Source organism: Rana temporaria, chromosome 13, assembly GCF_905171775.1.
Source record: "Rana temporaria chromosome 13, aRanTem1.1, whole genome shotgun sequence".
NCBI classification, from domain to species: domain Eukaryota; kingdom Metazoa; phylum Chordata; class Amphibia; order Anura; family Ranidae; genus Rana; species Rana temporaria.
The window spans coordinates 27,433,319-27,577,497 of record NC_053501.1 but is presented as its reverse complement, the minus strand read 5'-3'; the positions used below and the strand labels follow the sequence as shown (position 1 = coordinate 27,577,497).

The following is a 144,179-nucleotide window of genomic DNA, read 5'->3' as shown; positions in this document are numbered from 1 at the left end:
TGGCTAACTTACCTATTTTTGATTTATTTTCAGACTTTTCAAGATATGGAAAAGGTAAGAACACTTTCAATGAAAAAAATCTTACTTACATACTTAAATATTGAAAAACACATGGCCATTAAAAAGAAAAAAATAATTCTAAATCCACCATCGACCCAGAAAACTAAATGTAGCCCAGTTTGCACAGGGAAAAAAATATGTCCTAATTCCAGAAGACATTCTGATATGCCCTGCATCAAAATTGAATTATTTTTTTCTTAAAACAAAACTACTAGTTGCCATTTTTAGAAACACATCCAGACCATTAGTGAAGTAATTTGCCAAGTTGGATAGAACCATTTTACTATGGAAAACTATTCCATACATCAAAACTTTTACTGCAAAGAACCCCGTCCATGCATGAAAGTTAAACCTCTTTTCCTCCAGTTGCAAAGTACTGCATGTTTTTTTTTTTTTTTTTTTTGCAGTGACAGCTTGCCACTGAGTTTATTATATAGACCATTAAACACATTATATGTTCCCTAATAATTTCTTATCAAGGATAAAATATATTAATAAATACAATTTCTGTTAATCTTTCCTCATGCGTAAGGTCACCCATGCCCTTTAATAAGAACACTGTAAGATAAATACTTGTGAGCCATTTTACCTGTCACATGATTTGTAGTCGAGTCTAGTTATTGTGACTTAGTCATGCCTGTCAACAAGATGACGTTTCTTTGTCCAGCTTTATACTCTCTTGTGTCACCTTTGAACTTCAAACCTGCTCGTTGAATAGTGATTGGCAGTGCTGTTTGAATCATAAGGCTGGATGAACACAATTGCAGATCCTTTCAAATACATACATTCTAAAATTTCAGCCTTGCATTAAGTGCTTTGCCTGAAATTGCAATTTAAACTTCTCTTAAAAAAAAATCATTATCAGCTTTAAACCAGATATAACTCACATAATGGCCTCATTCTATTTTGCTAAATGTAATATATATAACATTTGTGTTTTCAAGTCCATATTTTTACTAAATTGCTTAGTTCCAATTATAATTTGAACAACAAAATCTGTTTAAGTAGTTGGTTTTCAATCTCTGTCCATTTAAAATGGATTGGAAAGCTGCGTCTCTGTATACCATAATTTTCACTTAATTATCTCATCTGCAAGTTTTTGTTTTGCAGCTAATAAGTTAATTAGGATGGTTGATTTATTTAAAAAAATGCAATGAAACAATGTATGTAAAGGGAAAAGCGTATTCTTGTTTGCAGTTAAAATTTTAAGTACGGTAATTAGTCAGTGACTGAAAAGAGTACATTTCAGATTTTGACTGGCTCTGCAACAGTTTAAATTACATTTTACTGGTTGGCAGTGATCTAAATAGAGAATGAGAAAGGACATATATATTCCCGCCAATATATGTATATTTGTGTAAGGGACATCGCCCCTCACACATTTGTAAACATAGTGACCCCATAGGAAGACTTCCCCTCTTCTATTCTAATAACAATTTTAGTTTTTTCTTGCATTGACTCCAGCCGACAATGGTCACAAGCACAGGCAGAAAGAGCAGATCTCCCAAATGGGGAAACAGAGAGCAAATAAAACCTGACACAAAGCCTCCAGCGTGGGATCCCAATAGACTCAAAACTAAGTTTTACAGAATCTCTACGGAGCCTCTAATTACCTTAATAGTGCCAGGCTTCACAGTACAAATCCACATAAAGGAAGATATTCAGTGCATGGATTATCTTTTTCTGAGGGAGTCTTGATGCCTTTATGGAATTCTTCATTTATTTTACATTATGCAAAAAGGCAGTTTAGGTCCAAGATCATAGATTGCATGTGATGCCTTAAGCTTGCCATCTGAGTTGCAAGCTACAATGTGGTGCATCCTAAGGGCTTTACCAGGAGAAGTCTCATTGTCTGTTGCTACCCTTACTTAAGCCTCGTACACACGCGGTATGATTGTTGGCCAACCGGGCGTCTAATTTTTGTCAAAAGGGCATGGGCCAGGATCTTGTTTTGCATACTACCATTACACAATTGTCGTGCCACAAACACGAACGTAGTGATCCACTTACAAGGAATTTCAGCTCTTGAGCGTCACCCTTTGGGCCGCTTCTGCTAATTTCATGTGTGGTGAGCATTGATTCCGAAAATGCGTGTTTGAACTTTCGACTTTTGTGTGATGAATTTGTGTACGGACCATACGAAAATCAGACGTGGAGCCGTTGTCCACCAAAAATTTACTAGCCTGTCATCCAACATTTGTTGGCTGAAAATTGAACAACAATTGTCAAAATGAGCGTACTAACGGTAAGAATTTCGGACAACAGTCTGTCAACAGACAATCCCCTTCCAACAATCATACTGTGTGTATGAGGCTTTAAGTCTATAATACTAGATTAGAGATTTTTTGATTTACCCTCAAGGGGTTAGCCCATATAATACTGATATTTTAGTAGTGCGTTAATGTTAAAGGGTCAAATTGCCAACTCTATGTCACATTGGTAACATATTCCCATTAGATTTCCTAGGTCACCTCCCCCAGATCATAAAACCCATAAGCAACCAACAGGCTGATAAAGACCCTCCTTTATTAGCTGATGTGGGTGGGTGGTGTGGGGAACTCCCCAGATAGAGACCCAGAATTGTGGATTGACGTTCAACCACCCCAGCAATTGCACAAAGTCGGATTTAGGTGTATTGATATTTATCACAAATATGTTGTTTTAAGCATTTCATATTTTTAAAGGTAGATTTTATGTTTAAATATACTGCTATATGAAATTACATTTTCTTTCTATTTATTTAAAGGGTCTAATGTACTTCAACACTAAACTGAAAGTTGCAGAAAGACGACAACAGAGAATTCGAGATTTAAAGGCAAAGCATGAGCTGTTAAAAGAAGAGTTGGAGGAGACCAAGACTCGATTGATGATGGATCCGAACAAGTGGACAGGACAGTGTATGTATTTTTGTTTATTGGGCCAACCATTAATAATTTACAACAGGTAGCCAGATTTCCATACAACTAAGGCACTCCTCTGGGAAGAGCTCTTTACCCAGGTTCCAATTTACATTTACATTCACCTACCATGACCATTATATGGCATTCTCCCTCTATCTGTGGGAGGATGAGTGGAAGGCCATTAATGATTTAGTTTGAGGGTACTTGCTCTGGGGACGGTCATATGTATCCTTATATTTGAACTATAGCAAGTCACTGACTTGGAACAAGCATGGGCATGCTACATGTCCCACAAAATAATAGAATCTGCCATTCAGCTTTCAGGAAAACATATTCTGGAGATTTTATTTGTTTTAGCATCTCTGAGCTTAAAGAGACACTCTAACTTTGCCTATTCAGGGCAAGGTTATAGTGTCTCCTTAAAGCCCACATCTGATCCACTTATACTCACCTTATTCACACTCCTTTACTGCTTCCCTGATGACCAGTAGTACACCCTGGGTAAGCTCCAGTGTTGGGTAATCCAAGTGGACAAAGTCACTGTTCCTTTTACTAGGAGTGTGTTTGGGCCTATGCACAGTCACATGGGAGGATTTGAGCAACAGACTGAGGTCTATGAAGGAACAGGGAGGTAGAGAGTGGGCATTAGTAATAAATGTATCTTTGTCAATAAATACTTTACATAAACTGACCCAGTGGATACTTGAAAAGTACTGCCATTTTAATAATGGATGCAAACTTTTATAAAACCTATTTATATTAAAATGTTTTGTCCTGTGGAGAAAGCAACTGGTCTACTCGAATGCCAGCCCCACCAGCAACTACTGACCTTCCTTAGGTTCCACTTGCTATGGTGTACTCTCTCTAAGTCATGTCTTTAATCATAGTGGGCTCTCTCTACCCCCAAGTGACAGTGCTGGGTGCTTGAACAGGAGATTACATAGTTACAACATTGACACAAAGGCAGAGGATTTTTCACCCATATTTTTTTTACTTCGAGTGGCAAACTAATTGGGCAAAACAAAGGTTAATTTCACGCTCACAATGTTGACAAACCTATCTGACATATGTATATATAAATATGCCCTTTAATTTTACTCATACAATACTTTTGGCTTGCTCTTAACAGTTGAGGTGGAACCAGGACTTGAGGAGGAATCTCAGGAGTATCTAGAGGCGCTGGAACAAGTCACAGAAGACCTGGAGCTCTGTGTTAATGTATGCAAATCTCACGTCATGATGGTGACCTGCTTTGATATTGGGATGATCACAGATCAGCAAGATGGAGGGAAAGAAGTGGAAGTCTGAAAGAGATGGACACAGAAGAATATGAACTAATGGACTTGAGAATGAAGATTTTTGGGAATGATCCTGCACAGTGCAATGAAAAAAAATTAACAAATGTACATCGGAATGTGAAAATGTAAAATTGTAAAGAATGTTATTGGATTGAAACCGATGATGGATTGTAATGTTTCACAATGAATACGGTGCCTCTAGACGTGGTTTAGCCTACTTGAGCAGTCTAGTTTTGCTTTGGAACCAACTCCAACTTGACTTCGAGTGGCCTCTGTAATGGAGCATTTAAAGGACCTGAAGCTTTGAAGCCAAATGGAAGGCAATGGGATGCCTGCCCTGGTCAAGGCTCCAGTTAAAGGGGTTTTCCACCTTCAAATTGCAACTATAGAGGGAATGGTTTATGGTTCTAGAGAATATTAATCTTGTAGAAAGTACCAAGGTTGTTCCAGAATAGTAGTCTGACATATTTACTTTAGATCCCATAGCAACATGAGGCCAGGTTTCAAACATTTGCTTGTTTCTAACCTGTTTGAAGCCCATTTACACTTCTGTCAATGCATGTTACATCAATTGGTACAATGTGGTGTCATTTGTTCTGAATGGAACCCTAAGACGCCTTGAAAACAAAATTGCTCTGCAGTGAGCGGCCTAAAATTAGCTGCAGTCAGCTTTTTTGATGCATTAGGCAGCCTATTCAAATGAATAGACTGCATTAACACAAAGTGAATTAATGCACCGCAATAGTGTGAATGGGCTTTTAGAAGGTTTTTTTCAAAGGCCCCGCTTATTCACAGTCGCATGGAAAAGTTCAGCCAGCTTCTGTCGGACATGCATGCTGGAAAACCAGCAGCCAGTCGACTCCCGACCAGTGCTCTTAGCCAGTGGCCTGTCCCCTTGTCAGAACACAATAGCTCAGTGGGGGAGATCACCGAACTAACTTGTCATGTTTAGTACAGAAGCTCTGACCAGAACCCACCTGCGGGGTTGCACGAAAATAAACTAATAGTGTGTACCCGACTTTAGGTCTTGTTTACAGCAGCAGTGTCATGATACATTTGATACAAGTCAAAATCCATTGTTTTCAAAAGGACTTGTTCACATCAACAAGTTGTATTAAAGCTGATCATAGATGGATCGAAATTCGGCCAGTTCAGCAGATATAACGACTGTTGTAAAATTTCAATTCAGCTGCAGGGCTGATTAGTGTATTCAGACAGTAGAGGAGACCCTGCTGTCAGAATACATTGGCAAAGCAAGAGGATCCCTTCATCCACCTTGCTTGTTTGGGGTTTTGCTGGCTGATTGGGAAAAAAAAATGACCCTATCCCTGGGCAGCCTGTATGCTGATTTTTTTTCAAATGCATATTGATACAGTTCTTTCAAATTCTCAACACAGCCAAGATGGACACCAATGCAAAGCATGTTAACACATGAGCTATAGTGTGAACGAGCCGTTAAGCTAGCCGCACACAGACTTTTCCAATTACCTTATTGCTTACATGCAAATCCACTCTTCAGTGATCTCCCATTTATGACCCCAGCAGTAACGGTTATCTCTAGCTAATCTTTCCTTATCGCCATAAAAAATAATAGGAGGACAATATATATATAAAAAAAAAATCTCTTTTGACTCTAGCATTAGTGTTCCATTGTTTACAGCCAGGAATGGGGGAAGGGAGTATTGCACAATAAATGCCAAACTTGCATATAATGTGCAATAAACTTGGACTTTAGTCACAATGTTAGATCCTTCTGTAATGAAGATTGTCCATTTTATATGAACTAGCAGTCTATAAAATTTTAGTAGAATTCAGCAACCTATCAGAAATTACCTTTAGGAAGCCTTTGGGCAATACGTTAAAGCAAAGGCTATATAAAGCAGTTTATGTATTACCATCTTTACCAAAAGCTTTAGGCCCCATGTACACTGCTGCTAAACGGATGTTCAGAGGCAGTTGGACACTTTTTTCAACTGCCCCTGACCTCGATGTTATCTTATGTGTACATGTACACAGGTTTGTTTACTGCTGTTTTTAGGCAGCTGAGTTTATAGGCCAAAAAATGAGTTCAGACGCCAAAGTTTCAGATGCCAAACATGGCTAAACGCAGTAACCCACGTTTAGCCGCCTTTCATTTATAGGCATTTTTCTTTTTTGCCCATTTAAAAAAAAAATAAACGATTCTACAACACAAACGCGGCAAAACAGGCGTTTTTAACGTGGGTTACTACCTGTCAAGTTAAATCGTTAAGGAGAGGTTGTAAAAACATCCTACGTACATGAAGCCTTAGAATAGATTGCTCATGCAGGATATCAGTGAACTTATATTTGGGCTCATTGACACCAGGGCAGTTCACACACTGGTACATTTAATGCAGGTGTTAAGGCAACCCATTCAAATGAATAGGCTGCCAACAAACTTCAGTTGGCCAAAAGTCAAACATGCACCATGGTTGGTGAGCACAGCACACTGCATGCACAGTAGTGTGTTACGGCCCTTAATTTCTCTTGGATCTATGAAATTAATGTTTCATATCTCTGCCTTTCTTTGAACTAGGTGGAGTTACAAACATATGGAACATTCAGTAAAGACCCTTTACTTCTTAAATTTTGAATTCTAATTTACGTTGGTAAAGAGAACATTGCCTAATAAAAAAAAAACTATTTAATACCTGAACTCTAAAGTCCATATAAGTGATTGCAAGCCCTTAAACTTTTGTCCACTGATTAAAATCAACCGCTTCTAAAAAATGGTGAGGTCCAAGGCATCTTGAGACATGCTAGGTTTTTAACTGAAGCACAATTTCAAAGAGCAAAGTCAATGCTTATTTTTGCGTTTTGCACATAATTATCAAATAAAACCTATAATAATATTGTTTCTCATGTATGGTAGTAGATGCTAGCACTGTTTATGGACTTGTTTGTTGATGGCACAGAGGCCTAATATTGCTTAGGACAATAGCGATGAAGGGGTCTCTAGGAGTAGCAGCCAAGCCATTCAACTGATTACTATTGTTTGGATGCTCCATAGATTTATGGTAGCAAACCTCTTTTTTCCATCGTTCATTGAGGGATACCACTTCATTCATGAGCTGTGTGGGTTGATCTAATCACTTGCAGAAGGATGTGACCTACAAACAAAAAGCAACCAACGCCCTCTCCAAGTTAAATCCTAGCATCCGAGTAGTTAAGATGTTCCTTGTCCATTTCATTGATTCAAGGGTTTTTCTTAATTTTATGGTATTTGTGCTTTCTTTCTGCCCATCATGGGGTAAGGCATGTGGATGTCCCACCCATCTAATGAATGAAGCTGTCTACAACACTGAATGATGGAGAAAATAGAATTGTACTATTCATAGTAAAGTTCATTGAGAGACATATGTCCTATCCCTCTGGTTGTTGGTGGAAAAACCCCTTTTTTAGAAATCTTTTACAGAGAGCCAGTCAACCCATTACAAAGCCAGTGGTACCCGTGGGTGTCAACAGGATCAGAAAAGGAACATGGTTTTAAAAAAAATGTGTGTTTTATGAAAAAAAAGTGCCTTGTTTTCATATGAATTTTTTTATTTTATTTGGTGCTAAAATGAAAAGCCAGCAAACCTAAGCAGACCATTAAATGTATCAACATTTATATTGTACAGTATATGTAAAATTCCTTTGTAAAAAGTACAAAACAGAAACACTGTAGCAGGAGCAATAATTGATTCTGTTTCCATACCTGAATTTGCCTTCTAATTTCACTGAAAAGCTGGTTTTATGCAGCAAAATAAAAAAAAAAACGTATTTTGTACCTGGTTAAACAAACTACAACAATGAAAAAACAAATTAAACACTTGTATTAAAAAAAAAATGCAAAACATTTTTGAAATTCTGTTTTCTACCACTCCATAACCAACTGAAAGAACCTTTCTTATGGGATTTGCAAGATGGAAATGTTAATTGCAGATGGATGTGTAATATTTTTACTCTGCGATGGTTCCAAAAAGCATGTTAACTTTATTGTTTGTTTGTTTTTTGTTTTTTATCTAACGATACTGCTTATGCATTTTGTAATCCATTTTTTTACAGTTTTTCTATGGAAGGCAAAAACTCAGGTCAGACCTATATAGATGCTGCATGTGATGTGTGCATTTTTCTGTTTTGTATGAAATGGCTAAGCACCGACTGCTGTATGATTGCCATTTGCCAAACACTTTGCAAAAGGTTTACGCGTGTATGTATTATTACATTTCATATGGAGTCATATTTTCTGATCATCTTGTTTTTTATATGGGGTTTACAAAACCTTTGTATAAATGTACAATACCTTACTTAAACTTTTATCTGTGAATAAAAGATACATTTATTAATATACGCTTGGCATTGTTACCTTTTTCCTGAAATATTTATCAGAGGATTTCTCCTGCAGTACTTTTCCTGTGACTTGATGTCCTCAGTCTGATGGCAAGCATCATCCAAGCCACTTGGGGCAGGTCCAGGATGACCCAGACCTGACCCAGCCTGTGACTGGGCAGTGAAAAGAGAAGCAGCACAGTGATGAGCTCCTCTCTCTGTCACTATGCTCGTTGTCAGCACATGAACTCATTGACCCCTTGTACTGCTACCACCTTCCATACTCCAGTTCTATTCTACAGGGACTGCAAGAGGTTGATCCCAAGTCAAAATTAAGGTTAATTCTACTGCTTGCATTTAAAAATAGGATTTTTTGTACTCAACGTAAAATCCCTTTCTCTGTCGTCCATGGATGGACACAGCTCCTTAAATCTTGACAAGTGGGTTATGTTCCTGTTCACAGGAGAGGACTAGGCAAAAACATGTTAGATAATTAGTGATACATTATGTCCTTCTCGCTACTGTGAGAAATAGATCAAATATAAAAAGTGAAAATGCAGCAAAAACTAGTAGTGTTTACAATACACCAAAAAAGAATAAATAAATAAAAAAAGGTTCTCGCGCAAAAACTGTACACGCATCAATAATAATGCAATGAAGTGAGTCTAACAGTGTGTGGTAATAAAAAACACAAAATAGTCCATATATGTAAAAGGCAGGTGTACTGCCAAAGGGCAGAACAGAAAAGGAAAAGTATATTGATAGATGACATTAATAAATGTCCATCAATCTTTGTGCACAGATAAATGAATGGATAAGTGGCCTGATCCCCAGCGTGTCTGGTCTCTCAGAATTCTCACCTCATATATGTATAAATACAGCGACAAGGAAATCCATAACGAGCTTCACCTCCATAAACAAAACGGTATTCCCACTTTTTATACACTTCCACTGGTATCTTTCAGACCTCCTGCAGACTTCATATGTAATGCCACAGCTTACTCCAAACAACTCCACGATCAATCCCTAATCGGGCTCCAATAGGGGACCAGGGGGGAGAGAAGACAGAAAAAAGGCCTCCAATGGTGTAGTATCAAAGATAAAGGGACGTTTATTTGGGTGTGTGTATGCTCTTACATCAACAATAAAAAACGGGGGCAACATTAAAATTTGACCAGCGGCGTCCTCTGCGCCTTCTTACGTCACTCCACAGCCAATCCCTACGCGTTACAACACGTCATGTGTCTTCATCTGGGGACCAGATGAAGACACGTGACCGTGTCGTAACGCGTAGGGATTGGCTGTGGAGTGACGCGTAGGGTTCGGCTGTGGGGACCAGATGAAGACACGTGACCATGACTATTTCTTTCTTATGTGGAGTCACTCTTGATTACAGTTAAATATTTGGTGCATCCCGTATTTTTTCTTGTGTCATACGGTACTGTTTATTCATTGTTGATACTGCTTACATGAAAAAAAAACAAAAAAAAAAAAACTTACTTATGTATGAAAACTGAAATACTAATAAAAATGTATTGAGAAACAAAAAAAAGAAGACAGGAAGTGTGTTAAAGAGTTTAGAATACCTCCCTTTCCTATTTTACTAACATAGGGGTAAGGGTTTTGCAGTCCTGAGAAAAAACATTTTTTTTTTTTGCATTAATTGAATGGTTCTGACGAGACTCTTTTTATGTCTTAAAGGAATTTTTGTTTTAGGATTCATACTTACCTAGGTGGATGCAGCATCGATCCGACCGATCAATCTGGGTGCCTGTGCACTGAAAACCAAGCAAGCAAACACTGTTGATCGATCGGTTTTCAGAGCTCCGTGAGCAGCACTCCTTCCTTGCTCATTGGAATGCTGAACTGAGCAGGGGCAAGCTCAGGCTCTAAGTGACTCACTAAGATGTGGAGACAAGTATCAGTCCAGGCACCTGGCAGATCCAGACTTCCATTGTCGGGACTGACATTGGTGACGTCAGCAGAGAGCGAACTTCAGTCCACATTCTGCTGAAAACGGGTCACAGGAGTGCAAAACTAATTGTAGTCCTGTGACCCATAGGAGAAGTGCAGCCAAACAAGCTTTGGCTGGTCTTCTCCTTTAAAGAGAAGATCATACAATAGGAGACCCAGTGATGGCATTGGTAACCATCGTGTCTGAGTGTTACTATCTGAAGTCAGGCCCAGAGGCCAGTAGCTATAGCAGTGGAGCAGCACCCACCGACAAGCAGGACAGGTATACAAGCAGGTTACTCTGGCAGATGAAAACAGTTCCCTGAGGTGCAGGGTCTAAGTACTAACCAGTATTCACCAGAGCTCATGATGGTGAAGATCAGTTTTGCTGCGTGTTAGTACCAGGTCGTGGTCCTCAGGATGTGTTGTTTCCCCCCCCCCCCTCACTTTCCTCTTGTGCTCTATCTGGCACCAAAGTCGTTTTTTCAATTTCTCTTTATTGATTTTTTCTTATACAAAATTTTACATTTACACAAGATTTTTTACAATATGCATTTGTTCGTCCTTATTATACAAAATGTATAACCTTGCTAAATATGTGTTGGCTTCTTTATCATTAAAATTAGGGTTGTCCCGATACCGATACTAGTATCGGTATCGGGACCGATACCGAGTATTTGCGGGAGTACTTGTACTCGCGCAAATGCTCCCGATGCCTGGCCGAATACTTTTTTTGTATTTATCAACATGTTCTATGAAAATTCTTTGAGTTTTTTACTACTGCGTGACAAGCAAATAAAACATTTTTATTAATTTTTACTAATTTTTATTCTTTTATAATGTCTTGAGTTAGAGTTTTTCATAATTCTAAAGAAAATATTCTTAGTCTGTATTGTGGTTTGAAAACTGTCACATGACATTTAAAAAAAAGTATCGGTATTCGGTATCGGCGAGTACATGAAAAAAAGTATCGGTACTTGTACTCGGTCCTAAAAAAGTGGTATCGGGACAACCCTAATTAAAATGTAAACATTCAGAATCAAACATTCTTACTTTCTTTCATACTCATTCATCCTGTCCCCCCCCCCCCCCCCAACAAAAAAAAAAAAACATGGTCACTGACACCAAATTAATGTCAGTGACCACATCATCATCATCATCATCATCATCATCCCCTCCATCCTCATCATCACTGGAGCCAACTTGGCACTACGCTGTGGCTGGGGGAACATGACTGCCAATGTGATGTTTATCAGTGTTCTCCCCTCTCCGTAAGCTCATGTTACCCCCTCCCTCAACCTCAGAACTAACATCATAATCAAGTAATGTCTGTGCATCCTCAAGAAGTGGCTGATGCCATGTTCAAATAATTCAGCTGACTCCTCCATGCATGATGCTAACGCTATGGTAGGAGTAGCTGTGGACAATGAGGCAGAATAAGCCGCTCTGGCAGATGCGGTGGACTGTGCACTAGTCTCTGCTTGAGTGATGGAGGATGATGGTGGTTTAGTAAGCCAGTCCACCACCTCCTCTACATGCTGTGGCCGGATAGCACAGGCAACATCACTAAACAGAGACCAAGGTGTCCTGCCTGAAGACGGACCATGTCCACCTTTTCCTGTGAACACATACACTGCTGGCCCCCCTCACAGTGGCATGGGAACGTCAGCCTCTCTTTGTTGGCCTCCCAGACATGATGGGGGGAGCTTATTACCCACATTTGATAGATACTGGGAAATGTGTAATTGGATGCACTTTATTCAATGAAAAGTGGTGTTTGGTGCACTTTAAATTGATAACTTCCACTAACAGAAATATAAAAAGGGAAAACACCAGCGTTGCAGTCAGAAAAACTGCGGCGGACAATTTAGAAAAAAAAAGCGGGTGGGAGCAACCAAAACAAATAAAAAAGCACTGTATACAACCCTAAATGTTATGTAATGCTGTGTTAAACACTGCACTACACTAACACACTCCCCTCCAACAACACACTGCAAAATATTTCAATGGAAAGTTACCTTTTATAGTGTGGGGTGGGACTATGAGCACTGAACTGTAACTGGAAAAAGTAATAGTCCAATCAGGGCTCTGACAAAGCTTACCGGCGAAAGCTCGCATCTGACCAACAGTCAGGTGCAAGGAATTCATCGAATTAGGGCCCTAGAATGCACTGTGAAGCATACAGTGCATTTTGGGGCACATCTCCCTGAGCTTCCCGCAAATTTGGGCGTTCGCTGAATGGGCAAACACACGATGTTCGGGTCAAACTTTTGCTCAGCTTGAACTGTTCGCCCAATTCTAATCAAAAGCTTTAAATATATAACATGGGACAAACAAATATAGTATGAGACTGGAGACTGACTAGGCCACTCCATTACCTTAATGTGCTTCTTCTTGAGCCACTCCTTTGTTGCCTTGGCAGTATGTTTTGAGTCATTGTCATGATCAGTGGCGGCCCGGGCACAGTGACTGCGTTTGATGGCATGGCACAATGGTGACAATTAATGGCACAGTGGCTGCATTTGATAGGCACAGTGAGGCTGCAATTTTTTTTTCCATTTGCTCCCCCCCCAAAAAAAATTGAGCACCAGCCACCACTGGTCATGATGGAAGACCCATCCACGAGCCATTGTCAGTGTGCTGGCTGAAGAAGAAGAAGGTTCTCATCCAAAATTTTACAATACATGGCCCCATCCATTGGTCCCTCAATGCGGCAAAATCGGCCTCTACTTATAGCAGAGAAACAGCCCCAAAGCATCATGTTTCCACCGCTGTGCTTGACTGTAGGGATGGTTGTTCTTAGGTTCATAGTCAGCATTTTTCTTCCACCAAACATCACAAGTCGAGTTAATGCCAAAGAGCTCAATTTGGTCTCATCTGACCACAGCACTTTCTCCCGATCCTTCTCTGAATCATTTAGATGTTTATTGGCATGGCTGTACATGTGCCTTCTTGAAAAAAATACTGACTATACAGGCCACTATGTGGTCATGGAATTTTCTTTCAGCATGACAATGACCCGAATCATACTACCAAGGCAACAAACTAGCGGCTCAAGAAGAAGCACATGGAGTGGCCTAGCCAGTCTGTAGACCTTAATCCTATAGAAAATGTATGGAGGGAGCTGAAACTTTGAGTTACCAAGCGACAGTGAAGCAATCTTAAAGATTTAGAGAATATCTGTAAAAGAGTGAACCAAAATCCCTTCTGAGATGTGTGCAAACCTGGTCACTAACTAGAAAAGTCTAACCTCTGTGCATGGCCAAAAGCTTCTCCACCAAGTACAAGTCATGTTTTGCTTGGGGATCAAGGGCCAGATTCACAGAAGAAGTACGCCGGCGTATCTACTGATACACCGGCGTACTTTCAAATTTGCCGCGTCATGTCTTTAGTTTGAATCCTCAAACCAAGATACGACGGCTTCTGGCTTCGATCCGACAGGCGTACGGCTTCGTACGCCTTCAGATCGTAGGTGCAATACTTTGACGCCCGCTGGGTGGAGTTCGCGTTGTTTTTCGCGTCGGGTATGCTAATTAGCATTTTCCGTCGATTCACAAAGGTACTCGTGGCCGTCGCATTCTCTTACGTCGTCGCTAGTCGGCTTTTCCCGGCGTATAGTTAAAGCTGCTATTTTGTGGCCTATAGTTAGACTTGTCATGTTAAAGTATGGCCGTCGTTCCCGCGTCAAATTTAATTTTTTTTTTTTTTTGCGCAAGTCGTCCGTGAATAGGAAAGGACGTAACTCACGTCGAAGTTCAAAAAATGACGTCGGTGCGACGTCATTTCGCGCAGAGCACAGCGGGAAATTTCAAAACGGAGCATGCGCAGTACGTTCGGCGCGGGAACGCGCCCAATTTAAATGATCCATGCCCCCTACCCGGATCATTTCAATTAGGCGGGCTTGCGCCGGAGGGATTTACGCTACGCCGCCGCAACTTTACAGACAAGTGCTTTGTGAATCAAGCACTTGCCCGTAAAACTTGCGGCGGCGTAACGTAAATTCGATACGTTACGCCGCCGCAGATGTACCTGAATCTGGCCCTATATGTTTATTTTACTCCTTGAACTGCAACGCAATTTATAACATTTGTATCATTTGTTTTTTTAGATTTCTGGTTGATATTCTGTCTCTATCATTTAAAATACACCTATAATAAAAATTATAGACCCTTATTTTTTTTGTAAGTGAGCAAACTTATAAAATCTGCAGGGGATCAAATTATTATTTTCCTGTATATATTTTCTTGTGGTTATTAAATTAATATATGTAATGTCTTTGTGCAGCAAGGGGCGTGAGGCACAAAAAGAAAAGAACTTCCCATATAAAGGAGAGCAAAAAAAAAAAAAAAGCCAGAACTTGACAAAAGTTCCTATACAGTGTATATGGGTTGTTTACTTACAAAAATGGATCACCAATGTCATTCCTCTCTGGCGTACATTAGATGTACACTCACTTTTAATGTGGCTTTACAAGAAAAATGTCCACAGCATGTTTTTTCCCTCAATGACTAATGCCTGGCGTTGGCTATGTTTTCTTGTCACTGGGAAGCTGGCACTACATTTCTACAATAATGCCATGATTTCTTACAGCTTGTAACAGTGTATCACACGAAGGGCAAAGAGGTGAAGACTCAGCAATAAAATTAGGTGTCATTTTACAGGTCACTGATTGGCGTACTTTAATTGTAGAGGCTATAAACCCACAACTGAAGACAGAAACAATATAGAATACATGGCCATCATTCCATGCTTTGTTCCAGGTCCTACATAAAGGGGACGAGAAAGAGGAGAGTAACGCTATGGAGTTTGCTTTTGAACAGAAAGAGCATAAATAACTGGCATGGTCTTATGTGTTGGTAAAGAAAAACTCTAGTCCAGCAGAAAACTGGGATATTGTCTGAAAATGAACAATTCCTGAAAAATACAAAAAGGACCAAGTCGTACTATAATATTAGACGAATACTTGCCTTTTTATGTTTTTACACACGCTTTGACATCATGTGACAGACTTATTTGTGCAGTGTCACACTTATATGTGTAATGTATGCCAAGTCCACATATAAATAAAAGTATTTGTAGAAATACAAAAACAGTCACTTCCAGTGCTAATGGGTCTTCCAAGGTGTGGTGTAACATATCAGATAAAATGGTGGTGTAAAAGTTATATATGGTATCCCAAAGCTAGGTGGATGCGGCCTTCCTCAGATGGGGTAATGCAAAAGGAACTACAAGAAAAACAGAAATGGAAAGGCGCGCACACCTAGTGCATTACCAGAGATAATTTAATATAAAAAAAAATTGTGTAAAAGTGGGTATTCACAAAATGCAACTGACAAAAGGCCATAAACACAGTGCAAGGACATGCACAGAACACAGGGGACAGCTAATGTATTTTGGGGGCGCACCTCCTTCCTCAGAGCTAGGCCTACGTTTCTAAAAGTATTTGTAGAACATCATTACAGTGTATGCACATGTCACCAGGTTTTATCCCTTTAATCGACTGGGTTATAGCCGAATGACGGCATCCCATGATCGCGCCCCCTTTCCTTATTCTGATTGGAGAAGAGAGCCGATAACCAGCATTTCTTTTTTTTTTTTATAATTCCTTTATTTACCAAAGAAAGTTGCATGCAACAGACAAAGAAACCAATGTACACAGTATTGCAATTGAAGAAACATTGAGGCACTTGGGAGCCAAGTCGGGAAACAACAGACCAGCGTTGCACGGAATATGCGATCTTAACAATGGGTACAGTTGCAGAGATATTGCTCAGTGCATCGCGCTGGAACAATTATCAAACATTTAAGCTTAAGTACGTGGCGAAGGCAAATATGTTTGAAAAGCAGAAAGCGGTAAAATAAACTGATCATAAAGCATATGGTAACCATAAAGCAACTTGGATTGGGATTTTTTGATAAACCTGACGGGAAGTTGAACCTCCCTTGGGCATATAATGCGCCCAGGGGTGGGGTAATATAGAAGCAAATTATACTCAAGAATATATATTTATCTGTATAATGTTTCCCATCCCTGTATCTCAAAAAAGGGAGGAAAAAGAAGGGGAAGAGGGGGAAAGGAAAAACTGAGTAGAAGGGAAAGGAGAAAGGAACAGAGAGCGGAGAGGGCCTCTCGCCCAGAGAGTGAATCTGGATCCGGAAAGGTTAGCTCGATTAAGCCACCTACTGCAAATAGGCGTCAGTGTATATCAAATATTTCCAGGGTCGCCAGGTCTCTCGGAAGGTCTCCTCCCGGTTATGCAAAGTAGCGGTGAGATCCTCCATGTCTCTCAGTTCGTTAACCTTAGAGAACCACAGGCCTTTGGATGGGGGGTTTTCCGATCTCCAGCAAAGGGGGATGCATGCCTTGGCCGAATTCAGAAACTGAATTGTAAGAGAGATCTTATATTTCTTGAGCGGTCTTCTAGAAAGGTGCAGCAGACAGGCCCCTGGGTCCCCTTCCAGGTCAACATCGGTCAGGTGCTTGACTGTGCATATCACTTCCTGCCAAAAGGGGGCAAGCTTGGGACAATCCCAGAAAATATGCAACATGTTCCCTTCAGCATTCCTGCACTGCCAACAAACACTGGGGCACTGGGGGCATGTGGAAGGAAACGGTGCAAGGTGGTAGGTACCCTGTACCACCTGGTTAGGATTTTGTAACATGTCTCCTGGATCCTCGTGGCTATGGAGGACTTGTGGGAAAAATAAAGGATCTTCTCTTTTTGAGAGTCCGTGAACTGGATGCCCAGATCAGACTCCCATTTTGTCAGGAAGGGTGGGGTATATCCCGCCGCCGGTCAAGGAGGCATACATTATTGAGAGACCATGGCGGACCGGTCCCCCCCGGAAACACAAGTGTTCCAATTCCGTAAGGCCCCGTACACACGAGAGGATCCATCCGCTGGAATTGATCCGCGGACCGGCTCCAGCGGATAGATCCCCTGGTGTGTACAATCCAGCGGATCTGTTTCCGCGGATTTTTATCCCCTGGGATGGATTTCCAGCGGATAAAAATTTTAAGACATGCTTTAAAACCTATCCGCTTGAATCCATCCCAACAGATTGATCCGCTGGTCTGTACAGACTCACCGGATCAATCCGTCCGAATGAATCCCCTGCATGCGTCGTAATGATTCGACGCATGCGTGGAATTCCTTATATGACAGCGTCGCGCACGTCGCCGCGTCATCATCGCTGCGACGGCGCGACACGTCATCGCGATGGGATTTCGGTCCGATGGCGAGTACACTCCATCGGATCAAAATCCTCGGAAATCCTCTAGAGGATTTATCCGCGGAAACGGTCCGGTGGACCGTATCCGCGGATAAATCCTCTCGTGTGTACTAGGCCTTAGTGGACGAGAGGCACCCAGTGTCCGACGACATCGGTGCAAAAAGTTGTGTAGCTGAAAACCGCTCCAGAAGTTCAATGGAGGATCCGAAGCAGACACCTCAGCGACGGTGGAGAGTCGGCCATCAGAACCCACAAAGTTACAGAGGTGGAGTCTTCAGAGAGGGCCTTTGGGAGTGGTGATGAGATCCACGGCCAGCTTTTGGCTGTGTCTTCAGAGTCCTTCATCTCCATGGCCACCCAATGTTTCGCCTCTGCATGACAGTGCCAGTCCACCAACCTAGTGAGGTGTGTAGCTCTGTAATAAGCTTTCACATCTGGGAGATCGACTCCTCCCTTATGCTTTGCAAGATGAAGAAGTAGCAACCTGATATGAGACTTGTGGTAGGACCAGATGAAATCTCTAAACATTGAGTTTATCCGCTTGAAGAAAACCAGGGGAAGGCGAATGACAAGTGCTTGCGGCAAGTACAATATCCTAGGTAGTAGTGTCATCTTCAGGGCATTACACCTACCGAACCACGTTAACGTGAGTGAGTGCCAGTGGAGAAGATCTGCTTTGAGACGGGTAAGTAAGGGCAGGAAATTAGCAGAGTACAAGGTGGAGGGTCGGGGGTGATAACGACTCCCAGATAGCGAATCGAGTCTGTTGCCCAGCGGAAGGAAAACGCCGGGCGTAGTGATTTTATCAAGTCTTTTCCCCTGGTAATATTCAGAGCGGATGATTTAGATACATTAATTTGAAAGAAGGAGAGGGCGCCGTATTCCTGTAGAGACTGGAGGAGTTTCGGAAGGGAGTCTAATGGGTCTGTTAGGAAGAAGATCAAGTCATCCGCGAATGCCGCCACTTTGTGCATCCCAGAAGCTTTCTGAACCGGCATTTCTAAAAGGGATATCTACACTGATAATTAGGGCACAGATTACCAGTGTCCTGATTATCAGTGCAGTCCCACCAGTGCCGCCAATTTATGCCCACCAGTACTGCAAATGTGTGCCCACCTGTGCTGCCAATAAGTGCCCCCTATCAGTGCCACCTACCAGCACCCATCAGTGACGTTTAATAGTTCCACCTATCAGTGCCACCTTATCAGTGCCCAGAGTAGCCAATCAGTGCCCATCAGTGCAGCCTCACCAGCGCACATCAGTGAAGGAGAAAAATTACCTGTTTGCAAAATTTTATAACAAACTATGAAAAAGTTTTGTTTTTCCCCCAAAATTTTTGGTGTTTTTTGTTTATTTAGCAAAAAATAAAACAGTGGTAGTTAAATACTATCAAAAGAGAGCTCTATTTGTGTGAAAAATTATAAACCTTTCATATGGGCATCGGGAGCAGTGATCAGTGTTGGGTCACTGGTAGCCCAGCCCCCACACAGTTAGAATCATTCCCTCCTGTTACAAAAAATAATTTTCGTGGCCAGATATCTTAAATTTCCTTACTGGGAATTTTCTTTTCTTGCGACCAACACAAAGTGGCACAGAATTGTGAAGCGGGAGGAAAATAAATGGTTTTCGTTTTTTTTTTACAAATAAATATGTGAAAAGTGTGGTGTACATTTGTGTTCAGCCCCTTTTACTCTGGATACCCCTAACAAATCTAGTGGAGCCAATTGCCTTCAGAAGTCACCTAATTAGTAAATAGAGATCACCTGTTTACTATTTTATCTCAGTATAAATACAGCTGTTCTGTGAAGCCCTCAAAGGTTTGTTAGAGAACCTTAGTGAATGAACAGCATCATGAAGGCCAAGGAACACACCAGACAGGTTTAGGGATACAGTTGTGGAAAAGTTTAAAGCAGGGTTAGGTTATAATAAAATATCCCAAGCTTTGAACATCTCACAGAGCACTGTTCAATCCATCATCAGAAAATGGAAGGAGTATGGCACAACTGCAAACCTACCAAGACATGGCCGTCCACCTAAACTGATGATGGGCAAGGAGAGCATTCAGCTACCTGCTTCTACCTCAACCGACTACGTCTCTGCTTGATCCCTCTGTCTGTCTGTTTGTTTGCCATTGCCAACTCCAGCCTCAACCTGAATACTCTGCTGCCTACTGCTCTGTTTCTGAAGTGCCTGCTAGTGACTGATCCGGCTTACCTGATCCTGCTCCGTGCCCAGCCCTTCTTATGCCTGCTACCTGCCAGCCTAAGTACCTGCTGCCTGTGACCTGCCAAGTACATGCTGCCTGCCACCTGCCAAGTACCTGCTGCCCTGCGCCACGATACAGCCTGCATCCCAGTACACACAAACCTCTCCCCTGCAACCTTCACCATTTACCTTTCTGTTTATTTTATCAGGGGTACCACCAGTCCGGAGCTGTAAGAGATCGCCTTCCTTTCCACGTCAGGCTGCATCTCCAGGTACGTGACAGTTGGCCAGGGGTCTCTCACTGACTCCTAGGGGCAACAGCTGTTCTAAGTCAATGGCTCAACAAAGTCAGCAACAATGGATGCGGCTTTCCCTGGGGGCACCTGTGCAAGCTCGCTCCTGTGTCACTGAATTTGATTGAAAGCAGTGGGAGCCAATGGCTCCTGCTGCGATCAATCTGTCCAATTTGGAGAGAGACAGCGGCCATGCCCATAGTGGATCGGATTGGGCTAAGGTAAGAAAATGGGGAATGCATGCAAGACTGCATCAAGGTAAAAAACCTTGAGGCTTTAAGACTTGTTTAAAAACTTTCTAAAACAGCTTCCATATATTTAATTCATCTGTGTATTTAGCAGTTTGCCTGGAAGTTTTAATTATGTATATAACAAGTCTACAAAAATTATGCAATTTGTACATAGAGGCCTTTTTGTGTGTTTAATTCATTGGTAGCTTGTTACATCCTTGATTTATATATTATATATTTCTAAAATAATGAATTTGTTTAATCATTCGCTTCAGTTGCTGGAGTTTTTTCCTCTTCCAGTGCCTAAAAAAAAAAAAAAAAAATACAAATGTTCCCATGTGCTCTATACACATTATAGGCAGCAGTTTGAAAACGTATGTCCATACTAAGCACGGATCCTCTGAGGTTCTTTAATGATTGACAGATTACTGCTGGAAAATGCATTTCCTTAGCAAAGCATTTTTTCCAAGCATCATAAAAGAAAAGGAACACTTTATAACTGTGGCTGCAAGCAATCTTTAAATGTCCCCGTACATACATGAATCCCTTTAATTGGTTTTTCTTACAGTCTGTTGGATGTTATATTTACTCTCTGAAGTTGAAAGTCTGCCTCCGAAAGCTGGTTTTAAATCTTGCAATTTCTGCTGAGCTGGCAGAATAAATGTATTTTCTTTTTTTTTTTTGCAGGCCCCTTCCTCCGCTTTGGGCCTTTCCATTATCAGTGGGTCTTTTTGACTAATGCTCATGACGGCTAGTGCAATACCATTTAGAAGTGAAGGCCAATTGCAATAAAAAAGCAAGCTGCCTTTATAATTTAAATGGAAATAATCTTTTTTTTTTTTTTTCATGTAACGTCCTTTAATCTTTTGTGGGCTAGCAAATGGAGACATCTGTTTCTAACTGGATGTACCTGAAACTAATCAGCACAATCAAGGCATTCTCCAGGATACTTAATTGCCTGTCTTTTTGTGCTCACATTACCTGGAGGTTCATTCATCATTGTTTGGCAAAAGAGGGTTTCTGGACTAGAACCCAAAACCAACATATGCATTCAATATGTATCACGTCTCTGTGAAATAACATTATTTTTTATTATAAATGCATTTTAAAGGATCAGTACACCCAAAGGTGAAACTTCAATTGTTGATGGAGTCTAATGAACTGAGACACCTGCTGGATTCTTTGGTTTCTTTGAGTTCATGACTGAGCACCCTTTGGTAGTTCCTGACTCTGTTTCTGCTTATTTTGGGGAAATTCCACTTTTCATGTTGTATTCTTCATAAATCTAAAATGAATTAAAGTTTAGCATGGAGAACAGGATTCTTCCCTTATGGGCTCAGCAGATGCACATGGTGATCTCCCAACTGGAGTCCCCGAGAACTTTATCACAAAGAAATTGTGGTTTAACTTGTATCCAAAGGCAAAACACTCAGGACTAGGGATGAGCTTCGAGTTCGACTCGAACATTGGCTGTTCACCCATTCGGCGAACAGCGAACAATTTGGGGGTTTCGCAGCAAATTTGAAAAGCCGCGGAACACCCTGTAAAAGTCTATGGGAGAATTCTAAAGTGCTAATTTTAAAGGTTAATTTTCAAAGTATTGTCCTAAAAAGTGTTTGGGGACCTGGGTACTGCCCCAGGGGACATGTATCAATGACATGACGTTGGATGCACAAATAGGATCAGTTGTCAGCGGTTCTCATCATCTGCTCCGAATGCTACGTAGACTCATCCCCTTCATCCCAGAAAAGGACATGGCAGTAGTTGTGGGAACGATCATCAACTCATGACTCGACTACGCAAATTCCCTCTATTTAGGACTACCAAAATACCAGATTTCACGTCTACAAGTCGTCCAGAACACGGCAGCCAGACTGGTAACAGGTAAAAAGCCGTGGGAATCAGTCTCCCCAGCCTTGAGATCCCTCCACTGGCTGCCCGTACAGGACCGGGTGACATTCAAGACACTCTGCCTCACCCACAAATGTATACAGGGGAACGCTCCCCAATGCTTAAGCGAGAAAATAAAACCCTACGTCACCAAGCGCGTTCTCCGGTCAACCGACCAAAACCTTCTCCAAATTCCTAAATCCCGCTACAAATCGAAGGGAGAACGTAGATTTTCGGTCCAACGACCACTACTCTGGAATGCTCTACAATCCGCTTGGAAGAAAACCATCAGGCCTTTAGGAAAAAACTAAAGACCCACCTCTTCTGAAGGACCGGAATGACTCTGGACGGGAAGCGCCTTGAGGCGATTTAGTTCGCATTTGTTGCGCTATACAAGTTACTCACTCACTCACTCACTCAAAACAAAGTTTTAAACCGGCCGTCATTTAGGGTCTGGTATGGATTTTTTGGGGGAACCCCCACATCAATTTTGTTTTTAATTATGCGGGGTTCCCCTTAAAATTCATACCAGACCCAAAGGGCCTGGTAATGGACTGGGGGGACCACTGTCATTGTTTTCAATTACTTTTCTCTGTATTGACGGGATCTTGTACACACGGGGCAATGGTGCAGGTAATATGCATTCCGCCCTCCATCCACAGGTAACAAGGACAGCTCTACAGAAAACTTCCAATAAACAGTCTCTGTATTTTTCTCTCAACTGTGTACAAATACACAAGTTAGGAAACTTACATACCATCCAATAACTGCCATTCGCCAAGGAAAGTCTTATTTTTGGGGCTTTGACAGTACTGGGGACATGTCATATCCGAAGATGGCCAAATTGTGGGTTGTAGTTTGGATAAGTTTGTGGGATCAAACCTGTTCCTTATTACTTCCAAAAGGTTAAAGACCTTGGGTCGTAACCCATTTTCTTCATATTCACTTTTCTTCTTCAATATACTGTAGGCTGAAAAGGGCTAGGGTTCTTTAACATGCCATATGAATGGATAAATAGAATTAAAGATAACTAGCAACCTATCTAGCTCATCATACTATTGCCGGGATATATTTTCCCACCAGGCTCAAAAAGTAAATATTTTTTTTTCCCCCATCTACTCAAATTCGAGAAATTGATTTTGCCCCGAGTTGTTTTCCAATCTATACTTCTTTTGGAGTATTGCCTCTGTATGCCTCAGCCCTTTCCTATACAAATGTCCAATACAGCCCCGGAGGATGGACAACAGTGGACAAAGGGATCTACACAAATACATGCTGATCTGTCAAAAATAGTATGTTTCTATGAACTAAGTTGAGTTTCAGTGTTAATTACCATTTTCAAATGGCAGACCAAATTATATAAATATAACAAAGGCACTTTAGATTATATATAATATATATACACATATATATATATATATATATATATATATATATATATATATATATATATATATATATATATATATATATATATATATATATATATATATATATATATATATATATATATATATATATATATTAAATTCTTTTTTTTTTGTCTTTTTTATTGTTTTGAAGCAAAGAAAAATTACGGGATAAGACACAATTCTGGCTTTAACCCCCTCCCTCTGGGTGATGCACAAATAAAACCCTGGTTAAATAGAAATAATCGTGTGTATTAAGCAGAAAGGGGGAAATTGACTTTTCAGATTTTTCTCAAAAGGTCATAATTGGGATCCAATTTTAACAAATTATTTAAAAAACCATACCGGATGGATGTTTTGGTTCATATGGGCACCCCAAAGGAACTTGAATATTATTCATGCAGAATAAGTAAAGCAATACATGCAGACACAATACACCTGTGCCCTGGATGATGTATTACAACCTTTTAGTTGAAAAACTAATTTAATATTGTTGGAAAGATGGGATTCTAATTTTATTATAGAAAAAGCCACAATGTATCTAATTGATCAAAATCTAATTTCCAAGTTTTTTTCCTATTGAGTTTTCCTAAATGTTGAGCTGCATTACAATCCTATGTAATGTAAATCTACAGTATATATTTAATGTTAGTTGTACTGAAAAAGATACTCCTACTTTCATATTGTATTCATATGAAAGCATACAAAAGTAATAATCCATTATGTTACCAAAACTGTTCAGTTTATCAGCAATGTACAGGGGAGGCTTTTCACAAATCACCAGTAAACAGGGGAGGCTTTTCATAGACCACCAATGTACAGGGAGTTTTTTTCACAGACCACCAATGTACAGGGGGGATTTTCACAGACCACCAGTGTATAGGGGCGCAACATCAGGTGTCGCAATGGGGGCCCCACCCATGCACCAAGGAACAGGAACTGATCCTCTTCAATTTCCTCCTGCAGCTGATAAAAGCCTGCTTCTCCTCCTCTCCCTCCTGCCGGCATGCAGTGGCTGCAGGAGAAAAATGGAGAGGATGGTTTCCTGTACATTCTGCTTCTGCCACCCCTCTTGTCCAGGTTACTCTTCTTTCCTCCTGCTCGAGCCCCCTGTGTGTTCCCCTGTCTCTCCCCCCCCCCCCCTCAGCAGTACATCCGGCTTCCCCCCTCTCCCGCAGGTTTCTGCAGGGGAAAGAGCCAGTAAATATGTATTTAACTGACTTCCTTCATTTTCCAATCACTCATTGTGTTCATTAGTAGCTGAAACCTGTTTCTGTTTATTCATGCTGTGTAGCCGAGGCTGCAGAAATGGAGATTGAGGGCTGTGTCCTCCAACTCCTTTCTCTCCCTCAAAAGGCATTAAGGCGTCTGTTTAGACCCCTGATATTTCACCAAAGCCCCCAAAAGGACTGCTAAAAAATCATAAAAGACAAAATAAAATTGTAAAAAATAAATGAAATGGTAAAAAAATGATAAAAAAATAAATAAATTAAAAAAACAAAAAACAAACTAGTAAGTCCACTGACATACTGACACTTTCCACCCCCCTTGACAGACATCGTACACTGCCCTACTGACACCAAATTCTGCTCTACTGACATGTCCATGCTTTATTGACCAAGTCCACTACCCTACTGACACTGTGCACACATCAACTGCCACTGTCCACCGCTCTACTGACATCGTCCTCCTTACTGACACTATCCACTGCTCTACTCACTTTTTTCATGTAATCAGCATACTGTATGTACCTAAATTTGACTTGGTATCAACATCTTGCCACCCTGTACAACAGATCTCAAACGAAGGGAAGAAGCAGCACAGTGAGCCAATCAGGTGTGCTGCACTGATAATGCACTAACAGGGGACATTCTAATAGTGGGGGAAGAGAGCACAGTGACAGAGAGATAAACGTATCAGTGTGCTGCTTCTCCTTTCATTGTCCAATCATAAAGTCAAGACTTGTAAGCATTTTTTTTAACTACAGCAATGGAAATTCAGGTCTACTGCCCTGCCAAACAGGCTGTTATATCTGGCAGAGTTATGTAAATCTCAGTATAAACAAATGGCAACTGCCCCAACCTATAACTGGCTTTAACAGGAAGGCGCACATGGAAGGGCAACACATGTCAAACGAAAACAAAGAACAATTTTCAGCTCAACTTACCAACCAGTCTGCAAAAAAAAATAATTATCATGTCTAACAGTTCATGTTAGGAACAGGGGTTTCATTTGCACAAATTTGCAAATATATTTGTAAACTGTAGAGGCCATGACAAGGCACCCCAGTATTATCTGCAGTCCTAACTCTATACATTTTGAGCCTCAATAGTAGGAGTGTATATATAGTAATGGATATAGATTGAGGGCAGGTTTGCCTATAGGGAACCCACCTCCTCAAAGGCACAGTAAAGAAAATTCTGATCTACTGCCTTGCCAAACAGCATTTTTTTTCCAGGAGAAGATCAGATTTAAACTTGTCTTGACCTTCACCAATCACACTCTAATTGGCCTTCTGCAGCTCGTGGTCATGATTAGGGAAATCATTACAGAAATAAGAACACGACGCCAGAGTCCACTGACATTGTGTAGTATGTGATTTTGGCCTATTTGAAAAAATTAAATAAAAATGTTATTCCTCAGCATTAGTATGGATATACACACACTGTGATCCTGCACAAACGCTACAACCACCATGATGTAATCATCACATACCTTAGAGGCAGAGCTGACGGGAAGGCTTTTCTTTTGCACAAATGTTGTAAAACATAAAACCTTTGTTTTTCACGAAAATTGTTAGACATTGTAAATTCGTTTTTTTGTTTTTTGGCAGTCTACCTGGTACGTGTGGGGCAAAGGTTTTGTTTGCTTGGGCTTTCCTTGCACCTCTGGTCCAGGCACACCTGCAGTGGAGCACCAGGAGTGAGAGGACACAGCTGTTAAGAGTCCAGTTCTGTCCTTTAAGGTAGCAGGCTTGTGCAGATTGTCTGGATACTGGAGCTTACAGTAAAATTAACATGAGGTTTGAACAGGTGATGGTCATTCGCTGAGGAGAAAGAATGCAGGGTAGACAGAGTCGTTGTCGGGAGACAAGCCAAAGTCTGTGGGTAAGAGGCTTGCTCCTAGTCCTCTCCAGGAGCCCCTATCTTGGTTAGGTCTGTCACACATCCGTATTGGCAAGAGCTCTCCCCAGCGTTCATAGCTCCCCCTAGCATTCAGCATCAGTATACCCTCCAGCACACTCTCGTACCCTTTGCCAGTACATACATTCTGTGCTGGAGGTGCTGGAACTGCGTTCCCGCTGAAAAAAAAGCCATGTTTGTAATATATTGCAATGAAATGCTGTCTTTCTGTTGGCTATTCTGAATTTTTAGACTAATAAAGCCATTGTAAACCCCAGATGGGTGTGTACTACCCAAGTTGGTCACCACCTATGAAAGCAGAAGAACCCAAGTGACCAGTGGCTCCTCTGGGGGTTAGCACTACACATCCAAAAGCTTTGGAGACCAGTATATTGGCAGGACCAAAAGATCTATGCAGGTGAGACTGGGTGAGCATATTAATAAAATCAAGATTGGCTTTGAATACCATTCTGTTTCAAAACATTACGATATACACCATAACCGTAACCCAGCCAATACACTGTTTTTAGGGATAGATAAATTTGATGCCCATTGGAGAGGTAGTTCCTTGGTTAGGGAAATCTCGAAAATGGAGATGTAGAGTGGGCAAAGGTGAGAACCTCGGTCAGGTTTATATTGTTTCTGTCTCAGTGCTGGATTTGGCAGCAGCCTGAACTTTTTTCCTTATTAATGTTGCATTTTTAGCACTGTAAATATTTAATGCAATGTGAATACATTTTAGACAATAGATCCGCTTTAATCATCTTGTTCGATTTTTCGATTTTCAAGAAAGGAAAAATACAGCGGTGCAAATATGAAAAGTCATTTCCATCTGCACAAGAGCAGAATTTGAGATTCATTTCTGGTTGTTCTCAGATACTGCCTGATTTTTAAGAGGTTGTAAAACTATACTAGCTGAGAATTCATAAAAGAGATTGGCTGCAGAATGAGATACGTTATAATGAACTAACAGGGGAGAGAGACAACACAGCAAGGCATAGTAAACTATGCAGACACAAGAGAGCGGAAGCAAGACTGACACAGGAATGAATTGTTTTAACCTGTGCGAGCACCTTGTCTAGTCTGGACTATTTTGCCATGGAATATTTGGCCCACCTTAACCCTTTCATAATTGGGGTTTTACATTTCATCTTTTTTTTTCTAGGGCAGATAAAATATGCTTGGGCACAGTGCAGTGGTACATTTCTCTCTGACCTTCACAGAAAACTGCAGGCATCTCTAACTAAACAGATCTCATGGGGCAAGCCAACTAGCCTAACTGAAAAACATTGTTCACTTATAAAAGGTTCACAATCCTACCTCCATAGGTAGAAATATGAATGCTTGGGTGATCTGAGCATTCATGTTTATGGTTGCACAGCTGTCCCAACTCACCCATTCACATATTCAGATGTTTGCTTTCGAATCTTGCTTAAAGCGGATCTCCACCCCAATTACATAATTTGCTTAATAACATTGGCGCTATCTGTTATGCTAAAAACGGTTATTTTTTTTAGCTAAATGTGTACAGTACCTGTACATTACTGTACCTTCCGGTCTGCATCTATGCGGGAGTTTTCCGGGCATTGCATCACTTTCTGTTAGATGCAGTGCGCTCTGCGCAGCCGTGTTCTCAAATCTTGCGCTATTTCAAAAAGCCGTTGCTCGTGCTCATGCGCGAGATCGAGCGGTGGATGCTGGGACATCAGCATCCACCTGAAGAAGGGAGTGCAGGCCTGTGGGCTTATGCCCACAGTTCAAATGGAACCAAAACGGAAGGAGGAATATAAGTTTATATTTAACACAGGATGGCAGTGGAGCGGGGGAGACAGAAAACGTGAGTTCAGCAAATTAGGGGCATTAACCGTTTAACTAGGCATTAACAAAAAAATGTTTTTGGCGTGGGAGATCCACTTTAAGAATCTTGCTTAAAAGAATGCTTTAGGATCTGGGAAAGACAGATCTCATGATATTTAGATTTTTTTTTGAGCTAATGGGGGACTTTTATCAATTCTTTTGCAAAACAGGAACAGCAAGGCAGATTTGAGACAGCTAGGGTCTGTGTCCATGAGCCAGCGCCGGGACAAGTGGTGGGCAGAAGGGACGACTATCCTGGACACAATGTTTTTTTGCAATGATGGGGGCGCCCTAACCCTAAGGGGAGGGGGGGGGCGCAGTTTGGCATCTTTGTCCTGGGTGCTGGATGACCTTGTCCTGGTACTGCCATGAGCTTTTGGTTTATGTCAACGATATTCATTTGGAATCAGTTTGAGATCATTTAGAACTTATCAGTGCAGCTGACCACCTTCTGATGTGCTTCAAATTGGTTTTGTAGTCTTACAGACTTGTGTCATGATACAAGAGCAAGTAGGAGTGGAAAATGCCCCTGTGTAAGTGGGAATAAACAGGCTCAGTCAGAGGCGGCTCTAGGCTTCGTGAGACCTTAGGCAAAACTTAGACATGAGGCCCCACTCACGGCCATAATGGGAAAAATAATTCAAGCAAGAAAAATGGCTGCAGAAAATGCACAGATCTAGCACACAGGTGATCCGCACCACTTCCAGGGCACCCTCCTCACCCATCAAAAATATTCTGCCAATGTAAGAGGGGGGAGAGATGGGGAAGTGAGAAATAGAGAGAAGTAATAGAGAGATCCGCCGATGCCGACATTAGTATTGATCACAGGCAAATTAGGCAGCCGTGAGGCCCCTTGTGAGTGCGAGACCTTAGGCGACCGCCTAAATTGCCTAATTAGAGAGGCTCAGTAGTGTGTGGAAGTAGTATATTGATCTAGCTCCTGCCAGGTGTGGGAGAAGGAATCCTGGCCGATTGTTAATGTCAGAGAAACAAGCAGTTTGCAATCCTTGGAATCAGTACCCAACTGTCCTGTGTCATTTTCAGGAATATTGCCACATCATTAGTATCAGTTGGGGGAACACTTCCCTGTCCCTGCTGAAGAAAAGCATCCCCCCAACATGATGCTGCTACCACCATATTTGACAATGGGGATGGGGTGTTTAGGGTGATGTGCAGTGTTAGTTTTCCGCCACACAAGTAAAATTTTGGTCTCATCTGATCAGATCACCTTCTTCCACATGTTTGCTGTGTCCCCCACATGGCTTCTCGCAAACTGCAAACGGGACTTATGTCTTTCTTTCAACAATGGCTTGTTTCTTACCACTTTTCCATAAAGTCCAGATTTATGGAGTGCATGACTAATTAGATTCTCCCACCTGAGCTGTGGATCTCTGCAGCTCCTCCAGAGTTACCATGGGCCTCTTGGCTGTTTCTGATGAATGCTCTCCTTGCCCGACCTGTCAGTTTAGGTGGACGGCCTGATCTTGGTAGGTTTGCAGTTATGCCGTACTGTTTCCATTTTCGGATTATGGATTGAACAGTGCTCAGTGAGCTGTTCAAAGCTTGGGGTATTATATTATAACCTAACCCTGCTTTAAACTTCTCCACAACGTTATCCCTGTCTGATGTGTTCCTTGGCCTTCATGATTCTGTTTGTTCACTAAAATTCTCCAACAAACCTTGGAGGGCTTCACAGAACAGCTGTATTCATACTGAGATTAAATTACACACAGGTGGACTCTCATGCACGTCACACTTTTCAGATATTTATTTGTTAAAAAAATTGAAAACCATTTATAATTTTCGTTCCACTTCACAATTATGTGCCACTTTGTTTGTCTATCAGGTAAAATCCCAATAAAATCCATTTACGTTTTTGATTGTAACATGACAAAATGTGGAACATTTAAAAGGGGTATGATTACTTTTTCGAGGCACTGTAAAATATTACATAAGGACTTCTGTGATGCAATAGATATACTTAGACTCCTAAACTATTGGTGTTACTTTTGGTCTCCTCTAACTTCTATAGCAACATAAACATTCTATAGCAACATAAACCTGGCAGTAGTAGGTCTTCCTCTTGTAGCACTACCCCGGAGGAGCTGCTGGTTGTTTTCGGGTGGCATGATTACCTCATGGCTCCCCCGAATTCCTAGGGGTGAATGATGCGTATTGCATTTGGTGGAAGTAAAGGAATGTCCAGAACAGGTGCTCTTTGCTGTGCTCTTTATTACCCAGTCGGGTAAAAACAATAAACTTGTGGTGAGGAAAGTAACGTTGAAGAAGAAAGGAGAACCGCAGATTCAGGCGTAATAATAGGGAAACAGTCCTGCTCCCAAGCGTAACAATTCTCTGCGCCACTCCTGCCTGAGTGGGTTTAGTGTACCTGGACAGGCCTCTCTCACTGACCTGGCAGCCGGAGTATCACTTAAACATTTGTAGGATAAAGTCTCTGCCACAGACCCTCCTTGGTGAACTTGAACTTGAGGAAAAGTCTCTGCCACAGACTCTCCTTGGTAAACTTCAGGGAGACACCTCTGCCACAGGCCCTCTCTGATTTTTAGTTGCGGAGGCAATCCTCCTTAGATAAATTACGCCTGGATCTCCTTCAACTTGTCGCTTAGGTACCGACTGACAGGTGATCAATCCTTCAGTGTCCGGCTACCTTGATCCCCGGTGGTTTGTCGAGGCCCTTTTTGATCGCCAGCCTCTCAATGACGCTCCTCAGACGGACTCCCCACCGAACAGCAGTACAGATTGGGATCTTCAAAGGTGGGAACCCAGACGCTCACTGGGTTCCCGTCACTGTTCAGATGCTCCGGGCCAACATGGTCCCCGGAACCAGGAACACCGCGTGGCACGCACGCCCCGGACAGGTAGGCCATAACGCCGGGGCGCTGTGATGTGGTCAACCTAAAAGGTGGGTGCCACAATCGAAGAAGAAGACCCAGAACCAATGGCGTCTGCCTCATAAATACCCCTCCCAGCATGCACAGCGAGGCCAAACCCTCCTGATTGACTTCTGGGAAAGAGCACTCAAACCTTGACTCCACTGCTGCCACCTGCAGCACCGGGGTTGGAAGAACACCCCAATGCAACAGAATAGCCTACAGCAGTGGTCCCCAACCTTTTTGGCACCGGGGACTGGCTGAGTGGAAGAAAATTGTGCCAAGACCCGGTTGGGGGGAGGTTGGGGTTGGCACGCGGGGGGCAAATGATTTTTTGCTGGAAATTTGTCAGCGCATTATTTCTATTATTACAATGTAGTAATAAATGAAATAGTTCAACCCACCATAATGCAGAATCAGTGGGAGCTTTGAGCGTGTCACTTGCCATGTCACCTGCCACCAGATACGGAATGTCACTTGCCACGCTGCCTGCCACCAGATGTGGTAAGGCCCCAACAGATGAGGTAGCCCTCCTCCACAGATGAAGGCAGCCCCCCTCCACAGATGAAGGTAGTGCCCCCCCCACAGATGAAGGTAGTGCCCCCCCACAGATGAAGGTAGTGCCCCCCCCCACAGATGAAGGTAGTACCCCCCACAGATGAAAGTATTACCCCCCACTAAGCCCTGAACACTCCATGCACACCGGTGTCCCAGTCAGTCCCCGCTCACACTCACCCTGTCACTGGTAGTGTTGTCGTACTCGGGGCTCCCTTGGCCTCTCCTCCGGAGCTCAGTCATATTGTGAGGGCCAAGGATTAGCAGCAGGTAAGTATATGGAAGGATCAAAGGGGGGGGGGGGGGCGGCTGCCTGCTTTCCCGGAATAAGTGTGGACTCATCTCCTCTCAGCTCTATCCAGCCCCGTTACCAAGGGACACCAGTGACTTCCCTGTTCCTGTGGGCTGTCCTGGATGTGACGGTGTGCTGCACCTTCCCCTATGACAGAAGGGCGGGGCGAGCTCAGTGAGGAGGCGGTACGTCCATTCACACTGCACAGGGAGTGTCCGCGTGAGAGACAGAGGGATTGGCCACGGTACATAACAACACTGTTTGCTTCACTCTCACCTTCCCTGACATTGTTCATCCACTCCGAGGAACATCATTTCCTACAGCCGGCCGCTAGGCTCTCTCATGCCGCCTGCACGCATCTGCGGTCCAGCTGCAGAAGGGCCACGGCCCGGTAGTGGGCTGCGGACCGGGGGTTGATGACCCCTGACATACAGCACAGCCAAGCTGAGACAGAGACCCTGTTTTACACTTAACAATTTGGATCAGAGTTTAACTACACTCTGATCTCCCTCTAAATTTAACTAGCACAGGTACCATAAGTACACGGGCGCTACACTCTTTTTATAGAAAATGCAAAAAATGTGGCTGGAGTTTTACTGTATTAAGAAAATGAAGAGAAGGAATTATGCAAATATATATTGGGAACATTTCCCTTTAAGGCCATTTAAGGACAAACACCTTTATGTTTTATAGCTGATGTCCATTTATGTTTATGTAGAACAGAGATTTTATTAAACAGATCTGAGCAATCTTACAGTCCTTTCATTACTGTTTGGCGGATCAATTATCTTGCAGTAATAGGTAAGATACTAAAGCATGTACCTACAAGGAGAGCAAGGCATTAAATTTATACGCTTGTGGTAATTAAATATATTGGTCTGACATTTGGTAGACCAGTTGTAGCGAAGTTTAATTACCTCTCTTCTGTGACATAAGGGAACAGTGTTTAAGAATTTAACTACCATTTTCAATTTGATTAAAGCCAACCTGCTGCATTAGGGTCAGGCTTCATTAGCTGAAAATGTCCCTGATACCTGATAAAGGGGAAGAAAGAAAAAGTAACAAAACAACAAAAGTTTGATGAACAACTTTTGGTTAAGTTGTCCCTTAAAATGTCCCCCCCCCCCCTGCAGGCCTACCTGACACTGTACAGCCTTTGGAGAAAAAAGTTCTGACCACATCCATAGGAATGAAAGGGGGTTTGAAAGGCCCACATGCATAGCAAGACCTGGATGTTGTAAATATATATTGAATAACTAATAACTTAATGTGATTATTAGTATTGTGGAAACAAGAGTGTGCAGACAGGTGTAGAATGCTTCCAATCCAAACAAATTTCCAGGCAGCAACTTTGGTTCTTTTCCAGAGAGAATATAACATTTATTGAATCCCAGAACAGTTGACAAAGTCCAAGAGAGTTCTTGCAAAATAATACAATCAGAAGCCGCTTTACCTTTCAAAATACTCCATCCACTTTTGTCATATCATAGCAAGCATATGGACACTTCACCCATCCAGCATATATGTTCAATCTATTTAAGCACTAGGTGGCTTCTATGTTATGAATAAGGCTGTGGCCGAAACGCATTAGCACATATGGACTCATTGCTGTTGTGCTTTAAAAAGGAAGAAGCATCGAGTGGCTAGCGTTTTGTTTGATTGTATACCTGCAATGGACATTTGCAGCCAGAGTACCGATACTCCGCTCATACGTGGAAGATATGGCAGTAGAGCTTGGTTGAGTATTTCTTAGGTTACTTCCATGCCTAAATAGTGTATAATATGTCTTAGACCCCTTTTCACACTGAGGAGTTTTTCAGGTGGTACAGCGCTAAAAATAGCGCTGCTATACCGCCTGAAAAACTCCTTCACTGCCTACTCAATGTGAAAGCCCGAGGGCTTTCACGCTGAGGCGATGCGCTGGCGGGAGAGAAAAAAATCTCCCGTCAGCAGCATCTTTGGAGCGGTGAGAGGAGCGGCATCTATACCGCTCCTTCCCATTTAAAACAATGGGAAACCGCGGCAATACCGCCCGCAATGCGCCTCTGCAGAGGCGCATTGCGGGCGGTATTAACCCTTTATCGGCCGCTAGCAGGGGTTAATACCGCACCGCTAGCGGCTGATTCCCACGGCAATACTGGTGGTATAGCGCCGCTATTTTTTGCGGCGCTATACCGCTACCGCGGCTCCCGCTCCAATGTGAAAGGGGCCTTAGATCATTCCTAGATCATAATCCTTTCAGTAATCAAAATCTTTTCTTGATATACAGTTTCTTTCCTGATGGGGTTTTCTTCCTCTATGTCTCCCTGCAAAGGTAAAGCATAATGGGCTACTATGCATCGCATAGTAGCCCATTATGTGACACTTACCTGCAGTAGAAGCCTGCAATGTCACTGTCTTCCTCCATGGCAGAGAGCGTCCATTCTTCACCCCTCTTCTTCCAGGGGCCGCGAATTCCAGCTCTGTGACTGGCCAGAGTCATGGGAGCTACCTTTAACGGCATGACCCCGGCTTGAAATGGCACAGCGCACCCTTTCAAGACGGCGCATGTGCAGAAAAAGGCGTCGCTCTGGGAAATTGCAAATATCTCCGAGACATTGTAGGTCTCTGAGATATTGCAAGCACCTACAGGTAAGCCTTAATCTAGGCTTACCTGTAGGTGCAACTTCTCCCCGAGTTTTTACAACCACTTTAAGACCTGCCATCCACAGCATGGAAGGACCATGTGTCAACAAGCTTGTGATAAGGTAAGACTGCACAGGGTGGGGCGTAACCTAGCTTTGCTAAGAAATGAAAAGATGCATGTGATGTGGTATAAATCATGAGAAAGGAACGCTGATGGGAATATTTAGGGCTCAGCTTACACAAGATTCCAGCAACTAAAACAAGTTGCTTTTATAAATGCGGTAAAGGTTTTATTACATAACTGCAATAATTGGCGTTTTCATATCTCCCTGCAGTTCACCTTTAAAAAATAAGCAGTGACTTATAAATCCATGCTCATTCTTTGAGAATCCCCATGTTTATGAATTTATTATGACCATTCAGCTAAACTAATAGGAAAATTGGCAATTCATGCATTGACTTCTTTTCTGTTTTGGAAAGGTTACAGGATTCTTGAATTTTAATGTAACGGTATAGAAGAGCGCAGCCTGCAAGTTCAGTCTCCCCGCGCTTCCCAGCAACTGCCTGCCCAGCTGGTGTTCATGCCATGGATCCTGCCTGGGGGCTTTACCAGATGGCACAGTGTGTGGCAGAGAGGATGCAGGGAAAGCGAGTCATTCAAGAGACGGTAGAAAGGTTAGAGCGACAGAGCAAGGGAAACTAAATGACAGTGTTCTTTCTTCACCAGTAAAATCAGTTGCCATCGCATTTTCAAACAGAACTCCAGTCAAAAACTCACAATTCATTAAGAAATAGGCGAGGAATAAGCTACTTACTTGTGTCCACCTTTTGTTTTTGCAGAAAAGGCTACTGATACACATTAGATTTTAGTCCCCCTAAAGCCAGCCAGTAGCACTAAGGTTTCTATAATGCTGGTTACTGGAAACTGTATAATCTTTTCTGACAGAAGACCCACCCAGATACATGAAATGCAAACCAATCTGCTACCCCTGAACTGGAGTTTTATTAGACTTCTATTTAAAGCAGAACTTCACTCTGCAGCAATCTTTTATAATCTCTTCCTCAGTGGCGTCTCCAGCTTTCATATTTAGGGGGGGCACATGGGGGGACAGGGACAAAAGTAGGGGGGCCAACTATAAAATGCAATTATATATATATATATATATATATATATATATATATATATATATAATCTCCTGGGGCCCTTTACTACGATCCCACTATGGGCCCTTTCACATGTTCTGCAGTGAGCTCCCTTCCTACTATACTGGGGCCCCCCAGGGTGGCAGAAAACAAGATATATGTCACCAGCACACCGAGAAAATATAAGGGTACAAAGCAGTGGGAGAACTATCATTGTTGCAAAGGTTGTCTTGCCACCGGGGCCCTGGTGTTCTGCCACAGTGGGGATCCCCAGCTGTCCTGTCCCTGCTATTTACAGCGCTGGTCTGGCATCTGTCTTCTTGGCAGCGGTGGCAGTCTATTAGGACCTAGTGCTGGTGACATTATGGGTGCATGCAGGGGAAGGCTGGCACTATTGGTTATAGAGAGCCGAGCCCCCAGCTGGTCACCTAGCAGCAGTAATGCTGTATAACCTTCTCTGTTGACATGCTGATCGGCATGTGATCCAGGTGATGCTCCCAGTCAGATCTAATAAACACAGTATTTATTAGCATCAAGAGTACAACCACATAAATATAATCAACCGTATGATCAGCAGCCATGTGGGCTCTATGCCTGTAAAGTGTGGGCTTTGATCAATAAAATCACTGATATTTATGACTAGGATTTGACTAAGAGCATCACCTGGATTGCATCCCGATCAGCATGTCAGAGAAGGGTCCACTGCTGCTAAGCAACCTGCAGGGAGCTCAACTGTCTACAACCAATAGAGATGGGCTCGGGTGTGTTTGAAATCCCACATGCCCGATCACGCCAGGAAGCCGACACTCCACAGTGCTAATCAATGTATGGGCTGCCTAAGAGCTAAGACCAGCCATAGACAGTTTAAATCTCAGCTGGTTCAGCAGAAACTGGCTGAGATTTGAACCATTAATGAGCAGATTCTCTTATAATTATCACTAGTGGTTACTGTATAGTCACTGGTGATAATCACTGTTTGTCGGGAGAATATAATTGCTGGGCAGGAGGGATATTCCCCTGTCACCACTGTCTGTTGATGGGGGAATCATACAAGTTTCTTTCCTGCAATCTGTGGATGCAGGAAAGAAATTTGCACCGTATATTATCTGCCTAACCGAAAGTGAAAGTAAATTGTGAATGTTTTGAAAGAACAGGAGAGGGGGAGGGAGACAGATCGGGGGGGACAGAAGGGATGGAGATAATGTAGTTCAGTGATTACAGTGTACTGCAGTCTGCAGTGCACACACTTAAACACGGTCCAGGCTAGAATATCTGGTTGTGTGAGCGCTTGCATTATGCAGTGTCGGCGAGCAGAGGGAGGGGAGGAATCCCCCGCAGAGCTGACTGAGCCCTCTCGGGGAGCAAAATACAAAAATTGCAAAAAAAAAAAAAAAAAAAAAAAAATTTTTTTTTTTTTTGGGGGGGCACATGGTGGGGCACAGCATGATGTTGGGGGGGTCAGGGCCCCCTCTGGCCCCCCCCCTAGGGACGCCTCTGCTCTTCCTGCATGCTGTTCAGCTTTCTTCCTTTATTTTAATACGTATCTGAATTTTCTAAGTTAAAGCTGAACTCCAGGCACAATGTCCAATTAAATTTACCGGTATATCAATAGCCACAGAGGATGTGCACCCTAAGCCCTTATAATTCCAGATATAACCATATACAATTAAAAGTCACATTATTACTGTACAGCTCTTAGGCCCCGTACACACGACCGGATCTGTCCGCTGGGATTTATCCGCGGATCAGTTCCAGCGGACAGATCCGGTCGTGTGTAGGCCCGAGCGGACATTTCCCAGCGGATAAAAATCCAGCCGACGGATTTCCAGCGGATAAAAATTTCTTAGCATTCTAAGAAATCTATCCGCTGGAATCCAATCCCTCGGACTTATCCGGTCATCTGTACTGACTCACCGGATAAGTTCGCCCGATCCCCATCCCTCGCATGCGTCGAAGTGATTCGGACGCATGCGTGGAAGTATTTACCTTCCAGGGTCCCGCACGTCGCCGCGTCATCATCGCGGCACGTCACCGCGTATGTTTTTTGCGGGGATTTTGATCTGATGGTGTGTACAGCCCATCAGATCAAAATCGGGAGCAGAAATGTCCGCTGGAAACGGTCCGGCGGACCGTTTCCAACGGATATCCTCTCGTCTGTACGAGGCCTTAAAGGTTTGAGATCGCATCTGGACTGTGAGTAGAAGATGGTGGGGGCAGGTTGGGAGAGTTCCCTCCCTCCTGATGAATCTGGCCCAACTAGCATTACAGAAGGGCGGCGGTGAGCCCGTTTGATGTACCTCTGGGCATGGCCTCAAGGTCATTTCCACATATACTTGTGTAAGGTTAGGTAAAAGGAGCGCCCGATATCCAATTAGAAGCAAAATGAAGGTGAATATGTCGTTGTTTTATTGAAAGTAGCAAAACATGATAAAGCCAACACGTTTCGGGGGAACAAAGACTCCCCCCTTCTTTGGGGCTGCTGTTGTATGCTAATGGTGAGTGGCACCTGCCAAACACAGCAACTTTTCTGATTTCGGTGTCACAGACACACCAGTTTGGGATATATCGCCACTCACCATTAGCATACAGAAGCAACCCTGAAGAAGGTGGAGTCTTTGTTACCCCGAAATGCATTGGCTTTATCATGTTTTGCTACTTTCAATTAAAACGACTACATATTCACCCTCTTTTTACTTCTAATTGGATATCGGGCGCTCCATTTATCTACCCCTACCATCATCTCAAGGCGGGGAACAGAGCTGTGGAAGGGATCCATCAGTGCCCCCCATTACAGGCTGCCTGCAAAGAACTACAGAAGGGAGGCAGATACAAGACTAGTCACTCTGCACAAGGATGTAGAGCAGCAGAGACCGGTCTTTTATACAGGTAGCTTCTGCACAGAGGTAAAGTTTCACATTGGATTTCTGCACAGATCTGGAAGAAATGCATAAAGCATCCAGATTCAAGTAAGGTCACACATGCCTGTTGTTCTTAGACTATGTTCCCGAGTTCAGCTTTACAAATAAAAGTATAGAAAAATAATTAAGATCCTTTTTTTTTTTTGATTATGCTCTACACTGGCATTGGGAAGTCCACGCAACGATGACAGCACCTAAACTAATGCACATAGCTTTGTCTAAATGTAAACAGTGGAAGGCAGTAACCTACAGTCCCTCGAAAAAATATTTATACCTAGAATCTTTCCACATTTAAACATTTTTAGAACTGTAGGGGCTGCTGAGTGTTGTAGTTCGTCTGTCACCCTACCCAGCCAGGCACACACACCTTTCACTCGCAGACTAGGGGGCTACACTCAAGGGCCACCAACAGCCCAACACTAAGGGGGTTATTTACGAAGGGTAAATCCACTTTGCACTGCAAGTGCACTGGGAAGTGCAGTCGATTTAGATCTGAGGGGGGACATGCAAGGAAAATAAAAAGCAGCATTTTAGCTTTCACATGATTGGATGGTAAAATCAGCAGAGCTTCCCCTCATTTCAGATTTTCCCCTTGGATTTACAGCGACTGCACTTTGAAGTGCACTTGTAGTGCAAAGTGGATTTGCCTTCGTAAATAATACCCTAAATCTCCAGCTTCCACACCACCACTGCCCCAGCTGGGCTGACCCTGAATATGTGAGGGGGTCTGCCCCTTGCCAATCCATATATTGGGGATTGGTCAGGGCCCTCAGAATACTCCAGGCAGCTTCTCCTTACCTCCACTTCTTCTAGAATCTTCTCCAAGTTTCTAGAAGTAGGGGGAGGTCACAGAAGTGCAGCCTATGAGTCATCCAGTCCTGCCTGAGTTACTCACCTGACCAAATTAACAAACAACAAAGGCATGGCTGCGAGTCAAGCCTAACACTTTTCCTACAATAACAAAACCTATTCTAGCACACTAGAGGGTGCTTTGCCCAAATCAGAAGAATATCCCATCACTTTCTGCAAGATCTGTCAGTTATAGTACAGGATCTGTACTATAACTTCCAATCCTTTGTCAGATCAGGCTAAAAAAAAATTGTTGGATCCAGTTTCCTGTTAGAGGGTTAGGTTAGTTTTTCATAATTAGAACAAAAAGCACAGTGCCCATGGCCACTCTATACCATAAATATCCACAGTCATATGTTAAAAATGTATGCTCATGAACCCCGATTGAATGTCAACTAAGGTACTTTTATTAAAATAAAGCTACTGAATCAGAACTGGAAAATTTGAGATTGTGGTTTATATGTTTGTTCTCCATGGTCCCCACTATATGTTGGAGCGTAGCCACCCTCTCTTGCTTGTGGCCAAGATGGAGTAGGGACTTTGGACTATGGGATTTGTAGTGTGCATAGAGCAAGAAAAACAAAGTAAAATATGATTCATGAAAAATTGAATACAAGGCCATTAGGATGGGGTTTTTTTGTTTTGTTTTTTTAGAAAAAGGACGTTGTTTAGCGTTACTTTAAGCTTTGTATACACTCATCTTGAACGTATCTGTAAAATGACAAATTGTCTTTCATTACTAGCTTGATGGCTACATGACACTTTTACATCTGCAGATTATTTTTCTGGTTAATTCTGCTATTCACGTGTCAGCGGAGGAGTACAGTTCACTCCCAATCCATGCTATTACCATGAGAATTTATGTTAATGTGGATTTCATGAGGTAATTGGTTACCACTGTTAATCCTTTCATCTCAGAAGCTCAATGCACAATAGCACTGCTGGAAACTGCGCTGGATGTTATTCCCTTTCATATATTTCATTATATTTGGAAAGAAAAAAAAAACTGGGAATTGTTTTTTTCTACAGGAAATCAATACAAAGTAAAAGGCTGCTTGGCTGTGTCGGCCATTGTTTTCTTAAGACAACAAGCAGAAGTGACATGCTAATATACAAGTGTTTTGTAACATTGGCCCATTAATTCTTTTCACTGAGCTTGTAATGAGCTCTAGTTGGGTTTTCTTTTTTTGGCTTCTTTGTGTATTACTTCAGCAGAACAATGCAGAAGGTAAGATCTTTATTCTAAGGTTTGTTTTTGTAATAAATTGTTTTGGCCATTACAATTTATTTTATAGGCAGTATGTCCTTAGGAATAAGAGCACAGAAGAAAAAAGAAATAGAAAAAAAAAAAGGAATTAACAAATAGAGCTTCTATTGGAAGGGGCAAGTGGGAGTTCAAGATGGACAACTCAAAGAGCGCCACTGGGCCTCTCCAGAGACAAATTAAGGCAAAATGAGACCCTAGCCAAGGGAGCAGCTTTAACACCCCCCTCCCCCATATATTCAAATGACATTGTTAATTGCAGCAATAATGGCTAGTACACACAGTGAGAAAAATCAGACAAAAATACAGTTTTTGAAGCGATCAGACGATAATCTGATGTTTAGTGCGCAGCTTTCGAGAGAAGATCACGACAGTTTATGCAAAATAATTTGAAGGAACATTTTTTCTCATATGATACCAGACCGAATGATTTTCATTTAATCAGTACAGTATTCATCTGAAAAAAATCATAAGACCAAGACAAGTCACGCTCAGAAATGAAAGAATACATTACAACACAATACATTACATCACATCACATCACATCCAAAGCTGTATTCTGTCCTACCAGAATTTAGTAGCTTTAGTAACCTATTGGTTTTTATTACAAGACTAGCATGCACAAAAAAAAAAAAAAAAGGACAATCATTTGTCGGATATTCTCATCGTGTGTAGGAGGCTTAAAGGGGTTGTAAAGGTACATTTTTTCCCTCTAAATAGCTTCCTTTACCTTAGTGCAGTCCTCTTTCACTTACCTCATCCTTCGATTTTGCTTTTAAATGTTCTTATTTCTTCTGAGAAATCCTCACTTCCTGTTCTTCTGTCTAACTCCACACAGTAATGCAAGGCTTTCTCCCTGGTGTGGAGTGTCATGCTCGCCCCCTCCCTTGGACAACAGGAGAGTCAGGACACTCTCTACATTGCAGATATAGAAAGGAGCTGTGCGTTAGTGGGCGTCCTGACTCTCCTGTAGATGGCCGGCCACCTGAATAATGGCAGCTGGTTGGCTGTGTGGAAGTGCCTATCAGGCTGTAATCGGCTTCCGGAAACTTATCTAAAGGATGTACGGGGGTGCGTTCCTTGGATAAGACTGACAGGCGTCTCAGCCAATTAGGTTCACCGGTTCTGGTTACCGGTAACCTGATTGGCTGATGCGTCATCGAGGGCGGGAGAAGACATCGAGGGACGTGGAAGGAGGATGGCTGACCCCCAGAAAGGTAAGTGCCGGGCCGGGCATTTGACAGGGCACAGCGGCGACAATGGGCACAGTGGCATCAATGGGCACAGTGGCGACAATGGGCACAGTGGCGACAATGGGCACAGTGGCGACAATTAAAGGGCACAGTGGCAACAATTGGCACAGTGGCGACAGTTGATGGGCACAGTGGCTGCGTTTGATGGTATAGCAGAGTGGCTGCGTTTGATGGCATGGCACAATGGTGACAATTGATGGCACAGTGGCTGCGTTTGATGGCATGGCATAGTGGTGAAAATTGATGGCACAGTGGCTGTGTTTGATGGCATGGCATAGTGGTGACAATTGATGGCACAGTGGCTGAGTTTGATGGCATGGCACAGTGGTGACAATTGATGGCACAGTGGCTGGGTTTGATGGCATGGCACAGTGGTGACAATTGATGGCACAGTGGCTGCGTTTTTTTTTTTCTTTTCGTTTGCGCCCCCCCAAAAATTTTGAGCACCAGCCGCCACTGAGGGGGAGCCTATCGGCAGGTACCACGGACTTGACGTCCGCTGGCACCCGCCAATCATCTACCAGAGAGGCAGAACATTCTGACAGGAGGGAAGGGATAAAAATGTGTGTCCCTGCAAAGAAGGGAACACATTTTACCTCTTCCCCTAATAAAAGCACCTCCCACTGTGTAGTAAAAACACTGGCTAGGCACACAGTTAACACTTTTGATCGCCCCTGATGTTAACCCCTTCCCATCCAGTCGCAGTACAGTGACACAGCATATATTTTTTTGCACTGATCACTGTTTTAGTGCCACTGATCCCCAAAAAAGTGTTAGTTATTGTCCATGGCAATATTGCAGTCCCACTACAAGTCGCTGATCGCCATCATTACTAGTAAATATATATCCTCTGGTTCTAGACGCTATAACGTTTGCACAAACCAATCAATATACGCTTATTGGGGTATGTAACAGAATAAATGTAACTGATTACATATTGGCCCAAATATATGAAAAAAAATATATTTTTTTTAAATTTTTTATTGGATATGTTTTATAGCAGAAAGTAAAAAAAAGTTATTCTTTTCAAAATTGTCAATCTTTTTCTGTTTATAGCGTAAAAATGATAAAACACTCAGAGGTGATTAAATACCACCAAAAGAAAGCTCTTTTTGTGGGGAAAAAAAAGGACATTTTATTTGGGTACAGCGTCGCACGACTGCGCAATTGTCAGTTAAAATAACGCAGTGCTGAATCGCAAAAAATGGCGTGGCCAGGAAGGGGGGGGGGGGGGGGTAAATCTTTTAGAGGTCAAGTGGTTAATATCGGTAGTCATTATATTTTTCTAATTTAAAAACACATCCAGCCCTGTTCTGAAGCAATTAAATAAGTTGGCTCAGTGCTCCGTACTACTGCTACTACGTCTTCTAGATCAATCGCCAGGGTACTGAATATTCAAATGAATTCCTGCTAATGTCTCGCAGAGATGCTGACACACATTAAAACCTGGGGTTTGTTAAAGGAAGTTCTTTATTGTCTCTGCAGATGAGTGGGGTGGGTGAAGCAATAGAGGGATGAGCTCTCATACACGCCGCCTGGCTCAGCTTCTTGAGCATTCCAACATGTAATTTGCTGATATGCAAGTTAAAAGGGCAGCTGTCTGTTCCTACTTAAATATCCAAGCTTCCTTATTATTTACAGTGTCACAAACAGCTCGTGCTGGCCAAAAAACACAGAGGCGGCCTGCACCCTGGTGTTCCAGTTAGCAACATGTAAATCAAATGACAGCCAGGCCAAACGAATAGAGCCTATGTTAAGGTCTACAATTTCTTAATAGAAGCTCATGGAAATATAGATGGAGACCGGAAAACAAATATTTAAATCTGGTACTTAATACAAAAAAATCCATATGCAAGGTGTGGATGGAAAATGTCGTCTGTAGGAGATTTGTGTTGGCTGCGATGATTTTTGTAAAGTGAAATGTGTTGAAGGTTTTCGTGCACACAGTTCAACCACAGTATTTTTATCAACACAGCAGCTGACTCTTAGGCCCCGTACACACGAGGAGACATGTCCAATGAAGAGGGTCCGCGGACCGTTTTCAACGGTCATGTCTCCTGGGAGCTTTTGGTCTGATGTGTGTACACACCATCAGACCAAAATCCCAGCGGACAGAGAACGCGTGACGTAGAAGACACCGACGTTCTCGAACACGGAAGTGCAATGCTTCCACGCATGCGTTGAATCAATTTGACGCATGCGCGTGATTTCGGGACGCTGGTTACACGTCATAACCAGCGGACATGTCCGATTAGGTGTACTAACCATCGGACATGTCCGACGGACAAGTTTCTTAGCTTGCTAAGAAACTTTTGTCTGCTGGAAACCTGTCCGCTAGGCTGTACACACAGTCGGACATGTCCGCGGAAACTGGTCCGCGGACCAGTTTCAGCGGACATGTTCGACCGTGTGTACGCGGCCTTAGAGGAAAACTTTAGGATTAAACCTTTCCACAGTCTATTTGCAACACCTTCCAAAATGGCTGTATACTTAGACTTAGATCATTTGCAGGGTTTCCTGCCTTTTTCTTATGTTGGGGTTGATTAACTAAAACTGGGTAGTGCAAAACATGTAGCAACTCTGCATAATAACCAATCAACTTACAGGTTTTTTTTTGTCAAAGCTTAAATTGAACAAACTGAAATTAGAAGCCGATTGGCTACCATGCACAACTGCACCAGATTGTGTAGTCTGCAGTTTTAGTAAATCAACCCCGTTGTGTATCGTAGCTCATGTTAACTCTGCCTTGTTAGAAATCTTACACCAATACCATCTAGTACCCTTTAACCTCATGGGGTAAGGATGATCATGAGAAAAGTGAGGGACCAGCCCAAATTATATGGGAGAGGCTTGTGAATGATCTCAAGGCAGTTGGGACCACAGTCACCAAACAAACCATTGGTAACACAGTAAGCCGCCATAGATTGAAATCCTGCAGCGCCCGCAAAGTCCTCCTCCTCAAGATGGCACATGTACAGACCCATCTGGAGTTTGCCAATGAACATGTAAATGATTCAGAAAAGGATTGGGAGAAAGTGCCGTGGTTAGATGAGAGCAAAATTGAGCTCTTTGGCATTAACTCGACTCTCCCTGTTTGAAGAAAGAAAAATGCTGACCGTCAAGCATGGAGGTGGAAACATTATGCTTTGGCAAGTGAATGAGATAAGGCTTTACTTTGCAAAGAAAACCCAATCACGTGTAAGTAAAAAACAAAAACAAAAAAAAAAACAGCATTTTTGCTTTCACATGATTGGATGATGGAAGTCAGCTGAGTTTCTGCTCATTTACCAAACTCTGGAACAACTGCACTTGCAGAGTGCAACTGGACTTTGCAAAGTGCACAATCTATTTCCTTTATAGTAAATCAACCCCTAAGTGTTAGGGTTTCAACATCATGTTTTAAGCTAACAAAGGGCTATTTTTTGGCACAAGAACAGTTCCAGAATAGTTTAGGGTGCTTCTGCACCCCTACGGGACCATTTCTAGCCCACTTCTCAATTCAAAAGGTAGAATGTCACTTTGCATTGTGCACAAACTTTTTCCCTTTAGTAAATCAACCCCATTATATACTGCCATTAGGATGCACCAGAAAAGGAAAATTATAGAAAGGTAACTATACAGTTTTCTTCTTTATAAGCCGATGCTTGGTAGATAAGATTGCCCAACGTGAGAATAACTTGTGGAATTCAGAGTAGACAACCCCCTTCTACTGCTTATAATTCCAGGACAGCCACCAGGGATGGACTGGCCATTGGGACTACAGGGAGTTTCCTGGTGGGCCGATGGCTCAGTGGGCCGGCTTCAGTGACAGCGGACTGCCGCCCCCCTCTGCTCCTCTGTCTCTCCCTTCCCACAGCGCTCACCACCTCTTCCTCCCCGCAGCGTTCACCTGGAGGCAACAGAGAAGCAGGGGGAGGACCAGAGGAGCAGGGGGGACGACAGAGGAGCATGAGGGAGGGGACAGACAGCTGACTCAACAGCTATGGCCTGGGAGTTTCTCACTTCTGCCTAATCTTGTCCCATAAGGGGGGCACGGAACGGATTCTTTGCCCCGGGTTAAATAATGTCTAGCTTCCCCACTGGTACTGCCTATAAGAGGACCAGTACCACCCCTCCTACTCTAATAAAAGTAGGACGGCTAGTGAAGGGGGAGAGGGGGCTTGGGTGGCTGGGGGGGGGGGGTATGTGGGAGTTGCCCGGCTGCCATGGGAGAGACCTGTCAAAGTGGGCCAGTCTGGATGAAGTCCAGGGCCAAATTTCTGTACCAGTCCAGCCCTGGCAGCCACTGTGAATAAAAGAAAAAAAATATATATGATGGATAGTCTGGCCCAGTAAAAAGTATTCTCTGCTGGCATTGCAGGCAAAACACTCATCAACTGTAGAACCAAATTCAAGTAATAATTTTAAGTACACAAAAAAAGGAAAAATAAAAAAAAACCTCTTTCAGAAAGTTAATGACAGGAAAAATCTCTTTCCCATTGCCGGCATTTACTTCTACAACAAACTCTGAAGACAAGCCATTTACTTTTGCACACTATATCTATAGTAACTGTCCAATCAATTTCTCTATAGTTGTTCTTAAATCATTTTGGCTCTGGCTGTCCTCTTGACAAGTGTAAATGTCACTGTCTTGACACCTTGACATGTTCATTCTCAGAGGAGGGTGCAGCGCTGTCCGCCCTGCTCTACCCTGGCTTTGGAAAACGTGGAAGTGTAAAAACATTCTGGATAAAACAAACAAGGCCAGATCTAGACAGGGATTAAGAACGAAATCCTTCCTGAACACATATTTACATTCGGTAATAGGAAGGGTAGCGTGCTGTGCACAGCTTCCTGCCCAGCCGTTCTTCGGTATTTCACCAAATTAACGGGCGGTCAAAAGGTGAAAATTGCACTCGGCGATGTGGAGGTGAATGCGTAATGGTTTTTGTATTTTTTTTTTTTTTCATGCGGTTTATCCTGAATGCTCCAGGTTGCTGCTGTTTGCATTATGCCTGGCAAGTGGCCATTTTAATTGACTGGGATTATTGTGTCTTGTTAGGATGTGGAATTAAGCCAAGGAGAATTGTATCCGCTGTATTCTAACTACATATTGTTATATTGTTTTCTCCAAAGGCAGCAACAAAAAAATACCACTATGGGAAGAGTCCCGCTGCCGTGCCGACTACTCTGATTTGGTTTGGAACGCGAGTTTGGTTTTAATGTTTTGTCATAAAAGATTATTGCACAAATTAAAAGTTATTTGTAACAAGTGAATACTACTCATTTGGGTTATAATAATAAAAGAGGTAAAAGAGCAAAAGTGTTTGGAAGCCCACAGCAATCAAAAGTCTCCCATCGTTGGGCATACCTCCCAACTTTTTGACAACTATTCGCAAAAATAAGTAGGCATAGGACGCACCCCTGTCACCAGGACCATTTGAAGGAATTTGGGGGTCCCCCCAAGCCCCCCCACACGCACACAAAGCCTACAATAACCACAGCATAGCCATACAATTTAAAGGGGTTGTGAAGGTTTGTTTTTTATTTTCTAAATAGGTTCCTTTAAGCTAGTGCATTGTTGGTTCACTTACCTTTTCCTTCTATTTCCTTTCCAAATGTTTTTTTTCTTTGTCTGAATTTCTCACTTCCTGTTCCTCCTCAGTAAGCTGTTATAAATGACTTTCCACCGCTCGGATGATGGTGGAAAGCTTACTGAGTAGAAACAGGAAGTGAGAAATTCAGACAAAGAAAAAAAACATTTAGAAGGGAAATCGAAGGAAAAGGTAAGTGAACCAACAATGCACTAGCTTAAAAGGAACCTATTTAGAAAATAAAAGACGAACCTTTACAACCCCTTTAAGTTCACCCACACTATAACCAGGGGTGGGGAACCTGCGGCCCGCGGGCCGCTTGCGGCCCGCGAAATCATTCCATGCGGCCCCCCATGCGATCAGAAAAAAAAGCGCCGCCGATTGTCACTATGGAGCGGAGTAAATGTATTGCTAAACACACTGACAATGAATGAATGATCATGGCGATCATTCATTCATTGTCCGTGTGTTTAGCAATACATTTACTCTGCTCCTGCGGCCCGCCCCTGTTAGCCGGCTCCAGCCAATAGTATTTACTCCGCCCGCCCCTGTTAGCCGGCGCCAGCCTCCAGCCATTGCACTGCAGCTGATGAGCTGCTCTCCTAGGCTTACAGCCCCGCCCGTCGGCGGCGGCGTGACGTCACTCATGGCGGGCGGGGATTACATTCATGGCTGGCTGGGATGGCACTAGCATGCGCCACCGACGAGGAACCATTTCCAGCAACAAGTAAGGCAGCCATAAATATGCTGACAGCATTAATGAAATACGGTGTATTTTTTTAATATGCAGCATAGCGGCGGGGGGAGGGGGGTAAATGTCCTGCACAGTGCACAGGACATTAATACATAAGTTACCATGACCAGTGCAGGACATTTACCCCCCCCCCCACATGCTGCATATTAAAAAGATCATATTCATCATATTTACATTTAATAATTTTCAAATTGCATCAATGATTCAATTTGAAAATTATTAAATGTAAATATGATGAATATAATCTTTTTAATATGCATCATGTGGGGGGGGGGGGGTAAATGTCCTGCACTGGTCATGGTAACTTATGTATTTATGTCCTATGCACTGTGCAGGACATTTACCCCCCTCCCCCCGCCGCTATGCTGCATATTAAAAAAATCACAGACCGTCATCAAAGTTAATAATCTTCAGTCTGAAGATTATTAACTGTGATGACGGTCTGTGATTTTTTTAATATTCAGCATGGCGGTGGGGGGAGGGGGTAAATGTCCTACCTACACAGTTGCACTGGTCATAGTAACTCATGTATTAATGTCCTGCACTGTGAGTCACCATGACCAGTGCAGGACATTTACCCCCCTCCCCCCATGCTGCATATTAAAAAAAAAAATCACAATGTCATTAGGGGAAAGTTCTTATCTTTATTCAGCAGTTCTGAGTCCTGACAATCTAATCTCCCCACGTCCTCTTCTATACAGATACCCTGGCTGAGTAATGTAATTGCCAAGAACCTCTGCACAAGGATTACTCCGCCTGAGCCCGAAAACCATCAAATAGTCCCTGCAGAGTAATCCTTGTGCTGCTGATCCCAGCAATTACATTACTCAGTGTATCTGTATAGAAGAGGACATTGGGGCTCAGATTAAATTGTCGGAACTGCTGTATAAGAATAAGAACTTTCCCCTACCAACTTTAACTACTAGTGTTCCTCCACCAGCTAAGCCACAGTACAGTTTGAATCATGTGTCCGGGTAGAAGGCGGAAGGAGACACGGACACATGATTCAAACCCCGTACTGTCCGGGTCAATCCCGTACAGGTGGCAACCCTAGGTAAATGTCCTGCACTGGTCAATGGTCATGGTAACTCATGTATTAATGTCCTGCACAGTGCAGGGTGCTGTGTAATGTAAAGGGGGCCAGTGATGCAGGGTGCTGTGTAATATAAAGGGGTCCAGTGATGCAGGGTGCTGTGTAATGTAAAGGGTCCAGAGGTACAGGGTGCTGTGTAATGTAAAGGGGTCCAGTGATGCAGGGTGCTGTGTAATGTAAAGGGTCCAGTGATGCAGGGTGCTGTGTAATGTAAAGGGGTCCAGAGGTGCAGGTGCTGTGTAATGTAAAGGGGTCCAGTGATGCAGGGTGCTGTGTAATGTAAAGGGTCCAGTGATGCAGGGTGCTGTGTAATGTAAAGGGGTCCAGAGGTGCAAGGTGCTGTGTAATGTAAAGGGGTCCAGTGATGCAGGGGGGACACACGTTTAATCCCCGCTATAACAGGCTAATTTTTAAGTTGATCATTTTGTACGGCCCCCGAATGATGTTACAAAAATCCAAATGGTCCTTGGCAGAAAAAAGGTTCCCCACCCCTGCTTTATATAAATAAAAAAGGTTTACAGTGCAAATACTGCTGTTGCATATACTGTGCATAAATAAAAAATGTTTACAGTGCAAATACTCCCTGTGTCCTCCTTACTCCCCTCCCAACCTCCCTGTGTCCTTCTTACTCCCCTCCCAACCTCCCTGTGTCCTTCTTACTCCCCTCCCAACCTCCCTGTGTCCTCCTTACTCCCCTCCCAACCTCCCTGTGTCCTCCTTACTCCCCTCCCAACCTCCCTGTGTCCTTCTTACTCCCCTTCCACCCTCCCTGTGTCCTTCTTACTCCCCTTCCACCCTCCCTGTGTCCTTCTTACTCCCCTCCCAACCTCCCTGTGTCCTTCTTACTCCCCTTCCACCCTCCCTGTGTCCTTCTTACTCCCCTCCCAACCTCCCTGTGTCCTTCTTACTCCCCTTCCACCCTCCCTGTGTCCTTCTTACTCCCCTCCCACCTTCCCTGTGTCCTTCTTACTCCCCTTCCACCCTCCCTGTGTCCTTCTTACTCCCCTCCCACCCTCCCTGTGTCCTTCTTACTCCCCTCCCACCCTCCCTGTGTCCTTCTTACTCCCCTCCCACCCTCCCTGTGTCCTCCTTACTCCCCTCCCCCCGCCATGTGTCCTTCTTACCCCCCCCCCCCGTGTCCTTCTTACTCCCCCCCCTGTGTCCTTCTTACTCCCCTCCCACCCTCCCTGTGTCCTTCTTACTCTCCTCCCACCCTCCCTGTGTCCTTCTTACTCCCCTCCCCCCGCCATGTGTCCTTCTTACCCCCCCCGTGTCCTTCTTACTCCCCCCCCCCCCCGTGTCCTTCTTACTCCCCTCCCACCCTCCCTGTGTTCTTCTTACTCCCCTCCCCCACTCACTCCCCTCCCCCTTCCCTGTGTCCTTCTTACTCCCCCCCTATGTTTTTTTACTCCCTCCCCCCATGTTCCCTTTACTCTTACCCCTCCCTATGTTCTTTTTACTCCCCTCCTCCCTACCGTACCACGCGACAGGAGATTCAGTTTCCTGTTCCCGGCCAGACTGACAGGAAGTGAGCACTCAGTGTGCACTTCCTGTCAGTCAGGCTGGGAACAGGAAACTGAATCTCCTGTACTGCACAGACTGACTGACAGGAGGAAGAAGGAGGAGCTTGGCCACGCTACAGGGAAGGGGAAGAAGTGACGAGAGAGCCAGCAGTACTGCAGCTGCCTGAGGCTCTCTGCAACATTTATATGAAGAGCGGCAAGGGCCCCAGGCCAGCTTGGAGCCCCAAGCAATTTCTTGATTTGCTTACCTTGTCGCAACAGACCTGCCTGTCCCACCCCCTTAAAGGAGAATTATACAAAAAAAGATTAGTTAAACCCACAAGTGCTTTTCTTTACTATTCCTTTATACTGGCTTTTGGCCAGAGCCGAAGCTGTTTAAACTTTTTTCACCCGGACTTTTAACTTTGTTGCCAAAAGCCTTTTAGATGTCAGTGATTTATTTCCAGCAATTGGAATAAAGAGAATCTTTTTTATTACATCACTGCACTATGAAGACTTTTTTTTTTCTCTCTCCATTTTTTTCTCTCTACATTTATACCACTTGTAAAATCTTCCCTTCACGTGAGCTCCTTCACTGAGAGATCTGTTTGGAGTTTGTGATATCCCTGCCACCTGCAGAGGAGGAAGAGGTGCACGAGTGAGCATTCCATCCAGCTGATGTGCCTGAATGATCTTTGGATCTGGTAAGCGGCTATTCACTTATTTGTTGAAGGATAAGATTGAAGGCATCCTCCTATTGGGTTGATCGGTTCAATGTCTGGACGGCTGCAGCATCTGTACACACTTCACACTGCTTGTGTTTTCTTCCCATCTTCTGAGCCCTCTACTGACCTCTCTGGCTACTCTTTGTTATTACAGGTAAAAATAAAAATACAACCAATAAACTTTTTACGCTGTGACACTTCGGGCCAAAGGTCTTGCTACGCTGTGATTGATATTAGATGCCAGTCCTCACTCCTCTCTTCACCATCTGAGGTTTGCCATGCGTCTCGACCGCGATGTCCTTTTAAGGGGTGTGCTGAGCCGTTGAAACTTCTTGGGTGAAAAGTTGTTTGTTACACTTTCTGACTCCACACATACTTCGGTCCCTGAAGAAGGAAACCCGAAACGCGTTGGGCCCAGTATTCATATTGTGGACTCTTCACTCTTTTCCTACTACACCCCAATAATGTGTTGTTTTTAAACCTTTGTATTATACACGTTTACTAAATATTGTTTGATACCGTTTGTTACTATTAAACTATTACATATTTTTGTATCTACCATGACTACTTGTACTACTGTTGCCTAAAAAGCCCCACCCTGGGGGATCCTCCATTCTTTTCTGTTCATCAGGGGTGTCGGCAACTATTTGAGACCAAACCAAAAAAGATGTTCTATTCATATTCTTGAAACTTAAAAAGTACATTTTATATACAACTATATAGTTCCTGGGTGCTCGACCTGTGGCCCTCCAGCTGTTGTAGTTCTGCAAGTCCCATCATGCCTCTGCCTTTGGGAGTCATGCTTGTAACTGCCAGCAACTTGCAATGCCTCATGGGACTTGTATTTCTGCAACAACTGGAGGGCCACAGGTTGAGCACTCATGGAATAGACTAAAACAAGGGACAAATGAGGAGGAAACAGGGACAGAGGGACTTTGTTCCAAATTAGGGACAGTCCCTCAAAATCAGGGACAGTTGGGAGCTTAGGGCCAGATTCACAAAAGAGATACGACGGCGTATCTCCTGATACGCCGTCGTATCTCTGCGATCCGCCCGTCCTAACTATGCGGCTAGAATCAGTTACGCATAGATAGCCCTAAGATCCGACAGGTGTAATTGACTTACACCGTCGGATCTTAGGGTGCAATTCTAGGCCGGCCGCTAGGTGGCGAGGCCATTGCAGTCGGCGTAGAATATGCAAATGACTAGATACGGCGATTCACGGATGTCCGCGATGCCCGTCGATCTAAATTTACATGGTTTCCGTAGCGATACGCATCGTAAAGTTAGGGCTGCCTCCTAGGTGTTCTAAGCAATGTTAAGTATGGCCGTCGTTCCCGCGTCGAAATTTAAGAAATCACGTCGTTTGCGTAAGTCGTCTGTGAATGGCGCTGGACGCCATTTACGTTAACGTCTAAACAAATGACGTCATTTAGTGCAATGCACGTCGGGTAATTTTCCTGACGGAGCATGCGCAGTACGTTCGGCACGGGAACGCGCCTAATTTAAATGGTGCCCGCCCCATTTGAATTAGGCGGGCTTGCGCCGAGCGGATTTACGTTACACGGCCGCAAGTTTACAGGTAAGAGCTTTGTGAATCAGGCACTTACGCTGTAAACTTGCGGCGGTGTAACGTAAATCAGATACGTTACGCCGCCGTGGAGCAACGTAATTCTCTCTGAATCTGGCCCTATGTCTTTGGGTGTGTTCACAACAGCAATGTGGCCATATAATCTGACTTAAAGGCTAAGTTCATCTTTTTTTTTTCTTCTAAATTTCAGATCCCCTATGTACTAATATAGCATTAATGTACTTATTTTTCAAAAATAAAACAGCTTTCCATTTATTCTACACACGCTTACCACACTCTTAATAGTTGTTAAACCACTAGCCGACCAGCCGTTCCTCTCTTGATACCAGTAAAGTTGAACCTAATAAGGTTCATATTTTTGGGTAATGCTTGTAAGTGGATAGGGTACATCTTTATTAGCCCAATTTCATCTCTGACAAATCTAATGATGACCAATATTAGATGACTATCCATTGCATTAGTTCTGTATCATCCCCCCCCCCCCCCCCAACAAAAATTTGCCATGTTATTTGCAGAATATTTTCTACTGAAGAGCAACATAAGGGTTTGCCTTTTTGTTCAATTCAATCAAAATAAGGTGCCCATGCATATAGTCATGTAGCTTTGTAGGGGCCCCAAAGAAAATGGAGGCTCCTATATGCAATAGAATAGTCTGTTCCAGTATTTGCACATAAATGTACCCCTCCAGCCTTCTGCAGTTTAATACAAATCAGTGAGGCTGTCAATCATAAGGAGGGACCTATAGTAAGGCACAGAAGGCAGTAGAGATGGGCATGTTATAGCTTGTAGCCTTCTCATGCCTTCTATGTGTAGGCACCTTAAAGCGGAGGTTCACCCTTAAAACTAACTTTTAATCTATGCCATCTGCAGCCTTAATAAAGGCTTGTAGCGTTGTCATTTTTTTTTAATCTGGACACTTACCTGTCTTCAGCCTCACTTCCGGGTCTTCTTCCTTGCGGGGAGTGGGCGTGTCGCTCCCTTTCCCCGACAGGGAGCTCTGTGAAATGTCTCCTGGGAGTGAGTGTTGATCCTCCCAGGAGACGATTGACGTGCGGGTAAAGCGCGTCATCGCCTTCCGAAAATATTTACGGCGCTATACGGCGCCTGCGCCTGCCGTGTAGAGCTGACTGCGCAGGCGCCGTAAAGTGCCGAGTCCCCCTCGGATATTTTCGGAAGGCGATGACGCGCTTTACCCGCACGTCAATCATCTATGCGTCGTATTAATGTAAGTACATCGGAAAAAAAAATCCAGCATACTGTTGATGTCAGCAGTATGCTGGATGTAACGGTATGTAGATGTTTTAGGGTGAACCCCTGCTTTAAGTTTCACTTGAAAAAACATGCTGTCCTGTTCCCGATTTCATACAACACTCAATCAATCCCAAATTGTGTTCATGCACATATTTTGAGTAAGCCGTTCTTTACAGCAGGGTCAACAGCGACAGTCACAAAAGTTTGCAAAGATCAGGAATTCATCACAACCATCAATCAGATGTCATGGTTCTTTAGAAAGATCAGTGAACGGATACCAATTATAATCTACAAGGTGTCACTCCACTTTGCACATTGTGTTACTGATTTATCCCCGTACAATAAAATACATTTGAATAACGGGCTGCTGACTTTAAACGAACAGGAAAAATTGATATTTCTACAAATCAAACTTTGGTTTTACGGAAGCAAGAAAAGGAGCTCAGATGTCCACCCACAGTCCTATCAAAGTAACAACTGTAGTTTTCAGATCCACAAATTCAATGGTTTAACAGATGGTCCTGGCTAATAAAAAAGAAGCATTTTAATTAGTGGTTCTGAAGACAGTTATTCATATTGGTGGGCTCGCCATAAAATTTCATTGACCAGAGTCAGCACTGTGGAATTCCAGCGGATGCCATCTGCTAGGTGGTGGATGCTGGCTACGAAATTGCTGTTTGCATCTCCCACTTCAGTGACTTGGAAAGAGGTTTTAGAGGGGACATATATCGTTTTGGCTTAAGAATACTAATCATTGCTGCTCGTCTGCCTGGAGCCATTAAATAAAAAAAAAAAAAATTAAAAAAAAAAGCACTTCTGTACCCCAGTTCCAGAGCCACATTACAAAGGCTTGTGCTTTTACATACTGCTTGCTTTGTCATTTTATATCATTGGGGAGTTTGAAAATGAAGGTCAGAATATCCCAGCATTCTACAATCATTTTAAATCTGAAGCTTTCATTTAAGAGGTTAGCTCACCTTTACAAAAAAATGGGGGGGCACCTGCAGAAAACAAAAATTGTCCAGCTTTAACTAAAGTTCAATAACGCACTTTTAACAGTGTAGGCCATTTACATACTTCTCAAAGCTTGACTGAAATACTCCCAGGACGTCACATTGTTAAGTGAGGCCTAGTCATCACTGCTCACCTCCTCCATCACAGGAGTGAGCTCCCAAATGCTGAGCTCATAGCTACTGCATCAGGGGAGAGAAAGCACATGTGAGGGGGTTTGAATCAGAGAAAAAGCCCACTCCTGTGATGAGGAGGTGAGTAGCAACAACTAGTCCCCACTTGGCAATGATGTGGGAGTTTTTACAGGCTTCAGGAGGTATGTAAATGGCCTACACCTCCCTATCTATTCGTCTCTGTCGGTCACCGGGAGTGGACTAGCGTTACGCAGATCTATGCCTGGTCACTTGATACAGAATGGGAAGAGTTAAGAGAGAGCATGCATGGGGTCTGTGCTATGTGCTCGGCAGAACTCCATTCTGTTAATGGGAGTTGGGTTACACAGGTACACTGACTGGTTAAATGGGCAGTGGCTCAGCCTGTCCTTCTGAATGCAACACATACATCAGAGCAAATGTGTAGGACATGGAACAAAGAAGTTAAAGGAGAAACTTCTATGTCACATGGTACTGCACATGTGGCCCATCATTGAGTTAGGAGACTGCCTTAATCTTTTCACATGACCACGGCTCCTGCCTGGTCTCTGTCGAATAATGAGCATGCCTTCGGGCAAAGTAGTACCCTATGTAATGGTCAGTGACCCCGTTCAAAGCCTGGCATAGCCCAAAGAGCTCACCGCAAGGGGAAATCTCACATGTGACCCTGCTTGGCACCCAACAAGAGAGAAACATGGAGAACTTGATGGACAACCTGACTACCCCCTTACCTGCTCCCCTGCAGACTCCACCCCCAGCTCTCTAAACCCTTTGCTGGGAACAGAGGTCCTGGGATCACTCAAAGGGGGGAAAAAAAAGTATTTATATTGTCATATAAAGTATTATATTTTATATTTATATACACACACACACACACACACACACACACACACACACACACATATATATATATATATATATATATATATATATATATATATGGGGGGAGGGAGGTGGGAGGGAGGTGGACCACTGTGAGAGCTTCGATGTAAGGTAATGCATGATGAGTGAGGGAAAGATGGCCCCCACTCTGCTCCATAGCATTAAAGGGTGGAAGTGAGGTGTCTTTTTGACCCCAGATCTCACATTTAAGAGGTTCGGTCATGCTTTTTATTCTATTACAAGGGATGTTCACATTCCTTGTAATAGGAATAGAAGCACCCCGTTCCACCGAGCCCATGAACAAAAGCGAACGCATAAGCAAGTCGCGCCCGAATATGAAAACGGTTTTCAAACTACACATGTGAGATATTGCTGCGATCATTAGAGCAAGAGCAATAATTCTAGCACTAGACCTCCTCTGTAACTCAAAACTGCTAACCTGTAGACATTTTTAAACGCCACCAATGGAGATTTTTAAGTGCCAAAGTTTATCACCATTCCACAAAAACTGGCGCTCCTGGCGGGATGTGCTATTACATCACTCTCCTCGTCAGAACAGCCTCTGTGAGATCCGCTCCCCCCGCCGGCTGAATACAGGATCTGCTCGGCTAGCTCCGGAACTGTGCATGCGCAGTTCCAAGCCAGAGCGGTTAACGGCTATTTTTTACTGGCTCTTAACCTCTACTATGGACATTTACGGGCGGGTGAAAAAGTGCCAGTTTTTACGGGCTGCCCGTAAAAATACAGGCGGTTGGCAACACTGTTCGGAGCATGCATGTTTGTACTTTGGATTTTAGTCCGACGTATTTGTGTACACGCGATCAGGTAATCCGACCTAACAGATTTATTGTCAGACAGTTGATGAACAGCCAACATTTGTTGTCGTTAATTCTGCCAATAATTGATGGAGCATACACACGGTCGGATTATCCGACACAACACGTCCATCAGACAATTATTGTCGCAAAATCCAATCGTGTGTATAGACCGAGAATCGTGATCTTTATTCTAAAGCAAAAAAATGTTGATTCTCATTTTAGCCAGAATCGTGCAGCTCTACACATCTTACGGTTATTTTTCGAGGACCAACAAAAGTGCTGAATAATTTGTAAGACTACGCAACCAGCAGCCTGTCTTACATCTAGTCACAGGAGCTTTTAGAAAAATTTGGAATCCAGTACCACAAACTTCCAGTTACGCATGTGATAAACATACAGCCGCTGTGCTTATTGGGGACCATGTTGATATATTCTAATGCTGTAGGAGCAAAGTGGGACACTTAAAGGGTGCAGTCAAGCACTAAGCAGAAATGTGTTGTAAAATTGCTCTGAAATGGACTGAAAATGTTAATTCACCACAAGGGATTTTTCCAGCTCGCTAGCCAGTTAAGGGCAATTTAGCTCAGCTCTTTCTGTAGGTGCAGCTTCTTAAGAAAGGAATTGATCTGGACCTGATTGTTTTCACTAAGACGGTATCAATACAAAGAGAGGTGGTTACACAGCTATGCTGACTCTTGGTTTCCCAGAATCCCCTGGGTTTCCAGCTTTTGGAAGGGCTTTCTATGGCTGTGCAGTTCCATTTACAGCATTTTTTTTTTCTTCTAATCCATCCAAATGGAAAAATGGGTTTCATAATTGAGCACATCTGGACATGCTTCTTTTTATACCCGACTCCATAATGAACTGCACTTTTCTGGCTGTGGTCTACAAAATGTCTAATTGAATTTGTAATCTTTATAAGAACCCAAGCCTGATGCTCAGATAATGTGCATGATCTTTAATGTATAATTTCACCCCGTTCTCACTAAGCCCCATGAGCAGTGAAATAAAAATCAGGGAACTGTCAGAATTTTAACTAAGGGTTAATTTGGACATATCCACTGCCAATGCACCAGAACAGACCACAAGTCTGACATGCACCATTTTTAGAATGCAGTGCTACACAAAAGTGTGCGTTCTTTGGGTTGCCATGTAATATAAATGCAATTTTGATAATACAACAGGCATTAATGCGCATGTTCTTGCAAAAACTGCACTAAAGAGGTCTAAAGTGGCTCTAAAACTCAATTTTATAGATTTATTGAAGAGTCTTAGGGCAATCACACAAAATTAAGGGTCATTGCGAAAAGGTGTACTTTTCTATTTTTCTGTCTTTTAAACATAATCAACGTGTTAACCTACGCTTGCACATTTCAGTCTGATTGTACATTTACCTTGACAGTTACCAAAATTATGTAATATGAGGATCTAAACTTTCCATTCACTTTGTATCCAATCAGATAGGCCCCTGTAATAATACTTGGTAGATCTAAAAGACATTGTAATGTGTATAGTGAGCTTTAAAGAGATCAGCTTAATGTACTGTACAGTATATAATCAATCAACATGTATTCATTTTTTAAAACAATCTATGTATTGTCTGAAATTATATCAAATGGGCAACTATGTGTGCTTGTTATATACACAGGGGCAGATTCACAAAGATCTGCACCGGCGCAGTGTATCTGAGATACGCATACGCCGCCGTAACTTACCTGGCTTTGGTTTGAATCCAGAATTTGCGCCGTAAGTTACGGCAGCGTAGTGTATCTCTCGCGGCGTAAGGGCGCGGAATTGAAATGCGGCGAGTAGGGGGCGTGTTTCATTTAAATGAAGCGCGTCCCCGCGCCGAACGAACTGCGCATGCCCTGTCCGTCAAAACTCCCAGGGTGCATTGCTCCAAATGACGTCGCAAGGACGTCATTGTTTTCGGCGTGAACGTAAATGGCGTCCAGCCCCATTCACGGACCACTTACGCAAACAAAGAAAAATTTTCAAAATTATACGCGGGAACGATGGCCATACTTAACATTGAGTACGCCACCAGATAGCAGCTTTAACTATACGCCGGAAAAAGCCGAACGGAAACGACGTAAAAGAATGCGACGGCCGCTCGTATGTTCGTGGATCGTCGGAAATAGCTAATTTGCATACTCGCCGCAGATTACGACGTGAACGCCACCCAGCGGCCACCGGAAAATTGCATCTTAAATCTGACGGCGTACTAAGGCCTAAGGCCTTAGTACGCCTGTCGGATCTAACACAGATGCCGTCGTATCTTGTTTGGTGGATACCAAAACAAAGATACGACGCGCAAAATTTTAAATTACGCGGCGTATCAACAGATACGCTGGCATAATTTCTTTGAGGATCTGCCCCATAGGCTCCACTTTTTGTCTTGTGCTGATACACCATACTTTTGCTTTACTGCTGCTTCTCGCAATGCAAGTCAAAGTAGAATTAGAGACAAAACTTTTTTCATTTTGGACAGAGTAAGGGAGGATTATAACCCCTCCCCCATTGGGGAGATTTCCCTCAACTTCCTGTTCAATAGCCAAAACAGGAAGTGAAAGGGAAGCCGTACAATGTAAGAATCACTGGTGCCAGGACTACAGCCATGGCCAAAAGTCTTGAGAATAACACAAATGTAAATTTTCACAAAGTCTGCTGCCTCATATTTTATAATAGCAATTTGCATATACTTCAGAATGTTATGAAGAGTGATCTTATGAATCGCAATTAATTGCAAAGTCACTCTTTGCCGTGGAAATTAATTTAATCCCATAAAAAAAACATATCCACTGCAATTGTGAAGAAGGCTTGAGGGCACCCAAGAAAGTCCAGCAGGCACCAGGACCATCTCCTTAAGTTGATTCAGCTGCAGGATCGGGTCGCCAACAGTGCAGAGCTTGCTCAGGAATATCAGCAGGCTTGGAGGATGGCCTGGTGTCAAGAAGGGCAGCAAAAAAGCCACTCCTCTCCAGGAAAACATCAGGGACAGACTGATATTTTGCAAAAAAAGTACACCGTACAGGGATTGGACTGCTTTGAGACTGGAGTAAAGTAATTTTCTCTGATGAATCCTCTTTCCAATTGTTTGGAGCATCCGAAAAAAAACCTGTTCAGTCTATCAGTCCTGTGTTATGCTGACAGTAAAGTATCCTTTGACTATTCATGTGTGGGGTTGCTTCTCAGCCAAGGGAGTGGGCTCACTCACAATTTTGCCTAAAGCCTCGTACACACAATCGGATTTTCCGACGGGAAATCTATGATGGCAGCCTTTTGGCCGAAAATCCGACCGTTTTACGCTCCATCGGACAATTGTTGTTGGATTTTCCGCAGACAAATGCTGGATGGCAGGCTTTAAAATAGTTCTCGGATTTTCCAAACGTGTATACACAAGTCTGTCGGACGAAAGTCCAAAGTACAAACACGCATTCTCGGAATCAATGCTCACAAAACACGACATTAGCAGAAGGTGCCCAAACGGTGGCACTCAAGAGCTGAAATTTCACATAGTACATAACTACGTTCATGTTTGTTGGCCGACGATTGTGTGCCATTTGTACGCAAGACAAATTCCTGGCCAATGCCCTTCGGACAAAAGTACGAGGCTTTGTCTGCGGAAAATCCGATCACGTGTACGAGGCTTAAGGACACAGCCATGAATAAAGAATGGTACAAAAACATCTCCCAAGAACAACTTCTCCCAACCATCTAAGAACAGTTTGGTGACAAACAATAACGTTTCCAGCATGATGGAGCACCTCGTCATAAGGAAAACTAACTGGCTTGGGGAACAAAACATCAAAATTTGGGGTCAATGGCCGGGATACTACCTAGACTTTAATTCCATTAAGAACTCGTGGTCAATCCTCAAGAGGCGGGTAAACAATAAAACTCCCACAAAATCTGAGAACCTTCAAGCATTGATTACGCAAGAATGGGCTTCCATCAGTCAAGATGTGATCCAGATTGACAGCATGCCAGGGTGAATTGCAGAGGTCTTGGAAAAAGAAGGGTCAACACTTCAAATATTGACTCTTTGCATAAACTTAATGTAATTGTCAATAAAAACCTTTTGACACTTAATGAAAATACTTGTAATTATACTTCAGTATACAAATAGTAACATCTGACAAAAAGATCTAAAAACACTAAAGCAGCAGACTTTGTGAACATTTTTATTTGTGGCATTCTCAAAAACTTTTTGGCCACGGCTGTAGTGCCCCGCCCCTATTGGAAACATATCTCTATTCTTTCTTGTTAATTTTCCCTCTTGGTTTAAAGGTTAACAGGACAAATGGAAAGGGAGAATCTGTTCAATGGGGGCACAGACAGAAATACAAACTAGACAGGTGGTTCTAACCCCGCTCCACTCTATCCAAAAACCAAAATAAGTTTGTTAGTTATACTATAAGGCTGCACAGAAAGTTTTACAAATGAGAAATAGTAGTGATGGTGCCAAGACTTGAATAGGAAAACTTTGATTCAAAACGTAAAACCATCAACCATATGCAATTATTAAAAAGTAGTTCATGTAATGAGAAAGTTCCTCTATGAGGAGGTGCTGCTGGAGTGAATCCACAGGAGGCTGTATGAAGGAGGAGGCAAAGTGTGCCCAACGCAAACACAACTAATAGATGGAACCAGTATGTGAAGGAATATATTGGCACCAGAGTGGATGTATATGGCCCTATAGCGCAGTTCCTTGTTCAGGAGATTTTGTTTGTGTCCTGTTGCAGAGACAGTGGTCAAACCCAAGGGGAAACTCTCCAACGGAACAAGGGCAGGAGTAGAAATGTAACAGATGTCCTTACCCTTCTACATTCTATCCAAAATCAAATCAAGAGAGAGGGGTAAATAATAACAATCACAAGTGTAACCTCAGATCTAGTATTCAGATATAGAATGTAGATGGTACACAGTAGAGCACCAAAGAAACTATAACATTCATCCAATTAACCAATATCCTTGTACATAAATTGGCACATTAATTGTTGCACAGATCCCAAACCAGTAAGCTAGGTTTCAGGATCTTATTCCACAGCCAGATATAAGTCCAAAGGAGATCGAAGATTTGCAGTCCAGGGACCTCGCCTGTGGAATGCACTATCAACCACCATCCGACTGGAGTCGGGCCACTTGGCCTTCAGGAGAAAGATTACAACCCATCTCTTCTGAGGTCAAGGGGTTCCTTACCCATGAAATGGATACAGCGCCCTGAGGCGATTCAGTTTGCATGTGTTGCGCTTTACAAGTTTCTCACTCACTCACTCACAGTCGCAGAAGCAGCTATAAATCTTACTGAAGATGTCTGGACATGCACCAAATTAGATATTGTACCCTGTTGTATGTGTTAAAAGCGATTGGTTTGTTGTTTGCCAGTCCCAAAGCAAGAAAGTCAGAATTGTAGTCATACAAGTTCATAAATGTGACAAACGTGGCTGATTCCACTAAATCGGTGCCCAATTTATAAACATCAGCCAAGTTCCTTTGTCATTTGGCAAATAACTGCCAATTGGGTATATGAAAGTTCCTCGGTGTGCAAAGAGCAGTAACCCATGGCAAACCCAGCAATCATTCACAGTTCCATCTGCTCTAACAGATGAAATATGAAATGGCTTTCTGCACTATGAAATTATTGCTGTTCCTACCGTTGACTTTTTAACCACTAGGCATGCCTTGCATAATTTGACTAAGGAAAAATGCGGCCTGACGATTCTCAAACTCCTAATGAGATATTTTCAAAAAAAAAAAAAAGGATTGCGGTGACCAGATACATTTTAAACCACCAGGCGACTTGGTGTACTCAAGAGAAATCTGGAAGCAACTGCCAAACTGCTATATTTAAAGTGGAGTTTCCATCCCAAAATTTTTGTTTCATTATTGTGCTCATTAGACCTAAAAAAGTTTAAAAAAAAATATTTTTTTTTTACTCATCTGGAAATGCCTGTTGCTATGCGGTCCTACGAAATCTGCCTTTAAAAAGCACCTAGGATTCTGACATCATCTCCCTCTAATGCTCCTGGGAAATGTGTGTCATAATTTCCCAGGATGCAGTGCGCTGTCCAATTATCACTCCCCATCCAAGACTTCCAGGAAGTAAGTGCTTGTAGGCTTCACAATGCCCACAAGCAAAATGACAACGGAGTGGACATAGTTTTATAAACTATCTTTTTTAAATATCTATCCGGGTCGGTGGCGGATTGTAAAATAGTAAGTGACCGGATTTATATTATAAAAACGCAGGATGAAAGGACATACATTTAAAAAATGCTAATTGTGGTTGGAACTCCCCTTAAAGTGAACAGGTCACCTGCTCCATTGTTTTTTTTTTTTATTCAGACACTCCCTATTTTATGTATATGGCATATAGCCATGGGTGACCATTTTTCTCTAATATACAGTATGTAAAACAATAAAACTTAACCTACTGACTACTATGAACAGTAAAAAGCAAGTGCTCAAAATAAACATAGTGCTATACACTGTCCTGTCTGGTAAAATGCATCAGCCCCTGAACTTGCCAGCAAAGAAGAGCCAGAGGAATATCCAAGTGATGCTGTCAGCTTGGAAAGTGCTTAATCCAAAGAGCAACTCTATACATTAAAGCCCCTGTCTATAAGCCAACACCGGTAACGTGTTTTGGGGTTTCATCCCTCCTTCACAATTCTCTCTGGGCACCTGCTTTTATAACATGAAAATATATTTGGTTATCTTTTTATTTGGCTTGACTTCTGTAAGACAAGTCCATTATTTACCTTTCTGCTTCCTGCAAAGTATTCAGCATTTGACACTTCTGGAAGTGGCAAATGCCTGCATCCCCCAAAGCACACTTTGGTTCCTACTGCCAGAGGCTGTGTCTCTACTCATTCTGTAGTGATGTTGGGCCAGCAGGAGGAACCACTGAGCGTAGTGGGAGACACAGGCATTTAACACTCTCACTGAAGTTAGGTTAACACTGAAGACTTTGCAGGAGGCTGTACTGCTTGGAGAGTGGAGTGTGTACTTACCGTCATAAATCAGCAACTATTACCCCAGGTCAAGGAGTAAAATCCATGTCTTACCTAAAGACACATTTCCAGTATTAGACATATTTTTGTTTTTAATATACTGAATAGATAACTGAAATAAGCTATGGTATAATTTTGTAATCCACCATACCCTTTTATACACTAAAGTGGAGATGGTGACATCTCTGGAACCACATAAATTACTCTTAAGAATCATCACTCTTTTAGACTGGAGAACAAATGTTTAGCATAATAAAGCTGTGCTAGCACCATAATGTGTCTAAAGCTAGACTATGAAAAGAATGGAGGTACATTGACGATGCATAACACTTCTAAACTGCACATTTTATTTTCAGTTTCCTGGGTTGAAAGCCTTGTAAGCAATTGCATCGGCACAGATTTACTGCTACTCATGTTGTTTTTGTGGCTCTCTCAGCGGATAATGTCATCCTTGTTGGAAAGATTACCATGGAGTTTGTATACGATTTCTACCTCTATCCAGCCGGTCTGTCTAGTCATACCATGCTGTTTGACGTTGTATTGCTAGCAGCATATATTGAAAGTAAAATTGTATATTATTTTAGGACGAAATGTCCATATTGATTTATTATGATATAGAACATGCCTGCATTGTTTATATGGTATACAAAAACTGTTTGTATTATATTAAACTAGTATAAAAAGCGAAAATAAATAAATAAATTCAGAGACAAATACTAAGGCTGCCATTGCTGACTCCTTCTGATAATGTAAGGCACCTGGCTGTCATTCTGGTCTTCTTGATTTAATGTTTTGAGTCACTGGCCTGGGTCAGCAGCTTAGAAAATATTGCAGCCAGAGAAAGCCACACAGCATCTAGCAGGTGGTCAGCAATAGAAGTCTCAATAGTCCTTTGCTTTAAGAATGCCTGGGACATTTGTGGTTAAGTGGAAACTAGAATTATCTCCTACAAAATGCATATACTTACTATACACACACACACACTATTTGTGTATGTGTATATATATATATATATATATATATATATATATATATATATATATATATATATATATATATATATATATATATATTTTTTTTTTTTTTTAACACATACATACACACTACTTTGCAAAAGTTTGGGGCAGGTATGAAAAAATAACAATGCTTTTGGAAATAGAAGTGTTGTTAATATTGAAGTTAAGTATAAGTTACATTTTTTTTATCAATTAACAAAATGGAAAGTAAGTAAACAGAAGAGAAATCCAAATCAAATCAATATGTGGTGTGACCACCCTTTGCCTTCAAAACAGCATCTATTCTTCTAGGTATGCTTGCACATAGTGTTTGAAGGAACTCATCAGGTAGGTTGTTTCAAACATCTTGGAGAACAAACCACTGTTCTTTTGAATGGCAAGAACGCAGTGACGTCATCGACTACAACGAGCCGGCGCTCGTCACATTCGATGCTGTCACCGCCATCTTGCTACACCCAACACTATGCCTTGTATGCTACCGCGCATGCATCGAAAGGCTTATCGAGCATGCGCAGGTTTACCTTAGGACAGGTAAGCATACAGACGACTCGGCAGGAAACACTCTGTCGGTAAACCCGACGAGAAAAAAAAGAGAGCAGGGTTCTCCATTTTCCCGTCGGGATTCTCGGCTGTTTTCCTAACGGGAAAACTGCTAGGGAGCATACACACGACCGGAACTCCTGGCCAAATGGTCTCCTGGCAGTTTTCCTGCCAGCAAAACTGGTCGTGTGTACGAGGCTTAAGACTCGAACCTCTGCAGCTCCTGCAAAAATTTGGGTAGGATCACCTCAGTGTGGAAGAAAATTAATAGCAAGACGCTGAGGTCAGTGTCAAATAAAAAAACTTTATTAAAATAAGCAGCGCACCTACATTGAAGTTAGCATGAAACAGCATGCATAGGGAACACCTGAGACCAAGCAGCTGTGACCAGTGCGAGGCTGTGGGCATCACTGAGCTAAGGAGAGACCGAGAATGACAGCGAGCTAGCCAGCTCAAAGTGTGGATATTAGTGGCGGCATGCTAAGCTGCATAAAAGTATGACAGCTGTCCAAATACCTGGTGAATGTCAGGGAGAGGGGGTGTGCATAACGCATTTCCAGGGACTTTGCCCTCTTTTATAAATGCATTTGAAAAAGAGGGCAAAGTCCCTGGAAATTAGTGAGCCACTTGCTATATCAAAAATAAAACAAACATGTTTTTTGCCTTAATATCTACATTAAATCACATTGCTTATTGCATATTGTACTTATTTGTAGCCTAAACACCACTTAAAACTGTAATTTTGTAACTTTTGGAATGCCAGTAAAAACTTGGCTGTGCCAGTAAATTTTGGATCTTGTGTCAGTAAATTCAATCTGGTAGGTTAGCAACACCGCCAGTTACAGAGTCGCTAAAGTGGCCTCTCAATCTTCAAAACATTGGGCACCCCGCCCTAGAACATACTGCATTTTTTTACATCTTATGAGTAAGTAAAACAATAGCTCAATGTATTGTGTTTAGTGACTTTTTACTCAAATTTTATGTCCATCATTTCTCAGCTGTGCAAATTTAAAGTTTAAAAGAAAAATAAAGCTATAATGCAAATGCACCTCGCACGTCTGACAGCAAATTCGGTGAGATTTTAAATAGAAAGCCATTAACATTTTCTTAAGCATTCCTTGCCTCTTCTCATCTTTCTTCAAGTGCTACATCATTCTGCTCACCGCTAAATTAATCTTTCCTGCAAAATCTATTTCTCATCTCCTCCATCTTCCTTTACACCGACAAAGATTTTTTCAGTGCAGAGGTAATTTAGACGGTCAATATAGAACATGATGTGTTTTCTTTCTTGAGAAAAAAAAAAGAAAACCTTATCTAGTATTTTTCCAAGTTTGTCAGTCAGATGTTCAACTGCGCACAATTGGTCTTTTATTTCAGGGGGAAAAAAAATTTAATGAAAGGAACATTTTGAAACCAATTTTCAGAACCCTTTCCCCTTAGGGCTTGGAACGATAATGTAAATCTTCGCCAAAAAAGCAATAGTCACACATTGAATGAAATTGTAGCTCCAATCACTCACTGACACTCACACAGGAAGAGGGAGATGATTGAAATTAGTCTAGCTGTCATTTGCACTGTATTTTCTCTAAATTTGTTGCTGCGCTGAACAGATAGAATTTTTATAGTCAACCGGCTGATTTAACCCGTCTTTTATAAATGGCTCCCTGAAATACTAATTGGGGTCTGTTTACTAGAGTGATTGATTCTCTTTTACTTCTTTTATGGGATACTGGCCACCAAGGTTTGTTCCATCTATCCTATCATGGTCATAATAAGTTGTATTTGTATGTGGGAATACAAAAATAATAATAATATTAATGGAAAGGCCACCAATCCTGGAAAGATTTTAGGAGCACATCTGTGTCTGCCTCTTTTATTATTTTTAGCTAGCAAACATTTGTCTGTTCCATAATGGAGAAGGTTGGGAAAAAGTTTCTTGGGACTGTATATTTCAGAAAATAAGATAATGGGTATGACAATGGGCAGTATGTTTTGGAAAGTGTGTTGGGCGTGGGAAATACTGTATGTGCAGGGCAATAATGGACAGAATGTGCAGGAGAGGTGTACAGAGGGTATGCCAGTGTGCAGGACAGAACTGTAAAGAGTATGATAGTAGGCAGTATATTAGGCAGTGTATGCAGGAAAGGGATGCATAAAGTATAACCGTGGGCAGTGTTTGCATTGGATGAAAGCAGACAGCATGACAGTGGGCAGTGTATGCAGGAGAAGAGTGTGGAGAGTGTAACAGTGAGTACAGGTCCGGAACTGGAGGGTATAGCAGTGGGCAGTGCATGCATGAGATGAATGCGGAGTGTATGACAGTGGGCAGTGTGTGCAGTAGGGGAGTAGGAGGGTATAACAGTGGGCAGTGTGTGTGCGCTGTAGCAGTGGGCAGTGTGTGCAGGAGAGGAGTGTGAGTGGTGTAGCAGTGGGCAGTGTGTGCCAGAGAGGAGTGCGTAGAGTATAGCAGTAAAAAGTATGTGCAGGAGAGGAGTGTGAAGGGTATAACAATGGTCATTGTGTCCAGGAGAGGAATAAGGAGCATATGATAGTGGGCAGTGTGTGCGCGCAGGAGAGGAAAATAAAAAAAAAGGTATAAATGGGCAGTGTGTGCAGGACAGGAGAGTGGAGGGTATAACAAGTGGCAGTGTGTGCAGGACAGGAGGGTGGAGAGTATGACAGTGGGCATCATGTGCAAGAGAGAAGTGTAGAGGGTATAACAGTGGCCATTGTGTGCAGGAGAGGAGTGTGGAGGGTATAACTATGGGCAGTGTGTGCAGAAGAGGTGTTTGAAGGGTATAACAATGGGCATTGTGTGCAGGAAAGAAGTGTGCAGGGTGTAACAGTGGGCATTGTGTACAGGAGAGTAGTGTGAGAGTGCAGCATTGGGTAGTATGTGCAGGAGAAGATTGTGGAGGGTATAACAGTGGGCAGTAAAGTGCAAGGGAGACGTGTGCAGAGTAATATAGAGGCTATATGTGCAGAATGGGATTGCAGGGGTTATAGTGGGGAAAATATCTGCAGAAGAGTGCAAATGGTATACCAGTGGATGGTATGTGCAATGGAAGATTGTACAAGGTATCAGAGTGGCCAATATGTTCATAATACGAGTGTGAAGGATTTGACGGGATAGTATGTGCAGGGGAAAGTTGTGAAAGGTATCACAGTGGGCACAAGTACAGTGCCTTGCAAAAGTATTCACCCCCCCTTGGTTTTTTCCCTTTTTTGTTACATTACCACCTTTAGTTCAATGTTTTTTTTAAATCTGAATTATATGTGATGGATCAGAACACAATAGTCTAAGTTGGTAAAGTAAAATTAGAAAAATATATACCGTATTTATCGGCGTATATCGTGCACTTTTTTCCCCTTAAAATAAGGGGAAAATCGTGGGTGCGCGATATATACGCCGATAGCCGCTTCCCGCGCTCAGTTTGAATTCCTGCGCCGACATATACCGAGTGCAGTACACTCAGGTGCATTCGGCAAGGCTCGGCTTCGCTCGTGCTCACGCATAAACATCACAGAGCGTGAGCGCGAGCGAAGCAGAGCCTTGCCGAATGTACCCGAATGTACTGCACTCGGTATAAGTCGGTGGAGGCGTTTGAACTGAGCGCGGGAAGCGGGGACTCGACTTGAGGCACGCGCTGGAGAAGCCGGGAGGACACCACCGAGGCCGCAGACGGACGCCGGACCGGACGATGGACGCTGGGAAGACACAACACTGTAAGTAATAAAATCATATAACTTTTCTTTTACAGGAATTTCGGGGGCAACTTTAGGGGTGCGCGGTATACGCGGGAGCACGCTATACCGCGATAAATACGGTACATAAAACTATTTTTCAGAAATAAAAAAATGACAATTGGCATGTGCGTATGTATTTACCCCCGTTGTTATGAAGCCCATAAAAAGCTCTGGTGCAACCAATTACCTTCAAAATTAGTGAAATGATGTCGACCTGTGCGCAAAGTGTCACATGATCAGCCATTACATACACACACCTTTTTGAAAGGCCCCAGAGGTTGCAACACCAAAGCACGAGGCACCACTAACCAAACACTGCCACGAAGTAAGGGACAATGTTGTTGAGAAGTACAATTCAGGTTTAGGTTATAAAAAAATATCCAAATCTTTGATGATCCCTAGGAGCACCATCAAATCTACCATAACCAAATGGAAAGAACATGGCACAACAGCAAACCTGCCAAGAGACGGCCGCACGCCAAAACTCACAGACCGGGCAAGGAGGGCAGTAATCAGAGAGGCAGCACAGAGACCTAAGGTAACCCTGGAGGAGTTGCAGAGTTCCACAACAGAGACTGGAGTATCTGTACATAGGACGACAATAAGCTGTGTGCTTCAGAGAGTTGGACTTTATGGCAGAGTGGCCAAAAGAAAGCCATTACTTTCAGCAAAAAACAAAATGGCATGCTTTGAGTTTGCGAAAAGGCATGTGGGAGATTCCCAAAAGGTATGGAGGAAGGTTAGACTAAAACTGAACATTTTGGCCATCAAAGAAAACGCTATGTCTGGTGCAAACCCAACACATCACATCACCCAAAGAACACCATCCCCACTGTGAAACATGGTGGTGGCAGCATCCTGCTGTGGGGATGTATTTCAGCAGTCAGGCCTGGGAAACTGGTCAGAGTTGAGGGAAACATGGATGGTGCTAAATACAGGGATATTCTTGAGCAAAACCTGTACCACTCTGTGTGTGATTTGAGTGCAACAGCGGAATTCCGTCTGGAACCCTCTTTTCATCTGATCCATTCATCTGACGTTCATAGTGGTGAGCGGGCATAACCCTTGTGATAAATAAGTACAGTACTGTTGAATAACACTTGTACAGACTGGATGGTGGTACTTGTAGTTCCACGGATATGAATCTACTGCTACACAGGCCACCTACAGCAGATGCTTGGGTTCAATACACCTATTGTGTCTTATAATCTGAATTGAGGGCATCTTAACCACTTCCCGACGGCCGTACGACTATATACGGCCGCAGGGTGGCTCTACTTCTCTGGGAGGCCGTGTTTTTACGGCCGTCCCTTTTCGCGTTCCCCGCGCGCGCTCCCGAGCGCGCAGCGGGGAACTGCTGTGCTGGCCGTGTCCCTTGGACACAGCCAGTCACAGATCGCCGTGGACGGCCAATCGGAGCGGCCGTTTCCTAGGCGATCTGTGCGGCCAATGAGAGATGATCTCATATGTTTACATATGAGATCATCTCTCATTCCCGGCTCTCGCAGACAGCGGTGCTGTCAGGGGAGAGAGGAGACGGATCTGTGTCTCTACATAGAGACACAGATCGGTCACCCCCCCCATGTCAAACCCCCTTCCCCCACAGTTAGAACACTAATTAGGGTACACATTTAACCCCTTCCTCACCCCCTAGTGTTAACCCCTTCCCTGCCAGTCACATTTATACAGTAATTAGTGCATATTTATAGCGAATGGCGCCAAAAATGTGTCAAAAGTGTCCGATGTGTCCGCCATAACGTCGCAGTCCCAATAAAAATCGCAGATCGCCGCCATTTCTAGTAAAAAAAAAAATTTATACAGTAATTAGTGCATATTTATAGCACTGATTGCAGTATAAATGTGAATGGCGCCAAAAATGTGTCAAAAGTGTCCGATGTGTCCGCCATAACGTTGCAGTCCCAATAAAAATCGCAGATCGCCGCCATTTCTAGTAAAAAAAAAATAATAATAATAATAATTCTGTCCCTTATTTTGTAGGCGCTATAACTTTTGCGCAAACCAGTCGCTTATTGCGATTTTTTTTTTTTTTTACTAAAAATATGTAGAATACGTATCGGCCTAGACTGAGGATAAAAAAAAAACGTAAAAAAAAAAAATTAGCTATTTATTATAGCAACAAGTAAAAATATTTTTTTTTTTTTCAAAATTGTCGCTCTATTTTTGTTTATAGCGCAAAAAATAAAAACCGCAGAGGTGATCAAATACCACCAAAAGAAAGCTCTATTTGTGGGGAAAAAAGGACGTTAATTTTGTTTGGGAGCCACGTCGCACGACCGCGCAATTGTCAGTTAAAGCGACGCAGTGCCGAATCGCAAAAAGTCCTCTGGTCAGGAAGGGGTTTAAGTGCCCAGTAAGGAAGTGGTTAAGTATCACAATAAAGGAGGAATATACATCATTTACCATTTCTTTGGATAAATCACAGCTTAGTTCATCCTTGTTGCCTTTTACACTTTGGATTACAATTTTCTTTACTTTAAGAACACTATTAAGAAGATATCCAGAGCTAAAAGGAATAATTATTTTTTCCCTTTTTTGGTGCACAACTTTCTCTGCTCATTTGCATAACTTTCTTTGAACTATTACTGGGAGCCACCCTATAGGATATTATTTGGGTTTATATTGTTGTTGATATTTTTAGGTCTTTGTAGTGTGTCTATGTTAAGTATTCGTGCATAATAATACATGGGAGCATATTCATTGTGAATTCAAAACTGAGTTACTAAATTTTCTGTGTTTTTCATCTTAGTATGAATATCTGGTTTGCTTCAGTGATGCTGTGCAAGTCTCTATTTACCATGACAGCTGGTGACATGATGGAACCCAAGGTGTCAGCGGTAAGACGATTTGCAGAGTCGAGGTAACCAATGGGGTACAGAGTCTATTAGCAGCCCTTACGGGGGTACCGCTACATACAAATACTGATCTTTCCATAACTAGTGATAAAATCACAAAAAATATGGCAACATTTATTAAAGTGAATGGCAAGAGTGGGAAAATACACTTCATAATACATTTGGCCCCCATTCACAAAATTAAGCAATAATTAGACATGTGCATTCGTTTTCGTCCGAATGCATTTTCGTCCGAATTTCGGGTATTTTCATTATCGTTTTAACAAACGAAAACGAATGTGCAGAATCCGAAATCCAAAAGATCTGACATAAAAAATGCTTTATTTCCGAATGTGCCTAACCCAACGCTATTAGTCCAAGATTATTCTACATAGAGAGAAAAGATTCGACATTATAGAGACAGTGTTGGGGTATACCAGATTTGACGAAGCAGAGAAAAACATACAAACTTCGAATCTGTCATTGAAGGCTTATGCCCTGTACACACGATCGGTTCATCTGATGAAAACAAACCAATGGATTTTTTCATCAGATATCCGATGAAGCTGACTTTCATCAGTCTTGCCTACACACCATCGGTTTAAAAAAAAACAATCGTGTCCAACGCGGTGACGTAAAACACAACAATGTGCAGAGAAAAATGAGGTTCAATGCTTCCGAGCATGCGTTGACTTGATTCTGAGCATGCGTGGATTTTTGACCAATGGATTTCCCCACAGACGATCATTTTTTTCTATCGGTTTTTTAACCATACGGAAATTTTGAAACAGGTTCTATTTTTTTTCACTGATGGGGAAAAAAAACTGATGGGGCCCACACACGATCGGTTCGTCCGATGAAAACGGTCCATCGGTCCGTTTTCATCAGATGAACTGCTCGTGTGTTCAGGGCATAATGGTGTCTGTCGAAAGTCCTAAGAAGATTCGACAAGCAGCTAAACTGTACGACGCCGCAATCGTACATTTCCGGTCAAATGCTCAGGCCAAAGGCTATAGAAGAATTTGAATGTTGGTTGACACTAGTAATAATAATTTATAAATCTAATTATTACTGGTCATACAACATTAGAATTCTTTTTTAGCTTGTAGGCGGAACATTCGACCGAAAATGTACGATTCGACGTACAGTTTAGCTGCTCCGTCGAATCTTCTTAGAACATTCGACAGACACAATAAGCCTTCAATGACAGATTCAACCTGAATTTATTCGGATTTTCAGACGAATGCATTTTTTAACAAAACAAAATAAATAAAAACGAATTTCGGGAGTAACTAAATACATTTATTTTTTGGACGAAAAAAAAATTCCAAAAACAAAATATTTCAGTGTGCACATGTCTAATAATAATAATAATAATAATGAAAAGCCATATATGCTAATTTTATATGGAAAATCTGCTTCCTGGTTGTGTCTTATGCCGCGTACAAGCGATCGGTCAAACCGATGAGAATGGTCTGATGGACCGCTTTCATCGGACCAAACCGATCGTGTGTGGGCCCCATCGGTTATTTATCCATAGGTTAAAAAAAAGCAATCTTGTTTTAAATTTAACCGATGGATACCTAACCGATAGAAAAAAAAAAGATCGTTTGTAGGCACGACCATCGGTTAAAAATCCACGCATGCTCAGAATCAAGTCGACGCATGCTTGGAAGCATTGAACTACGTCACCGTATTCTGACACGATCGGTTTTTTAACCGATGGTGTGTAGGCACGACAGACCATCAGTCAGCTTCATCGGTTAACCTATGACACCGGTCCTTCAGACCGTTGTCCTCTGGTTTACCTATCGTGTGTATGAGGCCTTACTGACCCTCTTGTATTTCTCTGCAAATCTATAGCCCACCATCCTTCTGGGTAACTAGAGAACATACTTTTGCCTAGGCTTCAGACAAAATATTTTTTTGAGGCTAAAAACAACTTTTTTTTTTTACACATGATATGGTAATGCTGAAATATGGCTATTGGTAAAAATGAAGGATGAATTTAAATTACAAGTCCACTTTAAAGTTAATTTTTAAGTTTGCAGGGTACAGAAGAAATACTATATACATCTGTTCAAGTCAAAAGTCTTGAAGTTTGTAAGACTCTGATGTATGGGCAGAAATTCCAAACTGGAAGTATAATTAGCTGCCTCCATCCAACAGGCCGCAGCTGTACTGCTCTTCATTCTTAGCATTGCTGAGTGACACAGTAAATGGGCAACTTTTTAACATCTTCTGAAATAGTCTGTTTATGAGTTGTGAAGTGGGGAGTTGGCGGGTAGGATTGACACTCGCCCCCCTCTCTCCTTTTTAAGGAATGGCTGCTGAGGAGCCAGATAAAATCTCAGCTGCGGGTTCTGATTTCAGGGGCCACAAAAGGTCTCTGAGAACCTTGATTTCCTGATAACATATTTGTTTTGGTAGCATGATTACTGCATGATGGATATCCCTGCAGATGGTGAGAATATATGCTGGGCAAAGGATCATTTGTGCAGTCATGAAGGCCGCCGGTCTATTAAAGGCTTTGTCAGTTTATTTTTTCTGACGCTTCAAGAAGTGGATTCAGAAACTCGAGATTGGGTTACATTAATGCTGCCTAAATGGGCTGCTTGCTATTGTTGTATTGGCATTCAGGCCTGGACTTCAAATTACCCCCTCTCGTCTAGGTTTATGGTGCAAACCTGTAGCCTAGCTTGTCAGAGGATATGACATAAAACCTGAGCTGTTTATAGCACCCATCCAATAGGTTTTCAGGTGCTCAAGATTCCAGGAATCTTTGTATGGCCCCTTTCACATGTGCGGACCGTATGTCCACATTTTCATCCATCCGTTTGCGGATGAAAACGGGACATACATTGGTCCCTATGTGATTGCGGGTGTCAGCGGATGAACATCCGCTGACACCCGTAATCACCCGCCTCCGCAAAGATCCGATTTTGCGGACGAAAGAAAACCCAATTTTTTCTTCCGTCTGCGGATCGGATGAACACAGACACACGGTCCATGTTCATCCGATCCACCATAGGGGAGAGCGGAGAAAAGATAGGGCAGTCCCTGCACAGTGTGCGGGGACCGCCCTGTCAGCCGCCGGCTCAGCGGGGATATACGGAGCGATCCCCGCTGAGCTTACGGACACACGGAGGCGGATCATTACTGATCCGCCCCGTGTGAAAGGGCCCTAAGCCTGGTTATTGAACAGCTAAACTTGGTAAGCTCCAGAACGTGTGTACACCAATTGAAGTGTTACTAAACCCACAACAGTAAAAATCAGTCTGTATATGCAGTAAAGCAGGCTTGTTTTACTCACTGTGGAACCTAATGGCGCGTACACACGACCGTTTTTCGGGTTGTAAAAAATTACGCTTTTAATGGTCTAGAAAAAACGACGTTTTTTTCAACCCGATCGGTAAACTGGCCTTGCCTACACACGATCGTGAAAAAAACTATAAAGGGGAAGTTCCATTCGGATGGCGCCACCGTTGGGGTTGCTTTTGCTGATTTCGTGTTAGTAAAAGATGATTCGCGCTTTTCAGTCTGTTACAGCGTGATGAATGTGCTTACTCCATTACGAACGCTAGTTTTACCAGAACGAGCGCTCCCGTCTCGTAACTTGCTTCTGAGCATGCATGTTTTTTTCACGTCGTTAAAGCCAACACACAACCATTTTTTTACGACGTGAAAAATTAGAGCATGTTCTAAATTTTTAATGCCCATTTTTTACATCATGATCAAAATGCTCTGGAGCACACACACGATCGTTTTTAATGACATAAAAAAAAAACGTCCAGAAGTTTCCTTTTATCCTCATGTCCATTGTGATGCATTGTAATTTATTCCTAAATGTGCCACAGCACACATATACAGCCCTGAGCCCACCACAATACATGGAAATCAATGCTAAATTATGCCAGTCATACATAGTAATTTTTCTGTGCGTTGAAGTACGTAGAAACCCTTTCCAAAAATAATGTGCTGGCTTAATGCAACCCGGGTCAATGCATGAAAATGTGTGCCGATATTCACACTTTATCTTGTGTATGAGGCCTTATAGAGTCTCCGTGTTACCCACAGAGAATTCATTTTAGAAAGTGACATCATAGTATTACATATAGATGTCTGCTGATATTATACGGAGCTGGAGATGAGATCAGTCACACAATGCTATAGAAAGAAAAAGTCTATTATATCTCCCCACTTCCCTTGAGGAAACCAATCTGGGTAACATGTGTTAGGAGTTAGATGGAAGCTAACTGCAAACAATCTAAATTACTATGAGTGTGACTTGTGTTTACACAACCCATATCTGTCACTACGAAGCAGCATACTCCACATTCATTTGGGCATGGTGGCTAGTTCATCCGTTCTGTGTGATGTATTCAAATTGGACACATATGGCTAGTAGTAACAAGTTGTCACATTTTTATTCGTTAACTGCTGGCACAACAATTCAGTAACAAAAACATATATAGTTACATAGCTAATCAGGCTGAAAAAGGACACAAGTCTTTCTATGTCTACCAATAGAATACAAATAAAAAATAAACAGAACTATAAACTCACAAAATGATCCAGAAGAAGGCAAAAAAAAAAACGACAAACCCCTTTAAAGCGGAGGTTCACCCAAATAGCATTTATATCAGACCAACTTCCCTATACTTCTAAATTGTACAGTCCGCAATTTTTTTTTCTTTTAGGCTGTACATACCTTCTAATCTATATTTGCAATCCGGCTTCCGGGTACTTCTCCCCGCGGGAGTAGGCGTTTCTATGCTGAGGAGGAATGTCCTCTGGGAGTTCGCCCAGATGATAGAAGTTGTTTCAGAAAAAGTTCTCCCCGGCGGCTAAGGCCCCGCCCCCCGTATTGCGTAGGCGCCTCACGAGTCACGGCATTTCCGAAAGAAGCCGAACATGAAGAAGCTCTATACGGCGCCTTGCGCAGTCAGCTCTACATGGCTCCTAGTTGGTGCGCAGGCGCCGTATAGAGCGGTTTTGCAGCTCTGTATGTTCGGCTTCTTTCGGAAACGCTGTGACTCGTGACGCGCCTACGCAATACGGGGGGCGGGGCCTTATCCACCGGGGGGAGAACTTTTTCTGAAACAACGTCAATCATCTGGGCGACCTCCCAGATGACATGCCTCCTCAGCATAGAAACGCCTACACCCATGGGGAGAAGTACCCAGAAGCCGGATTGCAAATATAGATTAGAAGGTATGTACAGCCTAAAAAAATAATAATAATTGCGGACTGTACATGTTAGAAGTATAAAGAAGTTGGTCTGATATAAATGTTATTTGGGTGAACCTCTGCTTTAATGCATGTGCATTAAAAAGGGGCGGGGGGAGGGCATAATCCCTGTGAGCAGAACTGGATGTACTGGTGTCTTTTTTCAGGCAGACGAATTATGTAACTATGTAATCTCTGGTACTATTACCTCTAATTGTTAATATCCTTATACTATGATGTATTTAGGATAGGAATGCATCCAGCTATTTTTTTAAATGATCTGCTAAACTAAAATTTCCAAAAGGGCAGCACAGTGGCTAAGTGGTTAGCATTTCCACCAGGTAGCACTAGGATCACTGGTTTGAATCCCAAACATGGCACTACCTGCCTGAAGTTTAAATGTTCTCCCTGTACCTGTGTGGGTTTCCTCCGGGTACTCTGGTTTTGTCCCACACTCCAAATATATGCTGATAGTTTATATGGCTCCTGTCTAAATTGGTTTAGCATATGAATGTGAGATGGGACCAGGTTGCGGACTGACCATTGAAGCTCTCGGGCACTGCCTGAGAACACCATGCCACTAGGGGGCCCCATCAGGGTTGCCAGGTTCAATAAAACCAGGGACAGTATGTAAACATCTGTGTTTTTATTACATCTGTCCCTGATATGTCTGAAACCGACATGCTTTTGATGTGAAAATCCAGTAATTCTTTAAGGAGGGTTGCCTTCGTATCTACAGTCAGAGAGGGCCTGTGGCAGAGGTGTCTCCCTGAAGTTCATTCTAAGGAGGGTCTGTGGCAGAGACTTTGTCCTAACAAGAGTTCGAGTGATACTTCAGCTGCCAGGTCAGTGAGAGAGGCCTGTCCGGGGTGCGTTGGGCCCACTCAGTCAGGTGTGGAGCGGAAAGTGTTATGTGTGGGAGCAGGACTGTTCCAAATACTATGCCTGAATCTGCTGTTCTCCTTCTCAACTCTATCCTTTCATCACCAGTTCATTGTTTTTACCCGGCTGGGTAATAAAGAGCACAGAAAAGACACTTGTTGTGGACATTCCTTTACTATCGCTATATGCACTATTCACCCCTAGGAATTCGGAAGAGCCATGAGGTAAATGTGCCACCCAAAACAATCCAGCAGCTCCCCCGGGGGTAGTGCTACAGTAGTAATCAGTACGTTTATTTTTTCAGATTTATAAATCAGACCTAAAAGAAAGGCAGTTAAAGCCCAATCCAGGACTATGATTTCAGGCTACAGCAAAATTACAATTGTGTGGTCTTGCTGCAGCAGTTCGACATGTCCTCTGATCGAATCCAATAGGTCTGCATTTAGAAAAGCTTACAATCCCTGCTGATTGCAGAGCTATTGGTCTGACTCAGCAGAAGGCACGTCGGAACTCTGCAGTGGGATCACTGCTTGCAGAAATGGTGAGCGGTGGTCTTTTGCTGCAGGCTACTGGTGGGACACATACTGTATTAGTCATAGTGTGGCACCTGTAGAGCTAAGACCTTTAAGAGCCGTCATTCCTCCGTTTCCAGAAATCAGGATGATTTTACATAAGACTAACTGGTCCTTAAAAATTAAGAAGAGATTTGTTCTAAAAGAAGGACTGACTCTCCAAACCAGTGATAACTTGGAGCCGTGTGAATATGTTTGTAGGCAGGTGCAGTTCATATTCTCCATTGCAGGTGGCGCTCGACCACAGCAGCAATGAAGGAAGTTGGGGGAACTTGGTTACAAGCACGTGTTATCCGTGTGAAACCGGTCTATCAAATGTTCCTGTTACGTCCTGTCTACGTCCTTTGGCACTTTGACAATAAAGTAACTATTCTACAGAAGTTCTTCCTTCCATGGTGTGTGACCAATTTTTTTTTTCTTCAATTACTCTAGGATTTCCTTGGTCACAAGGAGGGGCACTATACGTTTGGATGCGGGTGCCCCATTTGGCTTTGGTGGCCATCTTGGGTCAGACAGAGTCTATTTAAGCCTCCGACTCACGGGCTTGGCGCACTTTATGCAAGTGGCTAGTGTAGGAAAAGGTTCCTCATCTGGTAGGGAAAGCACTAATGCCGCGTACACACGACCATTTTTAATGGTCTATAAAACACAAAGTTTTTTTCAATTTATTATTATTTTTCGATTATTGTTAAGCCTGCCTTGCCTACACACGATCGTGAAAAAAAAAATGCTCTAGCAAAGCGCGGTGACGTACAACACGTACGACGGCACTATAAAGGGGAAGTTTCAGTCGGATGTCGCCACCCTTGTGGCTGCTTTTGCTGATTTTGTGTTAGTAAAAGTTTGGCGAGAGACGATTCGCGCTTTTCAGTCTGTTACAGCGTGATGAATGTGCTATCTCCATTACGAACGCTAGTTTTACCAGAACGAGCGCTCCCGTCTCATAACTTGCTTCTGAGCATGCGCGTTATTTTCACGTCATTAAAGCCCACACACGACCATTTTTTACGACGTTAAAAACGACAACGTGAGAAAATTTAGAGCATGTTCTAAATTTTTAATGCCCATTTTTAACGTCGCGAAAAATGCTCTCGAGCCCACACACGATCGGTTTTAATGCCATTAAAAAAAATATATATATATTAATTTTTCACATCGCGAAAAAAACAGTCGTGTGTACGCGGCATTAGTGTCAGGAAAAGGTTACTGAGGAGTAGGGACAGTACAAGGACTACGTCAAATTCTTCCAGGAAGCCTTTAGCTTTGGATGTTTACCGGCCAGTCTGCATTTTGCTCCCTGTAGCAGGCATCGTGGACATCTTTTAATATTCAAACCGCTATTCCATCGCTGTGACAATTGAAAGTGGTTCCAGTCAGGTGTGCTTCCTCGCTGTGCCTGTTTGTACTTGCTGAACATTTCTACAATATATTGCTGGTGCCAAACTTGGACTCTGTGTGTTCTCTCTGTTTTCTGTGCAACGTTGCACCTAGTCCACATGTTGAATGCCATTTACCAGCATCAGTTTTTGCTCATGGAAATCATCTTTGAAAAAAAGTTATCTCCTAGGCCGGCCATTCTTAATCCGGGTTCTGTGGAACCCTAGGGTTCCTTCAGAGGTTGATATGGGTTCCTTGAGCTGTGGCTTCCAATCTAATGATGCCTGCATAATTCCGGGTCCAACACCACTTGGCAGAGCCAACAGAATGACACCAAATCAACTTTTTAGCTATCCAAGGGTGGAATTCTGATTACCACAGTAGGTGGATCATTCTTTCCACTGACCATCAATGTTAGGGACCTTCTTCCTTCTGACTCTGACTATATTTTTTTAGATGGGGTTCCCCGAGACACAAAAATTATGTAATGCCGCGTACACACAATCGGTTTGTCTGATGAAAATGGTCTGATGGACCGTTTTCATCAGACTAACCGATCGTGTGTGGGCCCCATCGGTTATTTATCCATCGGTTAAAAAACTAGGTACTTGTTTTAAAATTATCTGATGGTGAACCAACCGATAGAAAAAAACGATCGTCTGTGGGCACATCCATCGGTTAAAAATCCATGCATGCTCAGAATCAAGTCGACGCATGCTCGGAAGCATTGAACTTCATTTTTCTCAGCACGTCGTCGTGTTTTACGTCACCGCATTCTGAAACTATCGGTTTTTTAACCGATGGTGTGTAGGCACGACTGATGAAAGTCAGCTTCATCGGATATCTGATGAAAAAATTCATCAGACCGTTTTCATCGGATGAACCGATCGTGTTCTACAGGGCATTAGAGTTTCCTCTGGAGTAAAAAGGTTGAGAAAGCCTGACTTATGGTTTGGGCTGGCAGATGGAATTGAGGCCTACCTCATATCAATCTCCTTCTCAGTCTCGTGGTCAATTGAGATAATACACACTATAAAGGCTGTTCTTTTAAAGGTTTGCCATTTGGAAGCCAATAGGTTTCAACAAGTTCAGGACAACTCTAGTCATAGTGGTCACAAGTAAACATGGAGGGTATTTAGTTGTATGCATTTGGCATTTATGATGATTGTAGAGTTTTGAAATAAAGCACCTGTAGGATGGGTCCAATGTTATAAAGAAGTTTATAATTAAGCACAGCATACAAAAGAAGGCTGAACTCACCCCTTCCTTTAGAATTGCTTACTTACTGGTTGGAAGAGCGAGAAGTTGCCCCCTTGCTAGTGATAGAGATTCAGCATTCCGAACCAGTGAGAGAGAATTCCCATAGACCCATTTCACACTGAGGGAGTTTTGCAGGCGCTATAGCGTTAAAAATAGCGCCTGCAACCCGCCCTTAAACAGCTGCTCTATTCAATCCAGGGCTTTCACACTGAATCGGTGCACTGGCAGGACGTCAGTAAAAGTTCTGCCAGCAGCTTCTTTGGAGCGCATTAGGAGCGGTGAACCCATGCTCCTAATGCGCTCCTGCCCATTGAAATCAATGGGCGGCGCATTGCGGGTGTTTTAATCCTTTCTCGGCCACTAGCAGGGGTTAAAAGCACCCTGCTAGCGGCCAAAGTGCGCATCAAATCCGACCATACCATAAAAAAAGTGGCGCTTTACCGCTATTTTACCCCCGATGCTCGGGGCGGCATAGTGTGAAAGCACTCTTAGGGTAAATAGCTGCTTTATTGCAGTGATTGTATTTATTGCCCATCTGACACAGTCCTAAGAGTTGTAGAGGCAAGATGCTAGACCCTTTGGGGGTTATCTACTAAGACCGGAGAGTACATAATCTGGTGCAGCTCTGCACAGAAACCAAATCAGCTTCCAAGTTTTATTGCCAAAGCTTAATTTAACAAGCTGAAGTTAAAAGCCGATTGGCTAACCATGTACAGCTGCACTAGATTCTGAGTGCTTCTGTTTTAGCAAATCTACCGCTTTTTCATTTTTTTTTGTGTCCAAAACGCAAAAGGCAGATAGATAACTAGCTATCCAGCAGTCCTATTTCTTAACTACGTAGCATTGCTTTTTCTTAACATGTTTTGGCTTTCCACAGTGCCCATAGCGTACAAATCATTGTGCCTTGCCACACCCATATTTCAATTAAATAATGTCAGTTCTTTACAAACCTCCCCTTTAGGTGGCAAGTAATTAGAATGGCCAAAAGAGACTAGAGGCTAGATTCAGATAGGTGAGCGGATCTTTAGATCCGCGTAACCTATCTGATTTACGTTACGCCGCCGCAAGTTTTTCAGGCAAGTGCTTTATTCACAAAGCACTTGCCTGTAAAGTTGCGGCGGCGTATCGTAAATCCCCCGGCGGAATTCAAATTTGTCGGGTAGGGGGCGTGTATCATTTAAATGAAGCGCGCCCCTGCGCCGACCGAACTGCGCATGCGCCGTCCCAAAAAAATCCCAGAGTGCATTGCTCTAAATGACATCGCAAGGACGTCATTGGTATCAACGGGAACGTAAATTACGTCCATCCGTATTCGCGAACGACTTACGCAAACGACGTAAAATTTCAAAACTCGGTGCGGGAACGACGGCCATACTTAACATTAGCGACGCCTCATATAGCAGGTGTAACTAAACGCCGGAAAAAGCCGAACGCAAATGACGTAAGGGATAGGGATAGGGATATCTATGCGTAACCTGATTCTATGAATCAGGCGCATAGATACGACGGCCGGACTCAGAGATACGACGGCATATCAGGAGGTACAACGGCATATCAGGAGGTACAACGGCGTATCAGGAGATACGCCGTCGTATCTTCTTTCTGAATCTGGGCCTAGATGTACAGAATGTATGTCACAAAAAGCACAACTACTGAAAACTAGTCTTGATTTTTCAATTTGTAGGTCCAGCTGGGCCATGGATTAAAAGTTATACTTTTGATTTTCTGTCATCTGGCCACATTTGTCACTGTCAGTCCAAGAAATAAGTGAAGTTTAAAGTCTTGTGACCAAAAACCAACTTTAAAGTAAACATCTGACATCAAAAAGTGACAGTCCATTACAGTCTGTAAAGCCAGAGATGCTAAAAATAAGTGACGCGGTTCCCCTGGGGCGCAATGTAAGAGACAGGCTCACTCATCTATGAAATTATACATGTGTACAGTCTTGGAATATATACGCGGGCCTGTAATTTTCACTGATGTCACAGAGTGTCAGAGAAAGTACATATGGAACTGTTGCTATGAAGCCCAAGGCTAAAAGAAGAGAATTACGGTCAGCCATTTTGTTTGTCAAAGGCTGCATAAGTCATTCAGAGCATATCAAGAATTTACTGATCCAATGCCAATATTGCTAGATAAAAGATGCCCTCGACACCTCTAGTCACATTAGCAAGATTTCAGGAGGAGCATAAAAAAAAGATTTTTCATCCATGTAGATATTTATAGCGGCCATGGAAGATAAGAGTTTACTCACGCTATTTAGGGTTAGTTTACCTTTACCAAAAAAACACCTATGCAGGTACAAGTTGTCTACAGATAAAAACAAACTGTGCAGCTTTCAAACAATGTCCTTGCTATAGGTGTAGACCATTTACGTACCTCCCGAAGCCTGGCTGAAAAACTCCCCTAGATGGCATCAATCTGTCCTGCTTTGTTGCTAGGACATTGCTAGGGCTAAACTCCCCACCCATGCATTCTATTTCTTGTGGGAGAAGCTCTGGGCCAGATTCACAGCCGAGATACGACGGAGTATCTCAGATACTCCGTCGTATCTTTTAGAGTATCTATGCGACTTGTTTTACACTGTCGGATCTTAGGATGCAGTACCGCAGCCGCCGCTGGGGGGAGTTTGCGTCGTAAACCAGCGTCGGGTATGCAAATTAGGAGTTACTGTGATCCACGGCTGTTTTTCGCGTTCGCTACGTCGCCGCTAGTCTAGTTTCCCGTCGCAAAGTTAGTCGTCGTTTTGGGTGCCTTAACTTTTTTTTTTCACAAGAAATGGGTGCCTTAACTTTACACAGCACACGTATGTGCTGTATAAAGTATGGCCGTCGTTCCCGCGTCGAAATTTAAAAATTCACGTCGTTTGCGTAAGCCGTCCGGGAATACGGAATTACGCTACGCGAAATTCGAAAAAATGACGTCACTTGGCGCAAAGCACGGCGGGTAATTCAAAAGGGAGCATGCGCAGTAGGTCCGGCGCGGGAGCGCGCCTAATTTAAATGGCATACGCCCCTTTTAATTACACAGGCTTACGTAGGTTTTCATTGCAAGTGCTCTGTTAATCAGGCACTTGCGATGAAAACTTGCGGCGGTGTAACGTATCTACGATACGTTACGCCGCCGCACTGCTACCTGAATCTGGCCCTCTGAGCTTAATGAAGTTGCGACAGATAGCAGACCACACATGTAAAAGGGATTTGAAAGCTCACCCCTGTAAAAGTTGGGGTGAGTAATAACAGATGGGAGTCTCTTATGCTAAACACAAAGCAGGATGAGATAATGCCACCTCTGAGTTTTACGAGCAGGTTTTAGGAGGATACGTAAATGGCCTACACCTAGCAAGGGCATTATCCAGCATTAGTCAATGCTGTACAGAGTTTTTTTTATCTACAAGTGCCCCCTACCCGCATAGGTAGTTTTTGGTAAAGGTAAACTTTAGGTACTCTTCAGCATGGAGTAACTGCAGTGTCTTGTAAAACCAGCTGCTCTGGGGCCTTGCAGGGATGTACTCACCCATTCATATTCTCTTTGGTGTACAGCAGCAAGGGCCAAGCAGAATTTTTCCCTGGAAGTAATGGAACCAGAGCACAGTATGTTTGACCACATGACCGGTAGTATGTGTTGAGCATGGTAGGCCTTTTCCAGGAGAACGCCGATGTGTTCCATGTTTTTCGTCTTCCGACAGAGAATTCTTGATCATCATAGGCCTTTCCTATGAGAGCACAGGTGTGTTCTGGCACAAGACTAATTCTGGTGTAGCCAGGTCCGCAGCCCAATCATGGGAGGAGTTTGTTGATGGCAGAGACGCAGGCAAGTTTTGGCTGGTGCGCCCTCTTTTCTGTATTCCCTAGGATACCCCTATCCTGGAGGGCAGCAAGGCCTGAGGAAATATCCTTTTAACATTAGCTAACCTGAACATCACGCTCATGCGCAAGAGTATTTGTTTGTTGTTTTGGCCTGTTCTCTGCCCACCAATGGGTAATATTTAGGTGCTGTATTTGGCTTTGTTGACCTGCAATTTGCCATTTACGTCAACGCTTTGCAAAATGCATAGCAACGTATGTAAATGCAACCTGTGTTAACCCATTTCCTTCTGTTGAAACTTAACCCTGTTAACCCATGTCCTGTTGAAAATAATCTTCATTATACCATGCCCCCTTGTTGGAAATGAAAAAGCGTTATACCATGTCCTTCTGTTAGAAATGAGCCCTATTTTCCCATACCTTCTATAGGAAATGAGCCTCAATAACCCATACCTTCTGTTACAAATGAGCCATCTTATATAATAATTATGCCACATTTTTGGGAGTGTGGTCCCCGTGGAGATCTTTTTGTTTATCATTTAAATCCAGAGAGCTTTGTTAAATATTGGATTAAATTTGCGACTGAATAAATTAGGGGCTGTTGGGACGAGGTGGGGGCACATCCCTCTGGCAAGAGGAGATATAAAAAAATAATTTTGTAATGTTTTTCTTTGTTCTCTGTGTAAGGTCTTTGTTGTGGGCATTTCAATTTGGATAGGTTCTTTGAAAATCTGAATTCATAAGTTGAACCTGAGGTTGATAGAGGTAGTAATTGAAGGCAAAATATTACGGTATGTCATAGAATGTGTAAATGTTTAAAAGTAAATGTGTAAAATATTTTTTTTGTGCTGATAATTTAATACAAATTATAATATTAAAACAAATGAGCATTTTTAACCCATGTCCCTCTGTTTGAAGTAATACCCTTTAATCTATGTCCTTCTGTTGTGAATGACCCCCATTAACCAATATAGGTCTATGGTAAATAAGCCCCATAAATCTATGACTGTTCAGTATGGGCTCCATTAACCCATGTCCTTCTGGTGGAAATAACCCTCTAGTGTGCTTAGCTTTGGTAAGGTATAGCTTAGGTTCTCCTATCACTTTGGCATCTTTGTGCTAATGTAACCAGTGATGATATATAGTACATGTTGTGATCATATTGCAATGTGTACACTTCTCTGGTCATTTCTATGTACAGTAGCTGATACTCAGTCTAGCATATATAAAACAGAAGTACGACTCCAGAAAATGGACATTTGCGAGACATATTATTTCTGTTTCCTAGATGTTCATAAATGCACATTTAATACTGGAGCTTTGTGCGTTATTCTGAATTCCATTTACATGTGTTAATTCAAGAAAAAGCATGAAACAGCTTTGAGCAGCAGGAAGATTCTAAAAATAAACACACATACACCCTGAGGACAATAAAAAGTACATCTAAAGCCACGTTTTTTTAAGCTTTGCATAGAGGGGTGACTCCTGCTAGCATAGGTTTTTAATGCTATATTTTCCTCCGAGGCTATATTCAATTTCGCTATTTGCCCCAGTGACCATTGCCACCAGGACCGATAGGAAAAATAGAACATTTGGAGATGCTACTAGAACAGCAAAATAGGAAAAACCTTGAAATGTGGGCACTTGGTAATATTCTTCTAAAAGTGGATTCTCCCATGTTGGAGAGATTTCCTTTCACTTCCCATTGTGTCAGTAGGACAGCATTCGAACTGTTCTCAAATCCATCAAAAATGATGGCTTTAGATAGACTTTAGGCATACTGTATTATTACATCATGGTTCAAAACACTACATTCCATGTCTGTTAACCTTTCAGAGTCTGGCAGTTATTTTGTATATGACTTTAGTAGGGATACTTAGGAGTAGGACTGGTATATCAGCATTCCCAGCGCCCTTAACAACTTGAAGACCAGGTCTTTTCTGACACTTTTTCTTTACATGTGAAAATCTGCATTTTTTGCCAAAAAATTACTTGGAACCCCGCAAACATATATATTTTTTGTTAAACCAAAGGCCCCAGAGAATAAAATGGTAGGGTACTTTAAAAAAAATTTTTTATTATATATTTTTTTTATAATCTTGTTTTTTCATTTTTACCAACATTATTATGATCTTTTTTCAAACCATGAAGGGTTGGTTTACAATCAGCAAAACCAGGAGTGACGGAATGCTTGTATCTTCCGGTTTCTTAGACCATATGATCGGAACTTTTCCAGTCCAGTCTACTGCTGGAATGTGAGAGCCTGGTAGAGACATGGAAAGGTGGAGGGGGGGGGGGGGGGGGGACAGCATCTCCTCCCGCCATTTGTGAAAGCAATTCAGTGACTAACTCCAATGAGAAGTCCAAGTCCAATGATAAGGAAATGCCTCTCAAGGTGTACAAAATGTCATCCAAAACAGAGGTGCCCACCCAGCTCGCCTCCAAGATGAACATTGAAAATGTATGAATAGCTGCACACTCTGGAAGGGTGCAAAAAATCTTTATTGCATTATCTGCTTGAAACACATAAAATGTTTTACCTCCTGGTGCTTGCTGTGCTGTATATGCTTTTATTTGTTGATCACTGCAATAAAGATTTTGGCATGCCATTTAAGGGTAGAGGATTTGAGCTAGGAGGGGTGATTTTTTTGTGATGCAGTTGGGCATTTGTGATGGGGGCAAAGATTGGTGGTGGGAGGAGATATTTCAACAAGGGGGCCGATTTGTGCTGGGAGGAGAGTGAATCACTGCTTAGGTGGTAAGCATGCAGATTAATGCTTTGTTTTCTGCAAGGGATATTTGCTGACACATAATGCTCATACAACTTGGGGGGGGGGGGGGCAAAGTTTGCCATGTTTGCCCTGGGCTTTAGATGACCTTGTCCCGGCACTGGCTGAGATACTTCAAATAGGAAAGGTCTAGATGGTTGCACACCCAAAAATAAATGCAGAAAAACAAAGTGTATGAAAACATTAAAAGTATCATAGATATGCGGACAAGGGAGGCAGAGAGATTAACACGTTTCACACTATTAAAGTGCTTTCTTAAAAAAAAAAAAATTCTAGTGTGAAACATGCTAACCTCTCTGCCTCCTCTGTCTGTGTATCTATGGCGCTTTTAAATATTTTAATACAATAAATTAGGATTTTCTGCATTTACATTTGGGTGTGAAGCCATCCAGACTTTTTCAATTTGACATATGGCATACTTCGGCAGCAGCGGGAGAGGAGTTTACACACTCTCCCAGCTTCTGTAGCAGCCAGAAATGTGTGTAAATCTGACAAGCTTTAGCTCCATTAGCTTCAATGGAGGGCAGGTGAGAAGTCAGGGGTCTAAAAGACCTCTTATGTCTTATTAAAGATAGCCTATTACAACACAAGTAGTATCAAATAGGGGTATCAAATGTTTCACAGGAAGGTACAATTTTATTGCTAGGCATGTTGGCCATCTATTTACTCAGCACAACTGAGTCTTTTATAGGTTACCAAAATATTGCATGTGTGCGCCCCAAAATTAAGGGTGGCAATTCCAATATACCATAAAATGCATGGATGAGTGAGTTTAAGGTGGAGGAACTTTACTGGCCAGCCTAGAGTACTGGCCAGTGGCCTCAACCCGATGGAACATCTTTGGGATGAATTAGAGTGGAGACTGCGAGCCAGACCTTCTAATCCAACATCAGTGCCTAACTTCACAAATGCGCTTCTGGAAGAATGGTCAAACATTCCTATAGACACACTCCTAAACCTTGTGGACAGTCTTCCCAGAAGGATTGAAGCAGTTATAGCTGAAAAGGATGGGCCAGCTCAATATTAAACCCTATGGACTAAGACTGGGATGTCATTAAAGTTCATGTGCGTGTAAAGGCAGATGTCCCAATGGTTTTGGTAATATAGTGTATATACATACACATATTTTATATCTATCTATCTATCTATCTATCTATATCTATAACATACACAATATATTCTCTCTCTCTCCTCCCACCCTCCCTTCTCCGTTTCCCTCTTGTCCCCACCACCTTCCCCCCAACTCCGTCTCCAAAGACACATCCCGAGATATCATCTGTTACTGCAATTCTTGCTTGCCTTCCTCCATATTTTGTATAATACCAACATTTCAGTATTTTATCATATTGACAATCTTGAATCTTTACAAAATCTTCTCTTCTAAGCAAACAAACTCATAAATTCATTCTAATTTCACACAACCAGATGGAAAAGTAGTTTATTAAGGCACAAGCACAGCAATTCACATGCTGCATTGTGGGTTCTAAGTCTACACAGCTCCCATGCTGCCTTTTACGTAAACACATTTCCCTATGAACTAGGCAGCGACAACTTTCTTCAATTATTTACAATAAAAAAAAATGTTTAACTTTATAGGCAAAACAATCAACTTGGTTACAGAGTGGCCCATTCGGGCTCCAGCGCTCGATAAGCAGATTGCGTATGATCATTTGCTGCAGTCTTCTCTGTATTTGGGGCATAAAAGCGGTGAACAGAGAATATCTGGTTTCCCCGGGACTCTTTCATTAGTAATCCCATCACTCTCGAAGGCTCTCTCATTAACATTTAAATAAGTCCTGCAGTACTGTGTCCACACTGGTACATTTTATTCTTCAATGGAAGACTGAGTCTTACACATTGTTCAGGCACGGAATTTGTTTGCTAATGCAATTCCTGCTAATGGTACAGTTATAGAACACGTGTTGCACATATAAAGAAGCAGAACAGAGCGTGCTCCTCTATTTCTAGTTTAGTTCTAGTCAAAACCCATTGCCATTAAAGTCACCATCTCGCCAATCTCAGAGTTAAAATAAAGGCGCTTCCTATGAAGAACAATGTAAATACTTGCATCTGCTGTTGCTTGTACCACCAAGCACTGCTTAAAGGGATATCGTCCCCTCAAGTCTTGTGGAAAACCGACACTTCCTAGAGTGTCAATCTCCTGTGTTACCTGCAGGTCTCAGTTGTTCCTCCAGTGCTGAGCCCTATATCACAGCGATGATGTAGGGATTGGCAGAGGAACAACTGAGAACTCTAATACGGAAGATCAACACTCCCAGAAGAATCAGCTTTCCAGAAGACTTCAGGGGGCGATTTCTCTTTAACTGAGCAGTAATGTTAACTATTCCTTACTGCAGTGGCGGTGCGTCCATAGAGGGCGCAGGAGCGCCGCCCCCTCTCGCTCCTGAACCGCCACGGAAAACAATTGTCGACAACTGATGGCACAGTGGCGACAATTGATGGCATGGCACAGTGGCGACAATTAATGGCACAGTGGCTGTGTTTGATGGCATGGCACAGTGGTGACAATTGATGGCCACAGTGGCGATAAATGATGGCACAGTGGCTGCGTTGCATGGCACAGTGGTTGCATTTGAAGGCATGGCACAGTGGCGACAATTGATGGCACAGTGGCGACAATTGATGGCATGGCACAGTGTCGACAATTGATGGCATGGCACAGTGGCGACAATTGATGGCATGGCACAGTGGCGACAATTGATGGCATGGCACAGTGGCTGCATTTGATGGGCACAGTGGCTGCATTTGATGGGCACAGTGAGGCTGCAATTTTTTTTTGTTCGTTTGTTTGCGTCCCCCCAAAAATTTTGAGCACCAGCCGCCACTGCCTTACTGTCAATTTGTAAGCTCTAAAGTGATAAGGTATGAGCGTAGTAATTTTGCAGGAAAATTTACTGACTTAAACTTTATTAGAACTGTCAATATCCGCCTTAAAGTGTATCTAAACCCAAACACAAAAGCGTATTGTATGGTCACTTGCCAATTCTTAGATGTGGTGGAACCTTAGGTTATTATTTTTACCCTTTGTTTTCACCTGGTGATCTGGCCAGTAATGCCCCGTACACATGAATGGAAATTCCGACAGCAAAATCCCGATGTCACCCTGGCTTTGGCCAATTATGGCTCTCTGTTTTTTGCGCGCTGTGATTGGCCAAGCATGCGGGTCATAGTGCATGCTTGGCCAATCATCAGCCAGCAATGCACTGTGATGCCGCAGTGAATTATGGGCTGTGACACGCCACTCGAATTTGGCGCGAACGGCCCCTTAACGTTCGTAATTCGACAAACGGTCGAACATACGATGTTCGAGTCGAACATGGGTTCGAACACGAAGCTCATCCCTAATGAGGAAGTATTTTTAAGAGTAGTTGGGTTTCCCAGAGTCAGCATGACTTAAACACAGGCAAACTCAATTCTCTCAAGTCAATGCGTAAAGCGGTTAAAAAAAATCAATGCAATATCATTGCATTTTATCCCCAAATTCTTTAGAATTCCCTTTAGTCCTCATAGCTGTCCTTGAGATTCACATCCTTTCCCTTATTTTTTCTAAATCCAGTAATTTTTTATTGAAATTTTGTTCTTAGTACGATAGAAAAAAAAAATGCAATGCATACATACTATCCACATACAATCCGAATACACATCTCATTGAATAAACCATCAAACACCCCACAAAGAAGTAGAATAAAAAAAAAAAAAAAAAAAGGAGAGAGTGAGATTCACAACCTCTATAATGATCATTAACTCTGTTTTTTTTTTTCTTCTTATAACCAGAAAAAAAGCACAGTTATTTTAATGATTCACTGCTGGAGGCCAACTCTAAGGCAATTGTCTCAATGTTAGAAAATGACATTTGACTTGTATTGATTTAGATAGAGCTTTTAGAGTTCAGAATTTAAATACTTATGCAAAGGCAATATTTCATTTTTTGTGCAATATAAAAAACAATATCCTATGAGAATAATTATAAGTTTTTATACTTTGAAATAGAAATGTAAAATGAATCATTTGATTGCAAGGTGTTATTTAATAAAAGAAAAGAAAATTATCAAAATCAAAATGCGTTTGCAAACGACTGCACATTTTTTATTATGTTTTTTTTTAAAAAAGGTTTAAAAATGGTTTCTAGTTTGGAATTATACATGTACATAGAGGGAGCCCTACTTGGTCACTATAGTGTTACAAAATTTGTTCCTCCTTCACAGCATAAAGGTCTTAGTGTATGCAGACTGCTTAAAGCCCACTTCTGGGCTCAGCCCTCTCCCCTCTTGGATGCCCCCCCCCAAATTCTTTTTTTTTTATACCTACTTTTTTTCAACATCTTCAGGCCAGTCACATAAAAAATGTTGTTGTTTGACATGCATCGTCCTTCTATGTGCTCCTTTCTGTTAAGTCTGTTCATAGGCGGGGCAGTTACCGTTTGTTTGTACCATTGGATAATTGGTGAGGGGGCTCATTGAACACCTTCACTGGCATTACGCTATTCGCCTGTGCCTTTAAGGAGGACTGGGCTCCCTGCAGGCATACCTGCCTTAAATCTATCTATTTTTATATACACTATATTATGCAAAGTATTGGGATGCCTGACTGTACACACACCTCAACATCTATGATTTAGATATACTTTAAAGTTTAAGTTTCGGTATGGCAATTTTTACATAGTTAAAATGTAACTATGGACCAATGTATATTACCAAAAGTATTGGGAGGCCTGCCTTTACATGCACACATAGGGTTCAATATTGAGTTGGCCCACCCTTTGCAGCTATAAACAGCTTCAACTCTTCTGGGAAGGCTGTCCACAAGGTTTAGGAGTGTGTCTATGGGAATGTTTGACCATTCTTCCAGACGCGCATTTGTGGAGGTCAGGCACTAATGATGAGAAGGTCTGACTCGCAGTCTCTGCTCCAATTCATCCCAAAGGTGTTCTATCCGGTTGAGGTCAGGACTCTGTGCAGGCCAAATAAGTTGCTTCACCCCAAACTCGCTCATCCACGTCTTTATGGACCTTGCTTTGTGCACTGGTCCAAATCATATGGTGGAGGGGGTTATTATAGTGTGGGGTTGTTTTTCAGGGGTTGGCCCTTTAGTTCCAGTGATGGGAAATCTAAAGGCGACAGACATACCAAGACATTTTGGACAATTTCATGCTCTCAACCTTGTGGGAACAGTTTGGAGATGGCCCCTTCCTGTTACCACAGACCACTTAGGCTTTGAGGAAGGGGGTACGCCCCAGAAACGCGTCAGCCATCTAGATGTCTGAGGTTCCACTGGCAGTTGCCGCAAGGTCCAGTCCAGCTGTCTGAAAAGCGCTTACTCAATTTTCCTTGTGAGTAGGGCTATTGCTTTTATTCTGTTTTTAATAAAAAATGTAAGCGGTAATGCATTAGGTCGGTGCGCCCTCCTTTCTTTTCTTTGTTTTTAGCCATATGGACACCCTTTTGTTCTGTGGAGGGCCGCAAGACTATAGACTTTGCAGTGAGACTACACTGCAGTACCCGGTTTTGGCGAAACACCAGAACGCAGGAGGATTTTTGTTTTACTGCCCTTCCTGTTACAACATGACTGCACACCAGTCCACAAAGCAAGGTCCATAAAGACATGGATAAGTGAGTTTGGGTTGGAGGAACTTGACTGGCCTGACCTCAGCCCAATAGAACACCTTTGGGATGAATTTGAGTGAAGACTGCAAGCCGGCCAGTGCCTGACCTCACAAATGCGCTTTTGGTTGAATGGTCAAACATTCCCATAGACACACTCCTAAACCTTGTGGACAGCCTTCCCAGAAGAGTTGAAGCTGTTATAGCTGCAAAGGGTGGGCCAACTCAATATTGAACCCTACGGACTAAGACTGGGATGCCATGCAGATAATACTGGGGTAACTTGTCGTGGCCCCTGTAGCTTACGCATGTATTTGCACAGTGCCGATCCTGACCTCCCTGGGGCCCTAAGCAAAATGACAAGTCACTTTAAAGTTGAGAGGCGGGGGCTGCCGAAAAGGACATGTCACATATTAAAGTTGAGAAGCGGGGGGGGGGGGGTGTTCTGCTGTCGGAAATTACATCTTACATTAATGTGAGAAGTGGGGGGTGCTCTGACTTCTTACCTCTTCTCACATGCAGCCAGCGAGTTGAGGGGCCGAAAATTACTTCTCATCAGGCGAGGCCTCTAGTAATTTGGGGGGCCCTCCGCAGCTTTGTGGGGACCTAAGGGGCTTGCATAGTGAGCCTATAGGGCGGATCGGCCCTGTATTTGCAAATGTGTGCAAATTAAACTTTTTACGTGACCGGTTACGACAATTCGGTTGGTTGCAAGCTGGTTAGTAAGTTGAGCTAGGAATTTTTCTTTGTTTTTTGTTTGACAGTCATGTAGCATACAGGGTTTATGGTTTCTTTCTATCTTCTCCGAGGGGTAGGTGGTCCTGAAAATTATTGCAAATGAAGGGCACCATGTTGACACCCCTTTATAGGGTGGCAGACAAACAGTTATCCAAGCATTCAGACACACAGTTAGCCAGGCAAACGCACAGACAGCCTAGGAAAATTATCTAGATAAACTTGATTTTTTCTTTAAGAATTCTTGAATTAAAAACATACTGAAATCTCAATCTGGTCACTTAGTGGAGTTCCTTTAAAAACAGAATTTTGAGTTTTCACCAAACACCGGGTTTTAGGAAACACTTTGCAGCCTCTGGTGAATTCCACAATTAATTACAACACTAAAAATCCCAGAAGGGCACTTATGCTTCTCTGCACCCTCGGGGCTAATATGGACAAATGTTCACTCAGAGCTTTATGACACATTGTAATTCTGTTATGCCCAATAACATGTCACTACTAGATATATGGGCAGTGTAAACCTAACGTGTCACATTTTAGCACATAACCATTGGCTAAATTGCACCGTCAGGCAATTCAGCTTAATAACATGACCCTGAGCAAGAGAGTCCTTTGTCATGTGACCCAGGTAATCTACTCTACTACCAGCAGGTTATTATTATCTAGAGACAATAACTGGAAAATATAGTCATTCCACACCTAGATGCCACCGATGGGCTGTGTGACACTGATGACAAACACAAGCGAGTTCTTCGAGGACATGACCTGTTCTATGGAGCAGGAATGAAGTGGACTCCATAGAATACTAATGCAGCTGTTTGGCACCTCAGTTTCATGCTATTCAACTTTGAAAAAAACAATTCTTTGTACTATAGAACAATAGTTTCATGTTTTATGCCTGCTTAACCCCTGCTTTAACCGATTTGCCAGTTTCAAGTGGATGATTTGGCGTAGCTTCCCAGCAGTTGTATCGCGGAAACGCAATTCAAGTACCTTGAAAAATTATTCGCACCCCTTGACATTTTCCACATTTTGTCATGTTGCAACCAAAAATGTAAATGTATTTTATTGGGATTTTATGTGATTGATCAAACACAACGTGGCACATAATTGTGAAGTGGAAGGAAAATGATAATTGGTTTTCAACATTTTTAACAAATAAATATGTGAAAGTGTGGCGTGCATTTGTATTCAGCCCCCTTTACTCCGATACCCCTAACTAAAATTTAGTGGAACAGATTGCCTTCAGAAGTCACCTAGTTAGTAAAGAGTCCACCCAATTTAATCTCAATATAAATACAGCTGTTCTGTGAAGCCCTCAGAGGTTTGTTGGGGAACCTTTTTGAACAAGCAGCATCATGAAGGCCAAGAAACACACAAGACTAGTCAGGGACAAAGTTGAGGAGAAATTTAACCACTTAAAGCGGGGGTTCACCCTAAAATAATTTTTTTTCCCTAACCTATCTCTAGCCTTAATAAAGGCTTCTAGCGTTGTAAATTTTTTTTTTTGTGTACACTTACCTGTCTTCAGCCGCACTTCCGGGTCTTCGTCCTTGCGGGGAGTGGGCGTGTCGCTCCTTTTCCCCGACGGGGAGCTCTGCATAGATTATTGACGTGCGCATCATGGCCTTCCAAAAATATCCGACGGGGTCTCGGCGCTATACGGTGCCTGCGCCTGCCTGTAGAGCTGACTGCGCAGGCGCCGTAAAGTGCCGAGTCTCACTCGGATATTTTCGGAAGGCGATGACGTGTACGTCACTCATCTATGCAGAGCTTAGGAATGCCTACTCCCGGGGGAGCGAGAACCCGGAAGGGTGAACCCCCGCTTTAAGACCCGGACCAAAATGCAGCTGGCCAGGTTTTGCGATTCGGCACTGCGTCGCTTTAACAGACAATTTCGCGGTTGTACGACGTGGCTCCCAAACAAAATCGGCGTCTTTTTTCCCCCCCAAATAGAGCTTTCTTTTGGCGGTATTTGATCACCTCTGCGGTTTTTATTTTTTGCGCTATAAACAAAAATAGAGCGACAATTTTGAAAAAAATTCAATATTTTTAACTTTTTGCTATAATAAATTTCCCCCAAAAATATATAAAAAAATATTTTTTTTCCTCAGTTAAGGCCGATACGTATTCTTCTACCTATTTTTGGTAAAAAAAAAAAAAAAATATTGCAATAAGCGTTTGTCGGTTGGTTTGCGCAAAATTTATAGCATTTACAAAATAGGGGATAGTTTTATTTATCAGCGGCTCTGATAGGCTTTCCGAGTACAGCCCTCGGCTCCCGGATGTCTTATTCTCGGAACGTACGGGGGGTGCGTTCCTTGGATAAGACTGACGGCCGTCTCAGCCAATCAGGTTCCCCGATTCTGGTTATCGGTAACCCGATTGGCTGAAGCGTCACCAAGGCGGGAGAAGACATCGAGGGACGTGGAAGAAGTAAGGCAAGTGCATTTTACAGGGCACAGCAGCGACAATGGGCACAGAGGCGACAAAGGGCACAGTTGCATCAATGGGCACAGTGGTAACAAAGGGCACAATGGTAACAATGGGCACAGTGGCAACAATTAAAGGGCACAGTGGCAACAATTAAAGGGCACAGTGGCGACAATTGGCACAGTGGCGACAATTGGCACAGTGGCGACAATTGGCACAGTGGCGACAATTGGCACAGTGGCGACAATTGGCACAGTGGCGACAATTGGCACAGTGGCTGCGTTTGGTGGCATGGCACAATGGCGACAATTGATGGCACAGTGGCTGCGTTTGATGGCATGGCACAGTGGCGACATTTGATGGGGACAGTGAGGCTGCAATTTCTTCCTTTTTTTTTTTTCGTTTGCGCCCCCCCAAAAATTTTGAGCACCAGCCGCCACTGATTACAGGCAAGGATTTTTTCCCCGTAGCCAAGGAAGTAGGTGGCAGGTCTAAATCTTTCTGAACTAAAAAGGTTAGGGTTACTTTTCCTGTATCAAAAACACATACCAGGTGCCTCCCCTCCATTTAAAATCTGTGTGACCGCACCATAATGCATTTCCAGCATTTGCTACACAGTTAAAGGGATTTGCAACAGCTGCTAAGGATGGTGGAAAAAACATTGCAACCGCTATCATTTAGGATGGTGGCCAAACACAGGTAGTAAAAAAATAAATAAATGGAATCACATATTTTCACAACAAAAATCTATTTACTAAAGAGCATATTCTGATCTTATCTCATTAAGCAGCCTCTCTCTAATAAGATACAGTTCTAGAAAGCTCAGGATAGACACAAATATAGATCTCTCTTGCTAATTCATCTCATATTCCTCAACATGATTAATGATAACAGGAACGGCTGAATGCAATCTAAGATTACAAATCCTATTTACCCAGATATTTGCCCATCTAATGAGTAATGGAGCAGCCTATAGAGTTTCTCTTATTAAAACAGTGATGGAACGCTGGGTTCAGGGCCAAACAAACATGAGAGCACTCCAGAGGAGCTTTTTTCTTCCAGATAACCAGATTATACACATATCTAAAGTACAGCAATATAAAGGAATTTCATTTCTGCTGCAGAGCACAAAAAAAAAAAATTCCAGCTTTGTCCCTGGCTTCATTCTAGATTCTACTTTAGATAGTTATAATAAAGAACTGGAAGACCTGAGCGCCACAAAAGCAATTCTGCACAGGAACGCTAGTAATAACTGTATTTCAGAGCGACATAAACTCTTTCAATAAGCAATAACACTGCATAGTTCTTTGCAGTGAATATCAAGCATCAAGGCATATGCCGAGATGAAATTGCTACAAAAATACCACCAATCAAACGGCGCAGTTGTGATTACTGATTAGGGCAGCGTGGCTTCTAGAAAAGCATAAAGAAGGGGAATGGATTCTAATAAGCAGTACGTTTTTTTTTTTAGGATCCCCCCCCCCCCCATACAATTTAAAATTCTTAAACACCTTTTGTCTAAACAATGGCCCAGATTCAAGAAGCAATTGCGCCTGTGTAACCATAGGTTACGCAGCGCAATTGCTTACTTGCTCCGGCGTTACGAATGCTCCTGATTCAGGAACATTGTAACGCCGACTGCAGCCTAAAATCTGCGTGGCATAAGGCTCTTATGCCACGCAGATTTTAGGCTGCATTCTTGCGTTGACCGCTAGGGGGCGCTCCCATTGTGATCAGCGTATAGTATGCAAATTTCATACTAACACCGATTCACAATTGTTGCGCGGGCCCTGCGTACGCAAGTTACGTCGTTTCCGTACGGCGTGCTTAGCGTAAGGCTGCTCCTGCTAATAGCAGGCGCAGCCAATGCTAAGGATACCCGTCGTTCCCGCGTTGCGACGTTCGAATTTTACGTCGTTTGCGTAAGTGAATCGTGAATGGCGCTGGAAGCCATTCACGTTCACTTTAAAGCAAATGACGTCCTTGCGACGTCATTTGCCGCAATGCACGTCGGGAAAGCAGGCGCAGCCAATGCTAAGGATACCCGTCGTTCCCGCGTCGCGACGTTCGAATTTTACGTCGTTTGCGTAAGTGAATCGTGAATGGCGCTGGAAGCCATTCACGTTCACTTTGAAGCAAATGACGTCCTTGCGACGTCATTTGCGGCAATGCACGTCGGGAAAGTTTCCCGACGGAGCATGCACTTTACGATCGGCGCAGGAACGCGCCTAATTTAAATGATTCCCGCCCCCGGCGGGATCATTTACATTGCGCGCTTACGCCGGGCAATTTTGCCGGCGCGCCCTCGCAATTTACGTGAATCGAGGGCAGCGGCGCAAATTTGCAGGGGCGCAGGGCAAAATCGTTGCCCTGTGACTCCGCAAAAAAAGAGAAAATCTCTTTGAATCTGGGCCAATATCATTATTTTAAAGCTCCTAAAATAATATTATACCGCAGTCAATATAAGTGCTTGAAAGGCAGGCATCAGGTTTGCATTGGGAGTACTCTGGAAAAGAATGGAAAGGAGCGCTTAGGTCAGCTCATGGAAATGGCAGTACTCACTTGTGTGGCTTCACATTAGAGCTGCACGATTTTGGCTAAAATGAGAATCGCGATTCTTTTGCTTAGAAGATAGATCACGATTCTGTCACGATTCTTGCAGCGTAACATCATCTTTCACATTAAAATAAAAAAAAAAAAATTGGGCTAACTTTACTGGTTTTCTTTTTCATTGAAGTGTATTTTTTCACAAAAAATGCATTTGAAAGACCGCTGGGCAAATTCAGCGCGACATAAAATATTGCAGCAATTGCCATTTTATTCCCTAGGGTCTCTGCAAAAATATATAATGTTTGGAGGTTCCAAGTAATTTTCTAGCAAATAATATTGATTTTTACTTAAAGAAGCAGTAAAGGAAATTTTTTTTTTGCTGAAATGACCGTTTACAGGGTATAGAGACATAATAGTTAACTGATTCCTTTTAAAAATGATTAAAAATAGATAAAAATCAATCATATAATGTACCTGCAGTTTAGTTTAATTTTTAAACTAGTTTCATGGTTCTGTGAAGTACAGAGACACACAGAACAAAAAAACACAGGGCAGGGTTTGTTTTTAAAATGAATCTGATTGGTTCTGAGGAGTTTTAGACACACAGTAATCACACCTTCTTGATCATGGACCACAGTGAGAAGCTCGCATGAGTTTTTTCATAAGGAGCTACGCCGCCGTAATTTGAATTCCGCGCCCGCGTAGCGTTACGCCGATTCTCAAAGGCAGTTACGCTGAAAAAACTAGGCTTCCTCCACCGACGTAACTTGATTGCGGCGGCGTAGAATTGTGTGCAATATAACTTTGGCCGCTAGGGGCGCTTCCGTTGTTGTCGGCGTAGAATATGCTAATTTCCTAGATACGCCGATTCACAAACGTACGTGCGCCCGGCGGTAGTTAGGTTGCTCCTGCTATTAGGAGGCGCAGCCAATGTTAAGTATGGACGTCGTTCCCGCTTCGAAATTTGAATTATTTACGTTGTTTGCGTAAGTCGTTCGCGAATAGGGCTGGACGTAATTTACGTTCACGTCGAAACCAATACGTTGTTGTGCCGTACTTGGAAGCAATGCACACTGGGATATGTACACGGACGGTCATCATAAATTTAAATAAAACACGCCCCCCTTTCACATTTGAATTACGCGCGCTTACGCCGGCCCCTTTTAAGCTACGCCGCTGCGACTTACGGAGCAAGTGCTTTGTGAATACAGCACTTGCTCCTGTAAGTTACGGCGGCGTAGCGTAAATACGAAATGCTGCGCCGCCGTAACTATGCGCGCCCGTACGTGAATCTACCCCAATGTTTTTTAATTCGGTAAAAGGGAGTAGTCGCTCCAGGTTGGAATCCAAATGAAGATTAGCTATGACTAAGCACTAGTTCCAGTGTGAAACGCGTCAGCAGCCAGGTTTTATTTTCATTTTTGCTGTGACTTGTAGTGCTGTCCTTTTAATAAAGGCTACACTTTGTTCAGAGTGTGGCTGTCCAGAGACATTTCGTGTTCCTGCCTTTTTTAATTAGGTATCACTTTTCATAGTGTGTTCTAATCCACAACTGCTTTTTAAAGGGAGTAGCTTTCTGTATTTTATTTTATTTCTAATTTTGAAATGTGGGTGACCAAATGCAATGTGCCACACGGTAGCACAGGCTTCCTTTAAAAGTGCAGAAAAAGGGCACAAAGTTGGAGTTCTTGTCCATAATGACCAATTCAGGATTTTTGTTTAATGCTCCGATAGTATGTAATGTAAGGTGATATATAGATTGCTGCTATGTGCAATTTTGTGCTCATTTTTTCCTCCGGTTTTAGTGAATCAGCCCGATATACTGCAAGTGTGAACTTTGTCTCATGTTTTCTCGTTTTCTTTTTTTTTTTTCCTTCTTTAGCTTGAGAAGACAATGAGAGCAGGGAAAATGAGACTTAAAAGTGAGCTGTTACTGTAATGGCAGTGATATGTACCTTCCAGGGTTACATGCCTGGTAATATTCTGTGTTTAGTGTAACAATGGTAATAACACATCAAATCTCAGGCTTTCGCTAGGAGGTGACAGCAGCTGAATACATATCACTTTTCAAAGCGTGTTCTAATCCGCAGTTGCTTTTTACTGGATTCATTTTTTTTTTTAGATTTAAAAATGTGGGTAAGCAAATGCAAAATGCAATATGGTGGCCAAGCTGCGACATGCTCCGCCCTGCTAAACTACACATAGAAGGCAGTGGCGGCTGGTGCTAAAAAGGGGCGCAAATAAACTGAAAGGAATTTGAAAAAAATAAAAATAAAGAAAAAAACATCAAACGCTGCCATTGTGCCATCAAACACTGTCACTGTGCCCACCAAATGCTGCCACTGCGCCCACCAAATGCTGCCAGTGTGCCTCAAGTGTTGCCACAGTGCCCCAAACTTTCCCCGCGGTCTGCCTGGCCCTTACCTTGTCTCAGGTTGGCAGCAGGCGACGGTGGTAGGCGGCGAGCGGTATCCTCCATTTCTTCCTCGATGAGGAAGACTCTTCTCCCACCCGCTCCTCGTCTCGCCCTTCCAAGCCTGCCGCTTCTCGTCCTTCAGCCAATCAGGTGACCGGTAACGAGACCTGGTGAACCTGATTGGCTGAGAGGCGGGTCAGTGTTAGGGAACCAATATATATATGTGTGTGTGTGTATACACTTAAAAACACACAGACAATATTATACGGTATTTATTCTTTTAGAGAGTGTGTGTGTGGAAGCATAGTTATGATTAAGCACTCATTTATAGTGCGAAATGCGTCAGATGTTTTACTCCTGTGTAGTGTGCTGTGACTTGTAGTGCATTTTTTCTTTTTTAAATAAAGACAACCATCAAGGTTTTTTGGAGTGCGGCTGTCCATATTTTCTCTTTTTCCATTTGTTGCCTTGTGCATTGCCAGCACCCTTGATCTCCTGAGACTACACTGATCATCCTAACACAATCCACCTGGAGCAGTAACTTTGTTTCTTTCAATATTAGAAATCAGTTGTATGACACAGCGGGATGTCCCGCGGTGTCAGGTATAGTATATGAGAACACCGATTGCTGTTGTCCGCCTCCCTCCGGTATTGGCCCAATGTGGGACATCAGCGCTCAGTGATCTCATATAGAATACCTGACACTGTGGGAGATCCCCTCAGTGTCATACAACGGATTTCTAATAATAAATCCCCACTCTACACTGGTGGTCCCTGACAAGCTGCATTGGTGGGACAGACATTCCGCTCAGGTGGTCCCTGACATGTTGCGCTGGTTTGCATTTATAAGGCTGTAACCTATCATACCGTGTGTTATGTATGGCTTGCTGGCTGCAAGGGGTGTGATTTATGCTGAAGTGGGAGAGTTCACATTTACATGTACAAGCCTAGTGTACCTCCCACATTCACTCCCATCCCAAGGATTCATGGGAAATGTAGTCCAATTACGGTAAGAGAGAGAGAGAAGAGGATATGATGCAATCAGTGTTCTAACACCTCCCACCTGCCAGAAAAGATGATGCATTTTTTGAATAACAAAGCTGACGTCCTGAAAATTCTGGAGAACGTCAAAGGTAGGCAGTGAAAAAAAAATGGAGGGGGAAGGGTGGGAGTGAAAAGGCTGCAGTTCCTCTAACTGCGGCAGAGAAAGTTGGGTCTCATGCCTTACCAGATAGGACTGTGTTGCATGGCAGAGCTAGGGTAATCTAATTAGGCCTTGTACACACGACCGAACATGTCTGCTGAAACTGGTCCGCGGACCAGTTTCAGCAGACATGTTCGGTCGTGTGTACGGCCGAGCGGACAGGTTTCCAGCGGACATTTGTCCAGCCGACTGTTTTGCAGCGGACAATTGTTTCTTAGAATGCTAAGAAACATGTCCGCTGGAATCCTGTCCGTCGGACATGTTCAGTCGTCTGTACAGACTCACCGTACATGTCCGAGCGGCCGCCATCCCTCGCATGCGTCGAATCACTTTGACGCATGCGTGGAAGCATTGGACTTCCAGGGCCGCGCACGTCGCCGCGTCAGTCGCGGCCACGTCGCGACACGTCACCGCGTTTGTTTTCCGCTGGGATTTTGGTCTGATGGTGTGTACAGCCACCAGACCAAAATCCGGCAGCGGACATGTCCGATGAAAACGGACCGTTTTCATCGGACAGATCCGCTGGTGTGTACGGGGCCTTAGGGTTGGATGGGAAAAAGTAAAAATCCTTTAACAGTGGCGGTGCGTCCATAAGGGCGCCCGGGCGCTGCCCCTTCTCTCCTGCTACCCCCTCTATGCCCAATGCATAGATTGCATGAATCTATCTATGGCGGCCGCTGCCACCCCCTATTCAGGCACCCGGCCCCTTTTCGGGCGCCTGAATTACAGCAGCGGTATTAGAGCCATGGGCACACTGGCAGCGTTTGATGGGCACAGCGGCTGCAATTGATGGTTTTATTTTCCAGTGTGTTTGCGCCCCCCCCCCCCCAAAAAAAAAATTTGGAGCACCAGCCGCTACTGCTTTAATAAATAAAAAAAGCTCCTTTACATGCGTTTCAAATTTAATTAACAAGGATGACAGTATCCCTTTAAAATGGATGATATCCAGAAAAGGTTTTCAAAACTGACAAGTATTTTTTCTTTTTAAAGCAACTTTAGGGGAACATCCATAAATGTTTCACTGCCTCCCCCTCTGGAGTAAGTATAAGGAGGTAGGCAATGGGCCCAGACCAGACAACCAAATTAATTAAAGAGCAAAAATAAATTAATTTCTAAGGGAATTTCCTTGCATTTGTTAGCCGTTAGCAGCCGCAGTAACTGCTGTGTAAAATATATATACTCATAAACTTTAATGTTGTGATTATTCAATTTTCAGTTATTTGCGGGTAATCACTGCACAGCACTTGCAATTATTGTGGAGTCGTATACATAAATATGGTTCTTATTTTCTTCTAGATTATTAAATTCAATTGATTAAATATTTTAGTCTCTTGTGTTTTAATAGCAACAAAGACCTGGATGGAGGAGAGAAACTAATTACAAAAGCCATTGCTTAAAGTTATTTCAACAAGAATAAATATTGAACAAATTTATGCCCCTCCGCAGACCAATCAAATTTACTGCCTCTGGGTCATATAAACAGATTCCGTCTCTGCAGGCGGCATCTGGTGCATTGCAAAAAAACTCTTTGAAAGCTTGGCCTATGCGCCGCTTGTTGCTGACTCGGTGGGTTTGTGTGTCAGGAAGGATGATATAGTGTGTGTACCGCCTGTGGCTGATTTGTAGCATGTGTGTGTTAAGACAGTTGTGTGCAAGACAAAAAAAATAGGGAGTCTCTTGTTAGAGTAGGGTTAAGGATTGCTGGGATGCTTCAAATAATCCTACTGTCAGACAGGTTGCATTACTCCATTGTCAGCCATGCTGTGCAAGGGTCTCAAACTGGTGGCCCTCCAGCTGTTGCGGAACTACAAGTCCCATCATGCTTTTGCCTGTGGGAGTCACGCTTGTAACTGTCAGCCTTGCAATGCCTCATGGGACGCACACGTCGGAGGTGCTTGAAGCACACTACACTATATCCAGCAGATTTGTATATAAACCAACTGAGTAGGGTGACCACATGTCCCGGGACTGTCCCGCAATTGACATATCTGTCCTGGGTCCCGGGCAACTTCATTCCGGGACAATACAGTGTCCCGGAATGAAAAAGAGGACACAGCCACCCCCTACTAATTACATTTCCGAAACTGGTGGCCAGGGCCGGCTCTGTCTGGCATCTTGCAACCAGTGACAATTTACTCTCAGACAGTGAGGCCGGGAGCGAGGCCTGCGCCTAGTGCAGCACTGCTGTCCCCACCCACCTCGGAACCTCCTTCTCCGGCACCCAGCAGTAAGCAGCAGGGACTGGTGTGATCTTTACTCTCCAGATAGTGACTCCACTCCTATCCTTCGATGCAGAGGGAGCGACAGCAGCACTGCATCTGGTGGCAGGCTATGGGTGGCAAGCGACATCACCTGACAAATAACCTGCTGCCAAATTCCCCATCAACCCCGAGACTACATTTCCCCCCGACCCCCGCCCCCCCCATCTTTTTTTGGGGGGAAGGTGAGAGAGGGTGTGTGTCCCCGAATGGCACCTTGGAAATGTGGCCACCCTACAACTGAGGCCATATGTCCGTTCGTTGTCCGCAGCTGCTCGTCCTAGCGAAGCTGGCACTGCCTACATCGCGTGTCGACACACGTTGGGGAGGGGACAGGACAGTGTAGGCAGTGGCAGCTTTGCTAGGACAAGCACCTGCGGACAACGAACGGACATATGGCCATAGTTGGTTTATATACAAATCTGCTCGATCTAGTGTGGTGTGCTACAAGCATCTCCAGTGTGTAAGTACCCTGAGAATTTTAAATAAATATGTTTTTTTAACCACTTCAATACCCGGCACTCAATTGGGAGGTCATGTTACACTGTACCCAAACAGAATTTTTATCATTTCGTTGCCACAAATAGGAGCTTTTTTTTGGTGGTATCACCTGTGTGGTTTTTATTTTTTGCTAAACAAACAAATAAAAATAAAAATAAAAAAAAGACTGAAAATTGTGAAAAAAATAAAGTTTTTCTTTTGTTTCTGTTACAACATTTTGTAAATAAGTAAGTTTTCTCCTTCACTGATGGGCATTGATAAGGTGGCACCAATGAGGTGGCACTGACGATCGGCATCCCTTGTGGCACTGACACTGGCAGGAATTTGGGGTGGGCACTGATTGGCAGCTGCCTGGGCACTTATTGGCATTTCCCTGGTGGTCTAGGAGGCATACCTGGTGGTCCAGTGGGGTGGTCCATTCTGGCATCATGGTGGTCATGGGCGGGCATCCGAGGGGGGGGGGGCTGCGCTGATAAACAATCAGCACAGATTCCCCCTGTCAGGAGAGTAGCCGATCGGCTCTCTTCTACTCGCGTCTCTTCCTGTTTACATCGTGATCAGCCGTGATTGGACACAGCTGATAACGTGGTAAAGAGCCTCCGACGGAGGCCCTTTACCGAGATCGGTGTGTCAGACTGACACACCGCACCACCGATCGCCCCATTGGGCTTGCGGTGACTGTTATCCTGCTGGGGTCATATGACGTCTAGTCAGGATAAACACAACCACCTCTCGGCTGTCATTTTGCTATAGGCCAGGCGGGAAGTGGCTAAACGATAAAGCACTATGTAGCTTGTATTTTTAGGCCTCGTGTACACTGCTTCTGGTAAATGGACGTTCAGGGTCATTTAATGTAGTTTTTTTTAGACAGTTACGTTTTAGAGGCTTTTCTTTTAAAAGCCAAAAAAAATTGGGTTCAGACGCCGATATTTCTGACATTTCAGATGCCAGACCCACCTAAACGGGGTACCGGCGTTTAGGCGCGTTTTAGTTTCCAATGTTTTAAAAGGTGCCCTATTTTATTTGAGGATCTAATGAGGTTATCCTAAATAAAAACACTCCTAGACGCATACGTGGCTAAACGCGACTAAACGTGGCATGCAAACACACCTTTTTAAACGCTGGTTTCAAGCTGTCAAGAAAAATGTTCAGAAGAGGGTGCCTGTACATTAGGCCTTATATATGCACCAAGGATATAACTGTAGAACGTCTCAGGATCAGGAATCTGAAGAGTCCAGACACCACAGAGCCCGGGAAGCAAGAGAGTGTTGGCACTTTGGATATATTTGGAGCACTTTCACAAGGATTCGCTTCAACTAAAATACTTTAAGGATATTTTTTGAAGGACTAATTTGAGCACTTTAGTGCACTTAAAATGACAGCACATAATATTTAATATTAATGTTATAAATATTTGCATTGCATATGTTGATATAAATAGCACATGTGTGTATATAAATGTATATATATATATATATTATATATATATATATATATATATATATATATATATATATATATAAAATGGATTAGGACCCTGAACACTGGATATGTAATTTCTGTACTGATTCACTGGATATAGTTTGTTTGCAAAGTATAGCGTGGCACATTGGTTTTATTATTTAATTATCACAATTATATGGGAATGTGACATGTCAGCAGCTGAAAATACTGCACATATAATATAATTAAAGTGATTATTTCCGGTAAGTCGCAAGATCTTTTAAATTTTGAGCAGCATTTCCCTAGATCTGTGGCAGACAGAGGAAAACACTTCTAATGCTCCACCCAATCATCACATTAGAAATTGTATTATAAATATACTGAATTTTATTGTGCAAAGCAAACTCTTCAAATTTTTTTTAACACTATTATTCATAAAATATTTATGACGCGTGTTCTTTTTCTATGGTATACTACTGATGAAGGGGGGAGTATTTTCACCCAAAACATGTTGGCTCCTTGTGTACCCTCTGAACTTCAATAAACATTGTATAAAAGCCTGAAGTGCGAGATCCCTGCATATTGCGCATGCTTCATATCTCAATTTCACAACGCTACCAAAGAAGCAGCAGCCGAGTCTCCATAAGGACTACTTTTCCCTTCACCTTCATCTACTCATGGAATCCCTTTGATGAGCAGCATATGAAGGATCACCTCCAGGGATCCCATACTCTATAAGTCTAGCGCTCTCTTATACATACATCTCAGAGACAATATCTCAGGCTAAGAAGTAGAGGCTGACACCTAAACAAAAATGACTGCGCTTCTGGGAAGAACATGTTTGTGTTACATATTAATATACATTTATACAGTATATTGCCTAGCATGCATGAACTTAGAGTTCCAGTCTGTAAAAAAAAAAAAAAGTTGAAAAGTCAGCAGCTACAAATACTGTAGCTAACTTTTAATATAAGGACGCTTACCTGTCCAGGGATCCCGCAATGTTGGCCCCCCAAGGTGTAGGTGCCGGCATTGCAAGTAATGGAAACCGGCAGAAAAGCCTTCAGGCTTCACAGCCAGTTTCCTGCTGGGCATTCGTGAGTCACTCCCCGATTTCTGAATGGTCCTGCTGTCTTCTAGGACACACACAGGTCCCAGAAGGCAGTGGGGGAAGGAGGAGGTGCTGAACGCGATGTAGATCGCTGCCTGACGAAATGGGAGTGGGTACCTATCAAAACCAAGAAGTGCCAAATGTGGTAGTAGAGGGGGGGGGGGGTGCGAACAAGCGGAGTTTCCCCTTTTCAGTAGAGCTCCGCTTTAACATGAAAAATATGTCGGATTCTGGGTCCACTTAAAAATACCCAAGGCTTCATTCATCAAGTAGAAAATGCAAAAACTTGCCATATTCCCTGCACTTTAGATTACCATACTGGCATCCATGGGAAAGGACTATTCTACATGCTGCAGCCAAAGACTAAGCCCAAAAAAAACCCCACACAATAATGAAGTTACAGTTAGTCTTAGGAAACAATGATCTTTTCATTTGACCATGTCAGCCACAGCCAGACAATGTGCTAATTTCCTTTGAATGGCTCAGCGGTGCTCAGCCCAACTCAAATTTGCTATGGGTGCAGGATGGGAAGTTCTGGTCCCACCACTGGAACACAGCACTGTATAGCTATGTAGTAGAAGCTGCATACAGTTTTTACATCGAATTGTTAGTACAGCAGCTCCGACTTAATAATTGGTGGCGTGTACTAGGCTTTACAATAGACCTTTGACATTGGCTCCATTGTCCTGCACATTAAATAACTCAATTGTTGTCTTTTCAAGGATCAAATGAGGTCATATTAACAGTAGGGATGAGCAGAAAAGAATTTCATGTTGTCTAAATGCATTGTAGGCAATAAGGAAGGCCACATATAGGGGGAGTTTAAAGTTTTTATAGAAATTTAGATTACTCCCTAGGGTGATGGAAGCTCATTTCGCATATGCTGGATCTGTTCTTACAATACAATGGCTTCACATTAGCCCAATTAGCCCAATATTTTTTTAAATTTCCCCAAAATGAAGACGAAATTCCCCGAAATTACAAACACAGACATTGCATGCGATTTGAACCGCATTACTGTGCCGATCGCATGCGATGTCTGTGCAATGGGAATTCAACCATACATTTGTATGGCTGAACTCATTAGATTCGCACAAAAAAAGTTGAGGAACCTTTTTCTTCCCCGCACTGGAATCGAATTACATGAGTGTTCACACCCATGCGATCTGATTCCTGTCCGAATTTACAGTTCGCCCTGCGATCCTATCTGGGTGTGTCATTAACTTTGTATTGACACCAACAGAAGTTCACAGAGGGCAGTGTGAACAATAATAATAATGTGCCCAAAAGTCCAAATTAATATGCTGATGGAATTAATAATTCATGTGATCAAGGTGCTCAGTGTGAAGATTGGATCCAAAAACACATGTTCTCTAGAGCAGTGGTTCTCAACCCTGTCCTCAAGTACCCCCAACAGGCCATGTTTTGGGAATTTTTCTTAGATAAAATACTGTAGCTGTCCAAAATACCAAGCCATCGATTCCGATTTAAAGCGCCTGTGCAAGATATAGGAAAAACTGCGAACATGTCCTGTTGGGGGTACTTGAGGACAGGGTTGAAAACCAATGCTCTAGAGTGGAAACACATGTGCCACTCCGCTGTGCCCTTGTTACACAAACTACACTCACAAGAAGATGTTGACTCTTTGCATAAACAATGAAGTCAAAAACCCATAAGTATGATCGGTATTTCACACTTTCTTTAAAATTCCTTAATGGCAACAAGAGATACAAAGCAGGACTGTGTTTTTAAAAACCTCAATGGCAACAAGAGATATGTAGCAGGACCAGGTTCCTTAAGACATCACATTTAGATGACAAAACGTGTAGGGAGGGGCTGGTGATGTCACTTTCGCTTCATTGAAACACATGCTGGAGGGCACAGCGGCGATTTCAGTTTACCTTTTGGGCTTTCAATATACATGCAAGTTCACTACAAAAAAAATGTATGTGGGTTCAATAAACTTATTACACTTTCCATTTTATTTTGATAGTCAGTTTTGTAGATATCTCTTGTTGCCAAAAAGGGACAGTCCTGCTTCATATCTCTTGTTGCCATTGAGGAATTTAAAGAGACAGTGTTATACTGATTGTACTAAATGGGGGACCCAGTGCATGGTACATCAGTTGAAAAAATGAATTAACAAAGAAGTCAAACTATGCTAAGAGTCAACATGTTCCTGTGAGTGCGGCATGTGTAACAAGGGCCCAATGTAGTGGCACACGTGTGGGTTCAAGGAGCCAAAGCCTGTCTTTGATGGTTGTCGCCATCGTCCCAGCTAGAAGATTTTCCCACTACTTCTGTTCTGCTGACAATTAGAAATGTTGAATTTTCCTTTGTTTTTGACTCTTCCATGACAAAAAGAGGAGAGGGAGAACTTCCCTAGCATAGGCAGGAACAGCAATTAAAACTTGACAGAAGATTTAACCTCTCACTACTAAAACTTAAAAGCTTTTTGCTTTTAAATAAGCATTGTGTAAATCCACCCAGCTTTTTGGTTGAAGCGATCTTTTCACAAACCATCCACGCAGTAAATCACACGTGCAATTTATAGTCACTTTAGCACAATATCCATGTCTTTGCAGCTTATTATCATCACAAAGCTTGAAGGCCAGATCTCAACCTAGCTCTCGCTTATGTATCTATTTATTCCTAAATACATCTACATTAAGCATCTCCAATAGAAAAATTGCACTATCAAACTTAAATGTTGTATCTTAGCAACAGACGCAACTTTCCTTTCAGTTAGACGTTACCGGTTATAAAAGATGCTTCCTTAAAAGGATACATTTTCTCATGGAAAAAGCTATAAAAAAAAAAAATGTACGGACAGGTACCCCATTTATTACAGATCTCTTCTACGTTTTCTAAAACATTAACTTGCCCCCATGCTCAACGGTTTTAAATATTTAGGTATTTCAGACCATGTGTCAACTGGTGTTTATCTTTGATAGGTCTCTTAATCACCGAGCTCCATACATGGTCATGGTAGCGTAGAATAAATCAGCGTAAGATATTTACATTAAATCTGTGCAGTTTAACGCTTGATTGCTGGGAAGATCAGCCCCAAGGAGACATATGCAGGGAACATTGACCTAGATGGGCAAATATTTGGACTGGGAACATAGGAAAGATATATTGTTATATACATGCTGACATTGTGTGCTATTTGGTGATTTCATGGTGTCGGTTTGGGGAAGGAGATATTTCTGTGAGCTGACATGCACTTCATCTTGTGCTTCGCTTACACAGCAGAAATTGTGGAGAATACCCAGGATGGGAAAAGGGCAGATTTATTTGCAGCAAGAGATACTGTGTGTAACTATTCGCGATCAACAAACAGGTGTGAAAATCAGACGATTGGGCAAATGACTCAATTTTCTGATTCACTTTAATATTTTCATATAGATTGGTCCAGTCTGCAGAGATTCACACAAGTCATGAATTACAATTGATTTGATTTCTGAATTGCATACATATATTCAGGTGATTACAATACAGCAAATCAGTGATCTTGCTCTCGTATGCACATACATTTATTAAATTAAAAGTAGACGTTGTAGCCTGACATGCATTTGGTTCAATGGATTGTCATGATAAGGATAACGGCATATAGCAGTTACGTTATCTACTGAATTGCTCTGGGATGTGTGAGATCATTTTAGCCTAGGCCAGAAACCAACTGAAAAAACAAAACAAAAAACACACACACACACACACACACACACACACACACACACACACATTTAAAATATGTAAATATAAAAAAACCTTCCTATTTACTAATGGTAGCAGCATAAGGATTAAACATAGTTAAAAGGGATTATTATTTTTAAATAACATGTCATAATTACCTCCACTGTGCAGCTCGTTTTGCACAGAGTGGCCCTGATCCTGGTCTTCTGGGGTCCCTCGGTGGCTGTCTCTGCTCCTCCCCGCATCAGCTGACCCCCTTCATAGGAAGCTCTCTCCCAAGGGGGTTAGCTTGCGGGCGCGCCCCCCCCCTGTATCACTCGGCCCGCCCCCCCGGTGTGCCGCGTCATTGATTTGATTGACAGCAGGGGGAGCCAATGGCTGCGCTGGCATCAACCAACCAATGAATGAGCTGAGAAGACTGGTTGAGAAGCCAGCGCATTCACGGCATGGGACTTTCAAGGGGTCAGGTAAGTAAAATGGGGGGCTGGGGGGCCGCTAATCCTTGGATGTTTTTTTCACCTTAATGCATAGAATGCATTAAGGTGAAAAAACATGTACCTTTACAACTCCTTTAATATTGATTGTATGGTTCCGCTTTAATGTGCACTGTGATGGGTTCCAGTGCACTGCGTTTAAACACAGTTGGCTGGATTCGCGTAGCGTATCGTATTTACACTACGCCGCCGTAAGTTAGCTAGGCAAGTACTGTATTCACAAAGTACTTGCCTGCTAATTTATGGCGGCGTAGCGTAAATGCGGCGGGCGTAAGCACGCCTAATTCAAATTAGGCTAAGGGGGCGTGTTTTATGTCAATAGGGGGTGACCTGACGTGATTGACGTATTTTACGAAAACCGTGCATGCGCCGTCCGTGTACATATCCCAGTGTGCATTGCGGCAAAGTACGCCGCAAGGAAGTATTGGTTTCGACGTGGACGTAAACAATGTAAAATTTTCAAATTTATACGCGGGAGCGACGCCCATACTTAACATTGGCTACGCCACCTAGGGGGCATGTTTATCTTTAGGCGGCCTATCTCTTACGGAAACGGCGTGTCTTTACTGCGACGGGCGGACGTACGTTCGTGAATAGGCGTATCTAGTGATTTACATATTCTACGCCGAATGCAATGGGAGCGCCACCTAGCGGCCAGCCTAAATATTGCACCCTAAGATAGGACGCGCAAGCCGTCGTATCTTAGATAGGTTTAAGTGTATCTCAGTTTGAGAGTACACTTAAAATTTAGGTCGGCGCAGATTCCTAACTCTTACTGAATCTAGCTAAGTATGTTCCATTTCCACCCAGCATACCATCAACGTAAACCGAGCCTATGGGAAACACATTATTTCAACTTACAACAGTGTTTTGCAAAGCAGCCTGAAAAACATGGTGCAAAACTCCACTTTCATGGAAAAAAAAATAAAAAATAATATAATATATACAATAGCGACTCAAGTCACATTGTGATTCAATGTTATTAAAAATTAACTTTCCTTTTAAATCTGCAGCTCTGTAATTTCCTGTAAAATGCAATATGGCTGCCTGGAGGTTTTCTGTACACAGAATGTGTACAGAATGCCCCCCCAGAAACATAATTTCCTGCTTGTGCGATTGGCTCACCGATTTTCCCAGAAGTCTTCACTAAAATACAAATTCGATTTTTGGCATCCCATGCAACAAACATGTATTTTTTGGAGAGATACTCCCAATAGGAAATCACGTCTAAAAGGGGTGCACACCGTGCTATTTTCCTCAATAGAGCCCTGCAGGTGCACAGCTGATTTAAAATTATGAAACTACTCCCATGAAACGACTCCCTGCCAACTTCATTTATTCACAGAGTTCTGTGAATGGGAGAACTGCAAGTACCGAGAGCACTTTGTGGCTGTCGGCTTGTACTTCTCACTTTGTGGACACAAGGGTAATGTAGAGTGCTCTAGGTGAGAAGAACGGGGCACGCTGCCGGCAACTCATTTCTGTAGTATTTGGACACAGCGGAAGCCAGTGGGTCTGGCAGATGCAATGTCCACCGGGACCCGCCGATCGTTCGGGACACAGGCAAGACGGCGGTCTGCCTATGTAAATAAGGCAGATCGCCGTTCTGTGAGAAGAGACGGTTGTAATCCTGTGTTCCTACAAAGCAAGGACAAGGATCTCTGCCTTCCCATAGTACAAGCACCCCCCTGCCACAGTGATTAAGCACTCGCTAGGCACACATTTAACCCTCTGATCGCCCCTGAGGTTAACCCCTTCCCTGCCAGTATCAGTACAGTGACATTTTTAGCACTGATCACTGTATTAGTGTCACTGGTCCCCAAAAATTGTCACTTAGTGTCCGATTTTTCTGCCGCAATGTCGCAGTCCCGCTATAAGCCGCTGATCGCCTCCAATACTAATAAAAAGTAAACAAAAGAAAGAAAAATTCCATACATCTATCCCATATATCGTAGACGCTATAACATTAAGGCAAACCAATCAATATACGCTTATTGGATTTTTTTAACCAAAAATATGTAGCAGAATACATATTAGCCTAAACTGATGAAGAAATTTGATTTATGCTTTATTTTTTTATTGGATATGTTTTAAAGCAGAAAGTAAAAACATTTTTTTTCCCCCCAAATTTTCTTTTTTTGTTTATAGTGCAAAAAATAAAACCCAAATAAAATTTGTGAAAAAAAAAAGAAGAAGGACATACATTTTATTTGGGTTATGCATACGCCGCTGTATCTTACCTGGCTTTAAGTCGAATCCAGGAAGAATTTGCGCCGGAAGTTACGGCGGCGTAGTGTATTTCTGGCGGCGGAATTCAAATCGGCGGGTAGGGGTCATGATTCATTTAAATGAAGCGCGTCCCCGCGCCGATTGAACTGCGCATGCTCCGTTTTGAAATTTCCCGCCGTGCTTTGCGCAAAATGACGTTGCAACAACGTAATTTTTTTAACTTAGACGTGACTTCCGTCAATCTCTATTCACGGACGACTTACGTAAGAAAAAAAAATAATACAAATTTCGACGCGGGAACGACGGCCATACTTTAACATGGCAAGTCTATCTATACGCTGCAAAATACCAGCTTTAACTATACGCCGTAAAAAGCCGACTAGAGACGACGTAAGAGAATGCGAGGGCCGTGCGTACGTTCGTGGATCGTCGGAAAAAGCTCATTTGCATACCCGACGCGGAAAACGACGCAAACTCCACCCAGCGGACGCTGAAGTATTGCATCTGCGATCCGAAGGCGTACAAAGCCGTACGCCTGTCGGATCTAACCCAGATGCCGTCGTATCTTGGTTTGAGGATTCAAACTAAAGATACGACGCAGGAAATTTGAAAGTACGCTGGCGTATCAGTAGATACGCCGGCGTACTCTTTCTCTGGATCTGGCCCAAAGACTTTACTGCTGGAGTGTCTGAGCAATACAAGAAACCATTAGGATATTTAAAATTCCACTTTATAAAGCGGTATTTCGGTATTAGCCCATTTCTTCAATCTCCTATAAAATAAATGAGCGGAGATGAGCTTGGCTCCATATTGATACTTTTAAACCTTTGCCACATTCCCTGTCCTTTGTATAAAGACCAGCCTCGCCCTCTATACAATTCATAAATGCAAATTTGCTGTCAGTCTTTTACATCTTCCCTCTATTACTCAACACGTGCCATAAATCAGCCCAGAGACATTATCATACTGTCATTTCATCAGATGATTCATTTTCTATCCTGTAAACTTTGAATAACAGTGACTGTCTTCAAGGTTACGACATAACTGCGACATAAGGGAAATTAAAGGATATTTTCATTGAGCACTACTCCAAGTTATCACTTTACCCGAAATAAGTTTAGATTTCACTTTCACACATTTTTATGTTTGCATAAGACAATCATGGAGATATGTTACAATGGAGATTAGCGATGAGCCGAACCCCTCCCAGTTCGGTTTGCACCAGAACATGCGAACAGGCAAAAAAATTGTACAAACACCATTGAAATCTATGAGACACGAACATGAAAAATCAAAAGTGTTAATTTTAAAAGTGTTTGGGGACCTGGGTCCTGCCCCAGGTGACATCTATCAATGCAAAAAAAAAGAAGTTTTAAAAAAACTGCAGTTTTTTCGGGAGCAGTGATTTTAATAACGCTTAAAAAAAGTCATTTAAAACTACTCCTGGCTATTCATGAATTGTCAGTCCTGGCAATACAGAGAAAAGTAATTTTTTCAATGACTGTATTGCTGGGACCCGACAATTCATTAATAGCGCGAGTAGTTTTAAATGACTTTTTTTTCCTTCAAAAATAAAATTTTGTGCAGGGAACCAAAATAATAATAATAATAATAATAATAATAATAATAATAATAATAATAATAAAAAAAGTGGGGGGGGGGGTCCCCCCAAATTCCATATCAGGCCCTTCAGGTCTGGATATTAAGGGGAACCCCATGTAATTAAAAAAAATAAAAAAATATGTGGGGTTCCCCCAAAAAATCCATACCAGACCCCTCAGGTCTGGTATGGATTTTAAGGGGAACTCCGTGCCAAAAAAATAAAAAATGGCGTGGGGTCCCCCCAAAAATCCACACCAGACTCTTTATCAGAGCACACAACCTGGCAGGCCGCAGGAAAAGAGGGGGATGAGAGAGCACCCCCCTCCTGAACCGTACCAGGCCACATGCCCTAAACATGGATCTGGGGGTCCCCTTTGTTAAAGGGGGCTTCCAGATTCCGATACGTCCCCCACCCACAGACCCCCACAACCACCGGGCAAGGGTTGTGGGGATGAGGCCCTTGTCCCCATCAACATGGGGACATCCTCCCCATGTTGAGAGCATGTGGCCTGGTATGGTTCAGGAGGGGGGGGGCGCTCTCTCGCTCCCCCCTTTTCCTGCGGCCTGCCAGGTTGCGTGCTTGGATAAAGGGTCTGGTAAGGATTTTTGGAGTGACCCCACACCATTTTTTTTATTTTGGTGCAGAGGTCCCCTTAAAATCCATACCAGACCTGAAGGGTCTGGTATGTATTTTTTTTGGGCAACCCCACGTCATTTTTCTTTTAATTATATGCGTGTATGTGGCAGACATCTATGTTCTATGTGTGTAAAGGCAGACATCTCAATATTTTTGTTAATATAGTGTATCATTTGAGGGATTGTTTGGAGAGTGTAGAGATGGATTAGAACACTTATTATTTGGTTTTTATTGCGGTCTGTACCCCTTTAGAGAGATCCAACCTCTCTAATTAATATATTTACCATCATCATTGAAAGTAAAAGAAAATCCCCCAAATTTTAGGTTGCCCCCAAGAAAAATAATAGAGGGAAATCTTCCAATAGGGGCACTAGTCCTGGTGACCTTTGGGGAGCCTCAAGGGATTCCCTTAATTTGCAGTCATTTCCTTCCCGTTTTAGCTATGGAACAGGGAGTAATGGTTGATCTCCCCAATGGAACACAGATGGCAAAAAAACAAACCTGGGGGGCCCCCCCATGCAATTTCGCTCTCCACATGCTCCGAGACATACAATAAATATCAGCTAAACTTAAAATCAGTTTACTGTATCAGATCAGGCAGCGATTGCGATTGGTTGCCAGAGGTTACAGCATATTACCACTTACTGACTGGTTGCTATAGGTTACAGCACACATTACGGCTCACCGATTAGTTGCTAGAGGTTACAACACATGATTTCTGCTTGTTGATTGGTTGCTAGAGATTACTGTACAGTAATACTGCTCACTGATTGGTTGATAGGGGTTACAGCAAATCATCTCCTCACTGCAGAGGGGCATAAATGTGAATGCCGTCTTTAATTACATATCCATGCCGCCGGCGCCACCATTTACATATCAATACTCCTGTTATTTGCATATGAATGATGGTTATTTACATGTAAACACAAGGTCTGCAGGTGAGTCATCTGTACACAATAGGGCAGAGCTGGGCAACATTAGTAGCAGCACTTTACACTGAGATATCAGGACACAGCACAAGACTAAAACTTCAAGGAACAAGGGAATTTAAATTAGGATAGTTGGCAAGTATGAGGCAGCTGCTTTGGGCCCCACAACAATGACAGGGCCCAGGGCAGCTGCCCTTTTGCCCTGCCCTAAAGACGACCCTGGTTATATCCCTACCACATGCAATTGAAAATAAGCTTTTATTATATTTCCTTTTTAATATCAACACAAGAATCTAAACAATAGGCTCAGCAAATGGGAAACCACATGGGAAGCCCCCTGAAATACAAAGACTGCCTTTAGTAAGATGACAGTCACAAACTGGGCTCATACTTGTTACAGAAACATGTTATGCAACCATTCCCAGAGCGTACATTATAGAGCCATAATTAGCTGCACAAGTGAAAAAAAGTGTTTATGTTTTTGAAATGCGACTTGTTAAGTGACAGCACGTCATAAGAGAATCTGGTCAAGAAATTGTAAGCGACTCTTTGCAAAAGTTGCTGATTGTGGAATATCATCTAATTAAAAGCATACTGGCTGTTTCACAGCCAAGCTCACTGCTGCTTTCTTCCAAAAATATCTATTTCCATGGAGAAAAGTGTCAACTGCTTTTGTTTTACTGCGCTTCATGGCACCCACTGGCAGACATGACAATGACCTCGCATTCATCACTTAAACGCCCACGCCATGGTTTTCTTTGTCAGTTAATGCAGAGAGCTCGCTCTCCTAGTTTAGATAAAGAGCTGTGCATGTTTGTTTCCACAACATGCACGGCTTCTACTTGGGTTTGTTTACTGAATTAATGTCATTTAAAGCAGTGGTACTTAACCCTGTCCTCAAGTACCACCAACAGGCCATGCAGGGTTTCCTTTATCTTGCACAGGTGCTTTAAATCAGAGTCAATGGCTTAGTATTTTGGACAGCTCATTTATCTTATGCCTCGTACACACGGCTGGACTTTCTGAGAAAAAAAGTCTGGCGGGCTTTTTTTCCCCTCGGAAAGTCCAGCCGTGTGTAGCCTCCATCTAATTTTATTTGTCGGAAGTCCGACGGACCTTAGATAGAGAACCTGTTCTCTTTCTTTCCGTCAGACTTCCGGCGGACTTTTGCATGGTCAAAAGTCCGACATTGGGCCAGATTCAGATATGAGATAGGACGGCGTATCTCCTGATTCGCCGTCGTATCTCTGAGTCCGGCCGTCGTATCTATGCGCCCGATTCATAGAATCAGGTTCCGCATAGATCCCCCTAAGATCCGACAGGTGCAAGTGACTTACACCGTCGGATCTTAGGCTGCAATTCCCGGCCGGCCGCTAGGTGGCACTTCGGTTTTTTACGCAACGAATATGCAAATGCCGATTTCCGCTGATTCAGAAACAAACGCCCGCCCGTCGCTTTTTATTTACGTCGCTGACAACAAACTTCATGATCTCCTTCAGTCTAGATTTTGCCGGAAACACTCCACAGAAACTGCTAAAACTCACAAATGATCTAAGAAATGGCTAAAATAAGTGGTCACTAACCTGTACACCTACTCTTGGACCTCTCTGTTTTTGATACAGTTGACCACCCCCTCTGGAGCAATGTCCCTCCGTCCCTCTTTCCCACCCTCATTTTGGTCTGATCTATATAGTTGTTTCAAAAAGTGTTTCCCAGTGCTAAATCTTTCAGCCAAATTCTAAATTGCTGCATTTGTAAATTTTAAAAGCCAATATAAAAGCAATGATAGTGGTAAAAAAAAAGCCCTTGAGATTTAATTAACCTTTTTTTGGGCTAATGCCCTGTACACACGATCAGTCCATCCGATGAAAATGGTCTGATGGACCGTTTTCATCGGTTAACCGATGAAGCTGACTGATGGTCAGTCGTGCCTACACACCATCGGTTAAAAAACTGATTGTGTCAGAACGCGGTGATGTAAAACACAACGACGTGCTGAAAAAAAAAAATGCTTCCAAGCATGCGTCGACTTGATTCTGAGCATGCGTGGATATTTAACCGATGGACGTGCCTACAAACGATCGTTTTTTTTCTATCAGTTAGGTATCCATCGGTTAAATTTAAAACAAGATTGCTTTTTTTAACCACTTAACGCCCGCCCACTGTATATATACGTCCTGTTTTTAAAGATGGATATCTCAGTAACGGCAGCAGCTGCTGCCACAACCGAGGTATCCATCTTTACAGTGGGCGGCCGTGTAAACGATAACGGCGGTCTCCACGGCGGATTCGCCGCTATCGGTGGCGGGAGAGGGGCCCCCCCTCCCGTCGCTCTTCCGCGCCATCCGCCGCTTACCGGAGCCATCGGTAGCGGCGAAGGAGATCGGATGCTGCCAGCTCGTGTGTGAGGACTTGAGTGAGGGCAAGATGGCCCCCACTCGTCCTCATAGCTCTGCTGGGCGGAAGTGACGTCAAAACGTCAGTCCCGCCCAGCCTCTTAAAGAGACAATTTTTTTGTTGTCATTTTTTTAAATGACAAATTTTTCTTTTCTTTTTTTTTGCTTTTAAGTCTAAATATGAGATCTGAGGTCTTTTTGACCCCAGATCTCATATTTAAGAGGACCTGTCATGCGTTTTCTATTACAAGGGATGTTTACATTCCTTGTAATAGGAATAAAAGTGATAATTTTAAAAGCGCCCCGTCCCGACGAGCTCGCGCGCAGAAGCGAACGCATACACGAGTAGCGCCTGCATATGAAACCGGTGTTCAAACCACACAAGTGAGGTATCGCCGCGATCGTTAGAGCGAGAGCAATAATTATAGCCATAGAGCTACTCTGTAGCTCAAAAAATGCAACCTATAGAATTTTTTAAACGTCGCCTATCGAGATTTTTAAGGGTAAAATTTGACGCCATGCCACGAGCGGGCGCAATTTTAAAGCATGACATATTGGGTATCATTTTACTCGGCATAACATTATCTTTCACAATATATAAAAAATTTGGGCCAAATTTATTGTTGTCTTATTTTTTAATTCAAAAAAGTGATTTTTTTCCAAAAAAAAGTGCGCTTGTAAGACTGCTGCGCAAATACGGTGTTACAAAATGTATTGCGATGACCGTCATTTTATTCTCTAGGGTGTTAGAAAAAATATATATATAATGTTTGGGGGTTTTAAGTAATTTTCTAGCAAAAAAAACTGTTTTAGTCTTGTAAACACCGAATCTGAAAAACACCTTCTGTCCTTAAGTGGTTAACCTATGGATAAATAACCCATGGGGCCTACACACGATCGGCTTGGTCCGATGAAAACGCTCCATCAGACCGTTCTCATCGCTTTGACCGATCGTGTGTACGCGGCATAATTGTCCTTTAAGGGGGTGTGGCAAGAGGCGTGTCCTATGCCTATATATGTTTGCTAGTAGGTGTCCCTCATTCCCATCTCAAAATGTTGGGACGTATGTTAATTTTTTTTTTTTAAATTATACTTACCTGGCTTTTATCCCGAGTCTCAAATCTTCAATACCTTGTGAATCACTGGCATTAACAACTTGATATGTACATGTTCAGGTCATGGCTTGCAAAAGTGATAAAGCCAGAGACATCCAGTAAAGTAGCATTTTAAAAAAGGTAGTCAGAAGTTAAAGCTTACAAATTCTCTTTAATGAAAAGTTACACTCACTTGCTCCTCCCTCTTGCTTGGTTTAAAAACTGTGGCAAACCTAAGCTTAGAATTCCTTGCTTGTTCCTAAGCCCTGTATATTTTATTGTGGGGAAGAGTGGGGTTCACAGGTAAAACAAATGCACTGTGTGTAATGGCTACATGGAGTCATGTGTGCACAAGATCAGCATCATGATGTAGAGTCCAGCTTTGTTTCCTGCTTCAGACCCATTTGTAGTTAATTTATAAAAAAATAAAATAAAAGTTTCCCCAGTAAATCAAAAATGAAAGCACAGTTGCAGGTTAATCACTGTTGAGTGGTACTGACAACCAGGGGCGGACTGACCATTGGGGTTCTTGGGCACCGCCTGAGGGCCCCATGCCCCTGGGGGCCCCATCAGGGTTGTCAGGCTCAATAAAACCAGGGACAGTATGTAAAAATCTGTGTTTTTTTTTACATCTGTCCCTGATATGTCTGAAACCGACATGCTTTTGATGTGAAAATCCTGAGATTTTAGCTGCCCCGCCTCTGCACTGCCTCCTGGCGTGGTGGCCATCTGTAAGCCTGGGGGCCCCATAATCTTCTATTGCCCGGGGGCCCCATGGGTTGTCAGTCCACCCCTGCTGACAACTTTCCTGCAACACTTTACAGTCTATTGCAGGGGTGTCAATTTCATTGTGGGCCGCATTAGCATTATGATGTCCCCCAAAAGGACCGGTTGTAGCTGTAAGATTAGATGTCTAGTGCATCCCCTCCCATATACATTAGATGTCAAGAGCTATCCCCACCATCAGAAGTTGAATCCCCCACTCTCCCTTACATTACAGTGCACCCCCCTTTCCTTATGCTGCTGCTGGGAAGAAGCTAGATGCATTGCTTGAAAGCAGAAAGTAGGGGTCTGGAGTAGGACCAGAGTAGGGGTGGAGCTCTCCTGCAGTTGCAGGAGATGTGCGAAGGCCACATGAAATGGCCTGGAGGGCCGGATTCGGCCCGCGGGCCATGTGTTTGACACCTGTGGTCTATAGCCTCGTACACACAATAGGGTTTTTCGCTGACAAAGCGTAGGACTTTTGTCCAAAAGGCATTGGCCATGAACTTGTCTTTCATACAAATGGCAAAGAATTGTTGGCATGCGTGTTTGTACACACGCTCAGATAATCCAACAACGCACATTTATTGGCGGACAATTTTAAAGCATGCTATACCACATTTGTCCATAGAAAATCCGATGGAGCAAACGGTCAGATTTTCTGACAACAGCCTGTCATCATTCCTGTCAGATAATCCGATCGTGTGTACGAGGCTTATGAATCACATCAGTCCCCGCCCCTGAGGGACTCTGTAAAGGCTGTAATGAGTGGGCATAAGAGCTGGAAATACCTCAGTTTTAGACTTGCAGAGACAGAAGATGAAAGCATGCAGTTTAGAATGCTAGCTTACACCCACAACGGATAAAGCTGCCTGTTGCTATTTTCCACTAAAGAGCCCTGGTGTGTTCTGTGATTGCTTAAGGCTACAATAACGCATGCGGATAACTTGATATCAATTGTGAATGTTTAATGGCGATTCATAATTTCAGTGCAAAAATAAATGATAAAAACATTGGCTTAGATGCAATCTTAAAGAGGTTGTATACCTATAGGTAAGCCTTATTCTAGGCATACCTATAGGTACTGTTAATATCTCCTAAACGTGTGCCATTTAGGAGATGTTTACTGCGCCGGTGAGGTCATCGGTGCATGCGCTCTTAAGGAACAGCCCGCCTGTGCCGTTTCTTCAGGAGTGTGTGCCGTGACCGACCACTCCGTGGCTCCGACCAGTCACACAGCTGGAGTCCGTGGCCCCAGAGAGGAAGACGGGCAAATATGGATGCGAGCTGCAGCAGGGATGACGTAGGCTTCGTTTTCCGGCAAGTGTCACATAATGTGCTAGTACTAGTACATTATGCTTTTACTTGCAGAGAAGAAGAAAGGAAGAAAAGCCCATCAGGGTTTACTTCCCCTTTAATAGCTAAGAGAAATAGCTAAGCCACTGATTTTCTGTCTTAGTCTGGATTGCAATGCACCCCCCCCCCCCAGGATAACTGGCTCATTTGGAGACCTGTGTACTGTATGTGAGGTGTACTCATGCTTTAAACCCAACTGAATTCTGAAGACATGCCTGAACAATAGAACATGATCTGTTAATGGTACTTTGACTATCCCTAATCAGAGGTGACCTTTTAAGTAATATATATATATCGTGTCCATTAAGCCAGCAAGCACAATCGGCACGGTCCCTGGTCAATCAGGGTTGCCCGGGGCTACGGAATTTCCATTTAAAAACCTCTTTTTCAGGGAATAAAAGGCTGTCTAGATTGAGATAGCGCTGTAATAGATGGTGCTGTAAGCTACTATTAAAGTCCAGACTGTCACCTTAACTGCAAAAAACTTTTAATGAGGAATCCATTAAAACTGACCTAATGAATCAGACATTCTTTCCCAGCCTGCTTAATTATAGAGGTCCCAGAATACGGATTTGTGTGTCAAGAGTGACCCGTGTTAAATACTAGCTACAGAAATGAATCGGAAATTCCTTTTTCGTAGTTGATTCTTGTAAATTAAAAGCATTATATTTTTCATTGTCTTATTTACATTTTACTACATGAAAACCATTAGCCCCTATTGCAAGAATGTGACCATCTGACTGCCTCAGCAATAGCTTAGTTGTGACTGGATATCTCGTTTTGGATGGACGTCATATGACGGCGCACAACGCAACAATTGCGACCCGAGCTCTGTAAAGAGCCCCCGATGTGGCTCTTTAACCATGTGATTGGCTGTGTCCAATCACAGCCAGTCACAACTTAAAACGTGGAAGTGCCACAAATCGGCTCTCCTCGCCTCCCACTGACAGTGTGTGGTGAGGAGAGCCGATCAGCGGCATCTCCTCACAGGTGAGAATGGGGAAGGTAATCAGGACACTGATCATCAGTACCCTGATTACAGGAAAGCTGCAGCAGTGCCACCAATCAGTGCCCATGAGCAGGCCCGTCGGAACCCGACAGGCAAAGCAAGAAATTGCCTGGGCCCCCGAGCTGGCCAGGGTCCCCAGCAGGGAGGGCCCTTGCCGCACCGCTGCGTCCTCCTGCAGTCCGGTCGGCCGTGTACCATAACCGCGCGGGACAGGAGATTCAGGTTCCTGTTACCGGCCGGACTGACAGGAAGTGCACACACTGAGTGGAGTGTTCACTTCCTTTCAGTCCAGCCCCGGGAACTGAAAACTGAATCCCCTGTACCGCGCGGTTATGGTACACGGCCGACCGGACTGCAGGAGGACGCAGCGATGCGGCAAGGGCCCTCCCTGCTGGGGCCCCTGTGCGGACACCAACATATGCTGACGTGTGCATGCGTGTGAGGCGGAGGATAGAGGTAAGCCGCCAACACCGCAACCCCCCCCCCCGCATCTCAACTACTTGAAAAGTCACCCCAAATGTCTTCAAACGGCCCTGCCCATGAGTGCCCATTAGTGACACAAATCAATGACCATTACTGGGTCCAGTCATTGCCCGTCAGTGCTGCCCATCAATTTCCATCAGTGCCACCCATAAGTTCTCACCAGTGTGGCATAATAGTGCCACCTCATCAGTGCCGCCTCATAATCACACATCAGTAAAGTTGAAAAACGACTTATTTAGAAAAAAAATTACCGACTATGAAAAGCTAATTTTTTAAAAAAAAAACAGCAGTGATTACATACCACCAAAAGAAAGCTCAATTTTGTGAAGAAAATGATAAAACATTTCATATGTTTACAGTGTGGCATGACCGCGCAATTATCATTCATATCAAGTGCGACAGCGCTGAAAGCTGACAAATGGCCTGGGCAGGAAGGGGGTGAAAGTGCCCGGTACTGAGGTGGTTAAGAGAGGTGGTAAAGTCCACCACTCCTTTGAAAAAAGCTGATAAACTAAGTCACGGACTTGTCCTCTCTTACTTATTTTACTTAAAGAGAACAGCAAAATGCTGTATTTATTTTCTATTAGGTTTTTTGTAATATAGTCATTATAATATTGCTGTGATTGTGCCGTCGTATTATAATCAGCATAATTGTTATTGTGTTTTTGTTTATTATTATTGCAGCACCATTATTACTGTCATTTATTCTTATTGTATATTCATGTATACAGTCTTTTGTGTTACTTTTTAACCCAATTGTAAAACGTAAACAATTTTTTAATTTACAAAGAACCTTTCGAGTCCTCGACGTGAAGTCTAGACCTTTCACAACAAATAAACAGAACATGATAGGAATGCTAAAGTCGTAGTAGAGTTTCGCTGCGTGAAAATGATGAGTCTTAAAAGATCAGAATCACTTTCACAGATACGGAAATTAATGGGAATAATTATATACAAGTCCTCCATTCTCGCACTGATTAGAGGGAATTTTAAACTGTGCGTGTCAGTTTTCTCCAGGGGAACGCACCATTCACTGGAATATCTAATTTGCTTTGTGCTTTGTTTATGGCAAGTGTTCACATTTAAGTGGTCTCTTGAGTTATTTTCACAGGCTAAAAAATTCAGTTTGAGATTTGTTTTTTTTTTTGTTAAAAAATTGCATTGAAATGAGAACATTGACTCTGTAGGTTATGTGCATAGAATACATGTCTGATGCATTGACAAAACAGCCAAGTGTACAGGTTGCAGCAGTTTAATGGATAATCCTATGACTTTACCAGGAATACCAGTAACCAGGGGGTTATTAGTGTATAGTTAAAGAATGCTTTACTTGTATTGTCATTATAATGTTTTCTACAAAGTAATTGTTGTTGCAACGTTCTAATTTATACGTGATTGCTGTGCTATATGTCCATGGTCAGCATGGCTCAGTGCTGACTTATAGACCTGCACTGAGATAAAAAAGAAGAAACGCCACACAACACAAAAACACACAAAAAGCTTTGCAACCACTACTAAGTAAAAAGTTCACATGGTTGCCCCCTTGTACATATTTAACCACTTTCTTACTGGGCACATATACCCCCCTCCTGCCCAGGTGAAATTTCAGCTTCCGGCACTGCGTCGCTTTAACTGACAATTGCGCGGTCGTGCGACGTGGCTCCCAAACAAAATTGACGTGCTTTTTTCCCCACAAGTAGAGATTTCTTTTTGTGGTATTTGATCACCTCTGCGGTTTTTATTTTTTGCACTATAAAGAAAAAAAAGAACGACAATTTTGAAAAAAAATACAATATTTTTTACTTGTTGCTCTAATAAATATCCCATTTTTTTTTCAGTCTAGGCCGATACGTATTCTTCTACATATTTTTGGTAAAAATCGCAATAAGCGCAAAAGTTATAGCGCCTACAAAATAGGGGACAGAATTATTATTTTTTTTTTTTACTAGTAATGGCGGCGATCTGCGATTTTTTTTATTGGGACTGCGACATTATGGCGGACACATCGGACACTTTTGACACATTTTTGGCAACATTCACATTTATACTGCGATCAGTGCTATAAATATGCACTAATTACTGTATACATGTGACTGGCATTGAAGGGGTTAACACTAGGGGGTGAGGAAGGGGTTAAATGTGTACCCTGAATAGTGTCCTAACTGGAGGAAGGGGGGTGACCGATCTGTGTCCCTATGTACAAGGGACACAGATCGGTCTCCTCTCTCCCTGACAGGACGCTGTCTCTGTGAGAGCCGGCAATGAGAAATGATCTCATATGTTTACATATGAGATCATCTCTCATTGGCCGCACAGATCGCCTACCAAACGGCCAACCCGATTGGCCGTTCACGACGATCTGTGATTGGCTGTGTCCAAGGGACACGGCCAGCACAGAGTTTCCCCGCTGCGTGCTCGGGAACGAGGAAAGGGGCGGACGTCAATTGACGTCCTGTTGGCTTTTCAGGTCCGCGCTGTAGCCGTCATTCGGCTATAGCGCGGGCCTCAGGTGGTTAAAGAATATGTTACCCCAACATCTCATATTCCTGATATGTGTCTGCTGTACCATGTACTTGTATGAAAAAAGTATCCTGTTCTTTTTGTATTGCTTCCTTTGTGTAAAATCCCTGGTGTTCCTGCCAGTCCCTCTGCTTCTAATTAAAAACTGACCATGCTAGGCATGAGAGCACAGCATGACTCAGCTTACTTTCCTCCAATGATTAGAATTGTGTTGACTAGCTGTGCGGGGGGGGGGGTGCTTTTCATTGGGAAGACTAGTGCACTGTGGTTTCTACTCCCCCAGCTCTCTGAGATCCTTATGCAATTGAGAAAAGAGTGTATGTGATCACAAAAAAAGAAAAAAAAAAAAAAAAAGATTAATTATTATTTTTTTTATACATACTTGATTGTAGCCGTATTAGTGCAATTGTGACAGAGAAAATTGAGTCCTGTCCGTGATACTTTTTTTTTTTTGCACTAACATATAATTTTTCATGGACAAGCTTTCAAGGTGTGTCCCCTTCTTTACGGTCCAAGCTGTACTGCTTGGACCTTGAAGAAGTTGACACACCCCGAAAGCTCGTCCATGAAAAATGATATGTTAGTGCAAAAAAAAATAAAAAAAAGTATCACGGACAGGACTCATTTTTTTTTTTTTATACAAAAATGTTTTCCCTTCATTTTTATTTTAAACGGAATGGGTTGTTATACAAAAGGTTCACATAAATACAAGAGACATATTTTGTGAATTTTTTCCCTATTGTGTGTTCCATTGAAACCAATAGAAGTGCTTCAAGGACACATAGGAATGCACATTGACAAGCATTTTAATATGCATTGAAGATCAGAAGGTTAGTGCTTTTTAACTTCCTCCCACCACCACAAAGCAGATATGAGTATTAGTATTGAGGAACGGCATACTGTTGGTTTTGTATTGATACACATGTGGTTTCAGCTCCTCTCCTAGTTGGAGGCCAAACATCTGCACCACATGCAGAAGGATAACATCCTTTACACCTGCCAGTGGCACTTGTCCCAGCACCGACGGGGAATAGTGTTTACTGTTTAGCACTTATTTCCATCCATGATCTTCCCACACTTTACAATTTGTGTTCAACAGAAGGCATGGATGGGAGCCACCATACAAACTTTGCCTTGTTCCAGACCCAGTCCCCAAGAGGGCTCTATTCCACAGCATGCCCTAAGATATGGACCCGGCTGCTTGGTAGGGTGCGCCACCAACTACAGAACCTCCATCATTGACCACCGTAGCTCCCTCTCCCAAGCTGCCTGCTCTTCATTCCCACTTTTTCTGTATACTCTTCTCCACCCCAAAAGTTATGTTGAAAGTGAACACTTTGTTCCCCAATTCATGTATTACGACGTAAAAGCTTTATCCAGATATTCAGAACTATTAATTAACCAGAATTTACAGTTCTTTAGTTTGTCCATAAAACATTACATTATTCAATATCCCGTTTTCCCTTTTTAAAGGGGAGCTCCAGTCTGGAAAAAATAAAATCAAAAGTCAGCAGCTACAAATACTGTAGCTGCTGATTTTTAAGATAGGGAAACTAACTTGCCCAGGAATCCTGTGATGTCGGCACCCCAAGCTGATTCGTCAATTGAATGCGGGTGCAGAAACTGTGTTCTATCGAGAAATGCCCCCGTCGAAAAATGCATCCGATGGGTCTGCGCAGTAACAAATGCCGCTCCAGCTCATATGTTGATCAGCTGGCGTGACGTCAACACAGCACATGTGCACATCGTTGGAGGCATTTTCCGACGCTATGCAAACAGCGGCAAGAGAAAGTACTTGTCAGATTCTGCCTCGCTATTGTGAGGCCGGTTTTGCCTGTATTGAATGCCATGTTTTCTGTCTGTTGCACGGCGGGCTTAGTGTGTGTTTTAACTTGCCCTTAGACACAGCCAAAACATGCCGTTTATCACACTAAAGTTTTGGCTGTGTCTAAGAACAAGTTAAAACCCACAACCAGCCCTGCAATAGTGAGGCAGAATCTGACAATTCCATTCTCCCTCAGCGCTTAGCAGATCGTAGAATACTGCCTACGACGATCTGCGAATGCGCCATGTTGACATCACGCCCGCTGATCAACATATCAGCTGGAGTGACGTTGGTTACTGCGCATGTGCAGACCCATCGAAGGCATTTTTCGACATGGGGTATTTCACGAACACTGGTGTTTTTTGTAAGGGATATCCTGTGTAGCAACACATGCGCAAGTTGTGCTGCTCTTTATGAATGGTCCCGTCATCTTCTGGGACCTGTGTGTGTCCCAGAAAGCAGCGGGGGTGGGAAGAAGGAAGAGGGGCTGGAAATGCACGTAGACTGCCAAACTTACCCAGAAGTGGGAGCGGGTACCTATCAAAACTAGGTACCCACCCCCACCCAAAAAGTGTCACATATGGCAGTGGAGGCGGAGTGAAAACAAGCAGAGCTTCCCCTTTTGGGTGGAGCTTCACTTTAAGTAAATGCTGTGTCTGTGGTGCACATAACTTTGATTTTGTTTGTTCCCAAAGAATGGATATTTGACATTCAGTCCATTTGTCCCATATCAGTGTCCTGCTAAGGGGTAGACCCATTTTTGTGGACACTCTTCATAAACTTCCCACAACCAAAAGACCACAACACCATGATACCCTGGGAAAGTGACACGTGCAAGGGGAAGGAAACTACAGCACACCATTAACCATTGTAACACTAAACCTTAACCCGATAAATGCAGAACATATTTAGGCACATGCCTACATGCAGCAGAAAGAAGAATGCTTTGACGGCCTGCTGCTAGGGCTGGACTGGGAATAAAAACCAGCACAGGAAATACATTTCATACCAGCCCCATAGCATTATTATACCAGCCCAACAGGATAACATAATTTTTATGTTCATAAAAGGGAAAACCATGCATTTTAAAAAGGCACATTTGAAGAGTGTATTATATATAGATAAGACAGATATAAAAACACATAGGGCTCTATACACACACACATACATACACACACACACACACACACACACACGCCTCTCCAGACTATAAAAAAGACAACAGATGTCAGAGGCTGCCGACATGGTACAGGAAGTGACAAAGTCTGCCCAGACACGCTGCAGGAGGTGGTCAGAGACTGTGCGTACATGGTACAGGAAATGGTCATAGGCTGTGCAGACATGGTGCAGGGGAGTAAAAGGAAGTAATTAGAGGCTGCGGAAAGGGTTCTGGTCTTACCTGGCTGTGATGTGGAGAGGTGCACGCCACTGCTGAGAAAGAGACGAGTGCCTTACATTCATAATGGTGCCGGGTGGCACCATTTTTAATCGCTGCGCATGCGCCTGCCCGAACATGGACGTGCATGTACGGGCTTTCCTGAGTTCAGCTAGCTTCGGAACGCATGTGCAGTTGACATGTTGGCCCACAGCCATATTTTTTTATGGGTGCTGCTGCCCATAACAGGCATTTACAGGCAGCCTTAAAATAGGCAGAAATGTGGCCTACTGAGATATTTCTGCCTATACCGGTAGGCCAGTCCAGCCCTGCTTGCTGCTGCACAAATGCATCCATGGTGGTGTGAAGTTTTGTGCTGAGAGGGATGAAGGCAAGAAGTTTGCATATTGGGCATTCATTCCTTGGCATATACTGCCGTAAATGTTAGCACTACTTAGTTCACTGTCCAGCTCCATCCAGCCGTAGCGGCTTTCAGCCTATGAGTTTTACAGGCTGCTTACAGTAGTACCGGACATGCCTTCCACCCGCTTCAAAACTTTGTAATCTTATGCTCCGAGGCTAAATGCCCAGTGTGCATGAGGCTGACATCTGTGTATAAATATCACCAAATGACAGTGATCAATTTACCTGCAGTGAATGTTTGGTGAATGCCCCATTTAAAGCTCATGCACACAAGCAATTAGGCCAGGTACACACTGGTACGACACGACTTTGCCCTGCGACTTGAAGTCCAAATTCAATGAACAGGCATCCGACTTTGAACCCCGCCAATACTTGCACTCCAAATCAAAAATAAATAAATAAGGCATGGGTTCCCCCTCCAATACCATTTGGTCTGGCATGGTTTTTAAGGGGGAACCCTCCCACACCAAAAAAACGGTGTGGGTACCCCCCAAAATCCATACCAGACCCTTATCCAAGCACGCAGCCTGGCAGTTCAGAAAAGGGAGTGGGGATGAGCGAGTGCCCCCCTCTCCTAAACCGTACCATTCTGCATGCCCTCAAAATGGAGGGGGATGGGTGCTTTTGGGCAGGGGGGCCCTTGCGTTGATGAGGACAAGGGCCTCTTACTGACACCCCTGGCCATTGCTTGTCAGGGTCTGCAGGCGGGGGGGCTTATCGAAATCTGAAAGCCCCCCCCCCCACCCTATCTGGATGAGTATGGGGTACATTGTACCCCTACCCATTCACCTAAAAAAATAAAACATAATCACATGCCCACCAGAAAGATGGAAACTTCCAGCAAAGCAGAATATAAGTTATCATACTTTGTGAAATCGGCAATTCATCCATAAAATGTGAGTGCTATAAATATATTTATCATTTTATTAAAAAAACGATATTCGTGCAACAAAAAAAATGCAATAAAAATTAAACAGTTGGAACTCCGCTTTAAAATTTGGCCTGTTAGTTGGTCCTGAGGACAGGAGTTGAGAACCACTGCTCTAGACGTTCTGATTTTAGCACAATGCCAAAAATAGAGAGCAATGGAGCATGTGCAAGGCAAGGGGGTAGATGGTGTATTACTAGATTTTAAAAAGTATAGTATTTTTTTTTTTTTTTTACATAGCTTTACCTGTAAAAGGGGCCAGGATGAAGTAATCTAGCAGGACCTCATTTTCTGACTAATGTTCGACTTTAAGGGCCAGTTCACACCACATGCAGTCCAGTGCGTTTTTTTTCTGCATCAAAACCGCATGGAAAGTACATTATATGGTTTCCAATGGCATCGTTCACATCAGTGCGGTCAGTTCCAGGGCTTTCTAGATTCCGAAAAAAATGGAACTCGGTAAAACGCATCAAAAACACACCGTCATGCATCAAAATCACAATATGATGCAACAAAAACTGTGCATGCAGAAACGCATCTGAAACAGATCTGAAGTGTGTTATTTTGGTGTGAACCAGTCCTAAGAGCACATTCAAAATGAATGAGCTACCTGAATGTAATAGGTGCATAGGTGTGAATAAGGATGAGCTCTGGCGTGTTCACATGCTACACGTGCAGAGCCCGCCAGGAAGTGTGCACGGCCCTGGCGCTAATCACAGCCAGGGAGACATTGTCCCGATGCTCGGCTGCAGAGATCGGGAAATGTCTCCATGGCTGTGATTAGCGCAGCGCCGTGCACACTTCCTGGCGGGCTCTGCACGTGTACCATGCGAACACGCCAGAGCTCATCCTTAGGTGTGAATAGTCAAAGTAAAACAAATGCCCCTTCTCAGCAACCCATTTTCCTATTTAAACTTCATTATCATTTTAGGTTAGAACAGAAGGGCCCAGCTTACCCTAGCATTAACAAATGGATTGGTACATTTTATTTATTTATTTTTTAAATGCACTTTGTGGCATTTTTACAAGTTTATAACATGCTCCAACTGTGTGGTTTCATGCAGTTTAACTTATGTGCATTTTTGCTGGAAAACAAAAACAAAAAGCCTCAACACATTGATGTTCAAGCATGTAACAGAACAGACTTTCACCTGTGCACTAGCTACCTTATAGACAGGGCCTTTAGAAAGGAAAAAAAAAACATGTTTTTTGACCTGTATTTTTCGTAGTGTTTGAAATTTTGCAACAAAGTGAAGTGTAGGGTGACTCTTAGAGCCGGATCACACAGGGGAGAGTCAGCCACCTGACATGTCGCAGTCCGCTCTGTTCAATGGAACCGTTCCAATGGGAGCGACTCAAGTCGCTCCGACCTAGAAAAAGGTTCTTGTACGACTTTGGGGGCGACTTGCATTGACTTCAGTACTCACTGTTTAATCGCGTAGTAAAGTTTCAGGGGAATGGGCGTTCCTATGCAGAGGGCTCGTTATTGACGGCTGGCTATGGCGCGTCACGCTTGACGGAAATAGGAGTTTTCTCTTCACGGCGCCTGCGCAGTCAGCTCCGATGTCTGTGCGCAGGCGCCATGAAGAGCCGAGACGTACTCCGGCTATTTTCATGAAGCGTGACGCGCCATAGCCGGCCGTCAATCACGAGCCCTCTGCATAGGAACGCCCATTCCCCGGGGGGAGTCTGAAACTTTACTACGCGATTAAACAGTGAGTACGGCGCCAAAAAAAAATATAAAGGCATACTGTAGCTCGCGCTACTATGCTGAATGACATGCTAGAAAGTTGTTTTTTAGGGTGAAACACCGCTTTAAGATCGCCTTGCCGAGTCGCCCCCAAAGTCATGCCGCCCCTGTGTGAACCTGTGTGATAGATTAGGGCCTCAGACCCACTGTCTCTCCATATAATGGGTATATAGGAGTTCTACTATAATCCATAATAAAATATATGGCCTACCTTTGGTACCTTCTGGCTCACTGCATAAAGTTTAGTAGAATTAAATCCTTCTCAGGCTGCAGGTTGATCATTAAGTCATGGCAAGGCCCACAGTCTTCAGTATCTTCTCCAGTCCAGATGAATACATATGTGGCTTTAGAGCGCACAATTTGAAGGTCGGGAACAGGTAGAGCCAAAGCGAAGTCATTGACAACACCTACTGTACCTCAATAGGTGAGGTTTGGACCACGCAGCAGTAGAGCAGAACAAACAATACAGCGGAAAGTGACAGATAAACATTATGGAGCAAAAACTGCCATAGACGTGGTCTTACTGGAAAATCCCATAGCAACGGAGACTGGAGAGATAACCTGGAGGAACATTGCTGCAAGAATGGATTGTGCTGTGCAGTGGTCCAATACCCGAGGATGCGACTGAAGCTGCACAAATATTCACAGTAAGTCCCAAAACCAGAAGCAGGTAGTTCTAAAGACCACAGACCTTCCAATGTGACTGCCCTACTGTAAGAACAGACTGCTCTGCTTCTAAAGCTCTCTCCTTTTCTCATTACTATCACCTGGGCTGTGAACTCCTGTGAAGACTTTGCTGCCAGGTGACTGATCAGAAATGAAGACACAATTTTCTCTTCGCTTTAGGTACTGTCCACACCACAAATTTTGTGAAATGCTCACATTTTAAAGTCATCTACCGTATACCTTTAGGCGCCTTTCACACTGGGGCGTTTCTCTGGCGCTTTGGCGGTAAAAAAAAAGCTTGTAAAGCGCCTGAAAGAAGCCTCATCTGCAATCCCCAAAAAATCCCGAAAAATGCTGGTAAAGCGCCGCTAAGACCCCTTTCACACTGGGGCATTTTTCAGGCGCTTTGGCATTAAAAAAAAATCTCCCTCAATGGGAAGGGGGCTAAAGAGCTGCAAAGAAGCTGCTAGCAGGACTTTTTTTGATGCCCTGCCAGCGCAGCGCCTCAGTGTGAAAGCACTCAGGCTTTCACATTGGGATTTGCAGATGCAGCTTCTTTCAGGTGCTTTTATTAACCGATTGCCGACCGCCGCATGTACATGTACGTCCACAGAATGGCGCGTACATGTACGTCCCTGCCTAGACGTGGGTTGGGGGTCCGATCGGGACCCCCCCCCCCGCTAAATGCGGCGGTCAGATACCCGCGGGGAGCGATCCAGGACGACGGCGCGGCTATTCGTTAATAGCCGCTCCATCGCGATCGCTCCCCGGAGCTGAAGAACGGGGAGAGCCGTATGTAAACACAGCTTCCCCGTGCTTCACTGTGGCGGCTGCATCGATCGAGTGATCCCTTTTATAGGGAGACTCGATCGATGACGTCAGTCCTACAGCCACACCCCCCTACAGTTGTAAACACACACTAGGTGAACCCCAACTCCTACAGCGCCCCCTTTGGTTAACTCCCAAACTGCAACTGTCATTTTCACAATAAACAATGCAATTTAAATGCATTTTTTGCCGTGAAAATGACAATGGTCCCAAAAATGTGTCAAAATTGTCCGAAGGGTCCGCCATAATGTCGCAGTCACGGAAAACATCGCTGATCGCCGCCATTAGTAGTAAAAAAAAAAAAATTAATAAAAATGCAATAAAACTATCCCCTATTTTGTAATCGCTATAAATTTTGCGCAAACCAATCGATAAACGCTTATTGCGATTTTTTTAACCAAAAATAGGTAGAAGAATACGTATCGGCCTAAACTGAGGAAAAAAATAATTGTTATATATGTTTTTGGGGGATATTTATTATAGCAAAAAGTAAAAAATATTGCATTTTTATAAAAATTGTCGCTCTATTTTTGTTTATAGCGCAAAAAAAAAAAAAACGCAGAGGTGATCAAATACCACCAAAAGAAATCTCTATTTGTGGGGAAAAAAGGACGCCAATTTTGTTTGGGAGCCACGTTGCACGACCGCGCAATTGTCTGTTAAAGCGACACAGTGCCGAATCGCAAAACCTGGCCTGGGCATTTAGCAACAAAATGGTCCGGGGCTTAAGTGGTTAATACTAAAGCGCCTAAAAAATGCCCCAGTGTGAAAGGGGTCTTAAGCCTCGTACACACGGTCAGACAAACAACAAACTTTCCCTTGGATTTTTGTCCAAAGGGAGTTGTCTATAGAAATTTGGTTTTGCATTTATGATTTACTACATTACATCTACATATTGAGGCATTGTCATAGCTCCCAACTGTCCCTGATTTGGAGCAATGTCCCTCTGTCCCTCATTCCTCCTCATTTTGGTCTGATCCATACAGATGTATATAAAATGCACTTTTTATCTATTAAAAAGTGTTTCCCAGAGCTAAAACTTTCATCCAATTTCTAAATTGCTGCATTTGTAAATTTCAAAAGCAAATATAAAGAAATAGTAGTGGTAAAAAAAGCACTTGTGGGTTTAACCAATCTTATTTTTTTTGTACAAGTCTCCTTTAAGGGGGCGTGGCAGGGGGTGTGTCCTATGCCTGCATACTTTTGCTGATAGGTGTCCCTCATTCCCATCTCAAAAAGTTGGGAGGTGTGTGCAATGTATGTGTTACAGCAAAGCACTTTACATCCTTTGACACATTTCAGTGGAATTTTGTAGCAAACAACACACTAATAAGGCAAAGTGCATCGCAGCAGAAATGTGGCAAGTATAAAACATAGAGATTCCTTTATGGCCACAAGACAGACAAATTCTCAAGGGTGGAAGACACCAACACTCTGCTTCAAAAAGGTGAAAAGTCATATTATTTTTATTTATATTATTATACAGGATGTATATAGCGCAAACAGTTTGCGCAGTGCTGATGCAAAGTATACTTATAAAAGAAAAGCGAACAGCTATCCTCAATAATAAACATGATCAATTCTTGAAAACCTGGCAGCCTTGGCTTGTTTGAGTTGTATATCTAAGCCACGACGCAGGTCAGTGGCGTAACTAGAACCTTCAGGGCCCCGGTGCAACAAACCATGAAGGCCCCCCCCCCTGAACTTCAGCCAGGGCTGATCTGCACAGAGTCCTGACCTCAACCCGATAGAACATCTTTGGGATGAATTAGAGCGGAGACTGCGAGCCAGGCCTTCTTGTCCACATCGGTGCCTGACCTCACAGATGCACTTCTGGAAGAATGGTGAAACATTCCCATAGACACACTCCTAAACCTTGTGGGCAGCCTTCCCAAAATCTGTTAAAGCTGCAAAGGGTGGGTCAACTCAATATTGAACACTATGGCCCAGATTCTCAAAGGACTTACGACGGCGCAGCGCCATGTATGCCGTCGTAAGCCCTAATCTGACCCGTTGTATCTATGCGACTGATTCTTAGAATCAGTTACGCATAGATATCCATTAGATCCGGCAGGCGTAAGTCTCTTACGCTGTTGGATCTAAACTGCAATTTTTTTTTTGCCCGCTAGGTGGCGCTTCTGTCGAATTCCGCGTCGAGTATGCAAATTAGCTAGATACGCGAATTCCCGAACATACGCGCGGCCGGCGCAGTAAAGTTACAACGTTTACGTTAGGCTTTTCCCGGCGTAATGTTGCCCCTGCTATATGGTGGCATAAGTGCGGCGCAACAATGTTAAGTATGGCCGTCATTCCCGCGTCGACATTTTTAAAAGTTACGTCGTTTGCGGAAATCGTCCGTGAATGGGGCTGGACGTCATTTACATTCACGTCGAAACCAATGATGTCCTTGCGACGTCATTTGGAGCAATGCACACTGGGATATTTTACGGACGGCGCATGCGCAGTTCATTCGGCGCGGAGACGCGCTTGATTTAAATGATGCACGCCCCCTACTCGCCGAATTTGAATTCCGCCGGGTGATTTACGCTATGCCGCCGCAACTTACGGAGCAAGTGCTTTGAGAATACAGCACTTGCCCGTGTAAGTTGCGGAGGCGTAACGTAAATCAGATACGTTACGCCCGCACAATTTTGCGCGGCTGTACGTGAATCTGCCCCTATGAACTAAGACTGGGATGCAGTTAAAGTTCAGAAGTGCATTTGCGAGGTCAGGCACTGATGTTGGACGAGAAGGCCTGGCTCACAGTCTCCGTCCTAATTCATCCCAAAGATGTTCTATCGGGTTGAGGTCAGGACTCTGTGCAGACCAGAGAAGTTCCTCCACCCCAAACTCTCTCTTCCATGTCTGGGATGCCATTAAAGTTTATGTGCGTGTAAAGGCAGGTGTCCCAATACTTTTGGTAATATAGGGGGTTATTTACAAAAAGCAAATCCACTTTGCACTACAAGTGCAAAGTGCACTTTAAATTGCACTGAAAGTGCACTTGGACGTGCAGTCGCTGTAACTCTGAGGGGTAGATCTGAAATGAGGGGAAGCTCTGCTGGTTTTATCATCTAATCATGTGCAAGCTAAAATGCTGTGTTTTTTATTTTCCATGCATGTCCCCCTCGGATCTACAGCGACTGCACTTCCTAGTGTACTTTCAGTGCACTTTGCGCTTGATTAGCCAGATTCAGAAAGACTGGCTTAACTTTGAGGCGGCGTAGCGTATCGCATATATGATACACCGCCTATGTTACGGCGGTGTAGCGTAAATGGGCCAGGGTAAGCGCGCCTAATTCAAATGAGGATGAGGGGGGCGTGTTTTATGTTAATGACTCGTGACCCGACGTGATTGACGTTTTTAACGAACGGCGAATGCGCCATCCGTGGACATATCCCAGTGTGCATTGCTCCAAAGTACGCCGCAAGGACGTATTGGTTTTGACGTGAACGTAAATTATATCCAGCCCTATTCGCGTACGACTTGGGCAAACGACGTAAAAAGATAGGCTTGTTCCGACGTCCATACCTTGCATGGGCTGCGCCACCTAGGGAGCAGCTTTATCTTTACACCGGCGTATCTCTTACGTAAACGGCGTAACTAATTGCGACGGGCGCACGTACGTTCGTGAATCGGCGTATCTTGCTCATTTGCATATTCAACGCGGAAAACAACGGAAGCGCCACCTAGCGGCCAGCGAAAATATGCACCCTAAGATACGACGGCGTAGGAGACTTACGCCGCTCGTATCTTAGCCTAATTTAAGCGTATCTGGTTTCCAGAATACGCTTAAATTTACGACGGCGTAGATTCAGAGTTACGACGGCGTATCTACTGATACGCCGCCATAACTCTCTCTGAATCTAGCTAGTAGTTTGCACTTGTGATGCAAAGTGGATTTGCCTTTCGTAAATAACCCCCATAGTGTTGTTTTAACATGTTCAATTATATTTCTGATACAGCACATTCCATAGCAGCAAAGTTCTTGCACTCTAATGGCAGCTGGTATTTGGCTATTTGCCTCGTTGGCATTCAATGAACACTTATTTCATTCTACGCCATTAGACGAACATAAGTTGGCGCCGAGGTTCTATTTGCAGCTGCCATCCCTGAAGGTTTGAAATGGAAGTTTATCGAATTTTTTATCCCTCCATACATTGGAGAAAGTTAAACGCTCAGGCTTCTCGGAATACCTACTTCTTAGATACGTGACTTTCAAACTGCTGAAACTAATACTTGATTGCATTAGTCTGTTTAAAGAGCAGCAGTTATTATTATAACTATTGATCCTTCGCCGGTGATTCAAAGAGCAGAGATAGATTTGATATAGAACTAGGCTTTAAATGAAAACAATGTGCTAGGCCAAATGCGTGCTGAGTTTTTCCCCCGTTATCAATAATTTCTTTATGGTCCGTAATCACATGTACTTAAGGCCTGCCAGTGCCGTAAAAGAACAACATAATAACAAAGCGTTTGCCTTGATTTGAAGCATCCAATGTTAAATCATGCAGAAATCATGAAAGTGGATAACGATTTCTTTTTCTACTGAAGCCCTAGAATCCTGGGGAATATTTGAGAAAGATTAAGTAAAGCAAAGAGTCTCTCTAGACAGAGATTAAATTGTGTATAGAAATCCTCTTAGGCTCTGTCGACCATAGCAGACATGTTCGGTCGTGTGTACGGCCGACCGGACCGGATTTCCGGCCTAGCGGACAGGTTTCCAGCGGACAAATGTTTCTTAGCATGCTAAGAAACATGTCCGCTGGAAGCCGTCCATCGGACATGTTCGGTAGTCTGTACGACTCACCGGACATGTCCGCTTGGCCGAAAGCCCTCGCATGCGTCAAAGTGATTCGACGCATGCGTGGAAGCATTGACCTTCCAGGGTCGCGCACGTCGCCGCGTCATCGTCGCAGCGATGGCGCGGCCACGTCACCGCGTTCGCTGTCCGTGGGAAATTTGGTCTGATGGTGTGTACAGCCATCAGACCAAAATCCGCCAGCGGACATGTCCGATGAAAACGGTCCGGGGACCGTTTTCATCGGACATGTCCCGTCGTGTGTACGAGGCCTTAAAGGTGTTGTAAAGGTAAAAAAAAAATCCCTCCAAAGCTTTCTTTACCTTAGTGCAGTCCTCCTTCACTTACCTCATGCTTCCATTTTGCTTTTAAATGTCCTTATTTCTTCTGAGAAATCCTCACTTCCTGTTCTTCTGTCTGTAACTCCACACAGTAATGCAAGGCTTTCTCCCTGGTGTGGAGAGGTTTCTTGAACTGAGACTGCTCTCATAGGATTCAATGGCCACCCCCTGTCCTTAACAGTATCCTGGACTGAAAGCTTAGGGAAGAGTGCCCTCCTGTACTGTTTCTGAGATTGCACTGGGAACCAGTAGCTGTGCAGTAGTACAGATACAGCTGAGGGGTTACCAGATGTCAAAAAGACTTGCCTCATGGTCCCTACTGTAGCTGAGACCTTAGGCTGTCCAATACACAGGTATTGTACACAAGTACCCTTCAGATGTTTGTACGGCCACTGCATGTCAATCTGTCATTGATCTTGATAAGCTGCTGGCAGCGGGCTGTATAGACCACCCGTGACTCCCGGGCACTAAAATGTGTTTGTTTTTATACTGTATGCGCAGATGATTCCATGTACATGAGTCCTTACCAGTGGCAACCCATCCATAGAGGGCGCACGGGCGCCTCCTCCCCTATCCATGCGTCCAGCCCCCTGATCTACATATCAGTAGCGCCAGACCATGATTTCCAGTGCGGGGTGGTGTGTTTTCTTGAAGCAACAGATTGTAGCGAGAGGCTTTAATAGGCTTCAAAAATAGGTGGCCTCGGAGTGCAGAGCATTGCGCGCCGAGGCCACCCAGTGGTGTGACCATAGCGAATGAATTTTTGTAATCATCACAATAAAGTTTCTTCCCGCCAAGCAGGAGGCAGGTCTATGAGACCTGTTTCCTGATTGGCCAAAGTGTCAGGTGATCCTATTGGATGCCTAGAGCTGGCGGATGAGGAGCGGACACCGGAGCCGCCTCGGCCGCTGCCCACACTCCAGGAAAGCAGGAGAGGACACCACAGCCCCGCCACACAAGTGGGTAAGTGACGGACCGCCGCTGGGGGGTGTTGTTGGCTTGCCACCCCCCCAAAGAAGAACCCACCAGCTGCCACTGGTCCAACACTTACACTTACAAGTCTTCTTTCTCCCCTCCCTCCCTTTATCTATGTGACTGTACAGTAATGGAGAAACAGCTTAGTCTGCAGATTTATTTTATAAAACAAGCAAAGAAGCACCCAAAGTACAACAAAAACGGTGATATTTATGCAGGTTTCCTTTGGGGTAAGGCATTAAAATATTGGAAAAGAAGAAAAGCAAAAAAGCCAGAACAAGTCCTGAGATCTCTCCAGATGGCAAGCAATTACAATGACTTTCAGGTCAGAAGTTCACAGTTAATGGGAGGCAGACAAGCAGGTCAAGAACAGGAAAGTGGTCAGCAATTTAATATCAACGTCGTAAAGAGTAGGAAACACCTTATCCGTAAATAGCAAACCAGCGAGCGTATTTAGTATGACAGAGCAAAGTGCAATAATCTACAGAAATGCATACAAAATATCAGTTCAGAGAAGTGAGAACTCCAAAAAATAATTCTGAATTGCTGCTATGAGTTCCAGTATATGCAAACCCCAACAGTAAACTTACTTTATTACCTAGGCCAGGTTTGCAAGATAACTGAAATACATCACAGCTGATATAATTTGCTGCTCAGTGATTGCAGTATTCTAGTCTGCATCTCCCCAAGGTAATACATAAAATCTGACCTGTTAGTGGGCCCTGAGGACATGGTTAATGACCACTGTGTTAAAGGATATGTACTGTGAGCCTAGGTTCACACTGCTGCGAATTCAAAATCGCGGTAAAAGGATTTCGCGGCTGCGATTTTGCCGCGATTTCGACCGCAATTTAATGTAAATCGCGGCCCGAAATCGCAAAAAGTAGTACAGGAACTAATTTTTGAAATCGCAGATGCGGCGTCGCACTGATTAGGACAGTGCCATTGCCGACAATTGCCGCCGATTTGAGATGCGATTTGACATGTCAAATCGCATCTCAAATCGTTCCAAATCGTACCCAGTGTGAACCAGGGCTAAAGGTTAATTTATAAAAAAAAAAAAACATGTCATACTTACCTCCTCTGTGCAGTTGATTTTGCACAGAGTGGCCCCGGCTTTAATCTTGTGTTTCTGCAAAACCTTCCCCTAGTCAAAGCACCTCCCCCACAGTGAATAAGCACAACCTAGGCACACATTTAACCCTTTGATCACCCCTAATGTTAACCCCCTTCCCTGCCAGTGTCATTAGTACAGTGACAGTCCATATTTATAGCACTGATGACTGTATTAGTGTCACTGGTCCCCAAAAAAGTGTCAGTTATGTGTCAAATTTGTCCTCTGCAATATCGCAGTCCCTCTATAGGTCGCTGATCACCGCCATTACTAAAAAAAATAAAAAAATATCCCAGAGTAGATATGTGCAGAATGAAAAACTTCTTTTGGTTTTTGTTTGGATTCATTTACATAAGTTAGTTTAGTTAAATTTGTTTAATCCGTTTTAATTCGTTTTCGGAATTTGTTTAATTTTTTAGTATTCAAATCGATTAGAATTTTTTGGAATTATAAATTTGAGTAAATTTGAATAGTTTTCGAATCAATTTCGAATAGTTTTCTAAATCTAATAGTTTTCCTATTTCCAGAGGCGATTCAGTTCGCATGTGCTGCACTTTACAAGTTTTTCACTCACTCACTCACTCACTCAAAGAGAATAAAATAGAATAGAAAATAAAGGAATATAATAGAAAAGAATATAGCAGAAAATAAAAGAATATA

At 43.1% G+C, this 144,179-nt stretch overlaps 1 protein-coding gene across 2 annotated transcripts in view; it reads left to right on the top strand.

Annotated features, from left to right (window-relative positions):
* The window catches only part of KIF26A (kinesin family member 26A), a 194,518-nt gene extending 185,909 nt beyond the window's left edge, over positions 1-8,609 (top strand). For both annotated transcript variants that reach the window (XM_040332379.1, XM_040332380.1), the window contains exons 14-16: positions 34-54; positions 2,807-2,957; positions 4,090-8,609. In XM_040332379.1, coding sequence (XP_040188313.1) covers positions 34-54; positions 2,807-2,957; positions 4,090-4,268 — 351 coding nt within the window. In that variant the 3' untranslated portion in view covers positions 4,269-8,609. The remainder of the gene's footprint in view (positions 1-33; positions 55-2,806; positions 2,958-4,089) is intronic.
* Positions 8,610-144,179: the final 135,570 nt, after the last annotated feature.